A 121896-nucleotide genomic window follows, 5' to 3' on the forward strand; every position below is an offset into this window, starting at 1 on the left:
GCCGCTGTTGCCGAATTACCAGCTCCTGTCGATAAGAAAGCCACCCGGCAATTTCTTGGTTTGTGCGCGTACTATCGCCGGTTCATTCATGGCTTTTCACAGCAGAACCTCTGACTCGTCTCACAAGGGACGACATGCCGTTTGTCTGGGAAAACGAGCAACAAGCAGTTTTTGGTGAACTGCGACAGCGCATGCAATCAGCGCCCGTTCTCGCTCATTTCGACGATGATGCTGACACGGAGGTCCATACCGACGCTAGTAACATTGGGCTCGGTGCAGTGCTGGTTCAGCGTCAAGAGGACACCGAAAGAGTGATAGCCTACGCCAGCCGCTCTCTATCCCGTGCCGAGGCGAAATATTCCACTACGGAGAAAGAGTGCTTCGCAGTCGTGTGGGCAATCACCAAGTTTCGCCCGTACCTTTATGGTCGTCCCTTCAAGATAGTGATGGACCACCACGCCCTCTGTAGGTTGGCAAGCCTGCGCGAACCTTCAGGACGGCTAGCACGGTGGAGCTTGCGGCTGCAGGAATTTGACATCACTATCGTCCATAAGCCCGGCCGTAAGCATGAAGACGCTGACACACTGTCACGCGCACCCCTTCATGTCATCAGTCAGGAAGCAGAGGAAGACGAAGGCTTCCTGGGCGCCATTAGCTCATCAGACTTGAGCAAACGGCAGCGAGATGACGCAGAGGTTCGTCCAATCATTGATCATTTAGAGGGCCAGGGCACAATCATACCACGTCATTTATTTCGCTCATTGCAGTCGTTCTGCCTTCGAGACAGTGTGCTGTACAAGAAGAACGCTTGTTCGAACAACCGTGCCTACCTCCTGGTGGTTTCTCGAGACATGCGAGACGACGTCCTCTTCGCTTGCCATGACGAACCCACATCCGGTCATCTGGGCTATTCGCGGACACTTGCCAGAGTGAGCGAGAGGTACTATTGGCCGAGACTTTCGGCAAGCGTCAAGAAGTACGTCAAGAGCTGTCGGAAATGTCAGCGCCGAAAGCAACTATCTGTTAAGCCAGCTGGTTTGCTTCAGCCCATTGAAGCACCTTGCACGCCATTCGACCAAGTCGGCATGGACACTCTTGGGCCATTTCCCCTGTCTGCGGACAGCAACAAATGGGTGATCGTCGCTACCAACTATTTAACACGCTACGCTAAGACGCAGGCAATCCCACAAGCCACGGCTTCTGAGGTAGCAGAATTTTTCATGCGCCACATCGCGTTAAGACACCGTGCTCCTTCCAGTATAATAACGGACAGAGAAACGGTATTCACGGCGCAGCTTATGGACGAAGTTTCCAAACTGAGCAACACATGACACCGAAAGACAACTGCGTACCACCCACAAACCAACGGACTTACCGAGCGACTGAATAAAACCATTGCAGACATGATGTCAATGTACATCGACGTACAGCACAAAACATGGACCAGATCTTACCTGACGTGACCTTCACGTATAATACCGCCGTGCACGAGACCACGCAATTCACGCCAATTCGGCTTCTCTACGGCCGCGAAGTGCAGACCATGCTGGACTCTATGCTACCGTGCCAAGACGAAGACGAGTTGGCAACTGACGCCGAAGAATTCGAGCATGCTGAGGAAGCCCGGCAGCTCGCGCGACTACACATCGACCAGCAACAGCAGGCAGATGCACGGCGCTATAACACACGGCACGGAGAAGTGTTTTACAACACCGGAAACCAAGTTTGGGTGTGGACGCCCGTCCGCCGCCGTGGCCTTAATGAAAAGTTACTGAGCCGATACTTTGGCCATATAAAGTGTTACGCCGCGTCAGTGACGTGAACTACGAAGTGGTTCCGGACTAAACATCGCAGGCACAGAGCAGGACACGACCGAGGCCAGACGTCGTTCTTGTGTTGCGCATGAAACCATTTATTGCACGCTGTTCGTAACTTTTTCCTTGCCGTACACTGTTCCTTGAGTTATTCGTTTATTTTTGTGAACTTGCTTCTTTGTTCATTGATTTTTCCTATATTGGCACGCTCGTTAATTTCTACTTTTAATTTCCCAAATTTCCAATTTATTTTTTTACGTGCCTATGTCGTAACATCGGGGAGGTGCTATGTACTTTTCTTTCCCTCTTTTGGGACTTTTTTTTCTTTTCGAAAGGGGGAATAATGCCACCCACGCGTAGTGGGTCGACTGCAAGAGCGGCTCTACCATCTGGAGGAAAGAAAGATCGCGTGCTTCTTCTCGACTAGAGAGCCAGCCACGGCTGACGCATCGTACCAGCGCTAGCTATTCGGTGGTTTAATGAACCCCCAGTAATTGTGATTCATCGTGACAATATATATAATGGAAAGAAGTGTATACTAAAGGGCTCGTTTTTTCGTGTTTTGACACAATAGTAATGAGATCTAACAGATAATAAGGCCAAAGAATGCATAGGGGAAGTTATTAGACCTCATTGTAATGTAAATGTGTAGAAAAAAAGGGGATGAAACGATAACTTGCCGTCGGCAGGAACCTAACCTGTAACCTTCGAATAACACGTTCGATGCTCTACCAACTGAGCTACCATGGCGGCTATCCCCCATCCACTTTGTGGGGTATATATGTGAATTAAACGTGGGAGTGTCAATCAGTGCCACCAGCAGTCATGGCGGCGAGTGTGGACCACTCTTAATAAGCCTCTTTGGCGTCACGTGGCACGTGAACTAATTGCCAGCTGCCAGCTGACCAATAATCCCTCATATACTACCTAAATGCATCAAGTCTGCCAGAACAAGATTTCGTTAATGAATTAAGGAAGTGTTTACTGTTGCGATCGGTGTTTGCAGGCACCGGAGATCCGGGATGAAGTCGAGGCAAGAAGAAGAGAGACTTGAAGAGGGTTTATTTACGTTATGTACATGGTGATCTCTCGTACATGACAAGCTCTTTTTTACATGGCGAGCTCTCGAATTTGGCGCTCCTCTACATGGAGCTCCTTCGAATGATCCGGGTGGCCCATTATAAAAGGTATGTTCTCCCCAGATCCCTAGATCAAGGAGCACGTGCAGATGGTACTGTCCAATCACGGATCACACACAACTGGCGAGGGGGACGTGCATGCATGGCCCACGTGAACATGCAATACTGAGACGTGATCACTGCACTCCAAGGTGGCTTCAGCGGGGCTCTTCCTCGTGGCGTGTGTGCCGCTGGTCGAGGGGTCCCAAGCTCATGACGGCATACATCAAAGGGTACGCCGAACTGCTCGCTCAGTTAGCGGGGCGATAAGCGGCGGCCGCCGCGGTCTCTTCCAAGAAAGATGCTGTGTTTGTTGTCTCTCCAACGGCTTACCGCGTCGTGGCGATACGAAGCCTCACCCTCCGGCTAGGAGGGACAATACCTGGCGGACACAGGCAGCCGGCCGTTCGGCTACTTGTTTCGGCATCGAAAGAGCGCCGCTTCCTCGTCTGCCCAGGCACCAGTCACAACAATACTTGAAGACTCATGTGTTTTATTAGGGGCGAAGTTCCTTAAAGCGGCACCCGATCGTCCCTCGTCGTAGTACGTAACATGTCTTACGCTTTGACCTGCATGGTGGTGCCGGTGGGAGATTTCTCCTGTGCATTGTTGAACAATAAAAAATTCGCAGCGTGCCTGTTAACTAGAAGTCGAATTCTCCTGTCTCTCATTCCCCATTAGCAGTTATTGGCATATACATTGAGCACTATCTAAAAAGAAAGGGTTGCTTCGTTATACTCGCTAGGCGTTACCTCCTTGGTTTTAGAAAGGTTTAGCGAGCGTTGGGCCGCAATGCCATGATTACAGGGAACTAGTATATACCATGAACTCGGGGTGGTTAAAGGTGGGAAGTCGACCCGAAGCGCAAGCCGTAAGAAAGTGTGCGTGTGCCACCTCATGTTTAGTCCTTGGAATGTCCGCTGGATGGCCGTGCTTCTATATCGGGAGTATATGATGAAAAGTTGCGAGATGGTGGTACTTGGAGTGTTGAATAGATGGAGGAACGAACACACAGACAGATGCATGCACGGACGCACGGAAAGCTGCACGGATGGATGGACGCATGGACAGACAGTAGGGTTGAGAGCTGGGCTAGTTGGTGAGACATCATTTAACCATATGGTGTAGTAGCGTAATTTTCACGGGGACGAAAAGGACAAGAACACACGACACTCGCTACACTCGCAACTAATTTTTATTTCAGAAGCAGCACTTCATATATAACCCATAACCCTAGCGGCACAGAAAAGAACTACGAACACTGAATCATTGCCAACAGAAGCTTTTGCGCAGACTCAATCTTGTCCTCTTCGTCCCCGTGAAAATTGCGCTACTACACCATATGGCATGGACAGACACAGGGGTGGATGCATGGACGAAAGCAGCGTCGGCCTCACAGATGGACGTGCGGACGCACGTCCATCTTTGAGGCTGATGCGTGGATGGACGATGCATCTGGATGGATGGACGATGCATGGATGGACGATGAATGGACGATGCATGGATGGACGCGCGTCCATCCATGCATCTGTCTGTGTGTTCGTTCCTCCATCTATTCAACACTCCAAGTACCACCATCTCGCATCTTTTCATCATATACTCCCCATATAGAAGCACCGCCATCCAGCGGGCATTCCAAGGACTAAACGAGAGGTGGCGCACGCACACTTTCTTACGGCTTGCGCTTCGGGTCTACTTCCCACCTTTACCACCTCGAGTTCATGGTATATACTAGTTCCCTGTATTGATGGCACTGCGGCCCAACGCTCGCTAAACCTTTCTAAAACCAAGGAGGTTACGCCCAGCGAGTATAACGTAGCAACCTTTTCCTGTCAAATACTGCTCAATGTACGTGCCAATGGCTGCTAATGGGAAATGAGAGACAAGAGAATTCAGCTTTTACTTTCTTACGGCTTGTGCTTCGTATCTACTTTCCACCTTTAACCACCTCGAGTTCATTCATGGTATATAGAAGTTCATTGTATTCATGGCACTGCAGCTCAACGCTCGCTAAACCTTTCTAAAACTAAGGAGGTTGCACCCAGCGAGTATAACGTAGCAACCCTTTCTCGTCAGATAGTGCTCAATGTACATGCCAATGACTGCTAATGGAGATCGCAGTGCGCGTTAACTAAAAGCCAAATTCTCCTGTCTCTCATTCCCTGTTAGCAGCCATTGGCATGTACATTGAGCACTATTTTTTTATTAAGTGTGAATACACTTTATAAGCGACCCCAAACCATCCACCGCCGTCGGCGGCGTCCGCAGTCTTCTCTCTATCTTTAAAAGAAAGAGGACTTGGCGGGCCGCAGCGCGACGCTCTACCGAATAAGCCACGGACGCGACGCTGATATCGGTGTCAGTAACACGACTTATACCCCCTCCCCCTTCGCTCGCTCCTCCGCTGTCCTCGCTCGCTGCAGCTGCGCGCGCACCCCTCTCTCTCGCGCGCCCGCCTTCTCTCTCAGTCTCCCGTCAAGAGCGGGTCGTGAGGGGGAGTAGAGTTAAAATCCGTTGCCATTCGCCGGTGAGTTAACGTAAACTCCCCCGTGTGATCAAATTGCGATTCCCAAGAACCATTACACCATAAAGGCACCATAGTGTGATTAATAAATATAATAGTGCGAATTAATAAATACCCCTCGTAGCATCACCCCGTGCATTCGCACTTAACCATGTTCACCCTCGGGGAAATGCTTGGGAATTTTTTGTTCAACAATGCACAGAAGAAATCTGTCAGCGGCACCACGTCTGAAGGTCAAAGTGTTATATTTGTTACATACTACAACTGCTACGAGGGACGAACAGGTGCCACTATAAAGAGCTTCGCCCCTGAAACACAACGTTAAGAAAAGAACTTCCAATCACAGCTCATGGTATTAGGTTCCTTCCGTTCAAATAGTCCGAGACTGATAGTACTCCTTACGACTTGTTTATGTAGTTGGGACTTTATTCATTATGGAAAAGTCGCATGATCGATAGACACGCCGAGCCACCACGGTCGACGAGATCTGTTTTCCGAGAAGCAGCTGCTCAAGTGCGCAGTGCTGTCAAGACTTTTGACCCCATTCCGGAGTGGCTTGCCGTTCTTGACGCTTGCGTGTGTTTGCCTGACTTCTGATGAAGTATGTTCTGTGTACTTTACGGGTGATAATTTCATTGATTAAAGAAAAAAAACACCAGCGTGGCCCTTGGTCACGCTGGTGACCTCCGTTGTACCGTTCACTCTACGCCAATTTTCCAGGTCACGATGTGTTGAAGCGAGTGCGCAAAATGTACATTCCACCGAATTCAAAAACACGCTGGTGACCTCCATTGTACCGTTCACTCTACGCCAATCTTCCAGGTCACGATGTGTTGAAGCGAGTGCGCAAAATGTACATTCCACCAAATTCAAAAACATTCTTCTATAAACTCCACTCTGAAACATTGGCGGTAAACACATGGTTAGAAAGAAAAGGTATTTTCATTCCGTCTGTTAACTGCCGTCTATGTGATGTGTCGGAAACGATTGAACATTGCTTTGTTAGCTGCAAAGATGCCATACTGTTTTGGTATGTCCTTCAGCGAGCACTGAAAAAACGTTTCGTCATTAATTCTCACACAATACGTTATCTTCTGCCAGCAGCGCTTGATGAAGTACCATATGATATGTTTTTCCTCATGGGTATGCACAGCTTGTGGAAGACACGAATGCAAGACCGCAATGTAGAGCCCACCACCTCTTCAAGCGCACACTTCATTCAAATGGCTATCCACCTGAAAAACATTTACGACGAGCTGGACTTTAGACCGGACTGGTACTCCGTCTTAGAGAACTGTTTGACCTCACCCCTTTTTTGTTTGTATAAGACAATGTGAAGAACTCTCCATGTGAAGCACTCGCGCTGTGTTAGGCATTTAGTGTTTATGAGTAACACTTGAACGCTTACTTTCGCGATTTGATTGTACTTTTGTTCGCTTGATTTTGTCATGATTGCCCAAGTACTTTAATAAATACCATGGGGAAAAAAAACCAGCGTGGCTTAGAGGTAGAATGCTGGGCTCACACACCGTGGGGCCGAGTTCAAACTCCATTGTGTCTGTGGTATTTTTTTACACAGGTTTCTTTTTCTTATTTCTTTCTATACTGGATACGGGCACCGGCAGTGGCGGCGCCACGCATGGCCCGTGTTCTGATCTCATAACAGCTTCGCTGTAAATATTGACAGGCCTGCGTGGAACGTGCAGCCCAGTCCGAGCGAAAGGTAGATGAGCCACCCTTTTAGAGCTTTTTTTTTTACGCTCTTGGCAGAACTGTCTACAGGCACCATGGTACGGCACTCGCTGCGCGATAATTCATAACTTTTGCGATGTAGAGAAACACTGACTCCACGATTACCCATTCTTCGGAGAAGCCCGGTATCCGCCACATACCTGCGACATTGGGTGCCATTTTTGAGGGTACGGCTGATGATGATGAACTATGGCCCCAGTCTCTCGTAATAAGTTGAAAGCATTCAACAACCCTATTCGTTACGCGATTCGCATAACGTGAAGCCTGGTTATAATTCTACTCCACTAAAGCACTCTTAACTATACTTATATACTAACACGATTTTTTTTTTCGATATAAGGTCTGCATAAGTCCCACTTGCGAACGATTTCAAAGAACTGGCGTGGCTCTGTGGAAGAACACTGAACCGCCACTCAAAGGTCAAGGGTTCGAATCGCATTCGCACCACGACCCTGTTCAATTAGTGTTGTTTTCGTTCGATGCTGCTTACGGACACCGGCGGTGTAGGCGGTGCCGGATAATTACTGCGCTGAAAACGGCCGTTATTGTGATTTCATAACAGTTTTCACGGTAAAAAAGAAAACTTGTGGGCTAGGCTGCTGCATCGATAAATTTGCAGCGGCGCATAGATGTAACCGCAAGGGGATTACTTGGCCGCCCCATCTCACATGCATCGGTTCCCCCAAACACATTAAAATACCCGTGGAAGAAGAAAAAATGCCGTTAACATGGCTGGTTCGGCACCGAGCGCGTATATAAGGGGTCGGGAGCTCGGCTCTCACCGGGGACACGTTGTTGCTTCGTATGCGTTAATTTGGCTCATTGTTTACTTATCTTCATTATCATCAACAGCTAGCAGCAGCAACATCAGCCTGACTACGCCCACTACAAGGCAAAGGCCTCTCCCATGATCCACCAATCAACCCGGTCTTGTGCTTTCCGTTGCCACGTTATGCCTGTGAACTTCTCATCTCATCGGCCTACCTAACTTGGTCTCCCCTTCGTGCGTTTGCCTTCTCTGGAAATGCAGTCAGTTACCCTTAATGACTGGGACTGGCGGTTATCCTGCCTAGGTGCTTCGTGCCCGGCCTGTGTCCATTTCTTCTTGATTTCAGCTGTGATATCCGTAACCCCAGTTTGTTCCCTGACCCACTCTTCTCTATTTTTGTCTCTTAAGGTTACACCCTATCCTTTTCCTTTCCATCGTTCGCTGCGTCGTCCCTAACTTAATCTGACACCTCTTTGTAGGCCTCCGGCTTTTTGCTCCGTATAGGTAAGTACCGGCAAGATACAACTGTTATATACCTTCCTCTTGCGGGTTAGTCGCAGCAGATTACCATTCATGAGAATTCTTGCTGAATGTGATCAACCTCATCTATATTCTTCTAGTTATCTCACTCTCATGATTTGACTCCACGATTACTACCAGTTCTAAGTAGACATATTCCTTTACAACTCCACCTCCACCTATCGCGAAGTGCTGTTTTCTGCCGAGATTGTTGGACATTACTTTAGTTTTGTTCATATCAATTTTCACCCTTACTCTTCTGCTTCCCGCGTCCAGTTCAGAAATCATAAGCTTTAATGTCCCCCGAGTTACTCGTGAAGGCAATGTCATCAGCGAATCGCAGGCTTACTAAGATACCCTCCTTTAAGTCTTACTCATACTATGCTTTAACTATGAATGAGTAATAGCACCCCCTGTGTCTTACTTGGCTCCATGGCATACTCGTTTTGCATGGCTCCGTTTACCAAATATGGAGTGCACTATCCGTACCCCTCATCTCGTACGAACCAGTTGCAAACCACAGAATTGGAGCCTAAACAAATTCTTGTGACATTAATCATTGCCTGGATCCCTTGAATCACCGTGCACACGTGTCTGAGTGGCCTCTAGTAATCCTTCATGTAAGCAGAAGCTGCATGCCATGAACTCGATTTAATTTTGTTGGCTGCCTATACCTGGAAAGACGCGTCAACGTGAAGTGCATGCTAAATGCCTGGACGTAAATTGTGACAGCGACTGCTTTTCAATATCCAAGTGAAGGCCTCAGACGCATCATCAAACGCGCAAGTTGTCCGTTGGCGTTGACGTCCCGCAGTGTAAATGCCAACATTAGCGATGCAGAGAATCAATATCACATGATTCCGTCATTATATGGCGTCATAACGTCATCTAACTTCATTCATTGGTCGAAGTTAGGCCACTCGTGGAGGCTGTGTATCAGGTGCGACGCTATGAAGAATATGAGACTTTTTGCAATGAATGCGATCGCACTAAGGAACAGTACGATAATTTTTTTTTCATCTAAGGCAATTCTTTTCTTCTTTGAGTTTAGTAATAAATGAAGATCTTTTTTTGCGTCAGAGATAAAGGTGCCTCGTTATACAGTTGTGTATACGTGGTTCTAGATCGCTTAGCGTCTCTTATCTCTTACTTCTTGGTGTTTCATTCGTAGCCTTTCACGCTGGTGTCAGTTCGCGTTCGTGCACGAGCGTTTACAAAGATGAAAGCCAAGCCAACGCCTGCCAAGTGCAAGAAGCGCCAGTCACGCATATTGCTGACCGCACTTTTTCCACAGCTTACACAGCGTGGCAGCGTATTTACAAACAGGTGAAGCGACCAATGCCTCCGATCCTGATGGTAGTGTATAAAAAGTCCCCGCCTCCCTGAAGCAAATCGTGAAGAAATGTGAATGCATTTTTTGCGCCGCGTGAGGGAACCATTGCCGTCAGGCATTCGCCTTCAGCAACTTCTGCGATCACCTTGAAAGGCACCCAGCCAGCGAACGGTCAAGATTGATGATCGAGCGGACAGGAGAGTGCAGCGCCAGTGTTGTCGGCTCGGTGTTGACGTTTCACATCGGCGTCTTGAGCACACATTTCCGAATGTTCTTGAGAGGCGCGCAGCCAGCGAACAGTCGAGAGTGATGCGTGAGTGGACGGGAAAATGGGGCGCAAGCGGAAAAGAGAGCGAACGGCAAGAGAAGGGGCGGCGACGCAGCTGCATCTACCCACTCCTACATTCTCTCGCACTACATACTCATGTTGCTAAGGGGCGATGATAATCGTGTGCGCCCGCAGCTGTACTATGGGAGAGCAAGAGAACGGAGAGACAACACCTACCGGCGAGCGGACACTGTAACGGACAACGCCGGGTGCCTGACATAGCCCGACTAAGAAATTCATTCGCATTTAAAACCACGTTAGAGGCATAAAGCTACCGGTAGGGGCGGGAGATTGTATATATCTCCACTGATCAAAAAAGAAGGTGCATTTCACCTTCCAGTCATCTTAGCCAAATGCATAAACATTGGTTGGCAAAAAATATAGAGCTCACTAAGACAGACACATGAAGGATGTGTTTCCCTTCGGGCTCACTAGGACGGAAATGTTTCTCACGCCTACTCACTCGTGGTTGGGCTCTCCTAATTTTTTGCAGCCCGAATTCACTTGGACTTACGCAGACTCAAACTGTGTTTAGTCAAATTGTTTCACTGCTCGACCTTTAGTTTGAGTGAGTCTGAGTGAGCCGACTGATAAGTTCGCTAGTGCATATTGAACTTTTTTGACCATAGTCTCAATGCTCTTTAACAGTAATATGTCGCATAGTCGGTGCTCCCCACGGTAGCTTTAGATTTTGTACTCTTTAATTCGTGTTGTAAGATGTTCTGACCTGCTAGCATTTTATTTGAAGAGAGGACTCGGGGAAATTTTTATGAGGCGCTTCGCATGAAGTTGATTACGAGGGGAGGTAAAAAAAACATTTCCTGTTGACTCTAACTCGTAGCCAGGATATGTACGGTTCCATTTTGAGTTTGTAATTGGAGGCGTTCGGTGGACTTCGTGGCTGACGGTTGTCTCGTCCTCGATGTCCGCGGACAAGACAACTGCTTCGACAACTGCTCACCGATCGGGGACGTCGTCCACAGACTTCTCCAACCATATCCCAATCTTTCGCCAGTCTTGTTCTTGTTCACCTAGTGCCCGTGTCGCAAACCCACTGTAAGGGATCGACCAAGAATTGAGTTGTCTATAAAATAGTGGGCAGTTTTAGAATAATGGAGTTTATATAGCAGAAAGATTATAGATTGCCTCGGAAATTATGGTGCTTGACCTAATACATATAATTATCTAAATTGGAAAAAGAAAAACTGTTCCTAAATTAAAGCAATACTTTGATTTTTTGCATACGTATAAAGTACTTTAGAAACGTTAAATAATTACACTGATTAATTAGTGATAAGATTAGTTTCATTATTCCTGACAGCCGTGCGTACCTTGGCTCTGGAGACCCAAAAAATAGAGGCTCCAAAAGACAAAACAGCCCTTTTTCTCAAACTTTGCAACTTTCTCTATATCGTTTTATCCCTCCTTATCCCTTCCCTTCTGGGCTATCGCTGAGATGTCGAACTCTAATACAGACAGTGTAGGGGCTCAATTTTTTTTTCCTTTTGCTTCATTCAAGAATCACTACCAAACTCGACCACCACAGTGTGGGCCCTCTGGACAACCCATAACTCAGCTAGCACGAACGTCCGCAATGCGTTTCAAGCCATGCATGAAAAAAAAACACGGCTTGACGTGCTTCATAAGTTAATGCGCACAATCGTACACACGGCGCCTGTAGTGTCGACTCAAAACTCGTCCTTCATTTCATAAAGTTGAGCGCCGCGCCACCCCGTCAACTGAAAAAGGCTCCACGTGTATTCATAAGGACCCAATACGTCGACGAAGAGTAGTGGCCACTACTAACGTGCGGTGGATCTGCCATCGACTTTCCGAATACAAAAAGAAAGCAATGTGAGAATGTTCTATGAAAGAGGGGGAGAGGTTTGACACTGGTTGCAGCGACGAGAGGAATAAGGATGAGAGCAACCAGACTCTTCATTATTTTTCTCATGACCTCGGCAAAAAAATCATCCAAATGAACGCTGCGAAAAATGCGGTGCTACTACAACACCACCAACGATTCGACGTTTCCACGCTGCTGCCGTATCAGGTTAGCAAGAGCATAGTGCCTAGAATATTCTAGGTACTATAGAGAGAGCGAAGGGTAACGGGAGAGGAGTTGCGCACTCCGCACGTTGGTGCTGAGGTTGGTGGCGGTGAAGTTGTTTGGGCGTTCTTTTGACGGTTTTTTTTCCTTTATATTTCTCAGCCTCTCTTCACCATTTCCCCCCCTCTCGCCATCGCCGCCAGGCGCAGCGTCATGCAGAGACTTATGTAGGCCCCGGAAACTCTCAAGTTCAAGTGCTCACCTGTAGGGGACGAAAAAATCAACCGCGGCGTGCTCTGCTTCAAACACCTAGAGTGGAGTTACTAAACACTCTCGCCACTCTCGCTATTGCACTTTCTTGTAGAGGCGCCCTCGTCGGGGTCAAGTTTTAATTTTAAAATGATCAAATACTACACCTTTGCGTACTGCTACACATAAAACAACTTGTTATTCTAGCAAGTAGTTTTTTTCTTAAATATGTGCTGCGTGATCAATTTTTGTAATGGTTTTTGCTCCAGCTGATTCGAGGTCAGCAGCAGCCTATTGACATCGTTATCCTCATTTCAAAGTTTACGGCGGCCAACGGTTGCGACGGCAGGTAACGGCTCGCGGTACGTTCGGAGGTGTCTCGGACTGTTTCACTTCGCTGTAAATATTTCGATACTCTGTCGACCGACACACTCTTTCTCGTTCTGTTCATTTTGACTCATTCAAATGCTTTCGCGAAGGGAATTATAGTGACTTCCGGAGAACGAAGCAATCGTTGCAGCTTTCATCGGATGAACACCCGTTGCAAGCCCGAAGGGTCAGTAGAAACAACTTCAGTTTTTTTTTTTTTTTTAAGGACGGTTGCTAGCAGGGCTAGTTCGTTCATTTCAACATATGTAGTTTTTTTTTTTTTGGCCAAAGACTGCGTAGCGTCACACGGTGGCAGCGCATTGCAATATTAAATTTTAAAACTGTTTAACGCCTTAATCTGTTACCGGAAAAACGTGCATTACTTGCGGCGTGACTTCACCTGGTAACGAGTCGCTGACTCAATCGTTAATTCTGAAATTCTATCACCAGGTAACCCCAACCAGGACGTTGCGATGAAAGAAGGCAGATAAATTAAACCACTGTCGCCTCGCATGCGTCTTCGTAGCTAGCCGATAGACTATTGCAAAAAAAAACCTGTTAGTTGATAGTTTACTGCAGTCGCGTTGGAGAAACATCACATAATTATGAGTCTGGTTTGGGATATTGTGACCAAGAAAGTGTCACATAAATGAGAAATACTTCTTTTACTGCCACAGCCTCCTGGCCCACCTGACATGGAAGCAGCTGTGTACAATGGGCAAGGAAGCTGCTACATGACATGCCTTGTGAAGAAGCAGCCCTGAGTGATAGACGTGCTATGAGGCACCATTATATGTATGTATAAAATACTGCTGTTTACTAGTTACTGAGTTTATTTGTTTACTTTGGAAAATTTCGTGCATTGATTATGCATTGATTTCATTCATTGAGAGCTAGTCATGTTACTTGTTTTTCCAGACTGCCATGCAAGGACAGGATGACTACCACCGAATGTCCACTCTGCAAGCACGTTGAAACATCTGAACGTCCTCTACAACAGGTTATCTCGAACCTAACACATGTAATGCTGTATTTGTGAATGTTTTACCGCGCATATCGTGGCATATCGTGGCATATCGTGGTATCGTAGCCCACTGCAGTCGAGGCTTTAGATTGGCCACAAGCATTGGCTGTCTACCGTGATATGGAATCTACACTTCAATAATGTTGCAACTGTAACACTATTAGATTGTGTGGCACTGCTGAGCTCAACAACACACTATTTGATCCCAGCCACAGTGGCCATATTTCGATGAGGGTCAAACGCTAAGACGCTTGTGTGCTGAAGGGTTTGTTCAATTCGCCTGCACCACATGATCCATTTTACAAAGTGCTGCACTTCGCCATTCTTTTCAGTGGCGCAGCAATGGCATCTTCTAAATCGTGTCATTCATTTCAAAAAGCGCAGGCGAGGTACAGCACCAAAACTAGTTTATAATTTTCATGTAGCTTCCGCCCTGACGGCGCTGATTTGGTGCAGCCGCACGCACAGCTTAACAAACAACATAGCATTCGACGTAGGTACTGTACCCACCTCTACGAATGCGGCGTGTTTTGCCAAGATGTTTGCACCTCATTAAATTAAGCGAACAAAAATAAGGATTCCACCTTGTCGGCACCTTGTCATTCAATTGTGATGCCGCACTGCTAAACTAGTGCCGCAAAAGTTCTGAACTTCTCGTGCACAACTGTCAACCAGTTCTGATTGGTGCAGGTGAACTAAACTGACGCTTAAAAGATGGAACCTTGAAATATGAAAAAAATCTGTTAACATAAGGTGTCAGAGCAAATGTTTCTTCAAGTAGTCTTGTCTCCTGTGAGGCTACAATGTAATTTGTTTGAACCCCTGGAAGCCAGAATCGATCTAAATTTGCCCATTACTCTATGACTCACGATAACTTCATAGTTGCCATGTGAATTGTCAGAAATTATTAATTTTAAAACGAACAACCACGCAGTGAGGGGCACTAACAGGCTTTCCGACCATTAGTTGTGTCTTGTGACAGTTTACGAACAACACCCAGAACTGTTTTGTTTTAATTACCTGTGTTTAGTTCATACAAGTTTACAAAATGATGCGCCAAAGCTCATAAGGATGCACTCAATTGCTTTAGCTTTGCACATATATTCAATGGGCTCCTAAAATAATAAATCATAAAGGTGATGAGCACTTGCAGCACAGCTTCCTCAAAAGCGTGAATGCTGTCGTGAAAAGCAGCAAGATTGTGTTCATTGCATGTGGTACTGTTTTTTTTTCATATAGCAGAGAAACGTCCCAGATTTCTTTGAGCACATCTGCTTTTGTTCAAAATAAGTTGTCATAACTATAGTGTCTACCACTACGAAGTGAAATTCTGTGCGTTACGGTTATGAAAAAAATCTAGGAAATCGCAGTTGAAACATACATGATCTTGACTTATTCACAGCCACACTGCGAGATAGTACGTACTTCAAGTCCTAACCTCTAAAAGTAGCAGGGAAAAAACAACTTCAGCTTTCAAGCACAAGTATACTGAAAAAGCAAACACAATTACAAGTGTGTAATAAGTGTGACCTTTATTGATCCAGTATTCGGACAGATTCGCATCATGTACTACCATTTGATTTCAGGAGCGATTGCTTGCAAGAAAGTGCTCAAGTTCTATCGATGTGTCTGTGTAAAAGAGTTAGTGCTCAGAGCTGTGCAGATAGTGTACTGTAAGAGCACCAACAAAAATTTACAATGCATGCCTAAAGCTTATTTTCTTAGAATTGGGCATTTTCGATCGGTAAGCACACAACTCATAACTCTGTTCCTTTAGCATGCATGTTCGCTGCATATGCAGCAGACCGGTCATTACCTGCGACGAGAAATCTAGCTGTAGTAACTGTGTAACTTAACTCTAACAATAAATGTAGCAAGCCTGAAATATTTTTAGGCCCATCACCTAAATACATATTACCTTTGATATGGGCTCACGGCTGAGAATTATAACTAGTGCCTACCCTGTCGACACGACCTTGCACAATTGTAAAGTATTCAATGTAGCATTGCAGAGCGACAAAGATTCAGAACTGCACGCATCCGCAATTGTTTATTAAACAAATTTCGCAAAACTACATTGGTCTCACTGCGCGAGCTATCTATCTGCCATGTGCAAGTTTCGTTTTCGATTCCACATCATGCATTCACTTCACTTCAAGATCAACACTACAGGGCAAGCACCGCATCTGACGGCAGAGTCGAACCCTTGTCCTGAAGCCACGCTATTAAACTCGAGCGCCGCAACACAATGAGAGTGACGTTCATTCAGCGGTCTCGATGTTCAGTTAGATGCACATGCTTGTTAGCTTTCAAGAGTCTTTACACTTGGGTTGAAAGCTTTCGACAGGTATGAGTGCTTGTTTTGTTCGGACCCGACCGTACACATTGATTGTACCCGCTTGGACACTCGCAATAAACGATGCAAACCTTGCTTGATTGACGTTGTTTTTGCCACTCGTGGCCACCTAGCTCACCTAGCGATAATTACAGACGCGAAGCGCGATTTAGCAAAGGAAAAAAAAAACACAGGAAGCGATCAGCGCGAACCAGCCACGCACCCTCCCCCCACCTGCAACAAAAAAACGCGTCTGTTTATTGATGCTGATAGTACTACCAGCGCCATCTCACCTCGCGGTATTGCAGTTTAGTACGCCGCCGCTACGTATTTGCATGTTATTTTCATACAACGGTCCAAAGGTACAAATTCCGTTCTCTAAACTGGTAGGTGTTCGGTTGTGTTACAACGCGTCTCGACGTCTAGCGGCCGCCATCAGCAGAGCACTGTTCGCTGCGTTCTTCCAAAGCTGTCAGAGATAACGTGCTTGCGCTTAGCGAGCCCGAAGAAAAAATGCCGTTCGCGGAGTACGTGCTAACGGGATTCGATGGCTTCTTGGAGCGCCGACGCATCGCCTTCATCGAGCCGCTGCCAGCAACTCGAGTCTGTAGCTCGTGCGGTCTGGTGCCTTCCCAATCTGCGTTGCTGCCCTGTGGTCACGTCCTGTGTCTCATCTGTAAAGGAATGACCGTCAAGGAGGTGAAGTGCCCCTTAGACGGCCGCGTTTTCGCGGACACCCAAGTCGTTTCACTGAGCTTCAGGCAGTCCGACTTGGAGCAGCTCCACGTTCGTTGCATCGCAGGTGGCGAACATTGCAGCTTCGCCGGAAAACTGTCGGATCTGGAATGTCACTTGGCCCACTGCAGCCAAGACGAGGTCAAGTGCTGCAGATGTAGCCAGACTCTGGTTCGAGGCGTCGCCGTGCAGCACTACCAACACTGTGACAGAAGCATCGTCTCTGGACGAGTGGTTAGCGAAGAAGACGTCAAGAGCATGGTCGGCGAGCTCGGGGAGATAAGGACGAACCTGGAAAAACTACGACTGCGTGGAGAAGCGGAAGAGAAGCTCGACAAGCACAACGTTGTAAACGTTGCCAACAGTCTATTGGAACGCGTTGCAAGCCTCGAGCATGAGTTGCAGCGAGCCAACACGGCCCGTGATGTCTGCGCGATCCAAACGGCGGGGCTAGTGCCGATATCTAGCGGACCGTTCCGCGCTGCGTCGAAACCCGATGCATTCATCATACTGCGCACCTTCGCGGACGTGCCTGTCATGCACGACAAAGCCAAGAGTACCACCTATGAAGTCGTTATCCCCTTGGAAGTTTGCGTTCTCGCTGGCTACAGTTTCAAGCTAGAATGTAAGCTTGCCAAAGACCAGAGAGACGAAGTGCATCTGTGGTTTGTGCTGAGCATTTGCAGCGGCCCGTGGGACAGCCTCCTGGAGTGGCCTTTCGTGAAGAAGGTAACAGTGGTACTCACTCATCCCCGGTTTCCAAAAGCAGACGTCAGGCTGCCAATGCGCATGGAAGACTACGGTGCGGTCAAGAAGCCGACGTCCGGAACGCCCAACATGGGCAGCTGTACGGAGAAAGTATCGTGGATGGCCATTGAGCTAAACGGCTTCATCGACAACAAAAACCTGTACGCCAATGTGGAATTTCAGTAGTGAGAGTGCCATCTGAAAAACGCAACATTCCCTTGCTCACATAGTTGAGAGCAAACGGATGTGGCCTGTAACGCGAAGCATATTTCGCGAGAAAGATTGTTTATGATAACGACTTTGTATACTGTGTCAACGCGTTCACGTAACCTTATCGATTCCCAATATTTTAACATTCCATAACGACAATAGAACGCATTTATTATTATTGGTCACCAATATACATATTCAAACAATATTGTGTACGTACCGTCCACAATTGTTGTCTGGCTGTGGTTCAGTCACGGTGAGCTTTGTTGCTTCGGAGCTGTGGAACGTATAGCTCTAAGAATACATATGTGAGATAACTTTTCTCGAATGAAGGAATTAATTAAAAAGACGTTGCTATACTTGATTTATGTTCATTTGAGGGGGGTGCAGCAATATGCGTTATCGTTGAAACGTTTGCAACAGGTAACTATGTTTCTGTTGAAAATAAACAATGGCAAACGTTGTTGCGTGTGACAGTGACATGCGCGATCGGTGCTACGTTTAATGTTACGTTTAACGTTTAGCGCTACGCCACTTGTGTCTCCGCCGTATGTGTAGACTCTTATCGATAGGTTTCGGCACCTACGTAATGTGTTGCAACGTTCCCACCTTGTGTTTTTCTAACTGAACTAACTGTGCTCTGCGGTAGAAGCATACGGCTAATGATATGGCGGTTTACTGTCCCAAAACCACCATATTATTTTGAGAGACGCCGTAGTGGAGGGCTCCAGAAATTTCGACCATGTGGGGTTCTTTAACGTGCACCCGAATCAGAGCACACGGGCGTACAACATTTCCGCCTCCATCGGAAATGCAGCCGCTGCAGCCGGGATTCGATCCCGCGACCTGTGGGTCAGCAGCCGAGTGCCTTAGCCACTAGCAAGCGTACGGCTGAAGATGATTCGGTTGGTGCATTGGATGTTTCATCACCCTATTAATCAACGTCGCGATGAATGTTCTTCTAAACGTATTTTGACATCTCAGGTTTCATTTAATTGTGATATGCAACCCTCTTTTTTGAAAAATCCTGCATTTCTTTTTTCCACGACCCCTCCTTTTTTAATAAGAACAGTTTCGCGTGTCGAGCTGGCTTAACTGGAGGGTTTCGTAAGTGTGATCACAATGTTGTTGACACCTGCCTAATAGATAGCACAAAAAAAATAAGAAATGCAAGTATCTTGCTATTCTACGCATAAATTTTGGCTGAACTATCCATTTGATCACATACAAATGTAATTGAGCTCTTCAACGACTGTGTAGACTGCTCAGACATCAGTATTGCTGGTGTACAGGCGTGAGAATAGTCTAACCCGGCGTGAACAGCTTGCTTTTGAAGCATTGTTGATTTTTTTTTTAATTTACGCACATTGTAAATGGAATCGCGATACAGAGTTTTGTTATACACTCAACTGCAAGACTGCTTTTATTTCTACTCTATAATATCGAGCTTCCGCAGTGTCTAACCCCATGTAATGAATGTATCTTAAGTTCTCACGATGCGGCTCTTATGTCCGAGTAATTCAATAAGCAATCCCATAACAGCCCTTAATGCTGAACTTTTTAACGTTAGTGCATGGTGCTTAAAATAACCATTTGCCAAATTCTTCCAAAGCTAAGTTCTCAATCTTTAATTTAAGGTCAGTAAATAACACCTAAGTCATACCACTTTTCATTAACTCACACATCTCGCCCACCAATCAGATCATTGTTCTTTCCTCGGAATTAAGCTCGATTCCCTGTTAAAATTTTACTTGCATACTGACGAGCTGCTGCTAAAAACATCTTACAATATAAGCGAACTACTAAAAGATAGATGTTATTTTGACTTCACCACTTTGATGCCCTTATCGTATGCATTCATTCACAGTCATCTTGATTATTGTATCGATTCATGGGTTCAAACTTTTCATTCAAATCATTCTTCCCTTCAACATATTCAAAATCGAACAATTCGCATTCTCACCGGGAGAAGCCAATGTTTTCATGTTACTGATCTATACCGTGAACTAAACAGGCTAAATATTGACAGTCTGAGCAAATTTAATCTGTGCACATTTGCTTGTCGAGTAGGTAAACACCATAGCCTTCCAAAACAACTTCTCAACCAGAACTTCGCTGATTCCAACGTCACCCGCTATAGCTCAAATAACAGCTTTTTACTTAGGTCCGAGGTCTGAAATAACTATTATTCTCAGAAACTAGCTTTTGTTCTAATTAAACTTTGAACTTTTTTGTCGTATAACAATAAGTGTGCTTTTTTTGTATCTTGGATCAAGCTTCAGCATCACAATTTCATGTTTCACCAATAACACCATTTATTGAATGTTCAACAAACACTATATACTTCGATTTCATTGTCCTTATTAGTGTTTGCTGTGTATTCTGCTACAGTTTCTTATCTCGGTTGTTTTATGTTTTCAATATGCATTACTTTGATTTTCTTATTTGTTTTTACTTTGTACTCTGGTTAGTTTGCTATTAAGTAGTGTTCGCCTTTTTTAACATTATAAGAAAGTCCCCTACAATTTCTACGCTATGGGCCCTTTTTCTGTGCAAAAGTGTCTGTATTTTGTACATGTACTCAATATTGAATAAACTTCGAACCACTCCAGCTTTGATGGGCAAAAGATTTTACGAATAGTTCAACATGTTTCTTGCCATATTTTTCACCAGACGGTGAACACAATACAACTGTCGGGTACGAAAAAACAATGGACCTAGAAACATTTTCGTTAAGCCATGAAGTGTAACACGAATTCTTTCTTCTCGTCAACCATAATCATCATCATCATTAGCCTTAGTAAGCTCACTGCAGGGCAAAGACCCCTCTTATGACCGCCAAGCAACCTGGTCTTGTGCTTTCTAGAAGCTGCCACGTTATGCCTGCGAACTTTTTACTCTCCGCGGCCCACCTAACTTTCTGTCTACCCTACGTGCGTTTGCCTTCTATAATAATCCAGTCAATTACCCTTAATCACCAACGGTTATCCTGCCTACACACTACGTGCCCGGCCAATGTCCCTTCCTTCTTCTTGATTCAAACTACAATATTCTTAACCCCGATATATTTTCTGACTTACTCCACTCTAATTTGTCCCTTAGGGTTACACCTATCACTTTCGTTCCATTGTTCGCTGCGTCGTCCTGAACTCAAGTTGAACCCTCCTTGTAATCCGCCCGGTTTCTGCTTCGTAGCTAAGTATAGGTAGGGTGCAGCTGTAGTATACCTTCCTCTTGAGGGATAGTGACAATCTACCATTCATGATTTCAGAATGCTTGCCGAATGTGCTCCGAATTCTTGTGATGCTTGCCGAATTCACTTGTGATGCAGCACGAGTTAAGCAGTGCGGCATCACAAGTGAATGACAAGGTGCCGACTAGGTGGAATCCTTATTTTTATTCGCTTAATTTATTGAGATGCAAACACCGTGGCAACACACGCCGCATTCGTAGAGGTGGGTACAGTACCTACGTCGAATGCTATGTTGTTTGTTAAGCAGTGCGTGCGAGTGCACCAAACCACTGCCGTCAGAGCAGAACGTACAGGAAAATTATAAAGTAGTTTTGGTGCTGTACCTCGTCTGCATTTTTTAAATGAATGGCACAATTTAGAAGATGTTATTGTCGTGAACAGCAGCAAGATTGTGTTCATTGCATGTGGTACTGTTTTTTTTTTCATATAGCAGAGAAACGTCCCAGATTTCTTTGAGCACATCTGCTTTTGTTCAAAATAAGTTGTCATAACTATAGTGTCTACCACTACGAAGTGAAATTCCGTGCACTGTGGTTATGAAAAAAATTCTAGGAAATCGCACAGGTAGTTGAAACATGCATGATCTTGACTTATTCACAGCCACACTGCGAGATAGTACGTATTTCAAGTCCTAACCTCTAAAAGTAGCAGGGAGAAAAAAACTTCAGCTTTCAAGCACAAGTATACTGAAAAAGCAAACACAATTACAAGTGTGTAATAAGTGTGACCTTTATTGATCCAGTATTCGGACAGATTCGCATCATGTACTACCATTTGATTTCAGGAGCGATTGCTTGCAAGAAAGTGCTCAAGTTCTATCGATGTGTCTGTGTAAAAGAGTTAGTGCTCAGAGCTGTGCAGATAGTGTACTGTAAGAGCACCAACAAAAATTTACAATGCATGCCTAAAGCTTATTTTCTTAGAATTGGGCATTTTCGATCGGTAAGCACACAACTCATAACTCTGTTCCTTTAGCATGCATGTTCGCTGCATATGCAGCAGACCGGTCATTACCTGCGACGAGAAATCTAGCTGTAGTAACTGTGTAACTTAACTCTAACAATAAATGTAGCAAGCCTGAAATATTTTTAGGCCCATCACCTAAATACATATTACCTTTGATATGGGCTCACGGCTGAGAATTATAACTAGTGCCTACCCTGTCGACACGACCTTGCACAATTGTAAAGTATTCAATGTAGCATTGCAGAGCGACAAAGATTCAGAACTGCACGCATCCGCAATTGTTTATTAAACAAATTTCGCAAAACTACATTGGTCTCACTGTGCGAGCTATCTGCCATGTGCAAGTTTCGTTTTCGATTCCACATCATGCATTCACTTCACTTCAAGATCAACACTACAGGGCAAGCACCGCATCTGACGGCAGAATCAAACCCTTGTCCTGAAGCCATGCTATTAAACTCGAGCGCCGCAACACAATGAGAGCTACGATCATTCAGCGGTCTCGATGTTCAGTTAGATGCACATGCTTGTTAGCTTTCAAGAGTCTTTACACATGGGTTGAAAGCTTTCGATATTTATGAGTGAATGGTTTTGTTCGGACCCGACCGTACACACTGATTGTACCCGCTTGGACACTCGCAATAAACGATGCAAACCTAACTTGATTGACGTTGTTTTTGCCAGTGGAGGCCACCTAGCTCACCTGGTGATAATTACAGACGCGAAGCGCGATTTAGCAACGAAAAAAAAAACAGAGGAAGCGTCCAGCGCGAACCAACCAGCCCCCCCCCCCCCGTCCCCCCCCCCCCGCACCTGACGCCAAAAAAAAATGCGTCGGTTTATTGACGATTACAGTGTACTAGAATAGAGGCAGTGTGCTCACTGCCCTATCCTTGCGGCGCTTCGCCGTAGCGCACTCTGTGTCGACTTTCACGATGCCCACCAGGGGCGCTGACGCTTGACGCACCTGAAAAACTTCTCTTGGTTCGTGTTGGCCGTGTTGGTGGACGGGGCTGGTTCGCCGAGTTCAGTTCGATCGGTTCGATTGGATCAATGTGGGTACCCCGTGTGCGTGTTCTGTGCTTTATGCTTGGATCATTGTGTAGTATGTGTTCGTGAAGATGCCTAACCGCCGTCGAAATTACTGTTTTGCGCCCGGTTGTCGAACCGGGTACAGTCGTGTGCAGGATGCACCACAGGCGTCTTTGTTCAGCGTCCCGCGTGATGAAGAACGGCGGAAGGAGTGGGAAACAAATCTCCACCGTGCAGATAAGAAACTGGATGAGTTTTCTGCGGTCTGCGAACTGCATTTCTAACCGAGGTTCGTTATCAAGGAGTTCGTGCACCATATAGATGGCAAAGAGGTACGCATTCCTCGTGATAAACCGATGCTGTCGGAAACGCCGTCCCCACGATTCTTCCAAATTTGCCGCAGTACCTCACGAAGAAGATGCCAAAACCGAGAGCTAAAAGGAAGATGTGCGAAAATGACCATGCAGCCGCAAAGAAAAAGAGCCGAAGTACTCTCGAGACTGACTGTACTGAATTTCCACGGGCTGTTATTGGTGATTCAGGGGAGGACTGCGACTTCACATAGGATGATGTTCCAGCGGAGCCCGAGCATTGCTTGTCGTTTTGTTATTGTTTAAAGACTCCTTCCAAGTAATGGTGCATATCAATGTGTAAATGTCTCGATTTGCCATTATTCAGCCTTTTTTTACCCTAATATTTCTTGTGCAAATTCTTTCATCACTTATTTGTAAATAAACATTATTTCATCAATTTACTTGAATTTTTATCATTTCTTTTTAATTTGCTACGTCATTAACTTGATGGATACACGAAATATGAAAATTCAGAGGCAATGAATGGAATGGACTCTGGCAGTGAAGGACAGGAGCGGGTGTAAATCAATGAAAGAGGTCTCCGTCCTGCAGGACCTAACAGGCTGTTGATAATAATGATGCTACGTCTTGTTTACAGCAAGAATCACGCCACACACCAATCATCACCTAAAGTCTCGAAGCAGCGATGCTAGAATGTTAAACGTCGTGCGTGGTTGTCATGGTGGTTAAAGTTTGGGTTTAGGGCGCGCATTCCTGCGGCAGGCACGTAATCAAGAAAAACCCGGCGTGGAGGCTGTCTAAGGCGTTGTACTGTTGAACCCAAGGACGTGTGTTCGATCCTAGCCGCGGTGGCTGTTCTCCTGACGGAGGAGAAAAACGAAACAAGCCGTTTGTCGGCATTTCGGCTGACGTTAAAAATTCTAAAGGGATCTAAATTAACCTGCAGCCCTCCGCTATGGCGCACCTCATCACGGAAGTGTGGCTTCGGTTCATTAAACTCCAAAATTTTAATTCTGACATTGCGAAAAAAAAAGTGCGTAGTGTTTTTCGCACCTCGGAACCGCAGTCGACATGACTGCTGCATTAGCGAAACCACTTTGAACATTTAAACGGCCGGAAAATAATACAATGTCAGTTGCTTCACGCCCTGCACACTGATAAGATGCCCCAAAAGAAGTGTCGTGCATTGCATGTCGCGAACGTTGCATAATTTCTGGCATTTCAACAAATGCGCTGTGGCTCTCTACTTCGGCCCACAAAGGAGTTTCAGGTGACGCTGCGAACCGCGCCGCCTCTCGGCGTCGACACGAAGTGGGTCACCCACCGCCGCCTGTGAGCACACTGCCTCTATTCTAGTACACTGTAATTGACGATGGTAGAACGACTAGAGGTGTGCGCCGAGGCGATTTCGACCGGCGGCGGCGTGGGGGTCGTCCAGAGTCGGCGGCGGCGGCGTTGTCGGCGCACGCCGGTTTTTTCATCGGCGGCGGCGTGCGGCCAATTTTCGTCGGCGGCGGCGGCGTCGGCGGCGCAGAAACCGAAACTGAAAATTCAAAAAGCTCTTCCACCACAGGTTACTGAATTAGTTGAAATTCAGGAATATTAATCCAAATAGCATAAATGACACTACACAGATGTGCCGACATCCCGATCAATGCAAACCGTTTTGTAAAATAGTTTTTAATTCGCTTACATGAAAAAATAACGCGTATTTCAATCTATATCCATGTTCTACGGTAAATGTGCAGCACTTTGCTTTTTTTTTAATTTAAGATGTTGTTTTAAGTTGTTGTAGTTATTGGCAACGTCATACTTCATGAAACCTTTTTTCATTGAACAATGAGCAAGCAGTGACGCACGTCACTCATTTCGCTTTTTCCTAATCCGATCTTACTTTTACACTGTACGCTGCACAAAAAAGAACCACCTCTGCTTCGAGTTTTCTTGTTGCGATTGCATGAAACCGCTTTTCTGAGTATCTGTCATGCTTTGAATGTAACTTTCCTTCAAACGAATCAAAATACCTTCTTTTCACAATGTGAGAGTCTTTCATGCAGTGGTATAGGATGCGGAAGAAAACAAATCTGCGCATTTATTGAACTAGTTCTCAGCACGGTGTTCAATGAATGAAGTGTAGACATGGGCGTGGGCGAGGCGGGTGGTGCAAAAAGGACACTTGAACCCTTCAAGCTCCACCAGCACTTGCTACCCACTTTAGCGACACCAACACGACCTACCCCCTCAGTCGTGATGCAAGTTGAAAGATGGGTTTGCATCCTCCCAAAACAAAAACCTGTTGATGGTCATATGTGCAGATGAGAGCAAATGCAATATTTGCTCAGATAGACAGCCCATACTGGTCACGAGCTGGGCGTCCGTTGACCACGCCTGCAGAGAACGTTGACTCCCCGACCCCTTGGTGTTTGGTCAGGGGAGGGGAACACCCCTTGCAAGTGGGCCCCATTAAAATTTCTCTTAAAAACGTCACAAATAAGAATGCTTGATAAGTACGTATAAAACATTCAACTTTTCAATGCTTTTTTGTAGCGTGTTCCCGTGCTAAATACCCATCAGATGTGTGAGAAATCGAAATGGCAACTGCCACTCTCGACTTGTTCCGGAAAAGACACAATAGAACAATGCATTTACGAGTGCTGGGAACATTTGTTTTTTTGTATATTTGATTTCTAGGCATGATTTGAATTCTTATATAAACAAAAATAAAACCTGCAACATATTAAAAAATGCTGCTATTGCAAGATGTGTGTTACAAGACGTGATTTTTCTAGACTTAGGTCTCTGCAAGGCACATCTGGAGTCACAAACTTGTAAGTGTCCCCCCCTTTTCCCCACGACATCTCCCGATCCCCCCCCCCCCTCTAATTAAAAGGCACCAATGTAGGCCTCCGTAGGCCTCCGTGATTGCCTACTGGAGCGCGGCGGGCCATTGCGGTGGCTAGATCCAACAGTGGCGATTTCGACTTGCTTTAGTGGAGGTGCTGAAGGATCAAGAAAAGGCCGATATTTGTAAATTTCTTGAGAGTTCAGTGATAGTTTCTTCATGAATACCGTGGATTATTGGACCTCACTTTGTGTATAATGCTCCAATGAAAAAAAATGGTTTCATCCTGTGTCACTGCAGAGTCAGAAGCCATCACATGTGCAGGCATCATTAAGCTTCTATATGACATTGCTAAGGTTCAGTACATTTGTACAAATAATTCTCGTTAATTGAACATTTTGAGTATAATCCTTGCTTGGGTTAGTATGTGTGAAACATAAATTTGAGATTTAAAATTATCATTGTGGGTTTCTGCAGCAAAGACACATTGATTAAAACTGATGACTCCGGAGCTACGGCAGAGGTAACATTCGTTCTGTTTTTTTCGGTTACGGTAACGGTAATGCGTTACCTTTTTTATGTATCTATATAACGTGGAGCCGTGAAACGTTCCCCTTTTTCTTATTTGAGTAACTAGTGAGGTATTTAGTTACTTTTTACTGTAACGGATACATCACTAAATAGACTTACAGGAGTGATGTCGGCCCACATCGTTAGTTGTTGCGGTCTACAGGCTGGCTGTAAACATTACATGGATATATTCCTTTCATCCAGAAGGGTTGCTCCACCATTGAGGATCTAGACCTTTGAGGAATACACAACAGTTTCTTAATGACATGCATATCATCCCACCAAAGCGTGCACTTCGTTTCGCTAAAGTTTACAGTCAACGTCAGTGCGGTCGTCACGCGGTATGTTTTAGGTAGAAACTTAGCCTTCTCAAAATACCCAAAGACGTCGATCCACCGTGCAACGCGTGGCCACCCGATGACGGTTCTGTATGAAAATGGCATCCGCAGTGAAACATGTTGCATCTGCTGGAATTTTATCGCAACATTATTGTACTGCCACGCTCGCTTGTATTTTTATGTCACAGTCTTGCGCAAAGGAACAGCCGTAGTGGTTCAGTAGCTAAGGTACTCGGCTGCTGACCCGCAGGTCGCGGGATCAAGTCCCACCTGCGGCTGCTTTATTTTCGATAGAGGCGAAAATGCTGTAGGCCTATGTGCTGCGATTTGGGTGCATGTTAAAGAAACCCAGGTTGTCAAAATTTCTGGAGTCCTCCACTACGGCATCTCTCATAATCATGTGGTGGTTTTGAAACGTTAAACACCACATATTATTCAGTTGCCTTGCGCAAAGGACGCTTGGCTGTCTGCGAACACTCTAGATTATTTTAGAATTTTCTGATAAGCTTGAGACACCTACGATATGGATGCTACGTGTATAAATGGCGACGTACCTTCGCGCAGATCATATTACCAACGACCAATGCTCTGATTACCGCTATCTGTGTAAAGCACGAATTTCGAGCACTTTGCACTTTCCTATGCACATGTTCACTAAATAAAAAGTGTCGTCTTGAGCAACCCACGTACCATCTTCTTTGACGTCGCAACCACGCGGCAATACCGTAAGTGAAATGAGAACGGTGAAATGATTGATACAAAACAGTGAGATGGGGCGTAAGTGCACGGCCAAGTTTTGTTTAAGATGCGTATACCACAAGCTATTTTCTTCTATAGAACCAATATGATGCGGATTTGTTAAAATACTGTGAAGTTGAATTTCAAGAAAGGAAGAACATGAACTTAGAAAGAGACAGTGGAGACGAAAAGTGATAGGTATCGACGTAAAGTTTGATCGGTCGTTCCCCGCCAAACGTCCTAAACGTGTTGTCGACTATCTAGGTGTATTCGAAAAAAAAAAAAGTCGGGCTGATTTACTTCATTGAAATCAGTCTATCGCGAAAATTCTTTCGAGAGAAAAATATTTTTGGTGACTTATATGTCACTCAAATTTCAGCTATAGGCTGGGCCCTATATTGAGTCCTAAGATAAAAGCCTATTTACTGAGAGAGTCTATGTATAGGCTCTATTTATTTTGCCGACCTATGGTTTCGAATATTTAAAACCTCCCACTATGGCGTGCCTTGGTGTCGTATTGACGTTCTGGCTTGTAAAGCCGAAAATTTTATTTTTCAAATTATAAACTGTTCATATCTCCCCCCTCCCCTCCCCGGCACTCGTTCTAGGGTTGGTCCTTTGATAAACACCAGTCACATATCTTTAAAAAAAATGCTTGGATATCACTCTCATTTAAATATGTGGAAATGAAATGACGTCACTAAATTACCGATGAGGTGAAATATTAACTTTAAAAGCACAGTAAACGTGACTAAAAAGCTAATTCAACGCTAAAACAATGTAACCTTAACTAATAATGTCACCACACTTCTAAAACCTCATGCAATGTATATTGCATACCTGCAAGGTGCAGTTATTCAAGCGCTTTTTGCAGTGAAATTTGGCCATGGAGTTAATCTCGTTCATGGTGGTGCTATTTCTAAATTTGACGTTTGAATATCTAACGAGGTTTACGAGTTTCTTTCAGTGAAATCCGCGTTTTTTTTTTGGCGAGTAATTGAGCATGTTATGCATTGTGCTGGCACGAAGTTTATGGTAGATGATGCGTTTATAGAGTACACCGTTCAACGACTGTGGTGAAATAGAAACAGCAATTTATGTTCATTCATGCTACACAACTCTCGTGATATGCTCCGAGAGAACATAAAAACGCATAACGAAGTACATTACTAACGAACGGAAGAATTAAGTATTTCTCGGTCTTTTCATGTTGTTTCTGTAGTCCAATGTACAAACGTTCGTATTAAACGAGCATGATGGTACGAAGGCATGGAATTGGGTTTTGCAGCATGTTGTGACACATGTGCCACTCCAGGTCACCTTTATTACATGACATCGGAATCCACACTGAGCTTGATCTATGATTATGTACCTAATCAACGGAGAATAAGAGCTAAGCTCCGGATTCATTATTAATGTGGCTTCAAAGACGAGAAAACAGCACGATTCGCGAGCAATCGAGCGCCCGTTCTCTCTCTCTATTTCGTTGAACTGCTTGTGCCCTGAGATGCCACTTCAATTTCTTTTTGAATAAATGTGGCGATCTGGAAAGTTGTGAGCGCCAAACAAGGCGCTAACAAGAATGAGAGAGACAGGACGGGTGCTTGTGAACGTCGCGTGAAGGCATTAGTTAGCGCTCGAAATTTCCCGATAGCAATGCGCCATCTGGCACGATTTCAAGTTTTGTTAAAATGTAGCGATGACACAGATCATAGGTTTTGTCATGTCATTTGCTACCAATTAAACAGTGGCTGCGTAATTTAGGTTACCATGAAAATTGTCGCGGCCATATTTCAAGAAGGAAGGAGGCAGAAACGCACCGTTCATGCCATACGTGATCCTTCATCACTCGTGGAAATCAATGTATTCAAGCTGTAACGTGATTGAAGAATTCTGTTACTTCTCGGAAATCAGAGAGGCTTTTAATTCTCCAGTCTCTTTATGAGATATTGCTGCCATCTTTTTCCAACAGGCTTGCAGTTCTGTTGCACCGACATAGCAACACCCATGTTTTTGATGATTTTTTTTTATTCCCATTCAAAAACTTTTCCATTCATAGTCATTTCTGAAGCGCATAAGAACTGAATTCCTGTCGTTCGTCACCCGTCGCTGCGTTCGTCCAGTACACACTGCAAAAGGCTTGATGGCAAAGTCGTTTTCTATGTTCAAGTTCCTTGTACCCAACCTTTCGCGCTCTTTGTGCACTTCAAGGAATTCAGAAAGACTACAATACAACCCATCGAGCTGTACACCATGCCGTCGGGACTGGTATGCATGACGCAAATATGTTGCGAGTGGTCTCGCAGTGTTTTGCCATTGTGCTTCGTTCCCTGTTCCGTGAGCTCAAGTTTGGTCGACACGTGGCGTCATTGCGGCGCCATTGGTGTCGTGTTTCCCGTGTCTTTTCTTATACACAGTGTTCTACGAAGAAATGCCTCTGTGTAGCCGCTGGTGCCGAGGTCGCGGATTATGTTTTTGATTCTTTCCTTCCGCAGCTGTGGTGACAAGTGGTGGTTAGATTATCGGTTATTTCTTTACTTATTTTAGTTTTCTCGTTTAGCTAGTTTTCTGTATTCTAGCCCAAGAAAGGTGATCCAGATTTTTTTTCTCTCGTGGGAATGACCATAGGTATCTGCGTACATGGTTGTAACTCCACATTTCCAAGCTGTACGACTCGGAGTGCCCTGCCGACGGCCCCTATTCTCTTTCTGCTCTAGCAGCCATGACCGTCACGTTCTTCCAAACCTTCTCCTCCTACCTACTTCTAAACTATTTTCTCCACTCTCCCCTTTCCCTTCAAGGGACTGAGCCGTGGTCTCGCAAGGAAAGATAGTGTCTTTTTCTTTTTCTTCAACCACAGATTCATCCATTCAGGGGAAGCTTGCATGCAGTAACTGGTTTGGAAAGCAGGTAAGGTTCGCGGAAAGTCACGTCACCTACCCTGATTTGTTCCGGGTCAACGCTCTCGAGGTGCGCCAAAAGAGGCGACAACACGAAAGTCATACTTCGAATTCTTTAGGGCTGTTGGCTCCCCTCGTCAAAAACTCTTTGGACACGCCTGACTGACTGACGGCCTAAGAAGAGCTGTCGGAAATCGAGGCAGCTTGATTTGTTCGACGTGCCACGAGACACGCTGAATAATTAGCCGAGAGGTTGGGATTCGTGGTCAGGTATGTTTCCCACACTCTGTGGTGCTTTCAAGTCTTTCACTCCCCCACGCCCTAGCCTGCCTAGCGCTGCAGGCCCTATTCTGCACGTGCGATGCAACGTTATCGCATTGTGCTGTGTTGTGCCTATTATTGTATTATGACCTACGTTGTGTTTCTCTCTCACCGTGTGACGAACTGAACGTGCATCCTTTCTATTTCCTGGGTAGAAAAGAAGGCAGTGTTTGACTTTCTCTCTCTTTTTCCTTCTCGTTTTTTTTTATCTTTATTCGCTGCGCCGTGCTCCCTGCTGGGCTGCAGAAATTAGGCGCCTTCTTCTAACCACTACCCCCACCATTTGGGGGACGGAGATGAAGACGGCAATTTCTTTGGACTGCCCTGGACTGAATGGACATGCAGTCTGTCCGTTTACAGTGATATGCAAGGCGGCTTTCCTATAAGGTTTATTTTCTAGCCAAAAACTATCGTTCACAGACTGCTTTTCTCCCTCATTGTGTCTTTACCTCTTCGAATTACAGCGAATGCACGCGAGTACAACAAAATGTCACCTCTCCAAATTCCAGCAAAGGCACGCGAGCACAAGATCTGAAAAAGGTGAATGGCAAAAACAAAATGAGCGAGAAAAGCAGTCTGTGAACGAGAGTTTATGGTTGGAAAACTAACCTTACAGAAAAGCTGCCTTGCAGATTATTGCAAACTGTCTATTGTTTTCTCCTGCAGAGAATTTTAGGAAGACCACGGCTTAAAACGCGAGCACCGAGACGCTCTGAACCAGCTCTCAGAAGCTCTCATCAAGCTTCCATGATGCTACCTTTAGTGTGTAAATAGTGAACATGAACGTTGCTCTTATCAGCCCCGGCTACTCTGCTTGACTTCTACCTGAGACTTGGCTAGCTCCTTCGAACACATCACGAGCAAGCAAAAGGGCACGGAGTTGTAAAGATGAAAATGTGCAACATCACATCGCTTTTATTACGTGACATATTCGTTCTCCGCCGCATTCGTCCGATCGTGTCCACATATAACTTTCCCGTTTTATAGCGACGACACACCGTTGATTGCGGTCACGTCATTGAATGACATTGAATGGCATTATTTATTTGCAAACTACTTCTTCATAAAGTATGGTGAAGTAATTTATTATTTGGCCACCTGAGGAGCTTTCTAACTTGACTTATTTTTTTATCAAGACTTGAATATAATGCTAAGTTTTATTTGGTTGACTCTCAGCATTACCTTCGCAACAGAAGTACATCTGTCAGCGACAATCATTCTTAACCTCTCCCAGTACCGGTAGGTCCGTTCAAGTTACGGGATGAAAACCAGTTTGCTGAACTATGTCATATATGACATGTCGCTCAAATGTCGGTCTCTGCATTTTTGATGAATCCAGCCGTCTTTTGTAAATTGTCTACTGGCAAGTTTTTTAAAATTTTGTTTCGTTCTTTTTAAAACTGGTGGTCTCACACAAGCTCATTACGCCTCTTCTCACCACTGGATAGCCGTTGTTACGCGCGGTGCCTGGGCCGACGGGGGAGGGCCGCGTTCTTTGTTCATCAAACAAGTCACCGAAGGGCTGCCAGCCTGCTGTCCGCCGTGTACTGTCCATCTTAGCCGGGAAGTGAGGTGGCTTTCCGACACCATAAGACGTTCGACGAGACGACCACAATGGTTTCTTGGTGTCACAGGTGCAGTGTGGTGGCCACGCCCCAATCAAGGACCTTGACTTGCGCGAGTGTGAGCGGCACCGTCAGAAATGGTGTGTGTGTCTCGTGATTCAACAGCGCATTCTGGACCCATTCCCTGATTAAGTCAAAACGTACACTTTATAGTGAGCCACCCAGCTCATTCGCAAGAGACCTCTCGCCCTGTCTGTACAGAATGTAATAAATACTCTGTTAAGGTTGCCATCTTACTCCTGAGTGCTCATGCGTTTTCTTTTCTGTCTCTCTACACGCCCTTTTTTGCCCCTATTTCTCAACCCTCAGTGCTAGGCAGCAAACCGGATGCCAAGATATGGTTAATCCCCCAGCCTTCCTTTCTCTCTCTTGTTATCTTACTGCCTTGGCATCTTCATCCCGGGTATCCAATGTCTTAAAAGGCCGGTACAAACAGACAAGTTAAAAAATAAAACAGATGGTGAATATTTTATGCAGCATGTCCAGACGCTGAATATAAGTGGTCATCCTCGAAAATTATCAACTTTAACACCGCGGACAGGTGCTGATATACCCTGAGTAGGTTCGAGCATGTAATATGCCTCGATGCTTTTAATCTTCATTAAACTTCTCTATTTTGATTTCATCCTTCGGGGTTTTGTGTAGTTCTTCATCTAACACCTAACCTCCATGTCCTTCCTCATTTATTCCTCCTCCTCCCTTCATCTAACGCGCTGCATTCGTGCTGCACTGCTACCACTTCATTTCTTCTTTATGTACGCCCTGTTTCGGGCACAATTATAGGCTGCCATCTTGGACTGATAATGATGCCGTTTTCCATCCGTATGAATATTCGAATTGTGCTATGGCGAACTCGCACGCATCAAAACGCTGGGCCATAACATTCAACGTCGTAACACCATAATCATAGCTAATTACGACACAAAAAAACAGATAAATTGCTTCTAAACCTAAGATGGCAGTGTCTATGCTTTACTGTAACTGTTACATTTATTTTTTGTCAATTTGTTCAATATGTCATTTCATGCAGCGGCCGCCGAACTCGTTCCGCTGTTCATAGTGGTACTCTCGGTCTCTGAAGCTGAATGAAGATAACTAAGAAGCCTGGTTTTTACTGGCTACATAAAATGTGAAACGAAACTATAAATCAAGATGAAAAAGAAGACAAATCTGTGAAAAGTCAGTACTGGCGCATAAATTGCGCGCCGATTGCGCCGATGAAAAACGTCGGCGGCGGCGGCGGCGGCGGCGCGCCGATCAGTTCGCGTCGGCGGCGGCGGCGCGGCGAGAACTATTGGCGGCGGCGCGCCGACCAGTCGGCGCACACCTCTAAGAACGACCAGCGCCGTCTCGCCTCGCAGAATTGCAGTTTAGTACGCCGCCGCTACGTATTTGCGTGTTATTTTGATACAACAGCCAAGGCCTCCTAGATTTCTTGTGCCTACCGGATTAGCACGAAACGCCGGTCATCTAAGACAGCGCTGCCTACGTAGGAGTAAAAGTCTTCGTACTTGGCTTTTGAAATTGGCAATTTTGGCGTTTGCTACTAATTTCAGAGGATGCCTTGTATTAAAAAAGTTGTTTGTTGAATGACTGCGTCACTTACGTAAGGTTGTTTATAATTACTTTTACGTTTTTTTTTAAATTTTTACGTTATATTTGTTGCAGGTAAGCTTCGAAAAGGTTAAAATCTTTTTGAAGACAGCCCTACTTGAGTGGCGCCACCACCATAGTTCCGACGACCACCTCTTCCCAAGTGACCACCGATAATCCGGCAGGCACAAGAAATCTAGGAGGCGTTGCAACAGCCCAAAGGTACAGTTTTCGTTCTCTGAACTGGTACGTGTATGTGGTGTTACAACGCGTCTCGACGTCTAGCGGCCGCCATCAGCAGAGCACTGTTCGTTGCGTTCTTCCAAAGCTGTCAGAGATAACGTGCTTGCGCTTAGCGAGCCCGAAGAAAAAATGCCGTTCGCGGAGTACGTGCTAACGGGATTCGATGGCTTCTTGGAGCGCCGACGCGTCGCCTTCATCGAGCCGCTGCCAGCAACTCGAGTCTGTAGCTCGTGCGGCCTGGTGCCTTCCCAATCTGCGTTGCTGCCCTGTGGTCACGTCCTGTGTCTCATCTGCAAAGGCCTGACCGTCAAGGAGGTGAAGTGCCCCTTAGACGGCCGCGTTTTCGCGGATACCCAAGTCGTTTCACTGAGCTTCAGGCAGTCCGACTTGGAGCAGCTCCACGTTCGTTGCATCGCAGGTGGCGAACATTGCAGCTTCGCCGGAAAACTGTCGGATCTGGAATGTCACTTGGCCCACTGCAGCCAAGACGAGGTCAAGTGCTGCAGATGTAGCCAGACTCTGGTTCGAGGCGTCGCCGTGCAGCACTACCAACACTGTGACAGAAGCATCGTCTCTGGACGAGTGGTCAGCGAGGAAGGCGTCAAGAGCATCGTCAGCGGGCTCGGGGAGATAAGAGCGGACCTGGAAAAACTACGACTGCGTGGAGAAGCGGAAGAGAAGCTCGACAAGCACAACGTTGTAAACGTTGCCAACTGCCTACTGGAACGCGTTGCAAGCCTCGAGCATGAGTTGCAGCGAGCCAACACGGCCCGTGATGTCTGCGCGATCCAAACGGCGGGGCTAGTGCCGATATCTAGCGGACCGTTCCGCGCTGCGTCCAAACCCGATGCATTCATCATACTGCGCACCTTCGCGGACGTGCCTGTCATGCACGACAAAGCCAAGAGTACCACCTATGAAGTCGCTATCCCCTTGGAAGTTTGCGTTCTCGCTGGCTACAGTTTCAAGCTAGAATGTAAGCTTGCCAAAGACCAGAGAGACGAAGTGCATCTGTGGTTTGTGCTGAGCATTTGCAGCGGCCCGTGGGACAGCCTCCTGGAGTGGCCTTTCGTGAAGAAGGTAACAGTGGTACTCACTCATCCCCGGTTTCCAAAAGCAGACGTCAGGCTGCCAATGCGCATGGAAGACTACGGTGCGGTCAAGAAGCCGACGTCCGGAACGCCCAACATGGGCAGCTGTACAGAGAAAGTATCGTGGATGACCATCGACCTAAACGGTTTCATCGACAACAAAAACCTGTACGCCAATGTGGAATTTCAGTAGTGAGAGTGCCATCTGAAAAACGCGGCATTCTTTTGCTCACATAGTTGAGAGCAAACGGATGTGGCCTGTAACGCGAAGCATATTTCGCCAGGAAGATTGGTTATGGTAACGACTTCGTGTACTGTGTCAACACGTTCATCTAACCTTATCGACTCCTGTTATTTCAACATTCTATAACGACAATAGAACACGTTGATTAATATTATTGGTCACCAATATACATATTCAAACAATATTGAGTATGTACCGTGCACAATTGTCTGGCTGTGGTTCAGTCGCGGCAAGCTTTGTTGTTTCGCAGCTGTGGAACATAGAGCTCTAAGACTACATATGTGAAATGACTTTTTTCGAATCATCATCATCATCAGCCTGACTACGTCCACTGCAGGACAAAGGGCTCTCCCATGTTCCGCCAGTTAACCTGGTCCTGAGCTTGCTGCTGCCAATTTATACCCGCAAGCTTCTTAATCTCATCTGCCCTCCTAACCTTCTGTCTCCCCCTAACCCACTTCCCTTCTCTGGGAATCCAGTTTGTTACCCTTAATGACCAGCGGTTATCCTGACTACGCGCTACATGCCCGGCCCATGTCCATTTATTCTTCTTTATTTCAACTATGATATCCTTAATCCCCGTTTGTCCCCTAATCCACTCTGCTCTCTTCTTCTCTCTTAAGGTTACACCTAGCATTTTTCTTTCCATTGCTGACTGCGTCGTCCTCAATTTAAGCTGAACCCTCTTTGCAAGTCTCCAGGTTTCTGCCCCGTTGCTAAGTACTGGCAAAATACAGCTGTTATATACCTTCCTCTTGAGGGATAGTGGCAATCTACCTGTCATAACTTGAGATTGCTTGCCGAATGTCTCCACCACATTCTTATTCTTCTAGTTACTTCGATCTCGTGGTTCGACTCTGTGGTTATTACCTGCCCTAAGTTTTTGAATCAAGGAATTAATTTAAAAGACATTGCTGTACTTGATTTGTGTTCACCTGAGTGGGGTGCAGCGATGTGCGTTATTGTTAAAATGTTTGTAACAGGTAATCATGTTTCTGCTGGAAATAATGGCAAACCTTGTTGCGTGTGACAGTCACGTGCTTAATCGGCGGGAAGCAACATTTAGTGCTGCGCCACTTGTCTCCCCGCCGTATGTAGATATTCTTTTATCGATGGGTTTCGGCACCTGCGTAATGTGTTGCAACCTTGCCGCTTTGTGTTTTTCTAACTGAACTAACTGTGCTATGCGGTAGAAGCATACGGCTAAAGACGATTCGTTTGGTGCATTGGATTTTTCATCACCCTTTTAATCAACGTCGCGATGAACGTGCCTCTAAACGTATTCTGACATCTCAGGTTTCAATTACTTGTGATATGCGACCCTCTTTCTTGAAAAAGCCTGCATTTCTTTTTACCAGGACCCCTCCTTCTTTGAAAAGAACAGTTTTGCATGTCGAGCTGGCTTAACTGGATGGTTTAGTAACTGTGATCACAATGTTGACACATGCTTAATAGAAAGCGCAAAAATGAGAAATACAAGTATCTTGTGATTCTACGCGTAAATTTAGGCTGAACTAGCTGTTGATTTGATCACATACAAATGTATTAGAGCTCTTCAATGACTGTGTAGACTGCTCAACCATCAGTATTGCTAATGTACATGCAAGAGAATAGTTCAACCCCTTGAGAACAACTTGCTTTTGAAGCATTCTTGATGTGTTTTTTTTATTTATGCTCAATGTAAATGGAATCGCGATACAGAGTTTTGTTATACACTCAACTGCAAGACTGCTTTTATTTCTACTCTATAATATCGAGCTTCCGCAGTGTCTAACCCCATGTAATGAATGTATCTTAAGTTCTCACGATGCGGCTCTTATGTCCAAGTAATTCAGTAAGCAATCCCATAACAGCCCCTGATGCTGAACTTCTTCACCTTAGTGCATGGTGATAAAAATAACGGTTTGCCAAATCCCTCCAAAACTGAGTTCTCAGTCTTTAATTTAAGGTCAATAAATAACACTTAAGTCGCACCACTTTTCATTAACTCACACATCTCGCCCACCAATCAGATCATTGTTCTTTCCTCAGAATTAAGCTCGATTCCCTGTTAAAATTTTACTTGCATACTGACGAGCTGCTGCTAAAAACATCTTACAATATAAGCGAACTACTAAAAGATAGATGTTATTTTGACTTCACCACTTTGATGCCCTTATCGTATGCATTCATTCACAGTCATCCTGATTATCGCATCGATTCATAGGTTCAAACATATCATTGACATCTTTTTTTCCCCTTCAACATGCTCAAAATCGAACAATTCGCATTATCACCTAGAGAATGCCAATGTTTTCATGTTACCGATCTATACCGTGAATTAAACATGCTGAATATTGACAGTCTGAGCAAATTTAATCTGTGCATATTTGCTTGTCGAGTAGGTAAACACCATAGCCTTCCGAAACAACTTCTCAATCAAAACCTCGCTTATTCCAACGTTACCCGCTATACCTCAAATAACAGCTTCTTACTTTGGTCTAAGGTCTGAAATAACTATAGTTCTTAAAAACTAGCTTTTGTGCTAATTAAACTTTGAACTTTTTTGTCGTATAACATGTTTATTTTTTGTATTGTCGATCAAACTTCAGCGTCACAATTCCATGTTTCACCAATAACGCCATTTATAGAATGTTCAACGAACATTATATAGAAACTAGCTTTTGTTCTAATTAAACTTTGAACTTTTTGTCGTATTAGAATAAGTGTGCTTTTTTTGTATCGTCAATCAAACGTCAGCGTCACAATTTCATGTTTCACCAATAACACCATTTATTGAATGTTCAGCAAACAATATATACTTCAATTTCATTGTCCTTATCAGTGTTTGCTTATTATTCTGCTACAGTTTCTTATATCTATTGTTTTATGTTATTAACATGCATTACTTTGCTTTTCATATTGATTTTTACTTTGTACTCTGGTTAGTTTGTTCTTAAGTAGTGTTTGCCTTTTTTAACATTATAAGAAGGTCTCCTACAATGTCTATGCTATGGGACATTTTTATGTGCAAAAGTGTCTGTATTATGTACATGTACTCAATCTTGAATAATCTTCGAACCAGTCCAGCTTTGAAGGGCAAAGGATTTTGCGAATAGTTCAACATGTTTCTTGCCATATTTTTAACCAGACGGTGAACAGAATACAGCTGTCGGGTACAAAAAACAATGGACCTAGAAACATTTTTCGTAAGGCCATGAAGTGTAACACGAATTCTTTCTTCTCGTCAATCATAATCATCATCATCATTAGCCTTAGTACGCCCACTGCAGGGCAAAGCCCCCTCTTATGACCGCCAAGCAACCTAGTCTTGTGCTTTCTAGAAGCTGCCACGTATATGCCTGCGAACTTTTTCGTCTCCGCGGCCCACCTAACTTTCTGTCTCCCCTACGTGCGTTTGCCTTCTATGGTAATCCAGTCAGTTACTCTCACTCACCAACAGTTATTTTGCCTACGCACTACGTGCCCGGCCAATGTCCCTTTCTTCTTCTCGATTTAAACTATGATATTCTTAACCCCGATATACTCCCTGACTTACTCCGCTCTATTTTGTTTCTAGGGTTACACCTATCATTTTCCGTTTCATTGTTCGCTGCGTCGTCCTGAACTCGAGTTGAACCCCCCTTGCAATCTGCTCGGTTTCTGCTCCGTAGCTAAGGATCGGTAAGGTGCAGCTGTTGTATACCTTTTTCTTGAGGGATAGTGACAATCTACCATTCACGATTTAAGAATGCTTGCCGAATGTGCTCCAGCCCATTCTTGTTCTTCTAGTTACTTCAATCTCGCGGTTCGGCTCCGCGGTTAACTGCGTAAGCGTCCTATGCATGCGTTGTGATGACACTTACATGAATGCCTTGGAAATGGCAGCCGGGCGAAGCATTCCGAAAGTTCCGAGTTGATTATGGGACGAGTCCCGCGCAGAACTGTCGCGAGTCGATGCAGCTTCTCTGCGACCATGCCTGCAGGTGACTTGCACCTTCGTCGCTGTCAGTTCTCACAGATTACAAGGAGCAGATAGCGCACCGAGCTAGTGATCTGTACGCTAGACGTCCGGTGAAGGCCGCACAGTTAGCGCGTAAGAGCGCCGTAAAGCGATGAACACTCCGCATCTCGTAAACGAAGGCTGCGGATGTCAGGAAGCTTCTAAGAGCACGCCTTGCAGGTTGGTGTCTGGGCGCAGTGAAGGCGGTGGCAGTTTTAGGCGTTCAACATCGACAGGTGGCTGTAGACTCGCCGCGGTGGTCTCGTGGTTACGCTGCTCGACTATTCATATAAAAGGTCGCGGGATCGAATGCCTGACCGCGGTGGCCGCACTTTCGATGGAGTGCCGCCCTAAGTGGACGTTAACGAAGCCCATTTGGTCGAAATTTCCGTAACACTACAATCCACGGTGTCCCTCACAATCCAGTTGTGGTTCTGGGACGTCGAAGTAGAACACTTATTATTACAAAGAAGGTTTACGACGCAACCCACGTAGACGAAAAGAGAGGGGGACAACTTGCTACTGAATTTATTTTTAAAAATGCTCGAGGAAAGTGGGGGGGGGGGGGGGGTATATACATGCAGACATGTGCGCATTTACAGTTGCGCAGGACAATGGCGAACAATGCCACGCTTATGAAATAGCGATATCGAAAGATTGCGCTTCTGCTTCACTCAGTGTGACAGATGTGTCACTGATGCAGATATCTCGTTTCGCATTGATAAAATGCGCCTTTAAAAGATAACGTGCCACAGTGTTCTTGCTCCTTCCAAATATGCGAACATTTGTAAGGTCCTGCCCACGCATGTAATATTTCCAGTGCATAGGTCAATGGACGCCAATTTTGTTTGTAATCTAAAGATCGTGCTCTCTTGCCCTGTCATTAACACAGCATCCGGTCTGGCAGATATAAACTTTGCCACGTGTGATTGGGATTTCCCAGAACACGCACATCGCCCAAGATAGAAACGGCCTTCCATGCTTTTCACCTGAAGCACTCATTTTCGGGCGGTTAATTCGGTAAGGCGTTGATTGAAGTACGGTGTGTTATAGTAAAGAAGCCTTTGTGCCAGCTGCATTGTTTTTAATGCATGTCCTGCGTCAGCATGGTTTTTTTTAATGGTGTTGATTTTTCATTTACTTTTGACTGTCACTTTCGTTTCTTCTTTTCGTTTCAACTGCGCAGGTATGTAACTCGTGGTTTCATGAATACACTTCTGTTGCAAGTCGGCACTCTTGTATGTACCCTTCATTGCCTGATCTTTCGCGCTGTTTCCCTCCAGTATATCTTATCAACATGCCAAAGCAAGCACTGTAGCTGCGTCGGCATATCCTCGGGAGCAGAAAATGAGCGTGCCAATTCATTCATTTTCTTCAACATTTTATTTTGTTCTGCAATCAGGAAAGCTGGTTGAGGCGTCATGGCGCCCGGTACAGCACGCAGCGGTGTATCAACTATCGTTAATAACAATACAGGCTAAACTACTCCCTTGGCTTGCTCTTGGATGCATGCCTGAAAAATAATAAAGGAAATATCTCGGTGAGACAGAAGCGTCAATAATAATATTTTTTTTAGTTCTCAGTATCCACCCCTGCCGTATAAGGAAAATAGAATGGGGGGAGGAGGGGAAAGGGTAGTTTTCATCAAAAATTTCGAAACTTTTTGTGCGTGTATAAGCACGCATACATCCGAACACTCACTGCACGAGCATTTAAAGGGTGGTCGAACCATTCTTCCAACCACTCACCCCACCCCTGTGCCGGAAAACAAAAATTATTGCCCTACCCCTGATATTTATACAAAAACGCACATCTCGTTTCGAATGGGGGTCTATTTTATGAAGTGTCTTTTAACTCTACCCGCCACGGTGGTCTAGTGGCTGAGGCACTCGGCTGCTGACCGAAGGTCACGGGTTCGAATTCCGACCGCGGTGACTAAATTTACGAGGCGAAAATCATTGAGGCCCGTGTGCTCAGATTTGGGCGCACGTTAAAGCACCCTAGGTGGTCGAAATTTCCGGAGACCTCCACTACGGCGTCTCTCATAATAATATGGTGGTGTAAGGACGTTAAACCCCTACAGTTATTATTATCTTTTACCTCATTTACAACGTGCTACAAACTCCTACAAACATAACTACAACTCCTACAAACGTCGTACAAACTTTATCGGAACGCTATATTTCATCGGAACCTCAGCAAGCCTTCTTAATAGAACCTCATCGCGCGTCACGCTGTGTTTCGTTTTTTCTGGTCCGTGTTTTACCTTGAAGCGCGTCATAAGCATGAAAACGTACCACGTAGCCACTATTACCGCCTGATTAGCTCATGAAACGTTGTCTAGAGGGGAGGGGGGGGGGGGGGCACGCATTTAGTAAAAACTTGCATTCTTTCGAGCAATAACAAACATATAGTGACTCCATCGGCGTAAGGAAGCGCATTACGATTATTTGCAGGTGACCATCGAAACCGATGCAGTGGCGACATACAGGCGTACAACTCACCGAAGCGTCATCGAACATCTTCATTTCCTCGGGCGTCATTCCACTGGATTGCTGCAATGCGATAAGATACGGTTAGGGCTGGATTTATTACACTGCAACTTTTCATGCCCCGCGCACTGTCCAACTCAAGCAAGAAGCAGCTTCTTACTCGGGGGGGAGTATTCAAAACTCGCAAGATGAACTTTCCTCTGGGCGCGCGAGTGTTGTTAAATTGAACTATTAGCTTCCCGATCACTCCGTTTACCATGCGCGGTTGAATCCAGGGATGAATATTCGATGACTAGCGCACTTTTGTGAGAATGTGCCCGTGCAAGAATTTCAGAGCAACTTTCTGTTTTTTTATTACTTATAGCATCGATATGTTTTTGTCTCGGCTGGTGTGTGTTTTTTTTATTAGTGTCACGTACGTCTCAAATCTTAATTATTATGTTGACACTAGCACACACTGTGCAATTAGATCAGCAGGGCGTGGTCGTGCGTGTCCTGTCTTTGCAGCAATCAGCAGAAGGATCACACCTGTGCACATGTCGTCGTCTCATGGTAAAGTTTGCGATGAAGTCATGGGCAGCGCGAAGATATATATATAGCTTTGGTCGCAATACTGTGGCCGCATTTTCTAATGCAAGCGTTTTCTCCCGAGTTATACCTCGTCGAGCGCTATAAAAATAAATGGCTGTCTTTATTTCTTACTAAAGTCCACTTTATTGCGATCGCGATAATTGCTGCACATTACAGCGAGACGGCAATATATATATATATATATATATATATATTAACAGAGCCAGCCTGCGATTGCCTCGTGGGTGTAGAGCCCTAACGCAGTCAACGCCACGTTTTTTTTTTTTTTTATAAGAAAGCGTAATAATGAAAACATGGACGTTTCTTGCTGCTTTCCACCGGAAAACAGCACAAGGCTGGTCGTACTACAAGTTGCAATTAATAATCACTTTGTCGAGCACTTGGTGACAACCGTGCTCCTAACTTGAAGCGAGCTCACCTTGAAGTTGTTCGCCTTTTCTACTAAGCAGTCCTTGATCTGAAATATTAAAGTACTCGAAGTTAGTCCATTCTGTTTTCAGTGGCAGTAGAAAAGAGTGCAAACTTTCATTAAGGTAAGTAACACCATACTTTATTCGAAATAAACGTTCAATAAGTACATCAATTGACGAAATCAATGAAACTCCGACGCGTGCGTTGAAAACGTAATGTATACGGTTAGTTTTAAGGCTTTTCTTATTTTGCGTAGATCTATTTCCTCAGTCCTCATTGAAACATTCAAAAACTAAGATTAGACAAATGCCACACAGAAAAGCAAGAAATTTATAGTAGTCTGCAAAAGTAACCATTTCCGAGCGAACTTTGCGTCATCTTCATGCTGTAGATTTTTATGGTTTTAATCAATCTGAATAACTAGTTGTACTATCGATCTAACGTTACTAGCATTATAACATTCAACAACTCTTTTATTGTATTCCAATTTCAATAAAAAACTTTCCAGGCGGCTTTTTTTGGTTTCGAATCAGCATCAGTTTTTGTTGTTTTTTTTTTTCAATCAGCGTTCTTGTCTTTCACTCTATGCGGCGTCTCTCGCAATCGTATGGCAATTTCGGGACGTTAAATCCCACGTACAAATCAATCAATGTACGGATTTAATAGCTCATTTATATCACACGCCAAAGTTAAGCAACCGAACTGCTTCTGGAGACGCGCGAGCCGTCGAACCCGATCCCTCATGGGTTCTGTTCTCCGCCACGGTGGTTGATACGGATGAAATGAAAATAGCCTCCATGCACCGTTGGCTTAGAAGTAGGTTAAAGTTCTTCAGTGGGGTCAAAATTAATGATCTGCCTCACGCTTATGGTGTGCATCATAACCGGGTTTTCGGGGTTTAAAGACCTCTTTGAATTATTATTATTATTATATCGCTGCTAAACTGATCTGATGACGATGCCACAAGGCGCTATTGCAACTTCTGCATTTCACATGCGCCCACGAGATTATGAACCAGCGTTTAGGTTGTGGTGGGAGGAGCGTGCCCTTTCGCAAGTAAAGGTCTGACCACATGTAAGCGTTGCAGCGTGTGGCGCTGTGACGCGGCGCCTCCTCCCAATTGAGGGAGAGGGCGCAGGCCTTACGTGCCCTCTTTCTCTCCGTTGAGAGAAGGCACGGCACCGCGTCACACGCTGACGGGCAGCAACGCGGGCGTGTGTACAGGCCTTTTTTTTTTATCACTCAATGTTTCTTTATTAGCATCAGAAGTGTACATTGTGAGTAAGTATGCAGGAGGAGGTCCCAAGGTAGTAAACCGCAGGCGGGACCTCCGCCTTAGCGCGTTTCTACAGTGAAGAGCGGGTTCGTTAGGTTAAAAAGAAATGCATGCTGCTGGCCTTGAGCTTACCTTATCGGCCCTTTCCTGGGGGTCCCTTATCCTGATAAATTGGCTTCCGCACTCCATGATTGTGGGCATGGCTACCTTGGCGATCTGGGTACAAGTGAAGTCATGGCTAGGTCACTCACACAATCTTTAGCAAAACACGTAGCAACGTCAGGGATGAGATTAAATCACGGATAGATAGATAGATAGATAGATAGATAGATAGATAGATAGATAGATAGATAGATAGATAGATAGATAGATAGATAGATAGATAGATAGATAGATAGATAGATAGATAGATAGATAGATAGATAGATAGATAGATAGATAGATAGATAGATAGATTTGAATGCGAGCTGGTAAAGTCCACATGCAGTCTGCTTTATAGTCACCCACTTCACATGAAGAGAAATAGGTTTGCTGAACGACTATTGCCCGCCTGCGTTTTTCGATCTCATTTTCACCGACTTCAAGGGAGCACTACAGATATTGTTCAACCTCCTGAAGAAAACTAATTCTCACCCCGTTTCATTCGACATAGCATACCTACATCACCTGGCTGTTACCGCAGGGATCATATTTCACTTGATACCGGCTAATTGTGGCATTTCCGCCAACGAAAAAGCAGATGAAGCAGCACGCAAAGGTCTTCGACACCACAATTACAGACGAACTTATTTCACTAAATTAGATGCAGCTCAGATGGCCAAAAGACTTGCGATCGAAGACAATAAGAGACGCTGGAACCTTCCGACACATCATTATGCTTTCCTTCACTCATTCGACCCCTATCTGAGAACAAGACTCTCATTCAAAATTCCTCGCCATCTGGGAACGCTATACCATCGTCTACGTCTAAACAGTGCCTATGTTAACAGCCTACGGTACCGCTTCGGTCAGTCAGCGAGTCCGTATTGTAACAACTGTGGCTCCATCGAAACTGTGGAACATATATTGTTTGAGTGTAGTATGCTGCGTGCGCTTTATGAACGTTGCATGCATTCTATAACCGAGAGAACTTTCTCCCTTGACTGTGTATTGGGACCTTTAGCCTGCCCGACTTTACAGAGGCGTGCTATGAAACTTTTGTTTGCATACTTGGACAGCATTGGTCAGCTAGACAAGCTGTAACTGTAGCTTGACGATAGTTATAGCGCGAGAACAAAACGACGACACAAAGATAAGAAGGACATGAAGGACATTCTTGTCTCTGTGTCGTCGTTTTGTTCTTGCGCTATAACTATCGTCATGCCATACCAACTAGCCCAAGCTGCCACACTTCTAAATGTAGCTTGACACCACAAAAAAACTATTATCGCGCGTCCTCATTCAATGGTGAAAGAGATGGCCTTTTCCTATATTTTTTACTCTATCATCTATATTTACTTTTTGTCTTTTTTTCTCTCTCTCTCTTTTCCTACTCGTAGGTTCTATCCTCAATCCCCTTCCCCACGGAGAGTAGCAAGTCAGCGAATTTTATATGCTGGCTTAATTCTCTGCATTTCAATAAAGAGTTCTCTCGATCTCATGCAACACCTTACTACTAAGTGGGAAAAGCTGCTACGGGGCCCACTGTACCAACCTGCTTGACGATTTCCGGGTTCATGTCCTTGGCGACGGAGAGGCATTGGCTCCCACTGTCAATCTTGCTCAGGTACTCCTGTGCCTTGTCCTCCTCAGTCACAAAATCTCGCACCAAGGACTTCAGTTGCTCGACGACGCGGTCCAAATCAGCTGCAGCATTTGAAAAAGATTGCACAATGGCATACATTCCTAGCAATTGGTAGCACTCGACGCAGGTTCTAGAATAGGCATAGAAGCAAAAACAAAAGTTACACTATATCCCACTAAAAGTAACCATGCGTAGATGCGAACCAGCGGGTGCTGACGGTTACACTGACGGCGGCACTCATCGCGGCTTTGTGCAGGAGAGGAACCTGGGAAGGCGCAGAGCACGCAGTGATGGCGCTTATGGACCGGTGTTTGCTACTGGAACATGTCAATCGCTGCTATTTGGCAAATTGAGACAGAAGACTCCGATTGGACACACAGACCCGCAGTCCGCTTTTAGTTAACGCGCACGCTGCGAATTTTTATTGCTCAGCAACGCACAAGCGAAATCTTCTTCCAGCTTCTAGCTTGGATGTCAAGATCCAGTGCCTATATTACGGAGTGGCCAGTGAACGGTTGTGCATCGCGAACAGTCGTTCTTTTTTTTTTTTTAGATGAAGAAACTCGCAAGAAGACACTGTCTGCGTCAGCGATGGGAGGGAAGAGAGAGGTGGAACGTAGGAGAGGAGAAAGAAAAGGAGGGGACGCGCATGCGTGTCAAGGGTGGTCACGCGGCTCACCGGATTGAGCTCGACCATAAGATACGTCGCGTCTGAAAAACGGGGAATCAGTAGCCGGCCAGTAGAGAGTTTTAGTACTGCGGAATGGTGCTACGTACGCATCACGCAAGCACCTTGCGTTACGTGGCGTCGTTTGCCACTAATCGGCTTTTAGTACGCCGTAGTACCCGCGTACGTAACGAGCGTGAAGCGTGTTGCGTCATCTGGTAGATCAAAATAGAAGTACGTGTTGTTGACAGCCAATGTGAGCCAATCCAAGTGTTATAGCCAGATTATGGCCATATTTTAAGCCACAGAGCCCGTCAGTGCTTGCCTTCGATGCCGCCATTTTGCAAAACGAAGTCTCGCGCTGTCGCGAACTTGTTCGAGAGCGGCGCGATCACCTCATACGTACGCACGCACGCATTTCATGCGTGCGTAAGTAGCGGCTGCGTACGTAACGCGATACGTGCGCGTTGCGGTCTGCGCATGCGCACTACGCAGAACGTGGCGTCCTTACGTACGCAACGCCGCCACGTACGCAGCCTACGCAGTACTAAAACTCTCTAGTACCTGCGGAAAAACGTAGGGTACACCCATAGAGCCGTGGTACGTCCGTTCTTCGCTTCTGTGCAAAAATCTCACTAGCTGGTGTGCGTCCGAAACGCCAGTACTTTCCCTCAGATAAAGTATGGGAAACGTGCACTTAGGGTGCCTGAGTGCTTTTCTCTCGCCCTTTCCGGGCGAGGGAAACCGGTCAAGCACCTTACGTGCACTGAGCCGGTAGCGCCGCGGTGCGGGAGTGAACGAGAGGAATTGGCGCGATTCGTGCAGCAGCCAATCCATGAGCCATCCATAATCCATGTCAGGTGGTTAGCGATGCTTCGCAATGTCGCGCACGAATTATTGTCATAAACTCTGGCAATAACGATAATAAATGCTCACCCAAAAGAGAGTTTTTTTTCTTCAGTTTTCCGCCGTGATTATACACGCTTCAGAAACCGGCGGGATTAGTGTACTGGATTAGTACGCCGTGTAAGACTGGATTAGTGTACGCCACGTGAAGCGAGTAATTTTGCAAGCGCGTTTATCAAGTATACACGCTTTATCTAGTTCGCTGTGAATCTATTCTCCACGCAAGTTAAGTGACATTTTTTTACAGTTCTGAGGAAACCGAGAGGCTGCTGGCAAAGTGATCTCGAGTCCGCAGTCCACAATTCGTTAGCGGAAAGCCGCTGACAGATCTGGAAATTTTCCCTCGTACGCAGCCGCTGCGGTTTTTTCCTCCGTATCGCAATTCGTTTAACGGCACAGTTAGTAAGCAGTAGCACTAAGAAAACAAAAAAGAAGTTGTGCAATTCAGACAAGATGAGGCTGGACCACAATAATTTTAAACTTTATTCCCAGTGTGATGCCGTATAGTCCTTAACATCACTGCACATGCGAGCGATGCCGCGCTACGTGACAGCTGAGATAGCACGTGCACAGCTGGCATGCGACAACGTTATTCAAGGACTCATGCAGCCCGACCAGTTCCAACAAACGTAGCTGAACTACTGCACAGAAAACTTCGCGAAAATGCCACACATTACTAAATGCAACACGTACGCGCAGTTCGGCAGCCATACGTTTTACTTGAACGCATCGCAAAGGGTTGTCTATAACACGTCAAGCACAAATGTCATCGTTCACTCAACAGTAAGCAGGCAAAATGTTAAGAAAAATGTTTGCGAGCATCGATGGTGGTGGCCTATGCTTCGTGCTCTGCGCTAGCCGGCCGCACGAACTGCCCTCTCAAAACACACCGCTGCGCGTCTGTGCTACACGTCACATAGGAAACATGACTGATTCTTTAAGTATAAATTCTTTCTCATCGTTTGAGGCCTCAAAGAACTATGTACTGTTAGGTTTCTGAAAGCCTATGCCCATTTTATCAAACTTGTCACCTTCGCGCACACGCACGCATACAACGCTGGCGAGAGACACGACGATTCGTAGCACGCGAGTTGAAACTGAAGTGACCGCAAGTCTCCACTCGTGGCGCTGGCGACGCATTAATGCAGTTTACTGTTGCGCCCTCTGTAGGTGCTGCACGTTGCCGAGCATGCACACTTGGAAATGAAAATTCATTTTCGGCGCACGCTGCACCTGCTTATAATAAACGCTTATCCTCTCTCTCTCTCTCTGTTTGTTTCTATAACTATTAGCTACTGACCAACTTTAGGGTCTCTGATAGAGAGAGAGAGAGAAATGGAGAGAAAACGTAGGGAGGTTAACCAAGCTTTGGCTCGGTTGGCTACACTGTACTTGGGGTGGGGAAAAGGGGGGAAAATAAGAGTAAGAAGGAGGTGGATAAATAGCCAGCTTGCGTCTACACAGGCCGGGCTCATGATGCTTGTTCACAAGCGCTCGTGAAGTCCGGTGGCCTCTGTTAAAATCTATGAAGCGATGCGGATCGTACTAACCACGTAAAGGCACATGCGTTAAAGGCTTTATAATATCGTTAATGCCTTCACAACACTTTACCGAGCGATATCAAAATGAACCAGAGAAGATTGCTACAGCCGCACGGGTATGTCAACGATACCACGAGGTGCCCACGTGTTATACGAGGAGGTCTTAAAAAAAGCGTACCGTATTATTTGGACACACTTGAAAAACAAGAATAACGCGAGGCACGCAGAAAACCAACCACATAAGAAAACAAGGGCCGCAGCCAGAATTTTTTTCGGACGGAAGGAAGTTCAACCATGCTTTATGTTCATGCGTGCATTTGTATGTGTGCATGCAGTGTGTGCAAGTATAATAGAAAATTTTCGAGGGTTGTTTGAACCTCCAACTCTGACCCCCTTGGCTACGCCTTCGTACGCATAGACGTGCGCCCGAGGGGTGGGAGGCAACAATGAAAGGGTGCAATATCTGCCATATACATTGGCTGAATAGTGAGGGGGGCGCTACGAAGAATTTTCGCCCCCCCCCCCCTCCTCCTGAAGGAGACACCTTCGCGCGCCTGTGCTAGTATGGAAATGTTTGTGGTTTTCTCTGCGCCTCACTGCGTCCTTGTTTTTTAAGCGCTTCACATATAGTTTTAACTAGCAAAGTACAGCCCCACTCGTACGCGACCTCTACGTTAACCCTAATTTGCGTATAAGCGAGCAGCGACGTGCTTACCGTTAGCGTTCACGGCGGCGGAGGTGAAGCAGAGTATCGCGAAGATGGCCACAACTCGGTTCGTCATGTTCCTTCGAACGGGGCAGAGAGCTTATCCAGGGGGCAACGCGTGAGACAACTGGGGAACTTCCACTTTCGAAGTCGGACAACCAAGGCGGTGTGGGTTGCTGGTGTACCTGGCCAGCTGGTTTTATGCGGCCCAGCCGGAAACTCGCTGATCCCGATGTCACTAGTCGGACGAGACAAAAAGAAAAGAGACAGAAAAAAAATGTGGCAGACACCTTTGCGACGGCTATAGGTTTGCTCTTGACGACGTAAAGATTGGTGGATCACCACAAACAGCGGTGACAGTCGCTCCGCCAGTTGTCTTACCTTCTTTACGTCAATGTCCTTCTGTGACGCGGTTGCGTTACTGTTACGCAGGCTGCCAGAGTGGCCGACGAAGTGAATTGTCGCACGGACGATGCCAACAAGCTGCCCGACGTCGACAAGCCTGCCTACAATTGGGACTGAGGCATGAATCATGGAGAAGACGCGCAATCGGAATGGGCAATTTTGTAACAGCGGTTCGACAATAGCGGGGTCTGTGGAACCTCATTTGAATAATGCCTTCGAGCACAAATAATGTGTCGTCTTGTGCGGGAGCTGCCCCAGTCCGTATCTCCTTGCGCGTGTACTACGAAAGAGCGAGCAACACTTCGTCACGCGCGGCTGGGTTCGCGTGGAAAACAACTTGCAAGATGGGCTTCCTTGTGTGTGGCTCGGCAAGGACAGACTTGCAATAACGGCGGGACGTTCTCAGCCTTGCGGATACTTTTTATTCACTTCTCCGCTTAACTGATTGAACGAAAGACTGTTATATGGTCATCCTGTCCTTCTATACAAGTTCGAAGTGTTCTCACTTTGTCTGAGGAAGCTCTTAACAAAAGAGCTCATTCAGGGTGACGCCAACGAATCACGGAGGGAGCTCGGTACCGTTATCGCAACTCGCGATCTTTGCCACTTCTCGTTTTGCAAATTCACCATGCTGACGTCACTGGTATCCTTAGAATTATCCAGAAGGGCTATAGGACGAGCTTTCACAGTGTGATCCCGTTGAGAACTGTATGATAAGTTGATTCGTTGCTTTCGAGCACTCTACAGTGCTCCGGCGTTGTGCTCAATAGTTTAGCCTATCAAAGGTGAGCTCATGAGGCAGGCGTTCTCAAAGTGCTCCCGGGGGACGCTCGCTCTTGAACCTTGATGCGGCTCCATATGGTTCTTAGGAATGCCTCGGAAGCAGCTTAATGTTCAACTCCTAGGTTTTCTCCTGTTGCAATTCTTAATGGAAGTCATAGCACTATGAAAATTGTCGCAGAGCAGTATAATCTAGTATAAAGCACTGATTTTGAATTGAGTGGCGCGAATGTTCGTTCCGAACATTCGCACTAGTCGGTTCAAATTCAGCCAAGCACCGTGTAGCCAGACAGCAAACGCTACTAATCCAAAGTGGTAGAATTTTCTGTTTTACCCTACCATCTCAGGAAAGAACATTGGATTCCTTTCCCAGAGCGAAAAGACTCGTGCTTATCGACTAAGGTGGTTCAGCTGGGTCTTCTTCGTTGATAAGAGCCTTGGCGTGTTACGTTTCGTGTAGAAGCCCTCTAAAAAGAACCTCAAGAATATGCATAACGCAAGTGTTAAACGATCTCACTAATCAGTAGCAATTGAAATGATTTTTATGGTGAAAAAAGAAACAGCTTCTCGAAATTACTCACAATAACCACTATTCGTTTAATTCACTTCTTGCAGCCAGCCAGTACATCTATAGTCACTTGGCGACCACAGTTTCTTGCAGCGAAAGCTGATATCAAAACTCGGGTCACGCGTGGCGCCGTAGTTGTCGGCCGCCGCTGCCGCCGCCGGTGTCCGTAACCACGATCGTAGAAATAAAAAAAAACTAGTATACCAAGGACATAGTGGAGCGCCAGCTCTGGTCCGCTGCGTGCCAGCCCAGTATTCTACCACTGAGCTACGCCGGTGCTTGGGACTTGTTCGCAATCTTGCCTTAGGTAGGTTTGATGTCGGGAAAGGAATCGCTTTAATGTGAGTAATAAAGCGTTTTAGAACAGCAAAAGAACAACCAGTCGTCACACAAGGCGAACAGCGTAACCAGTGGGTCGTTCAATGCTTCGACTCACTACGAAAGCTTGTTCTTGTTCCCCAATAACCTGTATACCCACTTCAGGCATAATTCCTCATCGTTGTCAGCCACATGAACAGTTAGCACAAAATTCCTTGCAAGTGTTTAGCGGATACCACGCTCCTCAGAAAAAATGACGAAGATTAGCATAGCGAACGCCGGCCTACTGTAACCCAGAAATTATTATTATTATTATTAATGCCATAGTGGGCAACCAGCAAGTGTGCTTGCAGCAATTGCCCAATGAGTGTTTAGAAAAGCCTCTGAAAGGTCGCTCAATTCTTTCGTTGTGACTGTGCTGCGCTTTCCGCGCAGGCATGGCGCGTTTTGTGGCAGCCGAATTTGTCGCAGTGCGCATGCAAAGACAAGTATAGCAAGAAAACATGAAACAGGATCGTGTTCTAACGTATCTATTACTTGTCAATTTGAAAAGTTTGCCTTTAGGCTATAGTACTACAGGCCTTGCCATTGATACACACAAAAATTCGCTCCATCTAGGCGCTCTAATAGTGAGCGATGGAACTGTCAGTGAATGCTGCGATCGAGGTCACGTGATCAGACCGGCCGGCCCAGCCTGATCAGTGCCCTCCTCCAACCGCATGGTTATAATGCAAACACACTCAAGCGTGGTCGACCACACGCCGTAATATAGATCAAGTAAACAACCCATTAGATGCGGACAAGCAGGATGGCGTTTGCAACGACCTTCCAGAGAGCTGTTGCGTCATATGCTTGAAAACGGGCAATTTTATAGCGGCTCCGAATTCGCAGTGGCGCATTCCATAAGAAGCTAGCACTTTCGTGTATCATCACGGCGTGCATAATTTAGATGTTGTTGATTAGTTGATTTTCATCACTGGAAGACTTTATGACTTCAGGCCATCCTCAGACGAGTGTTTTCCCCTGCGACAAGACGGATATATGGATCCACTGTATGCGGAATTTTGGGCCGGCGCAGCCGTTTGACTGTAATAATCACTTCTGCTTCCAGTAAGAGCAGCTTTAGATGTAGTATAGTGCGAAATGGAGAGTTTTCAACATGGAGATGATGCAACATTGCATTGTAAACTTCACTGTGATGTGTTGGTGCTGCCCATTTTCTGCCATTTGTTTCGGAGTGCCATAAAAAAAAAAACTAGTGCCGCGCGATACTTGTGTTGAACAGCATGCTATAAATGCCCCGCCGTGGTGGTCTAGTGGCTAAGGTACTCGGCTGCTGACCCGCAGGTCGCGGGTTTGTATCCCCGCTGCGGCGGCTCCATTTCCGATGGAGGCGGAAATGTCGTAGGCCCGTGTGCTCAGATTTGGGTGCACGGTAAAGAACTCCAGGTAGTCAAAATTTCTGGAGCCCTCCACTACGGCTTCTCTCATAATGCTATGGTGGTTTTTGGACGTTAAACCACACTATCAATCAACGGCATGCTAAACAGCTGCGAAAGGCACTCGTGCATACCCGTAGCTCTGTCCGAAGTGCAAGAACAGGCCACCTACTGCTCGGCAAAGGAATATCCCAAAATTTGTCGTCAGTGTGTGAGCTGCAGCTTTGCTGGCCAATGCTTTTATTTTTGCCGCTCAGATAAGCTCGACCTTTCAAAAATGAGAATAGATCCGGGCACGATCTCTTAAGATAGCGTTTGTAATGTGCATCCTTTTGAGATTTCACCAGGGGATGACTATTGATCATTGTATGTGCTGCGATTTGTGTTTATAATAGCACTGCAAGACTAAATAATGCTGCGGCGTATCTGCACCTTTTACCAATCTATACGTATATATTAAAAGTGTGCTTATTTGTTCACAAACACGTTGTTGACTGTGTGGTAGCGGGATCAGTATAAAACTACAATCACATGTTGAAGCGCACATTTGAGCAGGGCCTCACTTACAAGTGAACCATGAAACATATCTCGCAATGGTATGTTAACCAATCGATGGTACATTCATCAAACACATTAAGAGCCAGTTTCTACTTACATGGGCGATGCGTAATATCAACTAGTATGCTTCGGTTAAGGACAGTGTTGGTTTTACTTAAAGGGGCCCTACAATATTTTTTGAGCATGGTCAAAACACGCCGCCGATCGGCAGTAGAGGCTCCCGAAAACACGCGATGTTTCAGAAGGACCAGAGAGACCGCAGAACCGATACGTCTTCGGTTTATTGTTGACAGAACAGAAAAAAAAAACATGCAGAGCGTGCCCCTGGCTACTTCTTCTTCCTCGCCTCCGAGCTCCATCTTCAATCTGTTTTCTACATCTTCCCGCCGGCCAGATTCAACCGAAGCAACCTTCGAGCGAATACAACAGTTGAATTAGCCTCTTGACTAACTTTCCTTCAGGTGTACGAAGCAAGCATGTTCTCACTAGTCCATCCTTGCCTGGGAAAATCTTTTCGACCTTGCAGAGTTTCCACTGAGTTCTTTTTCGCGCTTCTCCAAGCAGAAGTACATCTCCTTCTTGTACATTTGTGTGACGCTCTGTTTTTCTGCTGGCACACTTAAGCTCCCTCAGGTACTCCTTTTTCCATCTGGTCCACCATGTTATCATTGCCCGTTTTCTTGCACTCCAGTAATTCAGCAAACTGTATTCTCCGAGTTTGTTTTCTTCCTGCTTGTTCATTGCTTGCCTGCCTCCTATAACGTCCGCCGGTGTGATGGGTTGTGGCTCATTAGGATCGTCATACACATAATTAAGTGGCCGGTTGTTAAGTACTCCTTCTGCTTCAACAACCACAGTCCGTAGTTCTTCTTCATCCAAAAGTCGAGTACCTATAGTTTTTGACATGGATGTCTTAAAGCTTCTGATCAGTCTTTCATAAAATCCTCCCCACCATGGAGCTAACTCTACAATAAACTTCCATTTTATTTTCAGGTTACTGGTATACTGTTGAACCCTTTCATCTTCCATCTTTAATATCTTGTTCATCTCTTTCTCAGATTTCTTGAATGCTCTTGCATTATCACTGTAAATAGCTGTACACAATCCTCTTCTAGCTACGAATCTTCGGAATGCTTGTATAAACGCTTCTGATGACATCCTCTTTACCAACTCCAGTTGAATGGCTCTTGTTACTGCACACGTAAATATCACAATGTAAAGCTTAGTAACTTTTTCGCCTTCCTCCTCTCGAGCATTTAGCGGTCCAGCAAAGTCTATACCAACTGTGTCGAATGGCCTCGTCTGTGTTATCCTGTCAGCTGGTAGTGGTGGAATTTCTTGTGCCATTGGTCTAGAATTGAATCTCCTACATGTGATGCATTTCTTTATCACATATTTCACCATCTGTCTGGCACGCAGAATCCAAAACTTCGTTCTTAGATGTGTCAATGTTGCCGCAACGCCACCGTGCATTGTTACTTGATGCGCGTTCAGAACTAGGAGTTCTGAAAAGTGACTTTCTCTTGGTAAAATAATAGGATGCTTCTCATCAAAGCTCAAATCACTCCACTGAAGCCTCCCTTTTACTCTCAGGACACCTTGATCATCTTCGAAGATGTTCGTGCCGTACAGATTCATGTTGTCATATATTCGTGTCACTGCACTTTGTAGCGCTTTCTGCTCCTGCTTTATCAGCACAAACTCTGCCTTGTCCAATTCTTCTCCTGTCAACGAACCTGTTTTCCTTTCTTTTCGTCGGTTTCCTATATAACGCATCACCCACGCGGTAACCCGTAACGCTTTCTTGTATGATCCAAATCTGCTCACATCAATTATCTTTTCTTCACTCGTGGTGGTAGTTAAGCATGCCACTTTCTTTTTTTCGTCTTTGTTGTCATCACTGTCCGATTCTTGCGTGATGTCATAATCAGGCCTTCATTTTTCATTCTTAATCCACGTGGGGCCTTTCCACCATAATTCACTGTCCAGCAAACGTTTCATCTTCATCTCCCTTGTTATCAAATCCCCAGGATTTTCATCACATTTAACATAACCCCGTTGACTCTCATTGGACTTGCTCTTATTTATGCTGCGCGGTTGCGAACAAACAGATCTTTCACCTTGTTATTTCGCCATGTAGTGTCGGGAAAGCTCAACACGTCGCATACGAAATTCCATTTCAGTCCCAAATTCTTGATTTGTCCCTCTTTTCTTATCCCTCGATCCAGATCCTCTCCTTCTTCATCAAAGAGTTTTCTTAGCTCGGCGTCATTTGAAATCCATTTTCTTAAATTCATTCCCGCATAGCGAAAAATATCTCGTGCTTCTTTGTATATCTTTGTCGATGTCGAGTATTCGTCGGCTCCTAGTAAAACGTCATCGACGTAGATTTCTTTCCGGAGTTGCGCCACAACTACAGGATATTTTTCTTCGAATTTATCCAAATGTCGATGAATCGTGGCCGCTAGAAGGAAGCTACTTGGTGTAGTTTCGAAAGTAACCCTCGTCATCCTCCACGTTTTTATCTTCGGGGTTGGCATATCTTCGCTGGGTATTCTTTCCCACCACATGAATCGCAGTGCGTCTCGGTCATTTTCATGTATCTTGATCTGCAAGAATGCTTTTTCCACGTCGGCTGACATAGCGATCTTGTGATGTCGAAAGTTCATCAGCAAGCTTGTGATGTCGGGGTTTAGGTTTGGCCCCTTTTCCAAGTCGTCATTGAAGACTTCACCTGGATTCTGGCTTGACGATGCGTCAAAGACGATCCACATTTTGGTCGTTGTTCGGTCCTTTATAATTACAGCTTGATGCGGCATGTAGTATACAAATTTGTTCTGTATATCGGATTCAGCCTCTTCTTCGACGTTTTCTGCTATTTCTTGCTCGAAGTACTCTCGAATAGCTTTGTCATAGGCTAAGAGTTCATCTTTATCCTTGCGTAATTTCTTGGTCACCTGGATAAGCCTCTTCTCTGCAATGGTGTCGTTGTCGTCCAATGTCACGTTTTCCTTCCATGGTAGCCGCACTTGGTATCTTCCTGCCTTGAACTCCATTGTTTGTCGGACGTAGTCTAAACCCATGTTCATCGATAATCTTTGTTGCTGGTTTCTCCTTGATGCCCATGTTTTCCAAGTCCCAAAATCTCTGCAGTTCGTCCACAGTCGTGTCCGACTTGGCACTGACCTTGAGTACCATAACCGTCGATGATTTCATTGGCACACAATGAAGTCCTCCAGGACCTTGGACCGTCCATCCCAATATTGTTTCCATTGCCATTACTTTTGGATGAATCTCGCAAACGCGACCAGTGACTACAGTCCAGTAATAATCTGCTTCAATTAATATAGAAGTTTCCATATTTTTTCTTTCTTTGTCCGTCTTCTCGTTGTCATCAGCCAAACGAATTCCCATCGATTTTGCTCTTTCGTGTATTGTCAACGGTGGCGATGATAGCACGTCACAGGATATAACTTCTATCTTCAGTGCCTCAATCGTGACTGGCTCCGAGATGGGATTCTTCCTCACGCTGACCTCGACGACTTTCATGTCTAGTTCCATCTCTCCTCCTCCAAATGATCCTACAGTAATCCTTTCGGATCTTTTTACCTTGCACGCTAGTTTTCTTGACAATCTTTTGAGGATGAATGTCCTCTGACTCCCGTTGTCCAGCAGAATCCGTGCGTTACACCCGCTGTCTTCTCCCTCCATCCACGAAAAGGCTGTCTGCAGTAGTATGCATTTGTGTTCATCAGACTGCTGTGCGTGCATGTTGCAGGACTTGCTGGTGTCTAACCGGTCAGGTTGCGCGCTTTTACGCACTTGCTCAACATCACCGCTTTGCTGCTGTGCTGACTTTCCTGCAGGCGAACGTGATCGACACATGGATGTCGCGTGCCTTCCCTTGCATGTTTTGCAGCGTACGTTAGCGCGGCATATCTTCGCTGTGTGGTGAGGTCTGGTTCATCTGAAGCACCTTCCTTCCCGTTGCAAGGCTTCTTTCTTCTGTTGCATACTAATGCTTCTTCTGCGATCTTCCGTGTAGTGTCCAGTCATCTCACAGAAGATGCATTTCTTAATGGAGGTGCTTTGAAACGTAGATGTTCTAGTCCGCCTGATACTGTGCGGTGACTGGGTCACGTCGTATTTTCCCTCTCGAGTTTCTTCTCTGCTGCGCATGTATATCTTTAGAAACTCCATAATTTCTTTCAAACTGCTCGTGCTGTCTCTTGACGCTGAGTCCGATTCCGTAGTTGCTGGTCTGTTGTCACCTTTCTTTAACACTTTCATCTTCATCTCAATCCTCATATCCACCGGTAGCGCAGATTTCACAACAGGAGCTATCACTGTGGCGTAACTACCCGTTTCCACTCGTAATGACTGCAATGCTCGTGTGTTCACTTGCAACTTTTGGAAGAGTTTCTTCAACCCATCTACATCTTTAGGACTCTTCACTGCTTCCAAGTTTGCAAGCTCTCTTATGTAGGTTTCAAATTATCTTCTCGTCCGAAGGTTTCTTTCAGAAGAGCGACTGCATGCTCGTAATTCTGATCAGAAAACTGCAAACCTTCTATGAGGGACGCAGCCTCCCCGCTCAGAGACGCCAGAAGGTAATTAAATTTTTGATTCTTCGGCATGTTCACTCTGTTATGCACCGATGTCTCGAACTGATGCCAAAACCTTGGCCATGCTGTTATTTTCCCATCAAACTTGATCATCTCAAGACGTGGCAACTTAACAAGCTCTTGCGTCTCCAAGATTTGGTTAGTACCTTGCACTGAACTCGACTGTTCTGTGACTATTCTAGTAGTCAGTTGCGTCGCTTGTTCTAACTCGCGTAATTGCTGCTCTATTTTTGTCGTTGCAGCGACGATCTTCATCTCATAATGCAAAACTCTTTCAAATTCCGCCTCCGCGTCGTCTTCTTCAATGAACGGTTTAATCTGTTCATTAACTTGTCTTAGCGTCTGTGACACGCTCTTCATCTGGTTCAGAAGCGTCGTAAGTTGCGCTCGATCGGCGTCTTCTTCTATCTTCTTATCGATTTCGCTCGTAAGCGTCGTCACATTTGCTCGAAGCGTCTTCCGCTTCTTCGATAGGACCTCTTTATTCATGTCTAAAACGTGTTGAAAGAGCTCTTGCCTGTTTATGTGTGTCGTCGGTCGTGGTCCTTCTCTCGACAGTTCGTCCTTGAGCCAGGCGTCGCTGCTTCGTTCTTCAACCCGTTGTTGCGAATGGGGTTGAAGTCTGTGCGTCTGTCTTCAGATCATCCTGGTCACGGCACCATGTTCCAGAAGGACCAGAGAGACCACAGAACCGATGCGTCTTCGGTTTATTGTTGACAGAACAGGAAAAAAAAACATGCAGAGCGTGCCCCTGGCTACTTCTTCTTCCTCGCCTCCGAGCTCCATCTTCAATCTGTTTTCTACACACGAGCCAAATGTTAAAGCACAGCACGCGGCCTGAAATTCACAATAAATTATCAAAGTCAGCTAAATATTGATTCTCTTCCCTCGACAATGACGGAAGACGCTCAAAAATCACAGGTCTAGTGGCTAAGGTACTCGGCTGCTGACCCGCAGGGCGCGGGTTCGAATCCCGGCTGCGGCGGCTGCATTTCCGATGGAGGCGGAAATGTTGTAGGCCCGTGTGCTCAGATTTGGGTGCACGTTAAAGAACCCCAGGTGGTCTAAATTTCCGGAGCCCTCCCCTACGGCGTCTCTCATAATCATATAGTGGTTTTGGGACGTTAAACCCCACATATCAATCAATCAATCAAAAATCACATGTAGATTACCCATCTATCAGCCATAGGGTTATTTGAATATGGCGCGCTCGGTTCTTACAGGGATCGCCGCGAGAGGCCGTCACTTGTCCACGCGTGCGCGCGCCATCGCACTAAAAAAACCACGTATGTGAAGAAAAAAAAAAGGGGGGTGCTCAAGGTCACGAGTTGCGTGTGCTTTTTGTTTGCCCCTCCCATCCCTCCCTGCTTAGCTTCCAGCGCTGTTGTTGGGACAAGAGAGAGAACGCGATCGCAGCGTGTGACGAATCTTTGCAACTCCACTCGTACTGGACGGATTCTTAAAACTTTTGCGGCATTGAATATGTGAGGCAAAACTCTCTTCCAGAGAATCAATTTCATGGTTGCTCAAAAAGTGTTTCAGGGCCCCTTTAAGGGCACACTGCACGATTACCTCATGTTGATTAAAATTGTATTTTGTAGAATTTCATGTGTAAATTAGTAATCACAGTTTCACTAACTGTAAATATTGCGTTCAGATGGTCACTTACGCACAAGATCAACAAAATGTGCAAGCGTATGCCACGCCGCCTTTCCAAGGAAGCAATCAAGATGTTTCACAGCCCGCGCAAAATTTGCGAAGTTTCTAATAAGTGGTGTTGAATTAAAAGCCAAGTCTCTTAAGGCTTATATGTTCCTCGGGGATCCCCTGGCAGCTGGTCTCAATTGGGTCCTTCCATGCCAAACGTCCCAACCATTTTGGCGAACTTCTCAAATGTATTTGAAAAAAATTGTGCTGATGTACATTGAAAACAGTGAAACGGAACGACATCGCTGAAAAAAAATTTTGGTCACCTGGCTGCCTTCTGAACTTCTTGGAATTCCGTTTGGGTGGTGTTTGTAAAAAAAAACTATTTTAAAAGTACTGCTTCTTCTTTATATACCAAATTTTATCTACTTGTTGAGTAAAGGTTTTTGTGTAAGGTGTTAGAAGCTCAGTGATATAACTGCAAATTTACTGGCACATACGCCTCCAAGAATGTAGCCAAAATACGTTATGTTTCCATTTCTTTTTCTATTAAAATTCTGCACTTTGTATAAATATCTGAGTAGTAAATACTTCACAGAAGGTATATCTTGAGAAAAAAAAATATTTTAGACCTCTCAACCTGTAAAATTTACGATAATCATAAATTTCTCAAAATTGTCAGTTTTGTTCATATTGAATGCAATTTGCACCATGTGGTGGTCCAATTAAAAAATCACCTTTATACTTAAATCGAAACCAAATCAACATTCCTTTTAATGTGGCAAATCTTATCATTACATGACTTTTTTGTTTTGAGAAAAAAAAAATTGTTGAACTTTCGCGTTGGCGCCTATCTTCTCATTGGTCGTACGACAGATGCCACCTTAAAATTTCCCATTGCCGTCATTGGGAAAAGTTTAAATTTTTTCATTGAAACAAAAAAAGTAATGATAAGATTCGCTATATAAAACGAACTGTTTATTTGCTTTCAATTCAAGTATAAAGGCGATTTTTAATTGGACCACCACATGGATGATGATGCGCGAGTAGGGTTAAGTCTACAATCCAAGTGCTCTTTTGATGTGTTCATATTAAGTTTTGAGAAAAAAAAAATTGTTGAACTTTCGCGTTGGCGCCTATCTTCTCATTGGTCGTACGACAGATGCCACCTTAAAATTTCCCATTGCCGTCATTGGGAAAAGTTTAAATTTTTTCATTGAAACAAAAAAAGTAATGATAAGATTCGCTATATAAAACGAACTGTTCATTTGCTTTCAATTCAAGTATAAAGGCGATTTTTAATTGGACCACCACATGGATGATGATGCGCGAGTAGGGTTAAGTCTACAATCCAAGTGCTCTTTTGATGTGTTCATATTAAGAGCACTTGAAGTACCTGAAGGGGCCAGGAAAATGTGTTCCATTTAACGGGAGTGTCGTTTAACGAGGAATGCACAAGGGTGCAGGGTACAAGTACAAAACCAACTATATCAGGTGCCGTTACATTCAAGAGATTTCAATTTATCAAGTCTTCAGTATTTTGTATGGTTGTAAAGCACTGATGACGCCTAGGCGACACCGCAGCATTACAATCTGTCTGACGCTAGATTGTATGCAAACATGAAGAACTTTTTATTTCTTGTGAAAAGACAACTTTTCCAGAAAGAAACTGCGGGAATCACCACAAGAGTTACAGTTATCCCGCGGTTTCGAAAACTTGCTGTTCCCGGAACGAAACTGGCGATTCCACACCTAAAAACATTCTTGCGCTGGCACTGACCCAGTGCAGCTGCAAAGCAGCACTGGTGCAATTTGTGGGAGCAGGAACGCACGTGACAAGACTAGTATACCTTGCACGCTAAGCGAGATGTCAGAATTTTAAAAAAAAAACATAAGCGGTCACTTTTGAAGTTCACATTTTTTATTCAATCTTCTCAACAAGAGCGCGCTCAGTCGAATCACTTCAGAAGGGATGTCATTTACAAGAAGAAATAAAAAGTCACTGTACAAAAGAGCAGGAGAAACATCTCTCGACCAAAGCGTCACACTTGCCGCCACGTTTCCCCTCGCACCACTGCAAACTTCGTTGCGCGGTCGGAAAAGGGGGAGGGGGCACCCCTTGACAAAAAAAAGTTCCATGCGGGAAAAAGACCCTTGGCAAATCACCATATTTACAAAAAAAACACACAGCCAGTGATCCAGCCTGATGCCCAAGCGAGAACACCAGTGATCTGGGGCTTCGTTCGCCCGCACGCTTACACCATTCTCTCTCGCCGCGGTGATTCCACAGAGACAGCAAGACGTTAAAACATCGCTTTAATAAAGAGGCAAACAAAGACCAAACATGGCTGCACGATCACTTGACGCTGAACTGCGATCGAGTCAACTAGTGGGTGCACGATAAACTTCAAGGCAACGGCATCATTGTGCAAAAGAGGTACGTCCAACTCGCCTAAAAATTACCAAATTTCACGCCAAGAGGCAAAGTTGTGTCAACTTGAATCAATAGCGACGCCTGCTAGGAGCGCAGCCCGTGCAACCAGAGGGCTCGCTGTGAAGCAAGCGCGCTACTTGCATTATCTTGAATCTCCAAACTGACAAAAATGGTACAGTAGCAAAACATGCATGACTGCGCAGTAACACTAGCAACGATTTCAAATGCGCGTCACTGTGGCCGTAAATTGCCCGCGACAAACCCTTGGCATAGCTACCTGTAAGAGAATGCACTGAAGACACAAAGCGGGGAAAAAAATACACGTAAAAAAAGTGATGAACATGGCACATTGTAGGCGCATGAAAGACGCAAAGAGAGACGCACACACAGCTGGGCCCGCATCACACATGGCAGCACGGGCATCGCAGTCGTCAAAGGCAGTCAACGCCGTAGTACAAGCGAGACGAAAGGAACAAATCCGCATCCGCGCTTTAGCCAAGCTGGGGGCAGGCACTTACCTTTCCCCCATTTCGCGACGTCTCGCATTGCACCGAAAAGTCTCCACAAACCACTGTCCTTCATGGCAGGACAATTTCTCTTTCACTTCGGCAGTCACGCGATGCGCTCACATTTTTTTTTACCCGCATGCTAGCAATCGAGACAGAAAGGGGCCGACAGCCATAGCTGCCCCGAAGTCACGACTTAAAAAGAAAAACACAAAGAAATCGGGGCACACTCGCGGGAGTAGTCAGTTCAGAGAAACTTCCACCACTGCCACGGAAACGGCATTTGAAAAGTAGGCAAAAAAAGGCAGGCGAAGGCAGAGTGTCTCTCTGGGAATACAGTCTGCGAAAGAAACCGAGAGGGCAGGCGAAAAGCTCGCGGAAGCGAGGGAACGTGTTGAAGTTGGTGCCCCCAGTCAGTTGCTGTCGGACTCTGAGTCGGATGATGACGACGAAGAGCTACAGCCATTGCCCAGCGGGATGGCCAGGTTCGTCACACGACGGGGGCTCCAGAGGGCCACCCGGTCGGGCAGAGCCGTCGAGCGCTGGATGCCATTGCGCTGCGGCTGCTGTTGTTGCTGCAGCTTCTCCTGGCGCTGTGTGGGAAAAAAACATGAGTCTTGCAGTTAAATGCAATGCCTAGGATAGTATCTAAAAAAACAGAAAGGTGGAAGTTCAGGCATAGATGGAAGCTTGGAAGAGACCAATATTTCATGAATAAAAGGTGTCAATGAAGCCGACATTTCAACTAGCCTTATGTAATGCCTTATGGCGCTGTGGGTATCAAATAAATAAATAAATAAAACGAATAGACTAGCGGACTTGTCTTCAAAGGTGTACAGACAATTTTTGAGACACTAAAAGGGATGTTGTTCATTTCCTACATGTGCAGTATTAACGCTCGCGACACACTGGGGTTCGACAACTCGTATAAAATATTTTACTTTGATTGTAAAGCCTCCCGCCCAGAACATCAGCAAGCAAGCCCAACTGCAATGGATATTATCCCGGCGAATCCACACAGGTACACTGACCGTGCATGCAGCTTAAATCACGGAAAACGCTGTTGGGGTCAGTAGACGATCATTCAATCAGCATCGTTTACGTGTGCCACGAGTCCGCCTCGGTGGAATGCTAGTGGCTACGGTGCTCAGCTGCCGAGGCAAAGGTCGCGGGTTCAACTCCCGCCGTAGCGGTCGCATTTCGATGGAGGCAAAATGGTAGAGGCCCGTATACTGTGTGATGTCAGTGCACGTTAGAGAACACCAGATGGTCAAAATTTCCAGAGCCCTCCCCTACAACGTTTCTCAAAATCATATGATGGCTCTGGAACATAAAACCCCAGCTATTATTATTACATGTGCTACTAGCAGATGACAGGTCTGCTTAAAATATTTAAAATTCGTGTCAGTATTCCTTTCAAGGCAGCAACAGGCAACCTTGGGCTGTGCCAGTCAGGCAGAAGCAGCCTTGAAGAAGACAAGTCCACTTCTGGAAACTGTGGGGGATCACGCGCACCCAGCCTCCCTTTCCTTTTTTACGGCAGCACGAAAGCCTAGGTGCGGGAATACCCGCAAGGCCGGCGCTCGTGATTCCCCCTTTCCCGGCACGCAGCACAGATTCCCCTCTCCCCTCAGCAAGGAAAAGGTATTATTCTCGTCAGGGAGAGGGAAACCGGGGCAGGGGTCAAAACTGGCGTGCGGACGGCCGCACGGTCTCTCTGACACCGGCTCAGGAACCAAGGAGGTCGGACCCGCAACCCCCCTGCGAGCCTAGGACGTCAACGACCAAGGAGTAAGCGTCTACCCTTGTTTCCTCGCGACACTTGCGCGCTTATTGCTAACGCCTAACGATAAAGTGTCGTTATGTTGACCTAGCCTGTTGCCTTATTCGCTCGAACCTGTGTAGCTGCAGTGAGACGAGCTACGGATAGGAGACGTTAATCGTGCACAGTACGGCTGTGTGCGGCTGAAACATTAGTTAGGCTTCTGCATCAGCCGTACATAGGACGGACCCTCTTAAAACATAGGCTATACATGCTGACAACTTCTCTTGGCAATGCAGGAAATGCTACAGAGGTGGAGCTACTACATGTGCACTGCTCTGCATATCTAATTTTTGCTTTGTGAACATTCCGTATCTTCTATGATAGCAGTCGATTATTCTAGCAGCCGTGCTTTAATAACAACACTGCATACTATTTGTTTCGTCGGCTTAGACAGCCATCTTTTAGTGAAATTCGGCACAATCTCCTTCGAAGAAAGATCGGAAAAGCTCGAGGGTGACCTGAAGACAAAGGTGCCATTTGGCTCTGATGTGCACGTAAAGGATGCGACACTCTCACATGAACGTAAAGATGCAATAAAAATGCATAAAGTAAACAAGTAAAGTTGCAGATTCATTATTACAAAGCTGAAAATTTGGACATTCCCGTTAGTTTGGGCACCTTCGCAACACTGCCACTTGTCCAATTGAAGTAGTGTTAACTCACGACTGAAAATTCAGAGGCATTGCAGTGCGCCGTTAGATTTTTTTGGACTCTGGCTCACTGATCCGAGTCTGGAGTCAAATGCCATGATCAGCTGTCCGCAATAGTTACAATATTTTCACCAGTTTGGTAGCACTGAAAGGTTCTGGCGAAAATGCCGTAGGCCCATGTGCTCAGATTTGGGTGCAAAGAACCTCAGGTAGTCGAAATTTCCGGAGCCCTCCACTATGGTGCCTCTCATAATCATATGGTGGTTTTGGGACATTAAACCCAACATATCAATCAATTATCAGGTTGCATGGTTCCACTGTCTATGGCTAGAGATCGTGCCAATGTAAAAGCCAATGTAGGAGTCAATGCAGAACTTACAATTTCAAAGGTTGTGTGTATAGGCTACATGTAATAGCCGTTTTTCGGCTTTCGCCAGCAAAGTATCCATTAAGGGGAGACGCTCCTCGAAAGCACTTTTTTTTTGTTATTCAACTTAGAGCTTCAGAAATTGGACCACTGATGCAGTTTTTCCTCCTGATTCCAAATCTGTAATCAGTTTTTACATAAGTGCAATAGTTTGGGAGTTGTGTTTCAAGTAATGGTGAAACTTGATAAGTTTTCCGGGAACTTTCGCGCATACTAAATGTTCATGCAGAGAGTTGTTCAATGGCTCCTTTTGCTCCCTATTAGCCATAGAGTGCCGATATCTAGCTAGAAATTGTGCTCCAACTTTGAAACTATGAAAAAAACATCTGTGTAGCAAACTACCCTTTTTTTTCCACTCGACCACCATTAAATTTATTAATAGATATTTACAGCTGATAGGTTGTGCTGATTCAAGTAGATATCGGCACCCTACGCACTCTCCTCAATGTGTGTGCCAAATTTCGTCGTCGTATGACCATTCTAAGTGCCCGAAACACTTCCCGCAAAAAATGCAAATTGGCCAAAATTGCGAAATGAGAAAAACGCGTTTGAAAGTTTGAAAGTCTGTATTTACAAAAATGAAAAACGCAGTAGCACGAAACTTGTGCTGAACACATACACACATGTCCAGAGGGAATATCAGTTGTCTAAAACTCTCCAGCACCGTAGGTTTTCCCTTCCCGGCTGGTGCGGCAGGACTCTTCCACCCGGGCCCTCTTGGCTGCACTGCGACGGTGTGCCCTCGCCTCAGCGGTCTGACGCACATTCATCTTGTGCATGCGCATGCTGTCTCGGCGGTCGCTGAGGGTAACCAGGGCCTCCGAAGGAAGCACCCCAAGCTCTTCCAGCACCTTTTCAAAGCTCGCGTGGCCCCGGTTGAACCACAGGACTGCAATGGCTGTGGCTGTTTCCACAGCAGTCCGGGAAGCAAACCGGGTCTTTGGACACAGCAGCCATATTTTGCTGTTCAGGGACTCGGCCGCGTTCTGTGTCTTGCCGTGGAGGCACCGGGCAAGCAGCTTCGCATCTGTGAGACGCTTGTAGATTGGGAGGACTGCCAAACCCTGGGCCTTGGTCAGGAGGGGGGTGTGGCACGGTGCAGGCTGGCCCTGCGCCTCAGCACGTCGGTGCTTGCACCACGAGTCTGGGCCTGCAGGACAGAACTTGTGACTTCCAGCACCGTCTGTTGAGCACGAGTGCAAACATGAGGCCCATATGGCAGTGTACATCTTGTGGACATTTCCCCGATTGTTCACAATGGCCACCTGAAAGTAAGTTTGAAGCTTCTGGATGGTGGTCTCCTTCAGCTTCTCCCCTCGTGGAAGTGGCGTTGGCAGCTTCCGCAGGCCGGTGCCCAGACGTTTCGCCACGTGGTTGGTGCACTCCTCTTTTTCAATTGGAGTGTCAGGGTACACGTTGGCATCACAGACCCCGTTGTAGGCCTTGCTGTCTCCATCGCTTAGGAAGATGGTGAACCGCAGGGGTGTCTCATAGTCCACAGTCCTCTGCCAAATGCGCACTGCAGCTTCGGCCTCCATGGCATGCGAAGAACAGTCGCAATTCTTCTCACAAACGGGATGATGAAACGCCTGCCATGTTTCTTCATCGCCTCCCATGTCGTTATGCAAACTGCACGCCAGGCAGAAGTTGGAAAGCACTTCATAGTCCAGGCACAAACCAGTGTCCAAGGACACTACAGTTCCCACACCATTGTGGCTTTTGTGGCCTCTTTTTTGCCATGTGCCGTCAAACATGACTGGCACGTCACTGTTACCAGCCACCTCTTTGGTGACGCTGCGTGCCCTTTGCATGTTTTCACAGACAGCCTTCACTGCCGCACTGTGAATCTTTTTGCCGATAGCATGGAAGGTCTTATGGTGCATAGGGTTTGGCAATCCAACTACTGCACAAAATCGTGAAAGTTGCTCATGCCCGATACCGACGGCACGCGCTGCAAGCACCACTTTCAGGTTCACGGCAAAGGCGTCACGCGAACTCCCGCTGTCGTAGCTTCTGCTTGCACCGCGGCCGCCATCTGACGCGACCCGCTTCGACGAGTACGCGGACGAAAGGATGCTCTCCGAGCACTCCGCATTCTCGCAGTGTAGCTCCAGAAACGCCGAAAGGCCTTTCCGCTTTTTATTCGGTGCCCGAACTGCGAGTTTACTCTCGTGACAAACGGGGCATGCCGCGCCTGCGACGACGGCCGTCAATGCACCCAACTCGCACAGCACTACGCTTTCGGCACGATCGGCATTCGGCCTGACGTCGTTTTCGAATAACGCGATCTTTTTCTGCGATGCACTCACAAAATTCACTGCAGCGTTGATCTCGTCGTCGCAGTTGCCATGGTCGACGTTGCCGTGGTCGATGTTAGGCCTACCGGCCGCTGGCCCGTCGCGGACATTTTCGTTGGCGGTGGCTTTCTTGTACGTCCTCCGCCGCTTCCCTCTGAACTTGTTCTTACTTCTGTATTTCCGATGGTCGGCAACGGCCTTTTTCGGGCTTGCCATCGCACGAAAACAGCGAAAAATAACTCCGGAAAACAGTGAAGCGAACTACGGCAAGAAAACACGGGTGCTGTCAGCCAATGGCGGCCCTGCGTTAGTGGCGCGCGGTTTGAAACGGCGGGAAAAGACTGTTTTTGTTGCTTTTTTTTTTAGATTTTTCGTGAACGTACGAGACTTCAAGAACCGGGATCGTGGAGAGTAAGGACAACTCTACACGAGCCAGCGGCCGCAATATGGCGGACAGCTCTCTTCGCGGCCCCGCGAGCACGCGAACAGCAGCCCGTTTTGTGTAAATTTCGTGATGCCGCGCGTCACTGCCGCTCACTCAGACGCGTTTTTCACTGACTTCTGATGCTTATTTCGCTGTGATATTTTCAGATGTCAAAATATAATGTATAAAGATGATAAAGCAACAAAAAACAGAAAAGGTGAAATTTGGAAAAAAAACGCGACTTTTCGACCCGCGTCTCCCCTTAAATGGCTATCACAGCCAAACCGCATACCAAGCCAAGCCACACTCGCAGTCAGCTGAACGTGACGTTCGAAATGGCCGCATGTACAAAACAGACAAGAAAAAATCCCAGCCAGAAGCACTGCAGCACGAACAATAGCCTAACATTGTTCCATTTGGCATTTGAGAGTGCTTGATCGGTTGCTTCTGCAGCCAGGCCTGATCCGAATTTCGCGACTTGCGTCTTTCTCTCTTGTTTGTTGCTTGACATGTGAAGCCTGGTCATAACCCTTACACCACCCATTCCATCTGCGCCGTTGGTACCAAGGAAGAAACACAGTAACCACTACTGGACTTTGACAACTGCGACGAAGTCGTATTGAAGGCGGCCAACCTCAATCTAATGTTTCGCGAGATTTTCCGCAGAGTTGGGTGATGGAATCATCTGTCATGTACCTGAACCAGCGCAAGTGAACAGTGACTCCAATTAAGTGCCACCCCCGCCACTGATATCATATGCAGATTTAGCACGGGTCACAACAGTGCTACCACCTACAGTGATTGCTAAACACTGGCTGACATGGAGGTCTTGGTCGTGTGTGATCGTGCTTTTGTGCAGATGTGTGTTTGCAAGTTTTCCTGGCCACTGGGACAATAAAAGGTGCTTTTAGGGGCGAAGCTCCTTAAAGCAGCACCCGTTCGTCCCTCCTAGTAGTCTTAGTGTGTAACCAGTCTTACGTTTTGACCTCCAAGGTGGTGCCGGTGGGAGACTTCTCCTGTGCATTGTTAAAAATGAAAAATTCGCAGCGTGTGCGTTAACTAAAAGCCGAACTCTCCTGTCTCTCATTCCCCATTAGCAGCCATTGGCATGTACATTGAGTACTACCTGACAAGACGTTATACTCGCTGGGCGTAACCTCCTTGGTTTTAGAAAAGTTTACCGAGCGTTGAACTGCAGTGCCATGAATACAGTGAACTAGTATATACCATGAACTCGAGGTGGTTAACGGTGGGAAGTAGATACGAAGCGCAAACCGTAAAAAAGTAAAAGCTGAATTCTCCTGTCTCTCATTCCCCATTAGCAGCCATTGGCATGTACATTGAGCACTATCTGACAAGAAAGGGATGCTACGTTATACTCGTTGGGTGTCACCTCCTTGGTTTTAGGAAGGTTTAGTGAGCGTTGGGCTGCAGTGCCATGAATACAGTGAACTGGAATATACTGCCACTTGGCCGCTAGGTACGGTGAGCGCAAGCCATGGCTGCCTGATAGAATGGAATACAATCTTCTGAAGCAGCCCGCGCTCTGGTTAGTTGTTGATTATTGAAGCAGCCATTTTGCCAGTTTTCGGTGAGTCTCCCCGGCGGCTCAGTTCTTTCGAGTTGACCTTTTGTAGCACGTGACAACTGGTGGAACTGCTGGGTAACCCCCAGCCGATGTTCCTAACGCCTACAGGAAGCCCTGTACCTGCAGTGACACCTATTCACCTCTCAAGCCGAAGACTCCAAGGACTACCTTCTGAGCGTCGACCTCTTCGCGACATGACGTCTGTGACACCCCCGAACACTAGGGAAGGCGCTGCAGCCTCCAACGCACCGGAAAGCGCTGCAGCCACTCCTTATACGCTGTGGAAGCCATGTGTGCCGAAGGTGTTCCACGGTTCCGTCTTGGAGGATGTCAAAGACTGGCTCAGTTCAAACGGGTCTCCGATTACAATGATTAGACTGACTTCGACAAGATGAGGAACATGGATTTCGGCTTGGAGGACAGCGCTCGTACTTGGTACGAAAACCGTGAGCCCTTTCCCTCGTGGAGCGTCTTTCGTCGATACTTGCTGGCAAGTTGGGCCAATCGCGATCGCCGTGAACGAGCGATTCAGTCACGCCTCGAAATGCCAAATGAAAGCGTCATGATGTACGACGAGGACATGACGAGCCTTTCGTCGAGCCGACCCCGACATTGCGGAAGAAAAGAAGGTCCGCCATGTAATGCGAGGAGTGAAAGAGCAGCTTTTCGCTGGCCTCGTTCGCTGTCCCCCAAAGACCATAGCGAAATTTTTGACTGAAGCCACAACCATGGAAGAAGTGCTGCAGCAGTGCTCTACTGTGTACGACCGGCAAGTGAGTGTCGCTTCGTCAGTAGGTCATATCGGAGGAGCAGGAAGCAGCCTCAACATCGAGTCTCTCTGCGACCTCATTCGATCGGTGGTGCGCGACAAACTACAAAAGATTCAGTGCCAGTTCTAACCTGCAGGGTTTGTTTGCAGCCTCGTCAGAAACGAAGTACGACAGGCTCTTCAAGTGTCGTCTTCCAGTTATGTCCCGCCTGTCCCGACGGAGCCACATTGTGCATCATACGCAGAAGCTACCAGTCGATATATTCCTGCTTCCCCGCGCTTCGTTAATCCTATGCCTCGGGATGCGCTTCCTTCGCTGCAGCCGATTCAGCACTTGGAAAATCAACAGCCGCTTCCCAGAAAATCTGACGTATGGCGCACAATGGTCAGACGACCACTGTGTTATCACTATGGTGCAGCTGGACATGTGTACCGGGAATGTCCCTATCGTCACCCCGGACTACAAGGTTTTGTCGTCGACTCGCCACAGCCGAGATTCAGCGAAAGACCGAAAGCTATTGAAGAATAACTTTCCCAACAGCGCATGCCACTGCGGCGGCAGTAGCGGTCCCCATCCCCAAGGCGATCTCTAAATTTTCGGAGCCTCCCAGGGGCGGCACCGGCGCGCTTGCCAAGCCCTAGGCGGGAAAACTAACGACGGCGACCTTCGGGAGCGAGGTCGCTGACACTCGATGCAAGCAAGGCTTCCCACTGACGCAAGCACGGACCCGGAGCGATTCCCCGATGACAGCGACGAAAGCCACAAGGAGATTTTCTTTGGATATACATGTGGTAGTCGGCGGTCACCACGATGTTAGTGCATTATTGGACACAGGTGCGGACTATTCGATCATGAGCGGAAAACTAGCAGCGCACATAAAGAAAGTTGTTACACCTTGGTACGAAACTCAAATTCGTACTGCCGGCATGCACGTAGTCTCTCCAATCGGCATGTGCACTATCAGAGTGAGCATTCGGGGACGTACGTTTCTCGCCAGCTGCCTCGTACTTCGAGACTGTTCCCGAGACCTAATCCTGGGAGTCGACTTTTTGCGGGAGCACGGCGCTATTATCGATCTTCGAGAGCGTACCGTGACATTTTCGACAGCTGGATCCTCCGACAAATCTGACGACAGCATCACGTTGCCTCCGCGTTCAAGCGTTATAGTTGACGTGGTGTCCAACAAGTTACGGGATGGTGAGGTTGTCGCCTCAGGCAAGTTGGCGCTTTTGTTCGGGCTAGGTGTCTGCGCTGCACGCAGCCTCGTCACGCCTTACGACGTACACTGTTCCTTACTTGTGACTAATTTCAGTAACGAGTACCGGTACCTGTTTTGCGACACCACCATCGCTTTCGCCTACCCTATCACAGACGTTTCTGAATGCTTCGCATCTATATCAGCCGACGACGGGCTTCCACCGACACCAAGCGACGCGACTTCACTACTTGCCAAAGTTGATGTCAACTCGACCCTCTCGGAACAACAACATACTGAGCTACATGAACTGCTATATCAGTTTAAAGAGTGCTTCGCATCCACCTCGAAGGTTTGTCAGACACCGATCACCAAACACCGAATATTTACGTATACCGACTCTTCCCCCATAAAACAACACCCTTACCGCGATTCGGCAAAGGAACGTGACGTGATAAATGCTTAAGTCGAAGAGATGTTGCAAGATGACGTTACCCAACCTTCGAAGAGTGCTTGATTATCTCCGGACATGCTCGTGAAGAAAAAAGATGGATCACTGCGCTTCTGCGTGGACTACAGAAAACTTAACAGCGTGACTAAAAAAGACGTCTATCCGCTGCCCTGCATCAAAGATTCCCTCGACAGACTGCGGCAGGCCAAGTATTTTTCATCGATAGACTTGAAATGTGGCTACTGGCAGATCGAAGTTGATGAACGAGATCGTGAAAAAACTGCCTTCGTTACACCGGATGGCCTATATGAATTCAAAATGCTTCCCTTCGGCCTCTGTTCTGCACCTGCGGCATTCAGAGAATAATGGACACTGTTCTTACCGGTCTAAAGTGGCACACGTGCCTAGTTTATCTGGATGATGTCATGTTTTCTGACACCTTTGAGGAGCACCTGAAGCGTCTGCAGAATGTGCTGGAAGCGCTCGGCTCTGCTAACCTGACACTGAAGCCAGAAAAATGCCACTTCGGTTACAAGGAACTTAAGTTTCTCGGCCATGTTGTCAGTGCGGATGGTATTCGATCAGACCCCGACAAAAGTACCGCCGTGGCCTCGTTTCCTGTGCCACATGATAAAAAGGCAGTACGTTACTTTCTAGGCCTCTGCACGTACTATCGCCGCTTTATAGCAAACTTTACTAGGATTGCTGAACCGCTCACTCGACTCACTCGTCAAGATTTTCCATTCATCTGGGAGGAAGAACAGGAAGCAGCTTTCTCTTAACTACGGGAGCGTTTGCAGACACCTCCAGTCCTCGCTCACTTTGACCAAGACGCTGATACTGAAATTCATACTGACGCCAGCAACGTGGGTCTTGGTGCTGTCCTCGTCCAACTACAAGAGGGCACAGAGCGAGTGATAGCGTACGCTAGTCGCACTCTTTCCCCCGCTGAGGTCAACTACTCTGTCAGAGAAAGAGTGCCTCGCTGTTGTATGGGTCACGATGAAATTTAGACCTTACCTTTACGGACGCCACTTCAAGGTAGTGACCGACCATCATTTGTTGAGTTGGTTAGCCAATCTACGGGACCCGTGTGGGCGACTGGCACGATGGAGTCTTCGTCTGCAGGAATACGATTTCACGATCGCTTACAAATCGGGCCGCAAGCACGAAGATGCTGATTCATTTCCCGTGCACCTGTCGAAGTTTGTGGCCACGTCACCGAGGATGACGGTGGTTTCCTTAGGGCCCTTACTACAACGGATCTGATTACACGACATCTCACGGTCGACGAAATTCGCGCAGTTATCAAAAACCTTGACGGACGCAACTCTTCCATACCTCGATGTATTTCTCGAGGTCTGTTTTCATTCTGTCTGCGAGATGGGGTCCTGTATAAGAAAAACTCCAACAGCAATGAGAGAACCTATCTTCTAGTTGTGCCAACTGACATGCATGACTACATTCTTCTCGCCTGCCCCGATGGGCCCACATCTAGTCGCTTAGGTTCCTCTTGAACTCTAGCTCGAGTTCGACAAGCGTACTACTGGCCTAAGCTTTCCGCATCCGTAAAGCGCTACGTGAAAAGCTGCCGGGAATGTCAAGGCCGCAAATCCCCGCCACTGAAGCCGGTGGGGCTTCTTCAACCAATACAACCACCTAGAGCGCCATTCGATCAAATAAGAATGGACTTACTGGGGCCCTTTCCGCTATCATCTGCCGGCAACAAGTGGATCGTAGTAGCCACCGACTATTTGACGAACTACGCCTAAACAAAAGCACTACAACGCCCAACGGCTTCCGACGTCACCCAATTTTTTATGGACCAGATCGTTCTTCGACATGGCACCCTGTCGTGCGTAATCACAGACAGAGGAACAGCATTCACAGCCCAACTCATTGATGATGTATTCAAGCTCAGCTACACAAGCCATCGCAAGACCACGGCATATCATCCGCAGAGCAACGGCTTGACAGGGCGACTCAACAAGACCATCGCTGACATGTTATCCATGTACGTAGATGTCCAGCATAAGACCTGGGACCAGGTGCTACCGTACGCCACATTCGCGTACAATACTGCCGTCCAGGAAACTACGCGATTCACGCCTTTCCGTCTTGTCTATGTGAGGTCCAGACCATGCTGAATGCGATGCTTTCACTCAATTGCGACGCTTTGATGACTCCTGACGCTGTGCAGCTCACCCAATACGCCGAAGAAGCACGCCAGTTAGCATGCCTACACATTAAGCACCAGCAGAGTACAGACGCATGCCGCTACAACGCTCGCCATCGACAAGTTGAATACCATCCAGGCGATCAAGTTTGGTGTGGACTCCAGTCCGATGCCAGGGTTTGTCGGAAAAACTGCTCAGTCGCTACTTCGGACCGTACAAAGTGTCGCGACAGGTGAGCGATGTGGACTACGAGGTAGTCCCTGACGGCGCCTTCTCGCCAAGGCGGCGAAGGCACTCCTCGGAGATTGTGCACGTAGTGCGACTGAAGCCGTACTTCACGCGGTAGTGCGACTGCGCATGAACCTTATTGCTGTTTTTTTTTTGTATGCGTGTATTTTCTGTTGGTTCGACCCGACTTTGCCTTTGTACATTCCGAGCATCAGAGTGATGCCCCTTTTTTTTTTTTTTTCAAAGGGGGAATAATGCCACTTAGCCGCTAGGTACGGTGAGCTTAAGCCATGGCTGCCCGATAGAATGGAAGACGATGTTCTGAAGCAGCAGGCGCTCTGATTAGTTGTTGATTATTGAAGCAGCCATCTTGCCAGTTTTCAATGCGTCTCCCCGCCGGCTCAGTTCTTTCGAGTTGAAGACCTTTCGTAGCACGTGACAATACCATGAACTCGAGGTGGTTAAAGGTGGGAAGTAGACACGAAGCGCAAGCCGTAAGAAAGTGTGCGTGTGCCACCTCCCATTTAGTCCTTGGAATGTCCGCTGGATGGCGGTGCTTCTATATGGGGAATATATGATGAAAAGATGCAAGATGGTGGTACTTTGAGTGTTGACTATACAACGGACACACAGACAGATGCGTGGACGGACGCACGGATGGCTGCACGGGCGGATGGACGGACGCAGGGGTGGATGCATGAACGAATGCAGTCACGGACGCACGGATGTGCGGATGGATGCACGGACGGTCACATAGACGAACGCATGGACGGACGGAAGCAAGGACGAATGGACGGACGGATGCTTCGCCCCACTCTCCATCATTCACTCCGTGGATATGCTGCTATATTTTCTTGTTCTGGCAAATCCTTTTTTTTCGAACTAGCCATCTTTTCAGCGGTTCCCGCATAGTCCGACGAAACTGCCGGCAATTGTATAAATATCACTTCAGCTTGTGCTGAGCCTTTTTTCAAATAGAATTCCATAAAAATTGAATGATATTGTTTGTTTGTTTTTTTAATCCGCACACAGAAAGCACAGAGTTAATTTTGGGACTAGTATGCTCGTCAGCAGTAGCACATGCGTATTTTGGCTCTGCAGCCCTGCCTTCATTGCCAGGAAAACTTGCACGCAAGTATAATATCCAACCATAACATGGGGTTCAAGAAACAGCGCAATAAGGTGCTTCCAAGTAATAGTTCACTACAGAGGCTTCCCATGTGAGGCACATGCAGAACCAAGCAGGGTTGAGACAGCTAATGATGGGCTGAATTTGAAACAAAAAACACAAAAAGTACTCTAAAATGAAGTAACCATTAACAGATGGGAAAAGCAGGCTTCTTGCAATAACATGAAAAGAATGGCCGTTTCACATGTTGCCAAAAAAAAAAAAGTTATTGTGATTGCTCCGTTCACCAACCGCTGTTTATAGCGGTTTCATTTTACAACGTTTACAACTGGGCTCCAATTCTTTGCTCCGCTTGCCGCGGCCCTCAAGGTTGCTTGCTGCTGATCTTTGTGGTAGACACTGTATAATTTTTCAAATGTAATGTGATAATCCGTGCATTTCGTCAAGTTTTCATGAACAGTACCAAAAAGCTTGCGTTGTAATCTGAAAGCACTTTTCGATCTAAAGTATGCAGTAGCCGGCCATAACCAGAAGAAGCTAATAGGTGCAACTTTGATTACTCGGCCCATGTTCACAACATGTTGGTCACTCTCCGCTGACCATTTCGGCAAGGGAGATCGATGGTTTTTTTCGCTGTGAGCAAATTAGCAGCCTAGAAATCGCCGTGTTTTCTGCCATGTGAGACGGCCTGAACACATGCCTCTCATCTTGTGTTCTTGTGTGGTAAGCCTGAGTTAACTTTTGTGAAAGCTAGCCACAAAGCCCAAGAACAATTCTAGACAAATCCTGACAACAGATCACAACCCTGTATCACTAAGCAAGGTATCACAGATGCATCGCAGCCTCTATAGTGCAAGGCCAGATGCGATAGCCTAAATGATTTTAACAATGTCAACCATATCTGAATCATTTAAGATATTGGACATTGCCATACAGATTGATGGTCGAGTTGCTGTTTTTAAGGTCAGAAACATTTATGTCCTGGTAAATTTCGTTGGGATTCTGGCCTAAATAATCGGCCAAACCTATGCCGTTTTTCACTGGGAGATATTGAGCAGCCACCAAAATCCTGGAGCGAGCACTCAAACTGTACCGCTCCAGATATACTGGTGGAACACAAGAATGCAAGATTACACCGAAAGTGACTTATGCGTGCCTCATTAACTGGTTTCAGATTCTATCCAAGCTACCACACCACGTTTCCACGGCAACCTTAGTCACTGCGCCGAAAAGCACGACCAAGGTTGCTCACAGAGTGACAGGAGCGACATATGCCAATCGTTCAATTGCAGCCCGAATCCATGACTTGCCAGCAAAGCAAGTGAGAGCAATCCATCGCGAAGCAATCTGCTCTGGTATGACCAGTGGAAACCCCTGCACACACGCTCTAAATCAACCAGTGAATATTTAGTCTGAATCAACCTCTGAAAAGAAGCCACTAATGTTTTAGGTAGTAAAAACGAGCCTTCAACTCTTGATATGCACAGTATCTACATCAGGCAAGAAAAGCTACTTGCGGTTCATGCGCAAACCTGCTAGCACGACCGTCTTAGACAGGTGAAGGGCAGGTGCAGCATGGTTCTGAGAGGAGAGCTTACATTTTCTTTTAAGGAGGTACACAGGTTGTGGAGACTGTAAAATCGCGAAAAAATCTCGGTTTTTTTATTGCGTTTTTGAAATCTACGGCTACTAGTGCACTTATATCGTGAATTTCATGCCTATAATATCATTATTTTAGCTCCTAAGACTCTTTATACGGCGTTTTCTAGCTAAATCTGAGCCGAAATCGACGTTGAAATCGCACATTTTCCGTGACACGCCCCTGCCCTTTAATGTGTGCCAGCGCGACCCACTTGGTCTCATTTGGGAGAGCCGTCTTTTGCCTTCAAATTACCACCAGAATGGGTCCAATTTAACCATTGGCAGCTTGTAAAATGAGCGGCAAAAAGAAGTATCAGGACGCCTTCCTATTCGCTACTTCACGCACGTGAGTTGAGCTTGCCTCCCTATTGGCGGAGGCTCCTGACTTTGTCTGCTCCGAATATTAAGGCGCGCGTCCATGTGCGCCATTTTGCTTCAGTGTGAGCGGAGAAGTTTTGCGATGTCAAATCCTGAGCGCGAATTCCGCACGCGGCACAAGTTTGGTGCGAAAAAGGTGCGAAGGACGCTAGTAGCAAATTTCAAGAAGTGCTCCGTTATGCAGCAAAACCCCCGAGACGATACACTCTCCATGTCCCATGGCAAAGTCGTCGACGCTACCACGGAAAGCCTAAATACCGCATCAGTTGTCACGAAGCCTGTGCAAAGTCCGTCAGCCGCGGAGCCTTAAAGCAGCGGTCGCGTGCATCTAGATACTATCTATCGCCAGCAATCTGACTTGGAAGAGGAGCGAGCTAAAGCCGAAGATAAGTTATCGGAGTTGTCGTCCGCTGCAGCGACGGAACGGAAACGCGCATTCGTGGTTGACGGTGCAGACGAAGCAGCTCGGCCGCCTGACGAAACCACGTGCACAATTATAGATTTGGGCACAGTGAACAGCGATTTGTTGCCGTTTGCAAAGTGCAAGGCATGCAATGGAGAACTGCAGATTGTACGCGACGACCGGGAATTCGGACTCGCCGTGAAGTTGCGTTTTGTGTGTTCAACCTGTGGGGAGACTGCATCCTTGTGGAGCTCACTGCGCGTATGTAGCGATGAACGCATAAAGCCTTTTGCTGAGAACGTTTTGGCCGCGCATGCCATGCAGGCAACGGGGAACAGACAGACCATGCTGAATGATGTGTCCTCGTTGATGGTCATCAGCCGTCGGGGTCTTCACACAAAAACGTGGCAACATTACGTGAAGACGAAGTTGGCCCCCGCGGCTGATCGTGCTGCACGCAATTTGACAAGCGACTGCGTGCGGTCGGTTCGTGAACTATACGCCAAACTTAATATAGGCCACATGGGAAACATCGCGGTGTAGTTTTTTGGGTCATGGATGACTCGCGGTCATTCGTCGCATATCGATCTCGGCACCATCATAGAATTGTTCAGCGGGCTGGTGCTTGACTTCGTTGTTTTGAGCAACTTTTGTGCTGGATGCGAGTCGGGCCCAAAGGAAGGTGACCCTTCTTGTGCAGCGTGGAAGGAACATCACCAGTGTCAAAAAAACAGTAACAAGAAGGCTGGGGAAATGGAGGTTGAGACTGCCCTCATCCTTTTCAGGTGGTCACTTGAGCGGCACAACCTGCGCTACACCACGGTGCTTTGCGACGGGGACAGCCGCAGTTACCTTGCGCTACAAGAAGATAAGGTTCATCGGTATATCTCAGTGAAAAAAGAGGACTGCATTAATCATGTCCAAAAGCGTACGGGCACTGCTTTGCGCAACTTGATTGCAAAACACAAAGGCCCTGGCCTTGAGAGTCTTGGGGGAAAGGGCCGCTTGACAGGAGACCTGATCTCCAAACTCACCAATTATTATGGGTGGGCTCTGAAGACACACAGTGGTGATGTTGATGCTATGCACACAGCAGTGATGGCCACTTATCATCACATCACGTCCAATGATGATGTGGCAAACCACACTCTGTGCCTACCTGGTCCAAATTCCTGGTGCAAACAAAATGTGGCAAAGGCCAAGGGGGAGCCCATTCCCAAACATCGTCGAAAGCTGCCTCCACATGTCTGCCAAGCCTTACTTCCCATTTTTGAGCGCTTGTCAGGCAGAAAGCTGTTGCAACGATGCCAGCGAGGGAAAACCCAAAATAACAACAAATGCCTCCATTCAATGATCTGGGCACTGGCACCAAAGGAGTGACATGCTTCGCTATTCACGGTGGAGGCAGCTGTGGCAGAAGCAGTGCTCAAGTTCAATGCAGGCAATAAAAAGGCATCAGAAGACATTATGAAAGAGCTGAGCCTAAACCCCAGCTGGCAAAGCCGCAGTTGCATGGCTGAAAAGGATCGACGGCGCGCGGCAGCATCGATCAAGAAGCGACAAGCAACGGAGCACATGCACCAGTCCCTGAAAAAGCACCACACAGGGACTCAGTCAAAAGGACTACGTGCCCGAAGCATACTGAGCATTTTCAAGTGCAGTTATGTAAATGAATGAGTTTTATTTCTTTTTCTCAGTTTTCTGAAAACATGCTTTTTGTTGACTTTACTAGTTTGTCGGGTTGATATCTTGCAATCTAGAACAGCTAGAGCAATAATTTTCTCATTAACGTAAAGCCCAATCTGTGTATTACAAAGTGCTGAGAGCAGAATTTTCATTTGCTGCCTATATAAATTTAGAAAGCATTAAATTTCTTTGTATGTGATAGCCATGACATGACTCTTCAACTTTCATCATCTGCAGAATCACTAGTTTTTTTTTTTTATTTGAAATCTGCTTGCAGCATTGCACTTATTGCTAATTGCACTGTCTAGCTATGCAATAATATTTACTTTTTGATAAGCACTTTCTTTCCAATTATAGAGTGGCAGCATTGTGTATCTTCAAATTAATTGACCTACAATGAAAATTTTTGCATATTTGAAATCAGCAGGAGAAACTACATAAGCATGTGTATTTCCATCATGTTTGGTCCACAAATACAGAAAATATCTTCACACACAATGTCCTCCCTTAAGCTCTAAATGACTATCATCATGACAATTACTGCTGCACACACACACACACAGTGGTAAAAACAGCACTTGCACCTACCAGCTTGGTCAGGTTCTGGAACTCGCGGAGCTCCTCCTCAGTCAGTGGCGCATAGGTGTCGTCATCTGAGGCCTCCTCCTTCCAGCCCATCTCCCGCAACAGCCTGCACAAGGCAACGATGTCGCAGGTTTATAAAGAAATTGCATGTTTTAATGCAATAGTGTTAAAGGGGTACTGACACAAAAACTATGGCTTCGAGTTTTTTTGCTGCAATGTGTTGCTGGGGCCTGCTAGTCGCAACACAACACATTGTCGGCTGCAGGGTGCGACGGATAATTATGTACGGGCTCCTCACTACCAACCGGTTTCAGTTTTGGTTCGAGAGAGCACGAAATACAACAAGCCGCCGGGCGCAACTATCGCCGCTTAGTGGGTGCAGCTCTCGACAATGTCGGCACAGAACTCCAACGCACTTCTGCACGGTTTACATCAAAAAAGTCATTTCAAACAGTAAACGGGAAAGTAGTGTCGCCAAACACAAAACTTCCAACGCGTGCCCCGCGGCCACGGACTCGCGTGCAGGCACCAAAAAGGATCAACAGCTGCAACACGGCAATACAGAAATGCCGGCTATAAAACGTAACTTCTTCTACTTACTGCAGTGTGGTGATGTGAGGGAAATAAGGGGCTCCCTATGGGTTCCTATTTGATGGTTCCAATACTTTCAAGATTCAAACTTTAAAGTTACTGAAAAATGATTTTTAAGCTACATTCGCTGTTGATATTTTGCGGATGATATACCCATGTTCACGAGAATCGACCCCGCAGGCTGTCTTGCGGGTGAAATTTTGTGTCAGTATCCCTTCAATACATAATTACTATTGGCACTTTTGCCAGGACCAAACCGATTCATCGTAAAATGGGGGACTGTCACAAAACCGGGAGGACACTTAATTGCAGTTCCACTGTACTCACCTCTGCTCCGCCTCCAGTGAGCTCGAGAGTGGCGGGTGTTCGGGCGTGTCCAGCGACAGATTTCCAAAGTCGCACGACGAGGACTCCAAGTCACCGCCTTCATCACCCCTTGGGCCATTGTCCACCTGCATCAGTGATGCATAAACTTGTTCAAAATTCAAGTTCCTCTTTTGCAGGCATGTACGACATACAAAGCAACCAATTGGCTGGACTCGTAGCTGAAGGCTAGCTGCGAACCTAATGAAAAAAAAAAAACGACAGGCCTGCGTGGAACGTGCAGCACAGTAACAGCACGAATGCTAGAAGAGCGGCCTTTCAGAGCCTTTTCTAAACACTCTTTGGGATGCTACAAGCCCACTGATGGGTACCCACTGCTCCATAAAGAAGCATAAATTTTGTGTAGTAGGCCAGGAGAAGCGCACGAACACTGACTGGAAGTACATTGCGCAATGGGCGAGGCAACCCCAAAAATGAATGCACTCGAGGAAAAAAGTGTGGTGGAAATGAGTTTTGTCGGCCGCATACACTGGGCACAATGGCAGCGTTTTGTACATGATGTCAAGTGACGGTACAGTAATGTTATTCATAACCATGTCTCGAATTTCGGCAATATGTGCCGTCATCGTGATGACCTTTTGCACCACTTGTTGCGAACGCCATGGGTTTGATGCGAACGTTAGCTGGCAAATTTCGGAGGAAATGTCATGTCAAAATGTCATTTTTTCGCTGACAATCTCTGCACGTTCCTGACGGCACTACACATCTATTTGAAAGTTTTCGTAGCCAAATACTGTGAACGTGTATCATTATCCTACATTAAAAAAATGGATCACCGATGCACTCTTCTGTTAGATTCAAAAATGACCAGGGATCAAATTTTTAGGTCCTTCCTGTGATGGATCTTTTTTGTTCTATTTGGGTTATATTTACAGTTTTTTTGTTTCTGACATGAACAAATGTGATGTGTCGTACGGTACATTTTGTCATAATACTTTCATAAGAAAGTGTTTTAAATAAAAGATTTTGTTTCAGTTATCAATAAGGGCCCTTTCTAAATCTCGTTATACAGACCACAACTTGGCTAAGAAATGGCCTAAAGCAATGATTTATACTTTGACCATCTTCAAACATTCCCGAAAAATTCTGTGGGTTTTACATTGGTTACCGCAAACAAGGCTTTAAACAAAGTAGCTGCTTGTGATATCATATAAAAAAAAGGGACTGAATATTTGAAACCAACCAAGGAGCATTTATGAACTCTGCAAGTTATTAAAATCGATCAGGATTGCAAAAAAATAAAAAGTTTTCATGTGCCACATTTTCCCCCAAAAAGAACGGGGGCTGCATTCACCTCGGCGTGGCCGTTAGTGCGGTCGTGCAGGTCCATGGTGTCCCCGCCTGCCGCCTTGGTGGTCGCCCCGTCGACCTCCTTACCGTCGGCCGAACGAAGTGCTTTCAGAAAGTCCCCCTTGTTGCCCTTGGTCTTGGGATGTTTTACCAGGATCTCCATGGCGTGTCCCGGCTGGCTCTTCTGCGTAGAGAACACGCGCACAATGCCCACGGCCAGGCTGTTTTTACAACAGAACGCGCTCACCAGCCCATATTTCCCGAGCAGCCAACACAAAAACTTACAGGCTCCTACGTGCATTCACTTGACACAGTACAGAAAAAATTCATTGCACTCAAACCTCATTACAACAAAGTCGCACCTGCCACAATACTTTATTACAGACTCAAACCTCATTATAACAATGTCAACTTTATACAAAAGCAAGTTTCTTATATCCGAAAATTTGTTATAAAAGTATATTCCTAACACTAAATCCACTGCAAGACTATTCTTCATTTACTTCGTTATAACCGATATTTCATTGCACAGTTAAACCTGCTTATAATGAACCTCCATATACAGATTCCTCGATATAATGAACTTTTTCTGCGCCCCGCCCTTCTCCATAGAAGCTCATGTATTTGAAACCTCTATAGGGTTCATAGCATCTGAGTGAAACAAAATTCAGGGGTTTTCAAGAACTTTCAAAGACCTAATGAATACTTTTCAAGGACTTAACTGTCTCTGAATTAGTGCCGAAATGCGGTACACTTTTATATATTACAATCTTTTCTAGCTGAAAATGTGTATATACACCTTCGTACTAGGCAGAGCGGTGGCTATGCCGTTGCTTCATCTATGATCTAATGTGCAAAGGTAGAAGCATGACAGTCGTTAGCTGAGGGCCTAGCGTCACCTGCCAACAAGTTTGAGAAGTACGAGGAGAGCCAACCTAGTGAGGCAGTAAAAGGGACTTCACATGACGATGAGCGTTTGGCAAAATCATTCGATCTGCTTTTTACATTCAAATATGGTTTAAAAGTGAAGAAATTATGGTGGTGAACAATAGTTGCACTCACTCCAGTGAAGCCAGAACGTTGAGTGTAATAACAGTTTGCAAGGAGGATTACCAGCATTGCTATTGCTTCTCTAAAGGAAGGACCAACTTTTTTAGCAGCTTCAATAAAAAAGTTCTGCTTAGAAAACATCCACATGATTTGGGAATCAACAATAGCAGGTTTCACCAACAACGAAGGTGAGCTTTCTGTTGTGTCGCGAAAACTAGGTTAAATCGGTTGCAAATGCCTTTAAACAGGTCTGCTAATAAAAACTGTACCGAGAGATGCTGTGCGACCTCACCTTGTTTAACGGCAGCAGAGCCTTGTAAAGAGAGTTCTGCGAAGCAGACACAGCAGTCTTGACGGCTGGTGAGGGGCCAGTCAGGCCAGCAGGGCGTCCCAACTTGGGGCTGAGGGCTCCGACCGCCGACACGGCAGAGGGCAACGCACCTGCACCTGCACAAGATACAAGCCCAGTTGTCAACCACACTTCACTAAATAATGCCGGTACCTTTCTTTACGGCCTATCTTACTTTCGAACCAGTAGTATAACTGTCATGTTCTTGCATACCCTCCCATTAAGCTAATGCTATACACATCGTACTTTAACGCCACAATTGGCATGCTCATTTACCAGCGTGGCAAAGCATCCCCATCAAAACAGCAACGATCACATAGCTTTAAGGACATGATAGGCTCCCTTAGAGTGCAAGCTTCCTGTGTGCGTGTGTTTTTGTATTTGTTTTTATTGATTAATTTATTGGTATGTAGGGGTTTAACATCCCGAAACCACTATAAGTTTTTGAGAGACTCCGTAGCGGAGGACTCTGGATATTTCGGCCACCTAGGGTTCTTTAACGCTCACCCAAATCTGCGCACACACGGGCCTACAGCATTTCTGCCTCCCCCGAAAATGTAGCCACCGTATCAGGGATTCGATCCCACGACCTGCCGGTCAGCAGCCGAGTACCTTAGCAACTAGATCACCACGGCGGGGCGACTTGTTTCGTTTTTTCCCATACATATGTACAAGGGCCAAGAGAACTGTATGCAGAATCCATGCTCCACTGGAGATCATTGTTTCGTACTATGGAGGGCAGTCAGTGCTGAAGCATGACTAAATAAATGCCAACTTGGCTGAAGAGCCAATAATCTGGGCTTGTTCATGCCCCAGACTGCAAAATCAGAATCCCAACCTAAGTGACAACAACACATAGCGCAGTATCCTAAAACACTATGCAGTGCCTTTCACATCACTACTGCCATGCGTGCACTGTTTTTGTTCCACAACTGAGCCTTGTCGGAACTCTACATTCATTGTGTGAGTCCGCTAGAGTAGGAACAAACAATGACCAAGCACAAGATTGCTGAAAACCAAGACACCTGGCATGTAGAAATTCCGTACCAGGTATCTTGCATAATCCTCCTACTCGCGTAATTATAGCTCCCCCCCCTCCCACACTCTTTCACAAAGACAAGATTTTTTCTTCCACGAGTAATTATCACACCCTCAAAAATTGCAGCAATAATGTCTTCTGCTTCTTCAAACCACTGATGACGATAGTGCACAACAGCGTAGTGCCATCTCTTAAACATCATACCTACTATCAATGCACGGAGCCCCAAGCAAAGCGAAGCAAGTGGCAAATACGCGTTTCGGCGTATCAGTGGTAGTCTAAGTGGCGCATGTTTTTGCGTCCATTCCGTGGTTACGCTATAAGTCGATATCGAAGCTACGCGGTTGCTTTCAAGTTGAAAGTGATTGATCACGCACTAAACAATGGCAACAAGGCCGCCGGCAGGCACTTCGGAGTTGAGTTTTTGTGTTCTAATAGCGACGGCAGCACAAGCAGCTGAAAGCCACAAACAAGACAATTCAGTGTTGGTGGGCCTTCCATAGGCCTGCTAACTATCCGCAGATTGAAGTGGCACTTTCAATGGTTAAGATGGCTTTTTTAAGGGAGGGACGCGGGACTTAAAACGATCAAAAATGGTCAAAAAATGAATTTTTCGCAAAGCTTATTTTCAGGGCGTTTGTACTTCTGAGCACCTACTCTCAAATTGCTAACACTGAATTCGGTCGGGAAACGCGATAAAATCGGCCTTCAATGCACCCCGGTCGCACTAAAATGTTCTTATAAGGACGAAATTTGTTCGAACTTCCTGTGCGCGCCATGTGCATCGCGGCAGACCGAGCGCCGCCATGTTGGGCTTGATTTGAAGCTGTTTTCTTTGTGCACAATTTGCGCCATCTCAAAATGGCGTCGCTCAAGTGGAATGGCTGTCGTCATGGGTTTTCTGAAGGTCGTTTCCAGATCGCCGATTTGCCCTCACGGGCGCCTTTTCGAGTCTCCCATTGGCTGGGGTGACCGACGCGTCTTTTTTTTTTCTTTGTGTTGCGTTCGCCGCCGTGGCTGTCAGTTTGTAAGCGTCTGCTCTTGCGATCGTGCGTGTTTCTCGACGCACCGTGTTTCTGTTTTGCACCGGCACTTTTTCACTGCGATCGAATGCCTGGAGACTCTCGTCTGAAATCATCGACGCGACGAGATTTTTGAAGCCATAAATAAACGGCCTTGGAACAAACAAGAAGGCGCCGGCCACAAGTGCCCTTTGGCAGCTAGTTGCAGTCACGGCTGACCCGTTATATCAGCCGGAAACCTTAACGACGCTGTCTACTACGACGCTGTAGGGCCAAGTTCGACAAGCCATACACTTCGGATTGATGCAGCGTACTACTCAACGGCGGAACAGGAGCAGCGAGTCGAGAAATCGGCGCAAACGAAGACCGTTTTGTCGGGAAAGTCGGCTACCCGAAAGTTCGACCTCCTTGGAGTAGGCGCCATCAGATTTTCGGCAGCGCTGACGGTGCAGAGGTAGCACCGTCAACATTTTTTTTTTTTTTTTATAAACGGCTCTTTCCAGACCACCTAAATGATGCATTTACAAGATTGCAACGAGAATTTTTTACTACAACCATGACCTTCTGCGTCAGCAAAAAAATACCTACAAAAAGGGGGCATTTTTGCGGGCATTAGTTTTACTGGATGGATGCCCCATTTTCCGGATACTTTCATTGTACCTTGAGAGTCCGGAACATAGCAGTTTATTAACAAAGGCAGCATGCTGCCTAACAGCTAGTCATTTGAGCCTCATACCCCACGGCTTTTCCAGAACCCCTCAACAGCTAGTCATGGTGGGGTTCTGATAATGCTTTCCACATTGGAAAAATGATTCCAAGGGTAGAATAAGGCAAATTTTGTTTTGTTTTGCAGGGGAATAGGTGGCGTACATGTGCATAAAATTTGTGGTAAAAGTTCCTTATAAAAAATCTTGCAGTGCATGTCGAAACTTCAAATGCGATTTTCTCAGCTTCACATTTTTAGCCAACCTGACCGGCCTTACAGAATTTTCAATCAAGTTTTTGTGAAGCAATTTCTAAAAATTTTATATCGTTGAACTCGTAAGACACAGGACTGTGGAGCTATACTATATTTTGTGGCTAAAAGGGACATATGAAATGTTATGAACAACAATGTAAGCGAATTGAATTTCAAAATTGTAGAGGAACAACGCAAATGAGAATTTTTATATGATAATGTATCTCAGTGACAATATAAATGGCCTAGCTCCGCACGGCAGGTCTTTGGCTACAGCTGCATCCTAAATAGAACCTAAATCATTGAGGGAAAGTGCCTTAATGACCTGTGATAAATTGCACAATTAGACTTCACTTATGCTCTCAGAATTAGATAACTAGTCGGTGTACATAAAAACTAATTATATTTTTGAAAAAAGGAGAAAAAAATACATATACACACTTAATTTTTTTTTTTTTTTAGATTTCGCTAAAGCATTTGACAAGATTTCCCATTCTAAATTGCTCATTAAACTGAACACATTATTAAAAAACAGGAAACTGTGTAGCTGGATTAAATCGTATCTAACATCCCGGCAGCAATACGTTGTTTTTAAAGACACTCCCTCAAACATGTTACCTGTTGGCTCAGGGGTTCCCCAGGGCTCTGTGCTCGGCCCGTTGTTGTTTTTGGTGTTCATTAATGATATTGTTGATAATTGCAGGGTTAAAATACGATTATATGCAGATGATTGTGCGTTGTATTCACTTATTCACACAGTTGAAGACCAAGTTAAGCTTAACACAGAAATTGAGAAACTCATGAAGTGGTGTAATTCTTGGCAAATGTGTGTAAACTATCAAAAAAGTGTGGCCATGTCGATAACAAATAAGAAGTGTCCCCTTGTTTACAATTACACAGCTGATGGAAATATCCTAAATCGAGTAACAGAGTACAAGTATCTAGGCTTGCATATATGTAGCAACCTCCACTGGGATCGACATCAACTACATATCTAATAATGCAATGATGAAATTACATTTTTCGAGACGTTCTCTTCGCTATTCATCATACGACACCAAAATTCTGGCGTACAAATCTCTTATCCAACCCATTTTGGATTATGGAAACATTATCTGGGATCCTTACACCAATGTCAATATCCATAAACTAGATAGAATCCAAAACAAGGCTGTCCGGTTTATTTTCAATAAATACGGCCCTACGTCAGTCTCTGAATTAGTTGCCAAAGCGGGATTCAAACGGATTTCAGAAAGAAATAGAATTTCCTGTTTGTTGTTCTTCTTTAAGATAGTTAATGGTCAAATAAATAGTACCACAGGTGAATACCTAAAGTTCTCTTCCGGTTACTCTACCAGACAACGTCACAAACACACTGTCGTTCCTTTCCAGCCCAATAATAATACTTTCAAGTATTCCTTTTTTCCGCGCACTGCCAAAGAATGGAATGAGCTTGACAGCAAAATTGTTGAAACAGCCAGTATCGAGGCATTTGAAAAATGTATATCTGAGTAGTTTTTTTTTTTTTTCACGTGAAACATTTTTTATGTTGTTTGAAGTGCTTTGTTCTGTCTTGACTGCAGTATTGTATTGTTGATTTTTTTGTACTATGTTCACCCACTCTGCTATGGCCCCATGTTGGGGCTAGCAGTATTGCTAAATAAAATAAAAATAAATAATAGCATTATAGTATCTCCAATAATAAAAATTTTCATTTCAAGACTAGCATCTCCCCTTAATGTGGAATGCCTGTCACCTCTCTAATTGTGTGGAATCTATGTCTTGACAATATCTCTGCATAAGCAAAGACTGTTTTCCTCCAGTCTTCGTCATTATAGCATTGGACCTAAGCATGCTATCTTAGCAACTAGCCTAACTTTCAATACTACTGCGACATATTATTGCCACACACTCAGCCTGATTATAACATCGTTGCATCTTACACCAAAATAGGTCCGTTATATCCAAAAATTAGTTATAAAGGTTTATTCCTAACACCATATCTGTTCCAAAATTATTCTTCATTTGCTTGGTAATAACCGATATTTCATTATATCGAGATTTGAGTGTAATCAATGACTATCCATTAAAGAAATAAGAATGAACCAAGAATTCACAGCAGTTCTTAAAGCCCTCCAAAAACTTCGAAATCTTTCAAGGATTGCAAGAAACCACTAGAAGAAGGCATAAAGAAATACTTGAGAGTGTGTAAATTCTGGATACACTTGTTCATGTTAATGTTGACAACTTTGGACCACAGTATGATGAAATAAATAGATAAAATAAAGCAGTGTTTGAGCGACCAGAACTGCCTTTCACAGGAAAGCGAGCACTTACCCGAGGTGGAGTTGGGGCTCTTGGAGCGCGCTTCGAGCAGACTGGCGGGCTCTGTCCTGGGCGAAGTTCGCTGTGTCAAATGCACTTTCTTCAGCACTGTCCCGTGCACCTTGGAGTTGCGTGGGTTCTCTGCAACACGCAATGATAAGAGACATGCAGGGAGCACGGACTGCCGGCACAAGACTCAACTAAAACGAAGGACAAGGGCAAAAATCTTAATGTACATACACGCTCATCTGCAGACCCGTGGCGACTACAGTCGAGCCCACATATAACGGCCCCACTTAAGACGAACTTTCGTTTAAAACGAACAATATTCGCGTGACCGTCTCAATATACATTGGTTCAATGGCCCGAAATCGCACTTACAGCGAACGTCTCCGAGCGCCGCTGATCGGTTACAGCGAACGGAGTCGGCGGTTTGCAGACTTCTCGGGAAACCAATTTCGACCACCGATCAGGCATCGGCGAGGTGCCCATACATTCTTATTGTTAAACGCCGATTCTGCCTCCACGCCCCTCTTGTTGCTGCTTTCCCCGACCGCTTTTTGTTACGCACCCCTCCGTCCTTTGTGCCCCAGCTACTCTGAGCACCCCGCATCACCAGACGAGGCCCGTGTTTTCACACTGCCACCAACCTTTCGAGGACCGGTCGGCCACGTACCCTGTTTTTGATCGCTGGTACTGTCGTTGGCGTCACCGGCCTGGAGTGACCAGACCATTTGCCAATATCGTCGACCACCGCCTGTATCCGTTAGTCTGCGTCTAGTGCACACACGTACGCTACCCCACCGACTCTGATAATTTGCGATTCGTTTCATGTTTAGGACTACTTCTCGCTCACTTCGCGCTCAACTCAGCATGCCTTCCGCGCGCGTGCGGAAGCGCGAAAACGGCTGTTAATTTGCGCGGAACAAATTGTGAAATATCGAAGTTCGTGAGGCCACGCAAACCCGCCGGGGCAACAAAACGGTTTCTTGATCACGGCCGCCGATTCTTCGAACGCCGCCGCGCACACCGAACGAGGCGGCCATGCTTTGACTTCTGCGCGCGCTGGCACTCTTTCCAAGTTTTTCTACGTGCGAGTTTCGCGGACCTTTCAAGCAAGCTACCCAACCTGCCTCCTTCCTGTCTGTTTTGGTTTTCAAGGTCGCCCTCCCGCCGCAACCTCCCCTCTCTTTACCGCAAGGAGGAAGGAATCTTTCATTCCTCCATGTTTTATCGCAACTTCTTGCCCTTCTCTCGCAAGTCTGCTCTCCTCTCTTGATCACAACCCCTTCGCCCTTCTCCACCGCTCCGCGACGCCCGCCCCGCTGGCTCGAATTAGTTTCGTTTTCCGACTGGAAACGCGCACAGAGCTGTTCCACGCGTATGCGCATCTTGCTCGCTCTTGGTGTGTGTGCTTGTGGTCATGATTGCCGGTGGGAGGACTAGCACGCTTTCTCGTGCCGGTCAAAAAAACGTCTGAAGTGTGACAGCTTGGCTTGAGCGTAATCCGCGCGTTAGGTGCCGCGTTGCGGAGCGCTTGCTCATAGCTGTTGACCATCTGACAGCTAACTTGCAGCTTCGGGCGTCCCAGTATTCAGCTGTAGAGATGGTGAATATATCATGGGTGGCGGTGACGGCTACATGTGCGCGAAACTATTTTCGCGAAGCCAACTTCGTCGTTCGTCGGGCCCGATGCCGAGCCTGAAGCTTTCGAACAGGACCACTGTGGCGGCGATTCCAGGTTTTCACCCGCTCTCCAAGGCTCCGACCTGGGAGAGCGGGTGGGACATCTGTTGCGGTGGTTTAATTACGACCGATGATACTGACACTGCGGAACTCTGCATGAATTGGAGCATTATGAATGAAGTACGTGGCGAGAGCGATTTGGAGGAATCGGATTGTGAGAACGACAAAGTTTGGAGCCAGCGCCTCATGCAGCTTATGCCACGGGCCTCGGCGGATGAGCAGCCTGCCGTTTTAAATGAACTCGAGACCGCCCTAATCAATTCTGCTCTTCGAAACATGTGCATCATGGACTTTTTGGGGCAAAAAAGTTTGTTTTCACTCACAACTTTTTTTTAAAGCTGTGTTTCATTTACTACGAACTTCGGGATACAGCGAACGGATGCCGCGTAATGCTCAGGTTCGTTATAAGCAGGCTCGGCTGTATTATGTGCGTGCAATAGGTAACACTTAAAAAAGAGAGAGAGAAAAAAATGACAAACAAAATGGTAGTGTCGAAAACTAAAGTTCACGCTTACACACACAAGCCTTGTCCACTCACTCTGAAGAGAACAAAGCTACTTTGTGGGAGCAGACGTATTAATCTTTTACAACACAGCCATCGGCCAGCATTTTTCTCTTCCTCCTAAGCTGTTACTGCCCGCCCAACATTAGAATTCGTCTGGTGAAGATTTCAGAAACACTGGTGAGAGGTCGATAAGGCCTCTGTATCCATGCCCAATGACCACTAGCTCTCACTTCGCCTAGCTGCACAAAGTAGTTGCCCAAGTCAACGTGGCACCCACACATTCAGGACCATACGAACACTATATCTACGATTACTACATAAATGACGACCCCAATTTTGTGGGCGATGGATGCAGCACAAAGACATTTCATTAAACATCAGTGTGGGTCGACTGCATCTCTTCTGATTTTGGTCGCCATCCACGATTCCACTGTTAGCAACCTAAGTCACCCAGGTTTCATTTGCAGCAGTCGCAGCAAATGTAGCTCAGTTTTGGCTCTTCACAGAATGGCCAAGAACATGCCTTCAAAACCGTGCAGACATCATCTATGGCCAGGGTGATAGCGACGACCACACTCTCATCCCCAATCAATGTGGTTTCTGCGTCCTGTGCTTCTTCGTTGGCTTCTCCGTTTGCCTAGGCCACGACACACTGCAGACGTGTTTGGCCATGCAAGGCTTAAAAACTAGGCTTGTGCGATTGGTAAATTTTAGGTTTACAGCCAGTTCAAAGCGAATAATGACTTGATCGAATAATTTAAAATTGGATTTGAATCATATATATGCATATAAAAAAGGGCATATTTGTCCTAACACAACTAACGTGCAAAATATTTTATTTAAATCAAAACAAGGCCTCTGTATAAATGCAATTTCTTTTGTTCATAGGAAGCAGAAACAACTTTGAATAGTAGCAGCATTTGACTTTCAGTAGAACGCTAGCGATAATCTATAAAATATGTAAGATTTCCAAATTAACTAAATTTAGAGCCTGTATAACAAACTTTTACACTTCAAAAAAAAAAAATGATGAATTGATTTGAGGATACAGTAGAATCTCGATGATACGATCACGGCTGATATGAATTTTTCTGTGATCTCTGCCGAGGCATATTAATTTACTATGCGATAGAGTACGGTTGTTACGAACTGATTTTTTACCCGAGTTGTTTGATACGAATAAACGCCACCCCATTGACGGCCGTGGAAGCAAGCAGCGTGCGTGCACGCGCTGAAATGCGTGCTGCGCCACCGGTTTGGCACGTTGTCAACGTCGCCTGCGAGCGGCGGGCGACAGACTCGAAGATCTGCGTGATCTCGAACGCCGGAGTGCGCCTTTTGCTTTCTCTTGAAGGCTCCAGATGGAGCTGACAACGGTGGAGAAGGGATCTATGATAATACTCGGGGTAATTGTCTACTGTTTGAGGCCAGGACGGGAGTACTGCGAACAAAGACATATCGGGCCAAATACGAAGGGGTAGACACGATATGCAGTGCGTGTGGAGAGGAAGAAGAAATTGCTGAACACTTGATAATGTTCTGTAAAGGGCTTCACCCTATAGTTCAGGATGATGGCGCAGAGTTTTTCAAAGCACTGGGGTTCAGGGACAAGGAGGGCAAAATAGGCTTTAAGCGGGTAGAATTAACTAGAAGGAGGTTATCTGATTGGTGGCTAAAGTCAAGGCACGAGTGAAAATTAAACCCTTTACTGCAAAGTATGAGTACTCAACCTCACTATTTTAAGGAAAATAAAAAATAAATCTAGTTTTTTGTTCATTAAGTATTACGGCTTGGTGGCGGTATCTTTGTTTGCTTGGTGGTGGGTGCTCTCTGGTGCGGACACCTAGTTAATGTAGTGCAGAGGCTGTCGACAGTCTTGCCCAGTCGAGCACACGAATTTGCTTTGTTGTACCTTTTTGCGGAGTCTCAGCAAGCCATGTCTCGCAAACGGAAGGCTCTCCCCTTTAAGGAGGAACTGGACATTCTTCGAAGGTCGATGAGGATGGCCTGAGAATAAGCCTGATTCTTATTCTCGGGTGGCATGAGAATAAGCCTTTTGGACGCCATCCACTTTCTATCAATAGCTTCGGACAGAGTAACCCCAACTACCATTGAGAACTGCTTTGGTAAATGCGGCTTCTTTAGGATTCCCGAAGAGGTGCCAGAGGCCTTTTCAGAGTCGGAGGAGCCCATTGAGGGTTGGGAATGTTTTGAAGCCGGGTGTTCAGCTGACGACTTTTGCACGGCGGATAACAATATTGCCATTTGTGATGCGCACACGTTGGAAGATATTGTAAACGAGGCCACGTGTGAAGTTGCCGATTCCAGCGACGATGACGAGGAAATGGACGAGTGCGACGGCGAAGGACCACCACCGGCGGCTGAAACTCTGCACGCGCTCGACGTCCTGAGGCGTGCTATGGCTGCTGAAGGAATTAGGACAAATTTCGGCTGTCACGAATATCTTTTGTGACCCCTCGAGATTCGTATTGAGATTCTACTGTAATATGTTCATTCAACCTTAAAGTGGGGCTCTGCAGCAGTGCAGATTTTTCCTGAGTAGTTGTTTTCATGATTTATCATCCCTCTACTACAGTGAAACCACCTTTACAGGGGATTACATGCTGACTAAATTGCGCTTATTTGTTCACTGCACATACTTAAAAATTTTCAATAATTTAAATTCGAATTGAAGCAAATTCGAAAACCGTACTATTCATTAGAATATTCAAATCATTTGAATATTTGCACAAAGCTACATGCAAAACAATGCATGTCTGTCTGAACTGACCAGAGAGAAGGCCCTTTACTCAAGATTTCAGAACAACTTCATAGAAAAAAAAACACAGTCACAACCCCAATTCCGGCACAAGCAGCCCTCACCCCAGACACTGCCGTTGACGACTGGCGGCTGTTGAACAGGAGCTACGTCTGCACCCTGCAACGTGGGCTGCGGGAAGAAAAAAAGACCAATTTCATCACTTCACTTGAAAAATTCAGACAAAATTACTGCCACACAGACCAATCTTGTATCCTGCACACAATACATGCCATATAACTAAGTCTAGCAATGTGCGAACCCGGGTCAAACTGAACAAACAAGGTTTAAAATAACATCATTAATAAAAACAACAAATAACCACGTTTAATTAAACTTACAATCACTAAAACGTATGGGAAACATGGAACAGGCTCCGGCATGGTGCAAAAAAAAGGTGCAACTGCCTCGCCGAGCGAGCAAATGCCCCTCCCCCACGCCATCTCCGCGTCGCCACGCAGCCACATCTGACAGAGTTAACAACTTGACGGAACTTGCTGCAGACGACACATATCTCAACTGCCATAACAAGCAGGGACTCGATAAAGCAAAGCATACAGTAATGTGCATGTTGCACACAAATTTTGCGAGTTTCCCTACCCCCGCTAGGGAAACTCTACACCTTTAACTCAAACATAGGCATCATTAACGCTTAGGTAAACAGGGAAGTGGGAACTCTTGAGCACGAGAATAGCCGTGTTCCCGTACTGCGAACTTCCATAGGTTCCACAATTTTGGAGTTGTTACAAGTTCTTAAAAGGCCACTCAACAGGCTCCGACCTTTTTTTTTACACCCCCTAAACAAGCTTGGTAATTCGTAGAGTAGACTGCAGCAATCACCTTTTTTGAATACTACAGAGCTGCGTGCCGAGCAGAGCCTGCATTTCAAAAAACCATTCCCACGCTTCTTTCCTATGCCTGACCAATGCTCCTTGCATGTGCAGAGACGTCAACTCTGCAATCGCCGCTGAGACGCAGCACGCAGCTCGTCGATTGGTCTGTCTAAACCAGCTCTCAACAAACAGTAGTGAAGTCAACGACAGTTCCTTTTCGCACCCAAATCTACGACAGAGCTATTCAATCATATGAATTGCAAAACTCCTTATAGGCTCCATAAATCGAAATCGGGACACTTCACTGACCCAGTTTTTGGGAGTGAGTAGGTTGTTGTGCCACCTATTGATCAGCACACCCATTACTAGGTGCATTATTTGTGTTTTGTGTTGCTGCTCCCAGATGGTGCAACAGTCTGCTTGCGAAAAATCGAACTCCAGAAAAATCGGGCTAACTTCATGTCCAGGTGTTGGAACGCAGTTTTGCTGAAAATCGTTGTTGGCTGCAAATTGAGTGACTGGGCTGTGGAGAAGCATCGGCACCAGGTGAACAGTAAATAACTAGGTGTTGCAGCAAGCGGAACTGCGTTGCGACTGATCGAGTTCACCGATGACGTCAATCGCTGACGTCTTGTCACACTGCTGAAGTGGGTGGAGTCGCGACGACAGGCCACGCCTTACCCTCCCTCTGAAAGAGAAGGGTGGCGAGACCGCACGCAAATTTGAAAACAGCTGAGCGCGATGTTCTAGCCCCTCTAACTTCCTTAATATAGCACGCATTCGCAAAATTCTTGCAGCAGCATGTTCATGAAGTAAAAGTGCACATTTTTTTAACAACAAATTTTGAACTTTGGGGTTGTTTACAGGCTCTTTGGGCACGGGTTGTTTACAGGCTATGTAAGCGCGGCGCAGTTTAGGGGCCAGGCAATCGTATGCTGTCGCGGTCGCGTGGCGTAATGCAGGCAAAACTACATACACTCAAACGAATTCATTTACATAAAGTTTTTATTCTCCGCATTAGCGAAGTATGGAATGCGTTGCCCAGCCTTGTCAAATCCCTATCACATGATGAATGCATTTTGTAGATCAATAGCCGCTGATCATCGTGCTCGGTACATTTTGCATTGCATTTCAACTTTATGTATTCTGCCTGCACTCCTGCAATAGTCCTTCGAGACTGCAGTACCTTGAAATCAATAAATAAATATGTATCTGAAAATTTGTTATGAAGGTTATTCCTAACACTGCATCTATTGCAAGACTATTTGTCATTTACTTTTCTATAACAGATATTTCGTTACATTGAGGTCTGAGTGTAAAGCATAACCATCTCCATCTGCAGTGTAGAGAGTTTTTTCTTCGAGCACCTTGACCATGATATTAGGTGCAAAGCACCTTAGGGGCCCAGGCAGTCATATATTGTTTTTCGCTTGGCGTACCATAGGCAAAACCCCACATAAAAATTTTAAAGAAAGCGAGAGGGAAAAAAAAGGAAAAAATAGTATAAACAGAACTAAAGAGAGTAAAGAAAAAGACAAAGAACTGGAAGAGAGAAAAAGAAAGGCAGACAACCGAAGAAAAACAAAGAATGCTGCCCGACTCCATGCGCCCTTCAGGCTCGGGACCACTAACAAGGTCAATCTAAATAGGTCGCGAAAGTCTGAACGAAACGTGGTTCGAAACCTATTGCGACAGGCATCAATAACCGCGTGACGATTGAAGCGCGACTTGGCGAGGGGGAAAAAAACATCGATAACAAAAAATTAATGATTGATTTATATGTGGGGTTTAACGTCCCAAAACCACCATATGATTATGAGAGACGCCGTAGTGGAGGGCTCCGGAAATTTCGATTACATGGGGTTCTTTAACGTACACCCAAATCTGAGCACACGGGCCTACAACGTTTCCACCTCCATCGGAAATGCAGCCGCCGCAGCCAGGATACGAACCCGCGACCTGCGGGTCAGCAGCCAAGTACCTTAGCCACTAGACCACCACGGCGAGGCAACAAAAAAATTAATGAAATTTTTTTTTTAATAGTCTTAATTTTATTTATTACAAAAAGTTATTAGATTACCTCAATAAAGCTCACGTCTTTGGTATGTGGTTGAGCACCCAATTTTTTTCGATTGGTTTCAGAAACAGCAGGCACATGCAGGCAGTCTGGTAACATGGGCCAACGGTTTTGGGAGGGTATCCAGGCAATATGCTATCAGAACTTCTGTTTAGTTCGGCGTGTTCTCTGGTTCGCCACATTACCAGGTCAACGACGCATTGCTCAATTTTTTGTGGTGGTTTTGTGCGTACCTTCAGAAGTTTACTTATTTTTCAATGCATTTCATAGCTCAACTAGCTCCCAGAATGTGTAGAAGTTGCTCCTGTGAATGCCGACTGCTTTTGCTTGCGCACGGCTGGCGTTCCCTCGCCTTTGGTGACTGTGAACGCGACAGGCTAAGCAACGAGACGCTGAGCCCTAGGGCTGCCAGAGCTACATATTCAGAACTGCTGTCTCGCTGCAGTGCTTTTCAACAATTGGGCAACATAAGTTTTCAAACTAATATGCTATTGTGTCCGTGAAGAGTTATCTCACAATTGTCTCTGCGAGGTTTTTTGTGCATATTGCAAGTGCTAATTATACTGCTTTGCTTCCTCAATCTGTTATTTTTGTTTCTCACTCTCGCATGCAATAGGCCACAATAAAATTGCGTAATATTAAAGGCACGTAGCAGGTTAGCAATCAAGAAAAATTTCAATTTCGCACCATGTAGAGCAAATGCGCGACGTCGCTACCGCTTCCGTTTTGCGACGTCGTATTTTATTTACTTTTTTGCTACTAGTTGTCCCCTCTTCATGTGGATGGCGACGTGGCAACGAGCCGCTGACTAATGGATCCATGGGCTTCTATGGAAGTTACGCTACCAGTTTACATATACCTTGCCACTAATGCGAAGCTGCCTCAGTTATTTTTTTCACACCAACACTCTCGCATTTCATCTTATCAACCGGGAATCAAGTATGTAGCCTGGTGAGCAAACAAGGCATGCAGAATAACAGCACTCACAAATTCCTGGTTGAAGTTGTTGCCAGGAAGGTTCTTCTTGCTGCGTTGGGACATGACAGTGGGACCCCCCACCTGGGCACTCACTGCAACGCTGGCGCAGTTGTCGCTGCTCTGCACGGCACCAGGACTCATCTGCAGCACAAGGCGGCAAAGAGCAAAATCAGCGTGCACAAGACTACCCCAAATCAAGCTATGCCCATGCAAATTCGCACAAACACACAGAAGTAGGCATATGTTGTCGCTAGTGTACGACCACAACGTTGGCTAAAGAATGAAAAGGCTATGAGGTACTTCATGGTTAATGAATGCATGGTTTTATCTTGTCTTGTGTTTTGTGCAGGTGCATATTGACATGGTTTTACACTCTAGGGGGTAACATTCTAGGATGGATGTTAAATGCCCTTTGAACTACCAAAAATGTGCCAACGCATGCCGGCATAGATGAATACATCACCACCATCACGGACATTATTGCCCATGAAGGCATGGCAATAACTAAAGAAGTTTGCCATGCCGATGCATCGTTGTGAGACACAAGGCGCATCGTCGATGTCTTCTGCGCCACAGGGCTTGAACACATTTGATGTTATTCACAATTTCATCGGCACCCACAATAATGATGTTGCAACGCATCTACTGACAGAGCGTGGTAGTGGCATCGATGCTAACGTCCAAAGGAAGAAGGCGAACGAAGCTAGCAGAATTTTTTTTTGGAATAGGTGATGTTTGTGAACTGCATAGTTGAATGTGACAGTGCTCAGGGGCAAAGAAATGTTTTAAAAGACCCGTCAGTTTTGCTGTAGTGGGCTTCAGCGGCATCACTTTACTGGGGCATATAGTCACTCGTCATCACTTTTTTGTTATTTGTGTTTCTTTTCTCTCTCGCAGACACATAGTAAGGGCATAATAAAATCGCGTAATATTAAACGCACGCAACAGGATAGCAATTGAAAAAAATTTCAATTTCGTGCCATGTAGTAAACTTAACATTTTGTTTACTTAGGAGATATTAAAAACCCATTAGGCAAATTTTTGTAGGCAAAACTGATACCTGCCTTCTAGTGCCTCTTTCTGGTGCTCTCTAATGACACCAGTCTCGAGTCATTTTTCATACGACTATCACCGAGTGATATCACAGCACGCCTTGACACAGGCTACTACGATTGGTAAAAAGATAGACAAAGAGGAAGATTGAGAGGTTATCCAGATATCAGCATCCGGTTCGCACCCCAGCACTAGGGTTGCGAAATAATTGACTAGGATAGAGAAAAAGAAAACACAAAATTAATGTACACACACACACACACACGATAGAATAATGCACACACAGAAAAGGCGTTTCGATTACGGCACACAGAGAAACCAGCAGAGATGCCCAGCCTCTCACCTTGTGGTACGATGGCTGGAGGAAGTCGCGGAATTCGTGCCGACTGTGCGGACGACGCGGTGGCTGCGCCACCTTGTGCACGCCGCTGCTCGGCACTGAGTGGTGGAAGAGACGGTCCTCAGCATCCGCCGAAGCATGCCTCGATGAGAACGGCACACCACGACTGTCGCCCAGGGGGGACTGGCGGCCACCTGCCATTCGTTGTGGATTTGGGTGGAGTAGAGAAATGCACGAGTTTAAAGGACATTAAAGTGATGCCACGAATTGGTTTAGGTCGATCAAGTGTACTCTGAAACCTCCATTATCATTCATTTCACCATCACAAATCTATTATTTGACGAGAATATCAATATCAATGTTCTGTTTTAAAGTTTCACGCTGAGGGCCTCCCTGCTCAGCGCATGTGTCACATGACGTGCCACATAATTGCTTGACAGAGTTGATATGTCACTGGGCTGAGACTTCCCGCACTTCGCCTTCCCGGAAAGCATCCACATAGTGGCAGGCACGACTAAATAAGAAAACTAATGAACAGACCTCAGGTGTGGCAGCATCGCGCGATTCTTATGGAATGGTCTGGTGGCAAAATTTTAGTTCTACTCCAAGCCAAGATTTCGAGTTATCCGCTATCCAACCCGAAAATACTCCAAAATAAAGTGAACAGCATACAGGGGACATATAGGAAAATGTGCAGTGCAGAAAATTTCAACTTAGCTGATTTTTCGACATATGCAAGTTCGGGTTAGCGAGATATTACTGTATGCTAAAAAAAATATTTCTGCCTTCAATGTGACTTCATTATGATAATGCTCAGCTTTCACTCCACTAATGCTATTGTATACTAGAATGAGGCAGTGTGCCGCCTCCACAGCAAACCAATGGGATTGATTGATGTGGGGTTTAACGTCCCAAAACCACTATACGATTATAAGAGACGCCGTAGTGGAGGGCTCCGGAAGTTTCGACCACCTGGTGTTCTTTAACAAACACCCAAATCTGAGCACACGGGCCTACAACATTGCCGCCTCCATCGGAAATGCAGCCGCCGCAGCCGGGATTCGAACCCGCGACCTGCGAGTCAGGAGCTGAGTACCTTAGGCACTAGACCACCGCGGCGGGGCAACAAACTAATGGGAGAGCGGTGATGGCTTTTGCAATGACGCCACCCGTAGGGTGCCACTATCAAACGGTATGCCCAGCGCACATTCCTATTCTATGGTGCGCACATTCCTATTGCAGAACAGGGACCCAGACAGATAGTCTGCTTGGTTACTGTTTTAACTGCAGAAGGGATGAAAAGCACTTTGCTGTTCATTCCATGCATATATACGCCTGCCTAGCTGTCAGACCAATGAGTATTTGCGACGAAATGAATGAGGAGGTCCGAAAGGATAACGTAAACATCATCACGTGAGTTCCACGACCACCTCTTACCAGCATGAGCCAGAAGAGTAAGAAGCCACGATGCTAAATGCTCAATGACGCATACTGCTTTACTTCTTTTTACATTTTTTCTAAAAAATTTTATACATTTTGCGACAGGTGCGGCAACTACGACTATCGATCTTGGAGGCTTTGTATCTCAGCTTTTGATAAATTACATGGGGGGGGGGGGGGGGGTACACAGGCGCCGCAGTAGTACGGAGTGCTCTGGCAGCGCTGGCCGGCATCGCAAAACGAGACATGCTTTCGGAGCCAGAAGACACAGTGCCCCATTCTCATACACCATACTAAGCCCTCACTCTACCAGGTGTATGCACCAAGCAAGCTTTCCTTGGAAAAGAATATTTGGGGTCTTTACATTCCAGAACCACGATCTGATAATGATGTGCAGCGTAATCTGGAGCCCCAGAATGATCTTGGCCATCTGGGATTCTTCGCCGTACATGAAAGTAAACAGACGTTTTTTTGCTTTTGTTCCCTGGAGTAAGGGCATAATGGGCACCTGGCCATGGTGGTGAGAAACTAATTCTGCACCCTCGGACATAGCAGCGCAATGCAACTTTTTATTGGAAAAGATTCACCCGTATAGTTGAATGCCATTAAAACAGACATGCACTGGGAAGCAATTGTCATAATTTATACGAGGCATCTCTTATAGACAGGGTATGACGTATGCATTTTCTTATCAGCCCCTGTTTAAGTGTAGGCACACTGGTGCCTCTGTTACCTATATGTCTCTTATAAAGGAGTTCGACTGCAAATAGGCTTTCAAAGCCAGGGGCGTACTGTGCCTTTCAGAAAATGTCCAGAGCTCCCCTCTGAAGTGCTAGAAACTATTTCCTTCGAACGAATGAAGCAGCATTTCTCACCAGGGTCTCTTTCCCGGAAGCCATCACTGTGGAAACCAGACCGCACGCTTCCTCCTGATCGGCGATGGGATCCGAGCCGGTGCTCGTCAGACCGTGCATGATGGTGGGGGGCATCAGAGTTCTTCTGAAAGGACCACCACCACAGTAAAACACTCATTATGGCAGCCAAAATTTTTATCGTGATATTGTTGAACCTCAATGACACCTGCAAAAGACACTTTCTCTCTTTAATTAATGGCCTTAATGAAAAGCAGCAACTAATGAGGCCAAGGAAGGTATGGGGCACATCAATTGTACGGCGTTAACTGTACTGCCGTAATTACAATATAAATGTGACGAAAGCAAAGTAGACGAAAAGCTTATCAGGGGCAGGGACCAAGGAAAGTGCCCGATGCTCTACCAATTGAGCTGCGGTGGCAGTCGCCCTCTCGTCTAATTTAACGGGTGTTTATTCGCCGGCAAACCTGGGATTGTTAGTGCCACCCGTAGCCACGATGGCAAGCACGGAACACTTATTTTATACCAGCAATGTGCTGCAGGAGCAAGCCTGTGCACACAATCTTTATAAATAAGCGGACAGCTGACTAAAGGTTGCAAGTTCGGTCCATGGCAGCAGCAAGTTGTCTTTTCGTCCACTTTTACTTTCTGAATGTCTACATTACGTTCTTTACTACACACTCAAAGAGGCCCTGTCATAGAGTTTCCTAAAATTAAACAAGAGGGTACTCTGCCGCTGGATTGTTCAGCAACCATGGGAATGATGGGTAGTACACAGATTTGCCTAGTCTTCGTACTTGCGGGCGGCGAATCATACTTGCGGCTTCATTTATTGCTAGTTACGATTTCGTTTTGAAGGAAAGAACAAACCCTTTTGCACTTCGTGATCCAATTCGAAATGGTAAGCCTGAAATAATAAGGAGGTGAAGCACAACCACTGAACATTTGCAGATTGTTTCGTGAGAAAACAGCTCCAAGCCACACGAACACACACGGAGCCAGAAGCAGGCCAGAAGTACGAAAAATAGACAAATCTGTGTACCATCCATCATTCCCATGCTCGCTGAAGCCCCGTGCGTTGCGGCTCCCACAGACACTAGCGCCAGAGTTCCCTCTAGTGTATATCAGGAAACTCTACGGGCTCTACAACACTTTTTGAGCATGGTAAAAAAACGCTGCCAATCAGTAGTCGAGGCTCCCGAGAACATGCGCCAAATGTATTAGCGCAGCACACGGCCTGTAACTTGCGATAAATTCTCAGTCAGTGAAAAACGCTTTCTCTTCTCTCAACAAATCACAGTACAGGCTCAAGATCACTACATCCCATGCCTAGTACGAGTCATTGGCTGATCCGAGCATGGCGCGTTCGGTCGTTACTGGGACCGGCGTGAAAGGCCGCGACTTTTCCTCGTGTACGCGCGCGATGGCACTGAGAAACTGGACATTCGAAGAAAAAAGTGCGCTCAAGGTGACGAGGTGCCATCCCTCCCTGCTCAGCTTCCAGCACTTTCTTCAAGACAAGAAAGGAAAGAATGCCACTGCAGCGTGCAACAAATCTTTGTAACTTCACTCGCACTGGATGGATTCTAAAAATTTTTTCTTCAATTGAATTAGTGAGGGAATAAGCCCCTTTAGTGAATCCATTCCATGGCTACTTGAAAGAGTGCTTTAGGGCCCCTTTAAGGAAAAATGAGAATCGAAAAATGAAAGCTTTATTCTCAAAAATTACATATTTTTCGTTTTATTTGCTTTCACCAAGTCCAGCTTCTCTACTTTGAAGACAAAAATCTTAAAATAGTAAATATATTCGTAGTAGATTAAGATCGCTCATAAATACCACAAGGTGGCTACTAAAATTAAAAAGAGCTCATCATCTAGAGTGTCCTGGAAATCGTACCTTGGCTATTTGCCACTGCATTTCACACAGTAATTGCTAAAGGAGTTCACTAAAGCCACATGCTCAAAATAAGCATGATTGCCAAGCTCTCATGATGGAAGAAGTCATCTTAAAAAACGTACCTATTCCGCATAGATGAGTTTTCACTTAAACCTATAAAACGCATTTTTCTCAAGATCCATTTTAGAGAAAGTTTCTTGAGTTTGAAAATCATGTTTTCAGTACTTCAAGAGCCACATCAGGGTGAAATTTTGCCCACATATTCTTTAACATGTGAAGGGTGCAAGTATATCCTTTAAAACTTGTTGTCGCCAGTATAATTATTACGAGCCTAAAGCAAACAATTAGCATGGGCTGACAATTCTAAGAAGTTTTATATTACATTTTTTCTTGTCCATTAAAATGTCTTATATTCACTTTCTCTATACTTATTTCCATTCTAAAGTTATTATAGAGCAATATGAGCCATTAATGACTGAGAACCATAAAAATTTAGTGGAAGAAAAAGTTTTCCCAAAAAGAGCTGCACTTTAACCATTGGCATGGCATAAAACAAAAACTGTGCAACTTACTGTAAAACTAATTACATATTTGACATCAGCATATAAGCCTACATATACAGCGAAAATTTCATTGCCTTCTGCTACAGATTAACGGAACTTTTTTTTTTTTTTTTCGAATCGCATCTTGCTTTAACAAGTAGCTTCCTTGCAAACTTCACAGTAAATATTGTAAACATAAAACGTACGTGGCGAAGCATGCTATGTTGCTGGGCAAACCAGGCTATCTTTCGCAAGGCCCAACTACTAGAACTTGCACACGTAGGTTGGGGCCCCAGCGCGTGAATAGGCTGTTTATTCACATCTGATGCACGGCTGCTGCTTTTAATGAAGACGAAAACAGCTAATGTTGTCCATATGTTACGCTGTGAAATTTATTTCCCATAAATAGTATGGACAGCTGTTCATTACTCAAACGCTAATATGGGCATTCAATAATCTGTTTGATTAGTCCTTCAAGCTATTAAATTTATATTAAGTTAGATTCATACACCCCAACACCATTTAAAATAAGCAGCTGTCATTACATTCCTCTGAATGAATTGCTAGGAATCACAATTGCGTTTACTGTACAGGTTTTGCATTTCTTCTTTCATTTTTTTTGCTGTTCGTGTGCATATATGTGTAAACATATATTTTTGCAATGCCAACAATTGCCTGACCATACTAAGGTAACGTAACTGAGATTTTCATTACATTCTTGTTGCATGTGCACTGTTCTATCGCTGCCCACTGCACTTCATAGTGCTGCAGGCCGAGTCAATAAGAAAATGCCTTCCTTCTATACACTATCGACGGGCGGGTTTGAGTGCGGCCACATAGGGCTGTTAGCCTTTGTGTTCTGTATCATTAAAAAAAAAACTAAATATAAACAGGGTTACTGTAGACACATACGCATGAAAACTGTTTGGTTGGTGAATGCGATGTTTCATGGTTCACGTCTCGGTACACAAAAACGAGGAACTTAAAGGCACACTCATGTCAAATAAAAATTGACACCAGAGTGAAAGCTCAATGTACGACGTCTAAAATGACAATATTATTAACAGCAGTGCCCCACTTACCGAGAAATTAAGCTAAATGATGCACAAGTATACATGTGCCGCAGTAGAAAATTTTCAAAATGATTTTAATAACGTCACATGAATTGCTTACAATTAATCACGAGTAATCCAACTAGCTGCACTAAATAAAGAACGCTCCGTGCATCAAGAGACGTAATAAAACGCTGCTTGTTCGTTTCTGTTTGATTCATGGAAAAAAGAACCGCCAGACATTACCATGGGGAATGGTGCACGTGGTTCGAAACTTCAATTTTAGCCTGGTTAAACTGGACAGGTCGGGCCATCCAGCAGGGCCCAGTTGAACCAATAACGTTAGTCTGCCATCTCTGAGCGAATGGCAGCAGATTATTGAATTGCGGCTACTGCTGCTGTGACTCCCGCTGCTTTCGTTCTGCTGCTACTAGTGTCAGCGGCCGCACAAAAAAGTCGAGCAACATTGTGTACGGCAGCAGTGACGCGAGACATACCATTTGGGCGGGTAACTTGAAGTGCGCTAACCCGATGAAGAGCACTAAAATGTGGTTTATTTCAAAATAAGCACTTCCTTGGCACAAAAGTAACACTACAAGGTTTTTGGACCGCCATTTCAACAATTAACGTTGACTTAATAGCTGCCTTTAGTTTTCTTTTAACGGCCCATGATGGGGGCGCCCAGATGTTTTGCAGGAAACAACCTGTAGTAGCTCCACTGCTCAGATGATACTGTTTTGTAGTGTATTATCAGAACCATAAACAAACTTCCAGCTTTAAGAACAGATTCAGCATTTTGCAAGCAATGCGACAACAACCACCGCTTCCAGAGCAAAGCTTCAATGCAAGATGCAATGCAGAAATTACCAACAACGTTCATGACTGTAAGCTAAAAGCCTATGCCTCTAAAACACCACACTGACGTAATCTTTTCGTTGTCGCATAGGCTTCAGTCCATGTGTGTAAAAAAAGTGCACAATAGCATTGTTAAGCAAAGCAAAGTCGGCAGTAGTGTTCCTAATAACTGCAGAATTTAACCACACTTTTCACTGTACTGATTGCAAGGAGGCCTTTGCCTACCATATACTATTATCGTGCGTAAAAGTTACATTGCTTAGAGCGGAAGATGCGCCAACATTTGTCTTAGGGAAAAGGAATGTTCATTGTCAGGCGCAGAGTCATTCTCTCTCGCCACTCATTGTCAGGAATGTGACTGCACGCCCTTCTTTAGCATGACAACACTGTCCAATCATACTGAGCAGATAGCAAGAAAAGTCATTGCGGCCTTCTATACTTGAAGGAAAGGAAATAAGTGTGCCAGCCTCATGTTTATTTCACTCAGTGATGCCGAATTTGTGCACTTACCCAGTACTCGCAAAATGTGGTACCAGAGTTTACGTTGCCTTTTCTAAAAGTTTTTTAATATGATGTACATCTTCTATATATATATGCTTGTTTTTTACCCAATAAACACTGTGAATCGGCAAATTTGAGCCGGTGGCAATCACCTCAAAAACACGCACAAAAGTTCAAGACCACTATTCACTTAAATTATAAAAACAACAATCTAGATCGGAGTGCACGAAATGATCACTGAAAATCACAGAGGAGCAAAGAGGCAATTCAGCAAACTGCAGTGATAGATTTGTGCTTGGCAGGTTTCAGGTAACACAGAATAAGGCTTGCCTCACTCACCGCAGTGTCATAGGTGGGTATCTTGAGCCAAGAAGGTGCAAAGTCATGCGCTGGCTGTTGCTGGTGGTTCGCCATTAGATGCACCCCCTTCCAGAGACCATGACAGGCCTGCAAATCAAAGCACCAGGAAGGTCACAGTAAGCCAAGCCGTGCGGCATGAGACTAGGGTTTGGCATGATGGCCATTGCGAGGAACAGTCAAATAAACAAGTTGACAGGGGGAAGGATGACAAGGATGGCAACTAGGCACAATTCTGCATTCCCGATGAAAAATTGTTGCCGTGGTTCTGTCCTGAATACTGACCTAGCTTAACGTTGCCTAAACAACCCAGTGATTGAAATTAAGTATCTTTCTAGCTTTGCGCCAGTTACAAAATATTCAGCAAATTTGCTATCCACCGCCAAAGCCGCTTTGCCCACCTAGCCAAGTGCCCCAGCCAATCTCCCATGACATATGTCATCACCAACAGATAAATGTAAACATTTTAACAGCAATCTGTCTGGCTAAGTAGAAGATTCAAGAAGGTGAAATGGCTCCAGCCAAGTTGTAGAGAAGTTTGGTCACAAAACATTGGGTTGTCTAGGAATATGGCTGGAGCCATTTCAACTTCTATCACCGACACACTCTTTAAAGCAGTGCCTACTTCCGCTTACTGCGACTATGTCAACTGCATGCTTCTTTGCTACCCACTGTTGTTGATTCAGTTAGTGCAGCTTACCAAAACCATTAGAAATGACCGTGTTGTTACAATAACAATTTTGCACTAACGTTACCGGTCGTAGCTGCAGATACGCAACCTCGTGCACGTGGGCAGCATAATGAAGAACAGCAAGGACGGACAGCTGCTTGAAGACTAACCAGAATTGTTCGACCAATCGCGGCCTTGATTGTTGATAACATCAAAGATGCAACATACCAATGCCCTGCACATCAAAGGGGAAGCTTGAAAGGCCCTGACAGGCAGAATTGCTTCTTAGAATTTGTGGTGCACCTGTGGCTTTCAGTAGCATCACGTGTGGCATCGTTGCTAGCAACAGCATTCTGTACATGGTGCGCATGTTTACTTATAATGTTTGAAAAATACCCGAGGTGGTTTCAGGCCCTTTGAGGCTGATGTGTAAAAATATACAGGATGAAAGGACAAAGGAGTGCCAAGTCATTCCAAACTAATTAATCTGTCTCTTCCTTTTGTGCTGTGCAAGTCTATCAAGTTGGCCTTGCAACACAAGGACAACACAGCACAGGGGAAGGTACAGAAGCACTATTGTTGACATCTTAGAGGCCATAAAGACTAGAGTTCCTGTTTATGCTCCCTACGGGAGCATAGTTGCGCATAGGTCCACCATCTTGCCTAGTTAGCAACCATATTTACACAGCAAAGCCGCACTTTGTTTTAGCAGGCGACTTGCTTAAGTGTGTTGTCGATCGACGAATCATGTTGCCGACCACCAGTCGATGTGCCTGGCGTGTCAGCAACCAGCGAAAAAATAAACACCTTCTTAAACACCTTCTTTCGGGACTGTGCCAGAGGAGTACAAAAGCATTTTTGCAACTTTGCATTAATAATGTAATTGGAAATATTCAAAACTTAGAGGCTCCAAATTTAATGTCAACTAAATAGCCAAAATAATAGAGTATTTTATTTAAAAAGGTATACTATGCATATTCATTTTCAAGTTGTGACCTGTTTACTTCCGTGACATATATATTTAGTTATAATGTGAATTGGACAATGACCAGTAATGATTCTAATTATAAATGCATACTCAGTGAATTTATTTGAGCGTCGTGACATATTTCTATCTGCAATATATATATATATATATATATATATATATATATATATATATGTCTTATGTATCATTTATTACTCATGTTTCAAGATTTCACAAACTGGGGGCTTTGCGCATAAGTCATAATAATTTAGCTCTATTCAGCTTGGCACTGAAATTGAATAATCAGCAGCAGGTGAAGCTGTGGTAGAAGACGACGACTTCACTCCATGCAGTACATGACGTCACGGCAGAATGACGATCCCCGGTGGTGGGTGGGGTTTGTAGCCGACGAATCCTAAGGTTTCTTTTGCGTGGAAATTTTTCGTTACAATTCTCTTTTCATATATACGAGGTCTGTTGGAAAAGTATTTGACCTTTGGTAGAAGAAAAAAACTAGCATAGTTGGAGAGTTGAAAACCTATCCTCCGCAAAGTTGTCCCCTTGGGACTCCACATACTTCTCCCAGCGGTGCTGCCATGGTTGGAAGCGTTTCGAGAAGGCCTCTTTCAGAATGGAGTTTAGATAAGCTGTCGTTGCAGCCATAATGTCCTCCCTTGTCTGAAATGGCTCTCTTTTCAATGTCCTCTTGAGTTTGGGAAACAGCCAAAAATCGCAAGAAGCCATATCAGGAGAGTAAGGAGCCTGTTAAACTACAGTGACTTTTTGCCAAAAAAAAGTCTGAACCAAGTGTGAGGAATGTGCAGGAGCATTTTCATAATAGATGCGCCAGTTTCCTGATGATCACAACTCAGGTCTCTTGCGCCGCAGAGCATCACGTAGGTGACGGAGGACATCCCTGTAGTACTCTTAGGCCATTGTTTGGCTCTGCGGTGCGTACTCGTGGTGTACCACATCGTGGGAGTCAAAGAAAGCACTCAGCATCACTGTGACATTGCTACGCACTTGGTGGGCCTTCTTTGGTCTTGGTGACATCGAATGCTTCCACTATGATGACTGATATTTGGTTTCAGGTAGCACCCGTACACCCAAGACTCGTCACCAGTGATAATGGTGTTCATGAAATGAGGGTCACTGCTTGTGAAATCCAGCATGTCTTGTGAGACTTTAACATGAAGTTGCTTTTACTCCACCGTGAGCAGTTTCGGCACGAATTCTTCTGCAACTCTCTTCATGGCCAAATCTTCTACCATAATGAAATGAGCAGAGGAAGTGCTGATGCCCACCTCTTCTGCGATTTCCCAGATAGTCACACGACGGTCCCGCATCACCACAGCATTCACTTCGGCAATGACTTAGTCATTTCGGCATGTTGATGGCCGATCGGAGCGTAGCTCGCTCTTCACTGATGTGCGGCCGTCTTTAAGCCGACTGTACCACTCTAATCTGTGTATAGCTCATAGCATCGTCACCGAAAGCGGTCTTGATCTTCCCAATGGTTTCCACTTGGCTATGGCCCAGTTTCTGGCAAAAGTTCAAGCAGTAGCGCTGTTCCAGTCACTCGGTCATTTTCCTATCAATAAAAAACCTACGAGAGCACTGCGCACAACCTGATTCAAACGCTGCATCCCAGCGACTGACGCTATTGGCAGGCTGGAAAAAAATTCCCACATGCGCACAAAGGTTCAAGGTCCGCTGATGCAAGCGCCCTTGTTTCAAATCCATCAGGTGCTTGCAAGGAAAAAACAATAAGGTCGGATACTTTTCTAATAGCCCTCTCTACTTCCAGTTTTCACTGAAAACTACAAATTGGTAAGTGACCATTTCATGGCCCCCTTAAGATAGCAAAAGCACTTCCATGTGCACTGTTGGTGCTTGTAGAAGTGTACCCACCAAAGCTTTATGGAAGACTTTGGAACCAGTGCTGCACGCAGTAGAACATTTCATCGGCACGTTTACGACTGCATTTTCAACCAATATTACAGGCTTTCCTACACGTTCAAAAAGTATAAACAGGGTTCACGAGACATCAACACAAACACCATTTCTCTGCTGCACACATTACAATCTGCAAGGACAGGGTGCCTAAAGGGATATTCACACGGCAGAGAAATTCTTGGGGGAGACGCGGTGATGGCGGATCATGTGCCAATACGGATAATCGTGTATCCATATGATAGGCCCAACCACTTTTTTGGCCCACGGCCTCATTGTCGCATGACCTTCCTCTTCCAGTTGGGGGAGTCCGTAGCTGGGCAGCGGCTCCATGAATCGCCCGTACCCATCCTTGGCTGTGGGCCGCATGCTCGAAGTGGGGTGTCCACAAGACGGGTTTTTTTATTTTTCTTCACCTCGAACTTGAGGGCTCTTTTTGAAGATGAGCGCGCGGCATCGTTCAAGTTTGGAACTGGTATCGGCCCGGGCTTTATCCCTTCCGTTTCCAACTTCCCGGGTGTATGGCGCAGGGAATGGGCCTCTTGCATTCTTATTGTCACGTTACTTGGCCGCCTGCAGGTTGGTCCGTCGTCAGGATACACCATAAGTGAGCACATGCAACCTCCTCGCACCTACTAGAAGGAAGCGGGGACCTTTTCCTCAATAGGTTAAACTATCCTCCGGGAGTGGGGGGATAAGGTGGAATTTTACGCGAGTGTGTCATTACATTATGGCACTCGCTCCGGGAGAGAGCGCAACTGCATTGGTGGTTTCACACTTAGCAGCTGGTGAAAACAGGCGGTACAAGCCACCAGGGTTGTCTGTTAACACTGGTCTCCCCCTCCGTCCGCCTCATCCGTGCGAGCGAGGCGGGTGACATTTGCGGGGAATTCTCTTCGAGAGTTGATATGACTAGGCTCCACCTCTATCCCCTTAGGATTTGTCCCCATTCTGAACACTCCCAACAGATGTTAAAAGTTTTACTTGCCACAAAAATGTGTTAATTTTACTTGCCACAAAAATGTGGAACACATCACGTATTTTCGTGAGCACACCACGAATTTCGTCGAGATCCCTATGCCTGAAAAACTGCTGGTACTACCTGCTTCACTCTTACCAATTATGTCATCGCAAAAACCACCAGGTAGGTAAGTTGCGTGCTTTTTGTCTGAAGGCTGCTAACATGAAAATGAACCGTGTATGAAGCCTTGCTTGGTTCAACATCAGTGGTATATACACTAGTCGCTTAGGAGCTCGGCTAAAGTGAAACGTTGCAATTTGCCGTTTACAGCATGGAACAATGCACAACTACCAAGCTATACTTGAAAAAATGTAGCGACAACTACAATACTGTCTAATGTGAATTCTGAACGCACGATCGCATTGTGGCTATGCAAACTGTGTTTGAAGTTTTGACAATCTACAGTTGTAGCAATGTAGTATTCATTTCATTTTCCACCCAAACTGCCAGTGCTCGAGTGCTCCGCACACCAATCAGTGCACTGCAGGTGTTTAGAACCTAGTGAAGCACTGAAAGCACAGTTACAGGCAAAGCCAGCCGCAGTGCAAGTGCCAGCCCTGCATGCATAGGAGCTCCGGCCGAGGACCAAACTCACATGACGGAGGAGGAAAGCAAGGTTTGAGACCAGTGGCTCGTGATGTTCAAAGACTCTGCACTCACACTCTTTCATCCTTGTTCGTTTAAAGGGACGGGAACGCAAGAGCTCCAATCAACACCACTCAGAACTGACTCACCTCCGGGATCCACGACGTTCAGGCGTTGTAGACCCAGCCTTCACGAGAGCAAACCTGCAGTAGATGCGCAGTCGTCAGTCTTGCTGTCTTTGTGAAGTATCCAGTGAACAGAGGCAGTGCAGGCGGGCAGACGAAGCAAACAATGGCCGATCTCCCACGACAGCAGCAGAGCGCACACAGTCTCAGCAACACTCGCACCACACGGAACACAGTGGCAGGCACGGTCAGTCATCACAGAATCACTTTTCGAGTCTTGCCATCGCTGCACCTCACACAATGCAGGCCGACCTACGACAGCTCAGACATACGACGATCAAGGCACACGGCCACGACACACGCACTGCCACTTTCAATGCTGGAATGACAAGAAGTGGTGCCCGCAGGCAGTAGAGGTGATTCGAACATCGGCGCACGTACGGGAACTTGCGAGCACACCTACATGATGTCACAACACTAAAGAGACCATGTCAACAGAAAGAAGCCATGGAAAGCATCCGAAAGGCAGTGAAAAATTTGTCGTGCCAAGCAAAAAGAGTGGGTAATGATGATGACCACTCGCCACTTGCGGTACGAACTCCGTCGCCTCTGCCGAGAGCACGCTGCCGTTGGGCTCCCACTGCTACCTTAGCATCTTGGCTCCTTGCGTCAAGGTCACGTGTGCCAGCATTCTTCCATTTCCTCTTGAACTCAGTGGGGTCCCAGTAAGTCACAGCAGCCGCAACACCAACACAACTGCGCAAGAAAAGAGATCATGGGGTCAATCAACCTACAAGAGAATACATATTGCATATTTATTTATTTATTACAATACTGCCAGTCCGATATTCAGACAAAAAAAATGGTTACAATAAACACATATGAGGCACAGTGGCGATAATAACAACCAAGGAAGAATAATACAACAAATTCGTACAAAGCAGCAAGATATTTAAATAACTAGTGAAAACATGAATATGTCAACATATGGAAAAAAAAGAGCATCAGGGTTCATGTAAAACTATGCCAAACCTGTGTCCCATGGACTGAAGGGCCTGCAGATAGCATGATAGTGACTGGCATTCCACCACAACTGAGGGGAGAAAATTCCAATTGGTTGCAGTTCTCGGGAAAATAGAATACTGGAACATTTTGGTGTGACTAGAGACCTCTGTTACTTTTTTATTATGAAGGGACCGAGTAAGCCGCCGGTGGCAGTCTTTTAGATATGTATCCTTTCATATACCTAACTGTCCATGATAAAGAAGGTAAAATAGTTCGTGGTATCGCCAATTTGCTAATTGCTAATTTTTCGACCTCAGCCGTTTCTAGAAGAGACGTGACTGATGCCTCCGAGCTGTATTTATTAAAGATGAACCATACTGATTTCCTTCGTATTTTTTCTAATATTGAAATGTTTCTTTTTGTATATAGATTTCATATTAAATACCAGACTGCCTATGCATGCCTTAGTGTGAATATTTTCGTTTGATACTCAAGAACAGGAAAGGCCCAGCAGAGGTCGACAAGCTGAATGAAAAGAAAAGATGTTCACACATGGCGATGTGCTGGCTGACAAAAAGCTGTTGAGAGATTCAGCACCATGGTGGACTTTAATCCAGACGTGCAAAGACCTGCACCAAAGATTTTCAATGAAGCCCTGGTGGCCTGAAGAAAATTCCTGTTAAGAATAAGGCTTGGGGGATACCCTCTTTCGCATACACCTTTCACAGTGGAGTGCTACATAGTTGAAGAGCCCTATTCAAATTACCTTGTCACGCTTCACTTCTCGATGAACATCTCAACAGCTTTGTGAGGGAACTTAGGTCCCCACACACGATATTGGCCACTGTAAACCCTCCTAGGGCCCCTAATGCAAGTACAGCTGTGAGAAGTTCACTATGCCTTAATGCAACATTTTGCAATGTAGCAAGTATTCCCTAGGTGCCTATTAAAAAAATATTTGTAATGTGATTCCATAAAGAGATTCGATTACTGGCACGACTCTGAGATCACACTAGGCTGCAGTATCAAATGCCTGAAACCCATTTCCAGCTTGAACCCCGACTTTCAATGAGTGCATCTACTGTTATTTTTTACATAGAATGCCACTGATGCCGACAACGCTGAATTTTCTGTAACACCATATCCTTCGCACCGTGACATTAAGAAACTCGCCCCCAAACAGCAAAAGAACACCAAGTGTAATAAAGACGACAAAAGCACGCCAAGTACACGCTTATGCCATGAGTGCTTGCTCACTCAGTTGTTGCTAAAGGAGAAATCTGTTCCAACCACCGTCGTGCCAGAGAACAAAAGCAACAAAATCCCTAAATGGGTGCTAAGGCAAGAAGTTGGCAGTTACGGTTGCTGAGGTGCTCGATTGCCAAATTGCCAAACTGCCTAACTTGCCTGCGACCACAGCCACGATGGGCAAGCGACAGCTACTACTCTAGACGAGTTTGTTGAGTGTCATGCTGGGTCAACTTCGTAACAATGTGTTGTAAAAGGCAATGAAAAATTAAACTAGCGCAATACGAGACTGCAGACTAGAATCTCACGGAGTTCGGAAGCTGAGGAGTCTGCCCATCCCTTTGTTCTTCGGAAGTCAACAGGCCGTGCTGATTATAGTGTTCAAACTCCTCTGCCCCGCATTAGAACATTAGCTCCTCCAAAATTATCAAATACAGAGAAGTTTTGGAAGGCTGAAAATGCATGAGATCTTTCAGTGTCTTATGCCATGTTGCAGAGAATAGGTGAAAGTGCGAGTTGGTGCATATTCTTTTGGCTAGTATTTCGCTAAAAACAAAACTGGACTTGGACTCTTATTAAGAAGATGAGTGCAAGGTTCAGCCAACGTTCAGACTAATTGAAGCTCAGATTGGTTAGCAGTTGCTGGCCTTCACATAGAACCACTCCGGCAACACAACCAAAAAGAGGGCTCACTTTCAATGGAAAGGGTTCAAGAGGTGTGTTCGAATCCATCAGGCCGAAAGCACATTAACATTGTGACCAATCTTGCAGTTTACTATTATTCAAAACTTCACGTGGCTTCACACCGTCTTTTTCAAAGTTGAAGAGGCCCAAGACAGCAGTGCCAGTGTCGTACATTTCGAAACACTGATCAGGATCGGGTAGCTATTTTTATTGAGGTCATGTTAAATTGTGTAGGTGTCCATTGCTTCCTCAATGTTGAGGACCAATAACCACATCTGCCATAAAAAGCTTTCTTTGTTTTTTTCCTTTCTGCTGTGGATATGGGAATCGTGGCAGTGTGACAGTGAATATTAGAACTATCAATAGGGTCAGTGTTCTCTTTTCATTCTTTTTCCTAACGCAACGTACTCTGTCAAGAACTTAAATTGGCACAATGCACTGAATTTTTTTTTCCCATCCTGTTGTCACTGCAGTTCAACTCGCCATCGGTGAGAAGTGCACAGCACAAAACATGACAATGATGCTGCCACCACCTACCTTCTCGAAAGCACTTGCACCACTTTTTTTCGTACAAGCAACAGAACTATAAGTCGTACCCATAGAAAAGGTACAAGGAGCGAACGGAAATGTTTTTGTCCGAAGGTATCACTATTGTTCATTCCGACAGTGGGCAACTGCATTTGCGTCAGCTGGAAATCGCAAGGTTTACAACAAGAACACATCCCGCACAATAGGCTAGGAACCAAGTGTGTTCAGAATGACCACTGCACACTACGCTAACATCCCTGTTCCACGGGCATCACAATAAACAGTTCCCACATGACTACCTCCCCAGTCATGAAAACATGACACAACTTCCCGGTGTCACACGATGACAGACTTTTTAAGTGACAGCACCAGCCGAGTCAGCAAAAGATGATTCTCCATTTATCAAGGGAGAGAACTTGGGCTTGCTGGTGAAGCATTATAAAATGCACTGTGCAAGTATACGACGAGGACATAGAAAGGGAATACACAATAGCACCATCATGTATTCCCTTTTTGCGTTTGGGTCGTACGCTGGCACTGTATGTTCCGTTTTTGCTTAGTTCAAGAGCTGCCAAGCTCGACAGGCCCATCTTCCTCAGCGCCTCGGCCCGTCCATCACTACCGAGCATGAGAATCGGCAAGATTTCGTGTTGGGGGATGCAAACCTGCGCTGCATTGCGGTGGGAATAGGGGGAGTGATTTTTTAGTTTGGGTAGGAAGCGAGTGCTGTTGTGGCTTGGGTGGATCGGGGGAGCACCCCTTTGGCAACCATCTGTAAACACCCATGCTACAAGTAAGCTTCACTAAGCAAGAACATAGCATTCGCACTGAATTGTCCCAAAGAGCAGTAGGACTTTACTCCTGGAACACTGTTCATCGCATCCTCTCTCCAGAACTGACCTTGCCTCAGTACCATTGCCGAGGCTCGTTCCTACAATCACTGCACAAGTTCTTCGAAAATAACAAAGTAATCCGGCACCCGGTTGCGTGTCTGTGCGATACACAGAGGTGGTCTTCTGGAACACGAAGACCGTTCGTGGTGGTTAGCGAGCACGTCCTTTCATCAGCAGCACAATTGTTCCCTCCAAACCTTCGTGCCGAAGCGGCTCACTCATGCAGTCTTGCTGGTCTTTAAACTCCGCCAGCCATGTAAAAAAGGAGCAGCTGCTGCCACTGACATGTTACTTGAGTGGGCAACTTTGTCCAAAGTCCAAATAACATGGTGTCTGGGAATTGGCGCACAACATGTGGTACACCAGCACAAAGCCCTGGTACCAAACCCTAGCTGGCCGTTCCACCCGCTCTTGTGCCACACTCCATTGTGATGCCGCGCCACTCATCTAGAAATTATTGTGCGCAAATAGATCGTTCATTCACAGAGCATTCAGCCATTTTAAACTGATAAGTTATTTAGAAGCCTATCATGTGGTTCATTGTATATATGTAATGATTCATAATAAAGAGCAAAATAAATTTAAGAACAGACAACATGGGCACCGCTGAAAAAGCTTCGCTCATGTATATTTGGATATAACTGTAAATGTATGTGACCTTTCCTCCACAAAGGCACATGCATAAAAGGCTGCAACGATGAGCACCCACTGCAGGTTAACATCAAGAGCTAGACAGCCCTCAGACAATTAACAAGGGCACAAACGGGAGATATTCTTTACTCACAAAGGCAAGCTTTTGTCCTGCTTTAGTAATCTCTGCAGAGTCTCTCTGGACTTCTGGTTGCTTTTCATAAACCTTTGGTTGGCACAGCATTCTTTTCACTTCCAGTGAAAAAGTACCTCATTCACAATCACTTTTCAGACATTAGTCGTTCACAGAGATGGGGCTATTCATGCTGTAAATATGGATGCCCTCCAGCAAATAATCGCACTCCCTGCACTCAAATACAATTCGACACAAGGTTTCAACATCTTGCTCGTTGTAACAGTACGATTGCCTTTAAAACATTTTTGACTAACCGTTTCAGGTCAGTCTTACGTGCTAAGCCTATCATAGGCCTTAATGTGGTAGGCCACTCAAAAACAAAAGGGCAGGCCGCATTGAAATAACTTTTTCCTTAAAACCAGCATGTCTTATTTAATTTACCCAGCTATTTACAGTGCAAAATATTGAATATTTATTTATAGGGAAGTAATCTTTGTCGAAAATTGCATTAAAAGTGCTAGCCACGCCAGCTGTGATAAGTGACTAATGGGTGGCTTTATTCAATAAAGCTTTGACGTTTGTGTAACTAATGATTGGAGCTATGCAGTGAACTATAATAAATATTATGCAGTGAATATCAAGAAAGTAATGCTAAAAAAACAAAAAAACGGGGAAAAAGAGCCAATTTAGACTGAACCTGTTGGAGAATTCAACTGTGAACTGAAAAATATTCAATGGATTTCTTTTATTCTAGTTCACTGCACAGATATATATGTTGTAAATCATTGTGCGAAATTTCAGTTCAAAGTATACGCTGAGAAATACGTTCTGAAAGTTTGCGTCGCAACATTTGGAGCAAATTGTTATTTTCAGAAAAACGCAAAAATTTCCGAGCTTGTAAAAAGGGTCACAATCTTCGCATGCAGGCCTAACATGCACCAGATTCATAGCTGGGCCCTTCTGCAGAAGCATTATTGTCTCCTTTTGTTCGAGTGGCTGCTCGTCTTTTTTTTTTTTTTGGGCCTGTTTTGTCCCATCCGCTGACTTGCGTTTAGCATTCTGCATGCGCAGGTGATCCCTGGCGAAGCAAGCTTTCGTCGTGTGGTGCCCTGGTTCTATGCCAGCTTGCCTCAGGATATCTAGGGTGCTTACACTGCCATTATTAAAGCGTGCCACAGTATCATGCAAGGCAAACATTACTGTAGGCAAGCTTACGTAGACCTCTTTGGGTGCCCGCTGCCATATTAGACCATTGAAACACTCATTAGCATTCTGAGTCTTTCCATGAAGATACTTCATTAGAATTTCATCAGAGCACAGATCACTGTAGACAGTTTTAACTTTGTTGAGCACATCATTTGGAAGTCCTCCTTTGTGTACATATTTACCTCGGCCGAGTGCTTCGACCCTTTGGTTTCCGCACCAGCTTTTCGGTCCAAGTGGACACAGGCCATGTCTCGGCTGCTTGTCGGTAGAGATGCAATGAAAAAGACTGGCAAGGGTAGTCTTTTTCATTGCAGAAATGTTCCCCACATTAGCCCTTATGGCGATGCCATAGTAGTTTTGCAGGCGGTCAATGAGGGCATCAGTGAGCTTTCCCTTACCACCGAGTACAAGCACTGTCTTCTTCAGTTTTCTGGGGCGGCAGCCAACACACTTCTGGACATGCCCAATACATTCCAGTTTCTGCACACTGTCCTTTCCATACATGTCTTTGACAGCGGCATAGCTCTTGGAATCACCATCACCGTAGTACTGCACGTACTTCAAATCTCTTTTGCCTCTCGACCTTTCAAATATTCGGTATAGACCAACTGTCTCCATACTGCCAGCGTTTCCTTCATGGTTTCCTTGACAGGAAGTGTGGTTTGCCTTCCATTCCTGGTACGAAGCACTATCTTGCCTCAACTTGCTTTTGGTTTTACAAGACTTACACGAACTAGAAAGGGCCTCAACATCAATAACCTTACCCGTGTCAACAGAAATCACAGACACATAACCGTTCAAAGATGAATGGCCACGTTTCTGCCACGTGCCATCACCTGAAACACCATACTCGCCCCTACCCACAACACGACAAACTTCCACAGCAGCATCAGTCATCAACTTCGATGCCACTTCTCCTGCCGCTGCAGAAAGCCGAGATGACAATTTGTCCTAGGCGGAGTGACGTGGAGGAGCAGGCATGTTCATCACTTTGGAAAAAGTTTTCGCACCAGCGTGCCCTTTTCCTAACTGGCACATCGCGTAAACCAGACGTAAATTGTTCTCATTGGCACGACTCACCTTTCTCGACATATGAAATGGGCGCTTGAACCCACAGTCGGTACACGCGACCGCACAAGCCGAGCATATCCCTGGGTGAGAGCATTCCACGAGCTTCAGTGTTGTGTTCATGCATTCGGAACATGCCAGCGATGAAAACACTAAAGAAAGAATACCAATGTCCGTTATCCTGTTCCCTTGGAGCGCAGAATTCTCTAGTGGAGCCTGGCACGCCTTGTTTATGTCCCCAAGGTTGTTCGCGGTCGCCGAAACACCGGCGTCTGTGTCAGTAGGCAGCCTCGTCGTCGTGTAGCGATTTCCAGCAAACTTGCGCTTCCTCGTCTTCTGTGTTCTGCACTTCCCCATGCTGGTCGTAATATGGTCCAGGTGGACTAAGGATACAGCCCTAGTAGCGTTGACACGTGGAACAAATGCAGAACGAAGCCTGACGTAGCCTGACCAAGGCAAACAACAAAAATTCTGACGAGCATCGTGCGTACCCCTTGTGGCGGTTGTTAGAGATTAACAAAGACTTTTAAACACAAAGTTGTACTTAATGACATCATCTTATATAACAGTCACAATAAAATGCATAAAGTATTTTGAATAGCATTAATATAGGCGAAACAACACTTGCTTTTGAAAGGGATTTTTCGAAACCGAAACCACAGTTGGAAATGTGGTTTCGGTTTTGCTATAGGAGCATAGGGTTAGAAAAGTTGCTGTAACTCGCCAACTAATGATGCTAGGAGGATAATTTTTGTTGCAGCATATATGTGAATGTTTGGGCGTGCAAGAAAAATAATACCCTAAAAAT

At 45.7% G+C, this 121896-nt stretch overlaps 4 protein-coding genes and 2 pseudogenes across 6 annotated transcripts; 2 read left to right on the top strand and 4 right to left on the bottom strand.

Moving 5' to 3' along the window:
- Positions 1 to 16635: 16635 nt before the first annotated feature.
- Positions 16636 to 18177, top strand: LOC142774458 (uncharacterized). The gene has a single exon (XM_075874803.1). The coding sequence runs from the start codon at positions 16758 to 16760 to the stop codon at positions 17910 to 17912; it is 1155 nt and encodes a 384-aa protein (XP_075730918.1). The 5' UTR covers positions 16636 to 16757; the 3' UTR covers positions 17913 to 18177.
- Positions 18178 to 34650: 16473 nt separating this feature from the next.
- Positions 34651 to 36190, top strand: LOC119181104 (uncharacterized). Its single transcript, XM_037432283.2, has one exon. The coding sequence runs from the start codon at positions 34801 to 34803 to the stop codon at positions 35953 to 35955; it is 1155 nt and encodes a 384-aa protein (XP_037288180.2). The 5' UTR covers positions 34651 to 34800; the 3' UTR covers positions 35956 to 36190.
- Positions 36191 to 41352: 5162 nt separating this feature from the next.
- Positions 41353 to 50883, bottom strand: LOC119180721 (uncharacterized). The gene is made up of 7 exons (XM_037431851.2): positions 50743 to 50883; positions 50371 to 50599; positions 46452 to 46603; positions 44891 to 44974; positions 43490 to 43528; positions 42493 to 42543; positions 41353 to 41501 (listed from the first exon to the last, which is right to left on the bottom strand). The coding sequence occupies exons 2-7, from the start codon at positions 50435 to 50437 to the stop codon at positions 41466 to 41468; spliced, it is 429 nt and encodes a 142-aa protein (XP_037287748.2). The 5' UTR covers positions 50438 to 50599; positions 50743 to 50883; the 3' UTR covers positions 41353 to 41465.
- Positions 50884 to 63720: 12837 nt separating this feature from the next.
- LOC119181379 (vasculin) lies at positions 63721 to 114038 on the bottom strand. 3 transcript variants are annotated; one of them, XM_075875812.1, is made up of 12 exons: positions 113715 to 114038; positions 108352 to 108459; positions 103169 to 103292; positions 100857 to 101047; positions 99470 to 99601; positions 95638 to 95704; positions 90516 to 90644; positions 85103 to 85251; positions 83765 to 83944; positions 82414 to 82538; positions 81499 to 81601; positions 63721 to 64234 (listed from the first exon to the last, which is right to left on the bottom strand). In XM_075875812.1, the coding sequence occupies exons 2-12, from the start codon at positions 108424 to 108426 to the stop codon at positions 64055 to 64057; spliced, it is 1455 nt and encodes a 484-aa protein (XP_075731927.1). In that variant the 5' UTR covers positions 108427 to 108459; positions 113715 to 114038; the 3' UTR covers positions 63721 to 64054. The 3 variants fall into 3 exon arrangements, with proteins under 3 accessions (XP_075731927.1, XP_037288504.2, XP_075731926.1); XM_037432607.2 differs by having other exon boundaries at positions 85103 to 85257; XM_075875811.1 differs by having other exon boundaries at positions 85103 to 85257; positions 103169 to 103289; positions 113715 to 114029.
- On the bottom strand, positions 110871 to 112328 carry LOC119181613 (protein GVQW3-like; annotated as a pseudogene).
- A 5572-nt stretch (positions 114039 to 119610) lies between the features above and the next one.
- Positions 119611 to 121534, bottom strand: LOC142774776 (uncharacterized; annotated as a pseudogene).
- Positions 121535 to 121896: the final 362 nt, after the last annotated feature.

This window comes from Rhipicephalus microplus, chromosome 10, assembly GCF_043290135.1.
Source record: "Rhipicephalus microplus isolate Deutch F79 chromosome 10, USDA_Rmic, whole genome shotgun sequence".
Classification (NCBI taxonomy): Eukaryota; Metazoa; Arthropoda; class Arachnida; order Ixodida; family Ixodidae; genus Rhipicephalus; species Rhipicephalus microplus.

Bases quoted from the DNA above. Each gene is read 5' to 3' on its own strand.
- LOC119181104 (XM_037432283.2), top strand. From the start codon at position 34,801: ATGCCGTTCGCGGAGTACGTGCTAACGGGATTCGATGGCTTCTTGGAG.
- LOC119180721 (XM_037431851.2), bottom strand. From the start codon at position 50,437: ATGACGAACCGAGTTGTGGCCATCTTCGCGATACTCTGCTTCACCTCC. The intron at 44,975-46,451 runs GTTGGTACAGTG...ACTTGTACCCAG, and splicing joins ACCCGGAAATCGTCAAGCAG to ATCGCCAAGGTAGCCATGCC. The intron at 43,529-44,890 runs GTAAGCTCAAGG...TTAATATTTCAG, and splicing joins CCCAGGAAAGGGCCGATAAG to ATCAAGGACTGCTTAGTAGA.
- LOC119181379 (XM_037432607.2), bottom strand. From the start codon at position 108,426: ATGGCGAACCACCAGCAACAGCCAGCGCATGACTTTGCACCTTCTTGG. The intron at 82,539-83,764 runs GTGAATGCAGCC...TCACTGATGCAG, and splicing joins GCACTAACGGCCACGCCGAG to GTGGACAATGGCCCAAGGGG. The intron at 64,235-81,498 runs GTAGGTGCAAGT...TTTCCCACACAG, and splicing joins TCCAGAACCTGACCAAGCTG to CGCCAGGAGAAGCTGCAGCA.
- LOC142774458 (XM_075874803.1), top strand. From the start codon at position 16,758: ATGCCGTTCGCGGAGTACGTGCTAACGGGATTCGATGGCTTCTTGGAG.